Below are 102,583 nucleotides of genomic sequence, written 5' to 3'. Positions count from 1 at the left end.
CATCCACAAGCTGCACGACCCAACCCCACTTTCTTGAAAATGTTTGTTCCTCTTTGAACATCAGTTTTTTATACGGGGCGCGTGCGCTGCTACCGCGGGTAGCAGCGCACGGCTCCCCCAGCGGCGGCGAGCTGTGGTCTTGGGGGGGGGGGCAGGGAGGGAGGCGAGCGGAGCGGCCGCCGGTAAGATCGTCGGCGGCCGGGGTGGTGGAGGGAGGTGGGGCCTTTAGGTTTCGGGTTGCCAGGGGCAGTGGCGGAAGCAGATTTTCAACTTAGGGGGGGCTTGGTTCTTCCTCCTCCCTATCTCCACTCATTTCTTCACCTTTTTTTCTCTTTTTCTCTCATATTTCTCCTTTGATTTCAATGGAAGTTTGGGCAGAGCCCCCCTAGCCCCCTGTAAATCCGCCCCTGGCCAGGGGTGGGAGGCGGCTTCATGGCCACCGGCCATAGAGGGAAGGTCGGGGCGGACAGTGGCGGCGGTTCAGCCGGCAGAGGGCGCGGCGGCGCGGGAGCTCCACCGGCGGGGGCGGGGAAGGACAGCCGGTGGACTTGTGCCGGCGGCGGGGCGGCGGGATCCGACGACCGTGGGCGGTTGGGAGGCCGGCGGGGGCGGGTGGCGGTGGGGGTCGGCGGCGGGGTGGCTGTTGTGTGAAAAAGAAAGAAGAAAGAGGAAGAGAAAAGATTGAGAAAGCTAAAGGAAGAAGAAAAAAATAGAGGTGTGCCTCTTCGGTCGCCGCTACCCGTAGCGCTAGCTAGTGGCTGTAACACCCCGGTGTTAGTTTTGGCAGTAATATCGTGTTTAATCGTTAATCGTGTTCTAACCGCGTCGTCAGCGCTAATCGCGTTCGCAGAGTAAACATCTGCTTAGCGATGTTCGATCTCGTTTTTGTCACTGATCCGGGCTTCAAATCAATTTTCGCCCAAAACGAAAGCTGTAGACCTTCTTTTTCTCTACAACTTTTATTTTGGCCAAAATTCAAGTTTCAGCACGAAATTTAAAGAAAATCTTTAATTTTGCTTTGATTAGGACATTTTCAAATGCACCCAAGTTTTGAAATTTTATCTTTCAAACCTTAGTTCAAATGAAAAAGTGCCTGAAACAAAAGTTGGAGATCCCAAAATTTTGAACAACTTTCGTGTTCAAAAGTTTTTCATTTGAGGCCAAGAACAAGGAGAAAAACTAAATTTACAAACTGGAATATGAAACTTTGAGCTATTTACAGAAATGCCATTGCTACATATCCTCCTCTGCTCGTCGCTCGACACGCCGCCGGAGCCGTCGCCGCTCTTCGACGTCCGTGTCCACGCGTCGCGCCGACGAACCTCGCCCGTCGTGCTCACGCACCGTCCTTATCCGCACGGAGTCGTGCCCGTTTTCGCCTCCCCGTTCCCCTTTCCTCACCCCTGTGGAGCACGCAGCCGAGCCGAGCACGAGCAGGCCGTCGCCGGCGTCCTCCGGCCGTCCTCCGCCGCCGTTCTTCGCGCAACAAGCCACCTAGAGCCGCCCCACATCACCCCGCGTCTCCTCCGCCCCTTTTCCGAGCTCGATCGACCCTCTGCTGGGCCGAATCGACCCCTGCGCCGCCGTCCACCATCGCCGTCTCCGTAGAAGTCTCGCCCTCGCCGTCGACGACCCCCTTCCGGCCTCCCTCCGCTCCAACCGAGTCTACGGTGAGCTTCTCTGCGCGCCCCTATTCCTTCCCGACCACTTCCCTGGCCGAATCTCGCGCCACCGCCGCCGGTGAGCCGTCGCGCCGCCGTGCCCGCCCGCTGTCGCCGCGTGCACGCCGCAGGACGCCTCTGCGTGGGCCCCCGCAGTGCTGTCGCGCGCCCTGGCCCCGCTCAGCTGCTCTAGCCGCCGTGCCGCCTCACCCCGCGGCCGCCGCCTTCTGCGCCGACCAGAACGCCGCCGCAAGCCGCCGCGCCATGGGCGCCGCCGCCCCTGCTCCCGCGGAGCCCCCTGCTCCGCCCACTCTCGGCCCGAACTAAACCGCCCCGAGCCCCCCCTCGAGCCAAGGAAGCTCCTCGACCCGACGCCGGCCACCCACGGTCACCGGAGCGCCGCCGCCAGCGTAAACCGCCGCCGCCCGCCCCTGCTCGCCGCGGGCAAGCCGCGTCCGGCCGTCCCCAAGCCGATTCGACCCACCACAACGTCGCTCTCGACCTCCCCGAGCTATTCCCCTCCTTCCCCCTCGTCGGCGGCGACCGCCGTCGCCGGAACCGGCCGGCGCCGCCCTTCCAGCGCCGCCTCCTCTGTTTTGGCCGGCCAGGGACCCGATTGCTTGATTGCAAAAGTTTCAGGGACCCATCTGCAATATCTAGTTTTGTTTTCAATTGTTGCTGTGAACTTCTAAATTCAATTAAAAATCATAGAAAAATCAGAAAAATGCAAACCAAATTTTGTTAGGTTTCTAAAATCGAGATCTTCAAAAGAAAAATACTTGTGCATGGGAAATGTCACTTTTGCCCCTGCTAAAATTCGGGTTGTATTTAATCTAGTTTATTTAATACCGGTTGTTCCGTTGCTCTAAAAATTATGAAATTTATTCAGTAGATTATTATTTGTATGTGTAGTACACTGAAAAATTTCCAGGTGCAGGGCCTATGTGTATCTTTGTGGATCTATTGTTGTTTGATTTCCTTTTCTAGAGTTAAAGTAAATACTTTTATATGTCAATAAATGTTGGTAAGTTATTTATGCACTCCTTATCAGTAGTGTTTCATGATAGAAAAGTTGTGATACTAGCTCGTTGCGGTTTATTAAGTCTTTGTGTTTAGCTAGTTCCTAGTTTTAGTCTTTCTTTATTTTCACCATGGCTAAGCAATGCCTTAATGCTTCTCTTTGTTTGTGGTGTACCTAGCCTTCTTAATGCAAGTTTAAGTAGTGTTGTTGAAAGGAAACACTTCAGGCTAAGCTCAGTCGGAAATTAAACCTGCCAAGCAACACCAAGTCGTTCCCTTTATCGCTAGTTCTTCATGATTATTCGTTAAAGGATTGCCAGTCATATCTTCTTTTACTCGTATTGCATTGCCTCCTGAGTACCTTGCACCATTGTAACTCCTGCATGGCATCTTTTCATACGTGTAGACGTCACGAACGAAGCGGCTTACGAGCTGGTTGCTGAGCCGGTCCAGGAGCCGCAAGCGGGAGAACAGCAGGAGGACGCAGTCAAGCACGCTCCCGAAGAAGCCACTAACCCCACTGACCTGCAAGGCAAGCCCCGGAGCATATCCCTTATTTTAATTACTCCATGTTATATTTAAAGTATGGTGCAATTACGTTCAAGGAATTGATTGGAACCATAGATGCATAATCTTGAATACCCAGTGTCCTTACTAGGGTAGGTATCGCTAGCACTGCTAGGCTTAAGTAAACTCGGTAGAAGACGGGTGATTTCCTATCACCCGCGAGATATAGGGTTGTTACTTCAGGCAGTGTTGTCAAAAATAAGGCAATGAGAAGGAAATTGGAGACCGGGCGGAGGGAAAGTTGGACATGATATTTGCATAAAGAAAGTTGAGTCTCCGCCTGTGTCGATTGAGGACCGTTCCGTTGTTGGCCCTTTGACTGAGGATTGAACAGTACTAACCACATACCGGAAGTAGGAGGTAGTCGAAACCGGTGAGCTGTGTACCACTTTACAGCGGTGATTTGAATTCCGTCATGCTACGCTGGGCATGGGAGTTGGCGGGTGTTGGATAGGATGCCGCCTCCGGGTTCTCCGGGAGTTCACTGCGAGGGGCCCATCACCTGGGTTTTAGCAGGCGTAGTTCAAATGCCGTGGTAATGTGGAAACAGTTGACGCATGGCCCGACGGGGCTTACATGTGTCGTGTGAGTTAGGTCCACCTTGCAAGGTTAAATCGGATCGATTCGCCGTGACTCACGGATAGGAGAGCCTTGGTCAATGCGTCACATCGTAGTAAGGATTGAAAGGACAGAAAGAGAAGTTGGACTTTTGTTGATATTCTTGAAAAGATAATATGATTAACCATGTGTGCTCTAAAGAATTAGGCAAACCTAGTTTCTAGATATCAACACAATTGGAGCTAAAATATTGAAAGTAAGGATCCAGTTTTAGTAGCTTTTCAGCAAAATAACCCAGAGCCAAAGAGCTGTGCATGTCTAGGTAATGGGCTAAGTATACCCATAGACGGGTAAGCCTTGCTGAGTATTAGAATACTCAGGGTTTGGTTGTAACCCTTCCGAGCAGGTTGTATTCCGGAAGACTTCGAGGAAATCAATGCGTCCTGGAGTGGTCAGCCTCTTCCTCCAAGTTGGACGGTCGAGTGGGTTCCGTCTTCTCCGTGAAGTGAAGGCAGGTGAGCCTCACATCAGTGGGCAAGATGTGAAGTTTGTCTTTCGGTCATCAACGTTATTTATCGTACTGTATTTGGAAGCTTGTTTCAAACCTGTTTCTATTTTCCGCTGCGTTTGAACTCTGTATTCGAAATGTAACTCTGGCTTATAAAACTTTATTGTAAATTAATTTGGGGATTTTTGTTTAACTCTGGTTGTAAGTTTGTTTGAAAACTTTTGTTGCTTGTAATCACCTGTGCTCGTATTCTGGCGAGAGTTCCTGTGCAATCGATCCTGGTTAAAGCATGCAGTCTGAGTGTACTGGTGAAGTGCAGTAGCGGAGGATTAAGTTAAATGGTTAATTAGTGCACTTGATCAGTATTATTTGGACTGTTCTGTGATAGTGGCCCCCTCTGAACATAGCTCAGTTCCAGTAGACGACACCTACGCCTGCTAACGGGGACAAACCCACCCCACTCCCGCCCCTACCCATTGTCACAGCAGGTTTTCACCCGCCCCACCCCTGCCCAAATATTAATTACTAAAACCCGCCCCAACCCGACCCATGGTTGTGGGTTAAACCCGCCCCTACCTGTGGAGCAGCAGCTGTTGTTGCAGCCTCCGACACAGGAGCTCCTGCAGTAAGCGACAGCAGAAGACATGCAGCTGTTGCACGCACAGCCAACAAGCTACTGTAGCCAAACTTTCATAAAAACAATATTGTTGACACATGATGCAAGAATCCATTACATCAGTATTAGAGATATATTGTTGTATTTCCTTGTATTGAGTTTACTTGTACTCCAAGCCATACAACAATATATAATAGAGGTCACCCCCCTCGTTTATATATTGTTGTATATATTGCTGTCTGGTGGACTGATGCATGGAACGAGGCCGACTGTGCCGTCCGCAGCTGGCTCTATGGCTCCGTCACCGAGGACGTCCTCGACTTCACCATGGCCGCCAACCAGACAGCACGAGACCTTTGGGTCGCAATCTCCAACCACTTCCAGACGAACAAAGCTCCTCGTGCCATCTTCTTGAGTCATGTGTTCCACGCAATAACTCAAGGGGATATGTCTGTCCACGAGTATGCCCAAGCCCTCAAGAAGGCCGCTGATGCTCTTCGCGACGTCGACAAGCCTGTTGCCGATTCTGAGATGGTTCTCGCCCTTCTCGCTGGGACTGATTCTTGCTACAGCACCACTGGAGAGATCATCGCAGGAGACACGACCATGACATTCTCCAGGGCTGTAGATCGGCTTGCCCTCTAGGAGCTCCGCCTAGCAAATCAGTCAAAGGTGGCTGCCTCCTCCGCCATGATCGCCTCCTCCTCGGCTGGATGCGACTCCTCCTGCGAATCTGCATCATCTTCAACCTTTGTCACGCAGCAGCAGCAGCGCCCTCCTCAGCAGCAGCAGCAGCGCCCACCTCAGCAGGGCGGTCAGCAGTAGCAGCGTCGCAGGAGGGGCAGACGCTCCAACGGCGGCCAGCAGCAGTAGCAGCAGTCGCCTCGCACACCTAACCCTAGCGATCCTTGGGTCTGCATCAACCCACGGGCTGCTTTCCAGGGTGCGCAAGGTAGCAGCAATGGCGCACAATTCTAGCGCGGCGGTCAAGGCATTCTGGGCACCCCTCCTCAGGCTCACGCGGCGATCACCTCCCCTCAGGCGCCAACTCAGTCCCCTTCGTGGGATCAGGCTGGCCTGATAGCTGCCCTCCAGCAGATGGCGCTCGAAGGCAATGCATGGGTGATGGATACTGGAGCTTCTACTCACATGCACTCCTCGGAAGGTATACTTCTCTCTCGCCTCCCAGCTGCTTCCTCTTCGATTACCGTAGGCAATGGTGCACATATCCCTGTCACGTCCTGAGGTTCTTCCGTTCTAGCCACAGATACGTCTAGATTCATTCTGAACAACGTGCTTATCGTTCCATCCATTATTCGCAACTTACTTTCTGTTCGCCAATTCACTCGCGATAATCGTTGTTCCATTGAATTTGACGCCTCTGGTTTTTCTGTTAAGGACATCCGGATGGGATGAGTGATCCTTCGCTGTGATAGTACAGGCGACCTCTACACCATCCCATCAGTCGCCCCCGCAGCCGCAAAAGCCATGCTTGCCGCCTCTTCATCCTTGTGGCATCGTTGCCTTGGTCATCCTGGTCCAGCAGTCTTAGCTACTTTAAAACAGAACAATTTAGTTTCATGTAATAAAGTAGATCGTTCGCTTTGTCATGCATGTCAGCTTGGCAAGCACGCGCGTCTTCCGTTTGCTACTTCTACTTCTCAAACTACTTCACCTTTTGAGATAGTTCACTATGATGTCTGGACCTCGCCGGTTGCTAGTATTTCTGGTTGTTCCTACTACTTGGTTTTGTTGGATGATTTTTCGCACTATTGTTGGACGTTCCCGCTTAAGCACAAATCCGATGTACATCAGCATATCATTGATTTTATTGCTTATGCTCGCACTCAGTTCGGCCTTCCCGTTAAGTGCTTTCAAGCCGATAATGGGACTGAGTTTGTTAACCATGCCATGCACACCACCCTGCGCGCAAATGGTGTTATCTTTCACCTCTCATGCCCTTACACCTCTCCACAGAATGGCAAGGCCGAATGCATCCTTCGAACTCTTAACAATTCAGTGCGAACCCTCCTCATCCATGCCTCTATGCCGCCCAAGTATTGGGCTGAGGCGCTAGCAGCAGCCACCTATCTGCTTAACCGGTGCCCCTCTTCCTCCATTAGTAACGTGATTCCCTATTTTCGCCTATATAATGCTTATCCCTCTTATGATCACTTGCGTGTCTTTGGTTGCTTGTGTTATCCTAACCTACAGGCCACCTCTTCACACAAGCTCGCTCCACGCTCGACCGCATGTGGTTTTTTTGGGATATCCCCCTGATCATAAGGGTTATCGCTGTTTTGATCTTACAACGCGTCGCATCATTATATCTAGACACGTTGTGTTTGATGAGTCCACCTTTCCTTTCGCTCGTGAGACTCATCCATCCACCACCAGCTCCTTTGATTTCTTACTCGGTCGCGACTTGGATATTGCACCTTTGTTTACTAATCATGCAGCTGGTGGCTCTCCTACGGCTGCTCCGTCTTCCATAGACGTTGAGCAACCGTGCTCGGCACCTGGTGGGAGCGGTGTTCAACCCCCACTAGGGCCCTCAGCGTCTTCTTCTCCGAGTGGGTGTGGTTTTGTGCCCCTGTCCGGTCCTTCGGCGTCTTCTTCTACGGGCGGGACAGATTCCAGCCCACTTCCTGCGCTAGCAACAGCAGCTGATCCACCTGCGCCTCCTGGAGCACCTGGTGCTGCTTCTGGTGCACCTGCTGGTGCTTCTTCTGGGATGCCTGGAGCACCTGGTGCTGCTTTTCCTGCTCCTGGAGCGCCTCCTGGTGGTGCTGTACCTAGCGGGCGCTTCGGTCAAGTCTACACTCACCGACCAGCTGCTGCTCCTACTACTACATCCGTTCCTGGACGCTTCGGTCAAGTGTACAGCCGCCGACCAGCTGCTGCTACGGTGCCCTCTTCGCAGCCTGGTCGCCCTCTTCGCGAGCTCCCTCTACCGCAGCTGCAGGGCCACTACCTAGGCCCTCTTTCGGCGCGGTCTTCAAAAGCTCCTCCTAGAGAGCTTCCCCCACTTGAGCCTCCCCGACGTCCGATGAGTGGTTCTCCTCCACCGCCGGTCCTTCGCTGCATTACTCGACTCCAGTCTGGTACAATTCAGCCAATTAGTTACAAGAATTTGTCTGCTGATCATGTTGTTGCTTCTCCCGTTTCGGCCAATTATCGCAGTGCACTTGCGGATCCTAATTGGCGAGCAGCTATGGCAGATGAGTTTCAGGCTCTGGTTGATAATGGTACTTGGCGCCTTATTCCTCGGCCTCCTGGAGCTAATGTGGTTACTGGCAAGTGGATTTTCAAGCATAAATTTCATTTAGATGGTTCACTTGCACGTCATAAAGCTAGATGGGTTGTCCGTGGATTTTATCAGCAACATGGCATAGATTATGATGAGACTTTCAGTCCTGTGGTCAAGCCTGCCACCATTCGTACTGTAATTAGCCTTGCTGTATCTCGTCATTGGCATATTCGTCAGCTCGATGTGAAGAATGCCTTTTTGCATGGACATCTAGATGAGACAGTGTACTGCCAGCAGCCTCCTGGTTTTGCTGATCCTTCACATCCAGATTATGTTTGTCTTCTGCAGAAGTCGCTTTATGGGTTGAAGCAGGCTCCTCGGGCATGGTACCAGCGATTCGCTACATATATTCATCAGTTGGGGTTTGTTCCGTCAGTCTCCGACACTTCCTTGTTTGTTTACAAGGATGGCGCCAGCACTGCTTACCTGCTTTTCTATGTCGATGACATTGTTCTCACTGCTTCGTCGACAGATTTGCTTCTCTCCATTATTGGTCGCCTTCATGCAGAGTTTGCTATGACTGATCTGGGTGATCTACATCACTTTCTGGGGATTTCTGTCACCCGTACTTCAGAGGGTTTATTCTTGTCCCAGCGACAGTATGCCTCGGATTTGCTACAGCGCGCCGGTATGAGCGAGTGTCACTCTACCTTGACGCCAGTTGATAGCAAGTCCAAGCTGTCTGCTACAGATGGTCCTCCGGTTGCGAATCCTTCAGAGTACAGGAGTATTGTTGGTGCACTGCAGTATCTCACTTTGACTCGTCCTGATTTGGCCTATGCTGTTCGGCAAGTCTGCTTATTTATGCATGATCCGAGGGAACCACATCTTGCACTCGTCAAGCGGATTTTGTGTTATGTCAAGGGCACTCTGGGCGCTGGCCTTTCTTTGGGAGTTGGCTCTATCGACACACTCACCGCATATTCTGATGCTGATTGGGCTGGATGTCCTGATTCCCAACGATCCACCTCAGGCTACAGTGTATATCTTGGAGATAATCTGGTGTCTTGGTCCTCTAAATGCCAGACTACAGTTTCTCATTCCAGTGATGAGGCTGAGTACCGGGCAGTGGCGCACGTTGTTGCTGAGTGTTGTTGGCTCCGACAGTTGCTTCAGGAGCTTCATGTTCCCCTCGCCAAGGCTACCGTTGTTTATTGCGACAATGTTAGTGCTGTATATATGACTTCTAATCCCGTCCATCATCGTCGCACAAAGCACATAGAGATTGATATTCATTTTGTTCGCGAGAAGGTGGCTTTGGGAGAGATTCGGGTCTTGCATGTCCCGTCTTCTCATCAGTATGCTGACATCATGACTAAAGGACTTCCTGTCCAGTTGTACACTGATTTTAGGACTAGTCTTGGTCTTCGTTTAGCTCCGCCTACGACTACGGGCGGGTATTAGAGATATATTGTTGTATTTCCTTGTATTGAGTTTACTTGTACTCCAAGCCATACAGCAATATATAATAGAGGTCACCCCCCTCCTTTGGGTGTGTGGTGTTTCCCAATTCTCTACAATCAGTATGAGTCAAATCTGGCATACAAGAACAGTTCATGTCTAGTAATGAAAAGGAACACATAATATGAACAAATCATCATGGACGCATATCTAGAAATGATGTAACACAGAACATGCAAATAACCAGGTTCTTCTGCTATGGCTGCTCATACTCTGCTACAAAAAGAGCATTTCAAATTGGCATCACACATTTCAAGTATGCCGATCAAAGAACTTCTCAATCGCCACTGAGAAGGCAGCAAAACCTGCACATCCAATGCATATGTTACTTTAGGGCCACTTGCAAGAAAAAAATCCACTCTGTATGAGTTCAAATATAGATACATTAGGACTGCAATATAGGAAATGTCTACTCATTCTAAGCTAGTTATCTAAGCAGGTATGGAAAATCAAGGGATATAATCATAGAAAAAGTGTATGTCACCATACGTACAAAAGAAACAGAAACATCTTTCAACTTCGGGCTATGATTGAAAATGCAGATAATGATGCTGTAATGGGCAGTCAGTAAGAATCAAAGCTATGTAATGATGCTGTCATCGTCAACATGCAGGCCCGATTCCATTCCAAGGCCCAAATGGGCAGGTATACAAGTGTGTGCATATGAAAAGAAGGGATAAACAAGAAGCTAACTATGACATGTACATCTAAGAGTGGCATTGGGCATTGCTTTTCCATGGAAGATAAACACATAACCTGAATTGATATAGGGAATAGAAGTTCAAAGCAGGAGTTCCTGGTGGAAGTAGCCATGGGATACAAATTCTAATCTCAAACTTTGTTTGGCAAAAGAGTTGGGAAATTATAGGAAATATGATTCGTAGTTCACAAAATTAAAAAGCACAAATTTTCCTAAAGGGCTGAGAATTATTCATCTTTGTTTGAATAGCAAATCCCTACAATAACCAGCCTTTCCATGAGTTTTAAAATGGTTGGAGTTGACCACCTGTGAGGTGCGTGCTACCCACATCTGGATATTGTTTGGCCTGGCACTATTTGCTACCCACACAGGTGCGTGCTTCAAGATCTTATTGTACCAGATAGCAAGGTACCATCTGTGAGGTGCTGTATTATCTGACAGGAAAAAAAGGTTCAGTTATCCTTCAAGTGCAAAGATACAACTGTCTAGAAAATCTAGTCAAAAGCGCAAAATAAATTGATGCACACAAAGCTAAAGATGAGAAGAAATCATGGGCTGGAAACTACATCAGAATCAACAAATACCCACAGATCTACTACAAGTGTAATAATCTCATTCAAAGGGAAAAGAATCTATAAGAGAACCCTGATCCAGATGAGGCCCGAGCTTCAACAGGAGTACAAGAAGCATCAGAATCAGGGAGGAGATTGAAACCACTACAAGTGTGCTCTCCCTCGGCAAACCTCCCTTCACCTTTGCCGGAGCGGGAACCCCTCCGCCGCCTCCGGGCAGCCGGCAGCCGGGCGATGGCCGGCTCCTTGTCGATCTACTGCTCCACCACTATCATCGTATCAAGAAGCAGAAAGAGAAGGGGAAGGAGAAGGAGATGACGCCAAGGAGAAGATGGGGGATCAGATCTGGAGGAAGAGCACCTGGATCTGCTACCGGCGTTGGAGGAGAAGACGCTGGAGCGGAGGCGTCGCAGCGACGATGACGACGACGGCAGCAAGCTGGCGGCGGCGGTGATTCTAATCGTGAGATGGGAGCACGGGGAGGACACACCAATTCCCAACCCGCCCCAACCCGCTCTCTTTGTGAACCCAACCCGCCCCGACCCGTGAGTTCTGAGGACCCGTTTTCACCTAGTTATACACACTCCACTATGGAACCCGCCCCAAAAAACCCGTTTCACCCCGCCCCGTTAGCAGGCGTAACGACACCGACCTATGCCACCTCATCACCGATGAGATACCCAGATACCAGAAGCTGACTAATGTGCAGGTTGGTGACGGAAGCTCACCTCTTTCTAGCATGACAACTGGCTCTTCAACATGCCGCTCGCTGAAGCCTTCCCCATCCTATTTACCCACTGCATCAAACCTGACCTCACGGTCCAACATGAAATCACCCTTCCATTAGACAACCAACTCCGACCGCGCCTCACCTCGATTGAGTGACAGATCCTCAATGACTGCATCGCTAACATCCATCTTCTAGACTGCCAGGACAAACGCTCCTCGGCGGCACACGATTGGTTCCGTTCAGCTCTAGGGTGCCTACCAGCTACTTCAATCTGAAAATGGGTCGGCCACTGACATCGTGAGCATTTGGTCAACTCATCTCCCCTTCAAATTAAAGTGAAATTCTTTGCCTGGTTACTGTTAGATTTATGGGCTTGGCCTATATAAATAATCCTAATAAATCTCAAAGGCCCATTAGCGCTAAGAGGAGGTACACCATCTATTAGTCCCATATTGCTAATGGACGAGGGTGTAAGGGGTTTTTCTCCCTTTAAATACGGACCACCTCCCTCATGGAAAAAGTGAACCATAGATCGCTATACGTGGAGTCCCCAAGGTTTGGGAATTCATAAGAAGATCTAATCTGAGTTAGGGTTTTGCCTCCTCTCGTTGCTGTGCCGCCACTGTAGTCTTCTCCATCCCGAGCGCCGGCGTGCACCGCCGAACGGGAGAGCAGGTCTCCGGAACCGCTCGCTCTTGTGATCCTGCAACGGGAGAGCGCGAATAAGGTTTTTGGGAAGCGCTAAGCGCGACTGCTCATCTTCTTCGCCACGGCTCGTCCTCCGTCCAAGTCAGGAGCTGCGGTGTACCGTCGTCTGCAACGCCGGTTGCTGCGCTCCGTTCGAAGGACCGTCTTCGTCTCGTCTGCGCCTTTCGTCTTTCCGGCGGCTCCCGCACAGTACGTATTTTGTGATCAGATCTGTTTCATAATCATGTTTTCTGAGATCATGTTTATAATATATGTACTGTCTAGTATGTTAGAGTCATGCATGCTAGGTTTAATTCTCGTCATGATAAATCTAGTTCGGAATTTAAACTTACAGTTGTCTATTTTTCCAACATTCCAAAAACCTTATTATAGGCAATCTGTTGATTTAACAATGGCTGATTTCGCTGAGTCACTGAGGCCAGAAAAGTTTACTGGCGTGAACTTTAAGATCTGGAAGTCCAAGGTTCGCCTCTGGTTTACTGCTATGCACATCTGGGATATGAGACTTGGCAAGCCTGAGGGCGTACTTACTGCTGAAGAGCAGAAGAAGTACGATAAGGCCAATAATCTCTTTGTCGGATGTATCATTAGCAATCTGTCAGACGGATTAGTCCGTGTGTACATTGATGAGACAGAGGCGAAGACGCTGTTGGATGCTCTGGTTGCTAAGTATGATGCAACAGATGCGGGCAATGAACTGTATCTCATGGAGAGTTTCCATGACTATAGGATGGTGAATAACCGTTCTGTGGTGGAACAGACGCATGAGGTGTAGTGCATTGTCAAGGATCTTGATCTCCTTAAGTGTCCTATTCCCAACAAGTTTGTGGCTGGATGCATTATTGCAAAGTTGCCTTTCCAGTGGAGGAACTTCACCACAACTTTGAAACACAAGAGACAGGAGATATCAGTTGAAAATCTAATAGCAACTCTTGATGTTGAGGAGAAGGCTTGGAAGAAGGACGTGCCTAAGAAAGGAGATCAAGGCCAGTCCAGCGCCAACCTGATCCAAAAGTTCCCACATGGCAAGAACAAAGGGAACAACAAGCCTAACAAGACCACTACCTTTAAGAAGAAGAAGAACAAGACTTTGGAAAAGTGCTATGCATGTGGTAAGCTTGGACACTTCTCCAAGGAGTGCCCAGATCGGGCAGACCGCTGGGCCAAGAAAGCAAATGAGTCCAAGGATGTCAACATGGTGACCATAAGCAACACTGGAGATGGGTACGGTAATTTACCTACAGTTCTTTCAGTGTTTCAATCCACAAGTTGGTGGCTTGATACGGGTGCTAATGTTCATGTGTGTGCTGACATCTCTATGTTTTCTTCTTACCAGACCGTCCAGGACTTCTCCGTGCTGATGGGGAACGGTTCACATGCTTCTGTTCATGGTGTTGGCACGGTAGATCTGAAGTTTACTTCGGGAAAGATCGTGCAGCTGAGGAACGTGCAGCATGTGCCCACTATCAACAAGAATCTGGTCAGCGGGTCAGTCCTATGCAAGGACGGGTTTAAGGTAGTGTTAGAGTCCAATAAATTTGTCGTGTCGAAACATGGACAATTCGTTGGTAAAGGCTATGATTGCGGAGGCTTGTTCCGCTTTTCTCTTGCTGAATTTTGTAATAAGTCGGTGAACCATATTTGTGGCAACGTTAGCGATGATGCGAGTGTTTGGCATTCATGTTTATGTCATGTTAATTTTGGTTTGATGTCTCAGCTTTCCAGCATGTGTTTAATTCCGAAATACACCATTGCTAAAGGTTCTAAGTGCCATAGTTGTGTGCAATCAAAGCAACCTCGGAAGCCTCACAAGGCTGCTGAGGAGAGACATTTGGCACCTCTAGAACTCATACATTCTGATCTATGTGAGATGAATGGTGTGTTGACAAAAGGTGGGAAAAGATACTTCATGACGTTAATTGACGATGCGACTAGATTTTGCTATGTTTATTTGTTGCGAACTAAGGACGAAGCGTTAGACTACTTTAAAATCTATAAAGCTGAAGTTGAGAATCAACTAAAGAGAAAGATCAAGCGTCTAAGGTCAGATCGTGGTGGCGAGTATTTTCCCAAAATATTTGATGAATTCTGTGAGGAGCATGGAATTATTCATGAGAGGACGCCTCCCTATTCTCCCGAATCAAACGGGATTGCCGAGAGGAAAAACCGCACAGTGACTGACTTGGTTAACTCCATGTTAGACACAGCTAGTCTTTCTAAGTCATGGTGGGGGGAGGCTGTATTGACTTCGTGTATGTCTTGAATAAAGTTCCAAACAAGAATCAAGATCAAACTCCATATGAGATGTGGAATGGGAGAAAACCATCACTTTCTTATCTGCGCACGTGGGGGTGCTTAGCGAAAGTTAATGTGCCTATTCCAAAGAAGCGCAAGTTGGGATCTAAGACAGTGGATTGTGTCTTTCTAGGATATGCTCAGAGGAGCATTGCTTATAGATTCTTAATGGTTAAATCTGAGATACCAGATGTGCATGTTGATACTATTATGGAATCTCGTGATGCAACATTTTTTGAGAATATTTTTCCTATGAAAGATATGCATAGCAATTCTAGATTTTCGACAGAGATAACTCCTCAACCTGCAGTACCTATCGAGTCTTCTGAACAATCCGATGAACATGAGCATGTCCTAGAGAAGGATGACGGTGAAGCTCCTACAAGGAGCAAGAGACAAAGGATTGTAAAATCCTTTGGTGACGATTTCACTGTGTACCTTGTGGACAATACTCCCACGTCCATTGCAGAGACATATGCATCTTCAGATGCTGATGATTGGAAAGAAGCAGTCCAAAGTGAGATGGACTCAATTCTTTCTAATGGAACATGGGAGCTCACTGAACGACCCTATGGTTGCAAGCCAGTAGGATGTAAGTGGATATTCAAGAAGAAGCTTAAGCCTGACGGTACTATTGACAAGTACAAGGCTCGGCTTGTTGCTAAAGGGTACACACAAAAGGAAGGCGAAGACTTCTTTGATACTTATTCACCTGTCGCTAGATTGACCACTATTCGAGCATTAATTTCCTTGGCTGCCTCATATTGTCTTATCATTCATCAGATGGATGTTAAGACAGCTTTCCTAAATGGAGAGTTGGATGAGGAGATCTACATGGACCAGCCTGATGGATTTGTAATGAAAGGTCAAGAAAACAAGGTGTGTAAGCTTTTGAAGTCTTTGTATGGGTTGAAACAAGCACCTAAGAAATGGCATGAGAAGTTCGACAGAACTTTAACTTCTGCGGGCTTTGTCATTAATGAGGCTGATAGATGTGTGTACTATCGCTATGGTGGGGGTGGAGGAGTGATATTATGCTTGTATGTGGACGACATACTGATCTTTGGCACAAACATTGATGTGATCAATGAGGTCAAGTCCTTTCTTTCAAAAAGCTTTGATATGAAGGATCTAGGAGAAGCTGATGTTATCCTTAACATCAAACTTATTAAGGTTGAGAATGGGATTACTCTTTCACAATCCCATTATGTGGAAAAGGTCTTGAGCCGTTTTGACTATATCGACAGCAAGCCTTCTCCAACACCTTATGACCCTAGTGTGATGTTGAGAAAGAACAGGAAAATTGCCAAAGATCAACTGAGATATTCGCAGATTATTGGTTCACTCATGTACTTAGCTAGCGCAACGAGACCCGACATATCTTTTGCTGTGAGCAAATTGAGCAGGTTCATGTCAAACCCGGGTACTGATCATTGGCATGCACTTGAAAGGGTTATGCGCTATCTAGCAGGTACTATGAGTTATGAGATTCACTATTCTGGGCAACCTGCTGTGCTTGAGGGATATAGTGATTCAAACTGGATATCTGACGCTGATGAACTATATGCCACGAGTGGGTATGTGTTTACCCTTGGAGGTGGTGCGATATCATGGAGGTCTTGCAAACAGATCATTTTGACGCGATCAACCATGGAAGCAGAACTTACTGCTTTGGACACAGCCACTGTTGAGGCAGAGTGGCTGCGTGAGCTCTTGATGGACTTGCCTGTGGTTGAGAAACCAGTGCCGGCCATCCTTATGAACTGTGACAATCAAACGGTGATAATCAAAGTGAACAGTGCTAAGGATAATACAAAGTCATCAAGACATATTAAAAGACGACTAAAGTCTGTCAGGAAGTTGAGAAACTCCGGAGTGATAAGTGTGACTTATATTCAAATAGACAAAAACCTGGCAGATCCCTTTACAAAAGGATTATCACGGAATGTGATAGATAGTGCATCAAGGGAGATGGGTATGAGACCCGTATAAGTTGCCACAGTGGTAACCCAACCTATGTGATCGGAGATCCCGTGAATTAGGACTTGGGGAGAACAAGCTGATGGTGAACTGAGAAGAGTAATGGTTAAACCCTCTCTAAGAAAAGATGCAATACTCTCAGTTGCGGTAAGGCAGGTTGGCTATTTGCCTTAATGTGTTTCTGTTGGCTCTAATGAGCAAAGGTGCTATCCTATAGAGCATTCTTGAAAGAACACACATATATGAGTCTGACTGTCTAACGTCGCAGTCTGTGAGATTTGGGTGATCTCTAGTAAACTCATGAAGAGACTAGGGAGTACGACGTATATGCTCCACCCGCGGAGAAGGCTACTGGCAGCCATGTACTGGTTATGACTTTGAGTGAAACTTGTTCGCACCAAACTTGCAATTCAAGGCGTAGTCTATTGTTCCAGTTGTGGATAAGTGTAGCTTGGAGCTCTAGGTGAGAGTTCAACTTAACAGTCCTCACTAAAATACTGGTATATCAAACAGTAGTGAAAAACATGCAAAATCTATAAATGGGTATTTGAGATCTGGTAGGGATTGTTAGATTTATGGGCTTGGCCCATATAAATAATCCTAATAAATCTCAAAGGCCCATTAGCGCTAAGAGGAGGTACACCATCTATTAGTCCCGTATTGCTAATGGACGAGGGTGTAAGGGGTTTTTCTCCCTTTAAATACGGACCACCTCCCTCATGGAAAAAGTGAACCATAGATCGCTATACGTGGAGTCCCCAAGGTTTGGGAATTCATAAGAAGATCGAATCTGAGTTAGGGTTTTACCTCCTCTCGTTGCTGCGCCGCCACCGTAGTCTTCTCCATCCCGAGCGCCGGCGTGCAATGGCGAACGGGAGAGCAGGTCTCCGGAACCGCTCGCTCTTGTGATCCTGCAACGGGAGAGCGCGAATAAGGTTTTTGGGAAGCGCTAAGCGCGACTGCTCATCTTCTTCGCCACGGCTCGTCCTCCGTCCAAGTCAGGAGCTGCGGCGTACCGTCGTCTGCAACGCCGGTTGCTGCGCTCCGTTCGAAGGACCGTCTTCGTCTCGTTTGCGCCTTTCGTCTTTCCGGCGGCTCCCGCACAGTACATATTTTATGATCAGATCTGTTTCATAATCATATTTTCTGAGATCATGTTTATGATATACGTACTGTCTAGTATGTTAGAGTAATGCATGCTCGGTTTAATTCTCGTCATGATAAATCTAATTCGGAATTTAAACTTACAGTTGTATATTTTTTCAACAGTTACTGCATCATGGCCACCTCAACACCAAGGCCATGCTCTATCGCCAGCACATCCGTCCTCTCTCAGAATCCTACTGCGAACACTGCCACCAAACCCTTGAGACTGACGAACACATTCTTGCTACATGCCCACGCGCCCATGCTATGTGGGCACTTCTTGGTCACAGCTCGAGCACGCTTGACTTGCACCAGCCCTGGGCGATCTTTCTCGCCCCGCACTTGCCAGACGACGTCCACACGGACGTTGTAATCCTCTCCTCTGGCACATTTGGAAAGCGCGCGATGCTAAAATCTTCGACCAACGCGATTCTGATCCGACTGACATCATTTCTCGAGTGATAACAGACATCAACAAATGGAGCTGCAGATGCAGCTCCTCTCAGGACACACTCCAAGCTACCTTGGAAACCCTGGCTCTCAAATCTCATTTAATTTCTTTCCATATCACCCCGCTTTTCCTTTGGTGGGGCTCTGTACTCTCACCTTGGTATGCCAAGGATTTTAATATGTAACTTGTAATGCTCAAGTCTTCGATCAATCAAAGTAGGTGGTGATCTTCCCCGATATTGTTCGAAAAAAATTATTTTTTCTTACAGAGTCGATATTTTTATTCGGTTGCATTGGCATGTAGACCATGTTTCTTTTAACTTGGGATCATGGTATATTGCAGCTCCTAGCGTCATAAGCATACCAAGGATTTTAATCTGTAACTTGTAATGCTCAAGTTCTCGATCAATCAAAGTAGGTGGGGATCTCCCCCCACACCCTCCCCCTCGATATTGTTCGAAAAAAAATTAATTTTTCTAAACAGATTATGTTCATTGAGAACTGATATTTTTATTCGGTTGCATTGGCATGTAGACCATGTTTCTTTAACTTGGGATCATAGTATATTGCAGCTTATGTGAGAAATCAGGATTCGAAGACTGGTCCGCTATCTTTTTCCCAATGCATAGACACTAGCCAGCTGCACTACAGTAGCTTCTCTCTTAAGCAAATACAAACAAGTAACTTCTCACCTCGAATTGTTGCAATCCGATCGATTACAGAACACAAACAGAGGCCAGAGGCATATATTTATAGTCACGCGCAACCATATATATATATACATATATATATAAGTCAGGGCTAATCTCTACTCTGGGTATGGAATAGTTATTCCGTACCCGAGCCAACCTCGAGCGCGCGTCCCACCCATCCGCGCGCCACCCCCGACGCAACCAACCTCGTACAGGGCGATGCCCACCACCTCGCTCGCTCCCGCCCATTTTTTCAAGCGCACCAACAACGCGCGCTGGTTGACGTGCTGCCGCCCATCACCTTGCGCTCGCTTCTCCCGCCTTTTTTTTTCAGGCGCGCGTTGGTGTGCCAGTTTGACCAAGCGTCCTCTCCTGCCTACGGGAAAAGGTACAAGCCAGGGAATCGGATATTTGTTCTCTCCGATCTGCATGCATGGCAACATTATCCATACAAGAAACCACAAAACAAATCTCTAGAGAAGGGAAATAGAGGTTGATGAGACCAAACAAGTGCTAGGATAGAAAATTGATTCGTATGCCCAGAGCAGCAGAAAACAAAAGGTTTTGTGCTCCAAAGAAACAAAATGTTTTGTAGTTGCGCGATATACAGACAGACAGTAATATTTTGGTTTCCTAATCTCATATACCAAAACATGTTGATGCTAAAATCTCATTATCTTACAAACACCACACATTTTTCTAAGCCGGTTCATAAATACCATAAACACTTGTGGAGTCGAAATGGCATCACCTGCCACTCCGAACTATATTTTTATAAGAATCTATACACATAGGCTCGAAACATACCATCCATACATGAAACTCAGAATCTATCTACTGTACAACTGATGCTTTCTGCACAAAATCCATCAAGTGATGAACAAGGGGAACTATCCCTAAACACCTGATGGTGATGATGTGTACTGCTGAAAGATGGCACTGTCAATAGAGATCGTGGTGTCCACCACATCTGCAAAAAAACATTTTAATATACTGGCCTCATTGCCGTTTTAATATACTTGGCACCTAAAAAGCGCTGCAGTTCAGATTGTGCTGCTGGATCTTAGTCTGGTGTGCTTCCAGCCATTTCTAAGTTCAACCTGCTTTTCCATGATTGTCCAACCATATCCTTCATCCGTATCGCAGCAGCAATGCACCTGTGTATTTTTAAGAAAAAAATTTCTCCAATCCAGTCTAATGGTTTAAGTTTTCCATATCTTTTGTTTACTTTATTCTTAGATTCGGTGAGCCATTTCAGTTTAGCCATGATTATTCCATTTATGCAATCATGCTGACACTGTATAGAGGGGCTCAATATTAACAGTAGTGCCATCAAAACTAAAATAAAGCAACAGAGATTACTAGATGCCATCTAACCTACAAGGTGTCATAAGCAAAGTAACAGTGAGCAACCTTAAAACTTTAACATCATCCCATAAATAGTATCCATGAACAATCGAGTATTAATCAGCTGCAATGAACATGTAAATATTTAGGTCAAACAAGGTCCAAAGGTATACATGCACCAGAGATTTCATAATTTAATGGCAAAGAAAAGGACTGAATACACTAAGTAAAAAGCTATGATCAGCACAAAGGAAGAGCTTCATTTCTGCATATTCTTTCTCCATATAAGACATACAAAGCATGAATTAGGGCACCTCCAGTGTGCATGGAAATCGAACCGTGATAGGACAGAGCAGAACTTTGATTCGATTTAGACACTGCAGTGGTCAAACGGAATCAAAAGATTACTTGCATCAAATGCTAAAGGCAAGTCGAACCGAGGTAGTTAAATAATGGGCAAAAAGTAGTGCGCTAGTACAATGTGCTCATCAAGACTACAGCTTGAGGATGGTGAGATAGAAATGGTGTATTTTATTATATGATGGATCCCTAACGCGTTGCTGTGATTATGTTTGATTCAGTAGAAATCGAACAAATCCTCCGTGGCACTACCTTTTCAGTTGAGCTCGATTTGAACACTGGATATGCCCCTATGAAGTAGATTTAGAATACAGTGACAGACCTAAGCTAAAAAACTCCTTCACTAGCCACACAAAAGAACAAAAAATCCAGTTATTATTCAATTTTTAAACAGAGAAAAGAATTACTTAATATAAAACTACTACCAAAAGTGTAAATCAGTTAAACAGGTTAAGCATGCCTCTGTCTAAGGAAACACAAGAACTCATAAAGTGATCAAGGAGCAATAGGTAAGAGCTCACCTCTCATGCCTTAAGCCGAGCTTTTCAAGGAGCACCAGGAGCATCTGAAGTCTTGGAGAGGAGACCCAACGGAATATGCTCCTTGTGTCCTCAGACTATCCACAAGGGACGGAGATAAACTGAGAACAGGGAAATCATTTATGGTATTTTGAAAAACTAATACAATGAACAACTAGTAATAAATAAAAAATATTAATCCCAAGAAACAATTAATTCACAAGTCATTGCCAAGCTCACTATAGAGCAGGGTAATTGTTTAACTGAACTAGAACGGACATGGCAAGGTAATTGTTACGGACATGGCAAGTTAATTGTTATAATTCCCACAACATAGCAGGGTTCAAAGGATTGTGCTGGCACTCAGCTTCTCAACAGAGGTTGTTCTACAGGCTGTATTCAGATCGAAGCTGGTTGAGGCTGGGGGTGCTCATTGCCCGTAACTCGCCAGTCAGGGACATTTGTAGGCAGCAGGATATCTCATGAAGAAACTCAAGTGATGAACAGTTCAAACATCAACATTTAACAACAAAATTATACGAGGCACCCAAAGTTCACTATGTGGAGAAGAAGCTACGGAGCCTTGACTGAATGAGCATTTAAAGGAGATTTGGTCAGATCGCAAACAGCAACTCATCACCACAACCTACGATGATGTATGTGACCAGGACAGGAGGCGACGAGGCACAACAGAATATGCTAGAAATATTTCAAACAACTCAGGTCACGAAAATAGAAAAAGCTGAACTGGTTGCTCCTGCACCAGCTGTCACTAAAAAATTGGGATTGCTAATACGTACGCTTACTACTCTAAATAACACCAGGGATCCAATCACAACTCATCACCAGCAATATAGACAATCAATCACCAGCAGGGAGGATTGAACGTTAATTGACTGAAAATAGCAGTGGGTACTCAATTTAATTCTTCAACCTAATCATCATTATCACAAATAATTGTCGCCACCAATAGGGGTAATCAGGCAACAGCAGGAGAATCAAATTAATGTGAGAAAAGAGGGGGCATCAGACTCAACGTAGGTATTAATGAATACTCATCCAAACAAACCTGCCACTCCAGGGAAGGGACCCCAAGCTATAGCGGAGGAGATTGGATCCCTGGTGACCGTCGTCGCCAATCCGATTGACAACCAAATCGGAAGCTGCTCGAACACCACCCTGCTCGGGTTGATATGCATCTGTGGACCAATCTGTGCTGAGAATCCATTCAGCAAATCGACATTGTCAGGTGCAATACCCACTGAAATGAATACGGCAGGAAAACTAAAGAATAATGAAACAAGGAAAATGATGATGCAGCTACCGATTGCAACAAATTATAACCTAATTCGAACTAAATCTGGATGAATCATTAGTACGAAAGAAAAAAATGTGACCAAAATTAAGGGGAATCGAATGGAGTGAGGATAGAGGAGCACCTTGCACTGGCGGGGGAACCACCAGCGACGATTCATCAAAGAATGAGCACCGACAGACAAATCTAGAGCTTGCACGGAATTAACTGTAGGAACAACAAAAGATGAGGGGGAATCACCTGATCAGAGAGTAGGCTGGAGGAGGATCGACAGCTATGGGAGGAGTGAGCGGCATCGGGAACGGGAGGGCGTCACCTTGAATGCGGGGATACGCAGGCGATTCATCCACGCCGTGCCATCAATTCCTCCATGACCTGAAGGTAGGCCAGGGGAGGATCTCGTCGGTGGGCCATAGTAGGATCTCCCGGGGGTGACGACGATGGGAGGACGGTCTCGTGGAATGGCGTTGGGAGGAGGGATCACCGTCGGAGGAGGGGAGCGGCGACGGGAGGAGGTGCTGCGTCGGGATGAGATGCGGCGTCGGGAACGGATCAGCAGTGACGGGAGGCGCCAGACTCCAGATCGGCGACGGGAGGAGCATCAGCTGGGGTTGGGCGGCGCCAGTCCCCGACGATGAGAGGAGCGGCGTCGGAAAACGTATCTGGGCCAGGGCTGGCTAGGGGAAGGGATCGCGAGCTGGGAGGAGAAGAAACCGCTTCGGGGCGGTGGGGGTACGCGGAAAAGGAACCGGTGCGGCGGGGAACCGAAACCGGGCGCCTGCGCGGCCCTGGGGGCGGTGGCTAGCTCGGGTATGGAATAGCTTATTCCGTACCCAGAGTATCTAATAAACCTACTATATATATAGCTAATTTTATGTATTTCATGGCGTATGTATGCAAGTGTACAGGCACATTTCCTGACACAAGCAACGTTTCAGAAATAGCGAGCTAGGCCGGCCTACCAGCACGGACACCGACAAAACTAGACGCTGCGCCCGTGATCATCGTCTTATCGGCTAATCATATCATTCACACGCACCAAACGTTTATCGTATACCTATCGATCTATCAAAAAGGCGGCAAGGACACACAGCATCATTTCCCTCCCATATTCCATCAGAAAGATGGACTAGTGAACAGCCCATGTAGTGGATGCACATTGACAGTCGCATAAAAGTACATGCACGGGCCAGTGCAAGGCGCGCGGCGCTAGACATGAGGACCTAACAAATCACGTCATCATTGGGTTATTGTAGTAGTAGTGCAAACTCATTTAGATTAGCGCGATTCGGGTCGATCTCAGATCGACCGAATGTAGCTGCGTGGAACCACGACCGAACGCTGTCGATTTCCTTTTTCATCCCGCCGCAACGTACGGGCATTCAGCTAGTAAACCAACTAGAAAAATAAGCGGATGTTCAACTTCCGCGAGTTCATTTGGATGGGGGAAACGCACTGCTAAATGGAAAACAAATTTGCAACTAGTAGAGAGGAGGTTCATATATCATGTGTGCCTGTTGCCTAATAATCCAGCGGCGACAACCTTTTCCCACCTTCTCCCTCGGCACGTTCCCCTCTACCTACGACGATGCGGGCCGTCCAAGCCCTATCAACCAAAGGTACGAGGCCTTTCCACACCGCAGCGGCAGCTGATCGTACTATGGTCACCGACTCACTGACTGCTCGTGGCGCGCCATCACATCACCACATGCATGCATAGCCATGAAATCAACGGGGAAATTTACTATTTTACCCTTTGTTTTGTTTAGATGTCTTTAAATTTTCAAAACTTTATAAGATTCCCAATCACATCGACTCCTTGTTTAGTTCTCTTCAAAATTTCAAAACTTTACAAGATTTCTCATCACATCGAATTTTTAAACACATGCATAAAATATTAAATATAGCTAAATAAAATAACTAATTACACAGTTTGTCTATAATTTGCGAGACGAATCTTTTGAGCCTAATTAATTTATGATCAGATAATAATTACTAAATACAAACAAAAGTGCTAGAGTAATTTATATCCAAAACTTTATGCATCTAAATAAAGGCCGGATCTTTAAACGTATGTATAAAGTATTAAATGTAGCTAAATAAAATAACTAATTACATAATTTATCTATAATTTGCGAGACAAATTTTTTTAACCAAGGCTTACTCGATTATTCCGACCAACGGCGCGCTTCAACGGTCAACGGACGCGGTGCCTGCATGTACGGCAGTATCCGCCAGCGGCCTGCCAGTGCCAGTGCCAGTAACACACGCCGAAGTGCACACAAGTGCAAGTAGTCAAGCACACGCCGCGCAGCCAGAGAGGCGCAGGTGCCGACGGCCATGCTCCACGGCCTCCTCCGGGCCGTCATCATGGCGGCGGCGGCGACGCAATGCGCGCGCCTCGCCGGGGCCAGCGCGCCGCCGCCGGTGGTCCGGTGCGGCGCCGCGGGCTGCACCGTGACCAACGCGTACGGCGTGTTCCCGGACCGCTTGGCGTGCCGCGCCGCGGCGGCGGCGTTCCCGGCGTCGGAGCGGGAGCTGCTCGCCGTGGTGGCCAACGCCACGGCGGCCGGGACCAGGATGAAGGTGGCCACGCGCTACTCCCACAGCGTGCCCAAGCTCGCCTGCCCCGCGGGGGACCGGGGCCTCATCATCAGCACCAACGCGCTGACCCGCGTCGTCGCCGTCGACGCCGCCCGGGGGTAGCTCACCGTGGAGAGCGGCGTCACGCTGGGCCAGCTCATCGGCGCCGCGGCGGGGGCCGGGCTGGCGGTGCCGCACACGCCCTACTGGCTGGGGCTCACCGTCGGCGGGCTGCTCTCCACGGGCGCGCACGGGAGCTCCTTGTGGGGGAAGGGCTCCGCCGTGCACGAGTACGTCGTCGGGATGAGGATCGTCACGCCGGCGTCGGCGGCCGAGGGGTACGCCAGGGTGCGGGTGCTTCGGACCGGCGACCCGGAGCTGGACGCGGCCAAGGTGTCGCTCGGGGTGCTGGGGGTCATCTCGCAGGTCACCCTGGCGCTGCAGCCCATGTTCAAGCGGTCGGTGCGGTTCGAGAGGTGCGACGACGACGACCTGGCGGACCGCGTCGTGGCCTTCGCCCGCGAGCACGAGTTCGCCGACATCCTCTGGTACCCCGGCCACGGCAAGGCCGTCTACCGCGTCGACGACCACGTGCCCCTCAACACCTCCGTCGACGGCGTCTACGACTTCATCGGCTTCCGGCCGACGCCCACGCTCGCCATCAAGGCCGAAAGGCTCGCCGGTACGCCGGCCGCCATTATATTATTATTCATGCAACTCATCAATGATCTCTCTCGCCTGCATTCTATCTATGGCCTATACGTACTGACAGCAGGTGACGATTTTGCTTCGAATGCAGAGGAGGGCGTTGAAGCCACGAAGAACTCCGGCGGCCGGTGCGTCGCCGCGCTGGCGACGAGAGCCGTCCTCTCCGCCGGCAACTACGGCCTGATGAAACGCCCTATATAAAATTGTATCCAAATGCCTGGTGAATTGTCTAAGACCCTTCCTGCAGGATCTTATTTCCCCTCACCAGTGTGTGTTGGTGCCCGAGCAGCTAATATGTCTTTGAATGTTTGTTAGCCATCCAGAATACTACTTCGGCGAGGACAAATTTTTCTGCACAAATTGGATTTATCCAAGGCGTATGATCAGGTTGGAAACAGCTTTGGTGAAGCTAGGCTTTTCAAGTCCATGGGTGCAGTGGATTATGGCTTGCATATACTCCGTACGTTACACTATTCGCTTCAACGGGGTTCCTTCGAAGCTCTTCCAGCCAACCCGCGGTCTTCGCCAGGGCATGATCCTCTGTCTCCGTACTTATTTTTGTTTGTCACTGATGCCTTGTCTATGGTCCTGCAACAGAAGATTGCGTGGGGGGGGGGGGGGGGGGGGGCTGAAGGAACTGCAAGCTAGTAGGAATGCGCCAGGGATTCCTCACCTCTTATTTGCTGATGATGGTCTCGTGTTCTTTGAAGCGAACATACTCCAAGCTGAACGCATCAAGCAAGTGCTGCAAATATTCCAAGTTGGGGTTGGGCCAATTACTAAGCCCTTCCAAGTGCCCACTGCTCATACGGGACACCCATGACCCGGGGGTGCAAGAACAGATTCGCTGGGTTCTTGACGTCGAACGCTTCAGCTTTTTGAAGACAAGTATCTTTGGGCTACCCACACTGGAGGGTACACTGAAAAAAGACCGCTTCCTGCCGATCAAGGAGAGACTCATCAAGAGGGTGGCGGCCTGGTCAGAGAAGTGTCTATCCTCAGGCGGCAAGGAGGTACTCATCAAATCTATTGCCCAGGCCATCCCCCACGTACGTGATGAGTGTGTTCCGTCTCTTGAGGACACTTTATGGTGAGCTGACCCAAGTGGTGCGCAAGTACTGGTGGGGGGAGTCGGATGATCAGAGGAAGGCACACTGGATTGCATGGGAGAAGTTCACAAGTAGCAAAGGGCCAAGGAGGACTGGGCTTCAGGGATTTTAGGGTGTTCAATCATGCCCTGTTGGCAAGGCAAGCATGGAGACTTATTGAGTTCTCGGATAGCCTGTGTGCTAAAGTCCTGGGGGCCAATTATTTCCCAAATGGAGATGTCCTTGACACTGCCTTTCCCCCCCAAGTTTCCTCTACCTGGAAGGCAATAATGCATGGCCTAGAGCTGCTGAAGAGAGGAGCCATTTGGCGGGTCAGGAATGGCGCAAGTATTAAGATATCGAGGCATGCATATGAATCCCGTGCGGGATGACCGTGAAATTGTCAGGATTGAAACATTTGTGCAGGCTGAAAAGGGTTAGTGATTTGATCGATGAGGAGAACAGAAGATGGAAGGAGGAGGTCTTAGGGCGCGTCTTTTACCAGCACGATGTGGAGGTCATCAAGAAAATAATCATCCCCGTATCATGCAAATGGGTCTACAAGGTAAAGACCCGCCCAGATGGCTCAATCGAAAGGTATAAGGCTAGACTATTAAGAAATATTTAGCCTGGTGGCAAAAATCACAACTGTTCGAGTTTTGCTAGCACTAGTTGCTTGCAATTCTTGAAGTTATGGCAGATGGATGTCAAGAATGCATTCCTACATGGTGAACTTGGTAAAGATATTTACATGGAGCAACCAAGAGACTTCGAGAGTAAGATCCACCCCGAGTATGTTTGCAAACTGAAGAAGGCACTCTATGACTTGAAGCAAGCTCTACGAGCATGGTACGGGAAGATCGGTGAGTTTCTCGTACAGAGTGGTTTCAAAGTCGCTCCATAGGACTCTTATTTGTGAAAGCAAAGGAAGGAAGACTAACAATAGTCCTAGTCTATGTTGATGATTTAATTATCACGAGAAACTATTACGAGGAAATATAAATGACGAGAGAAAATCTCTCAGTTCGCTTTCAAATGAAGGAGCTTGGAGAGTTGAAACATTTCCTTAGACTTTAGGTGGAGCGCACAAAGTAAGGGCTATTTTTGGGTCAACATAAATATACCAAGGATCTTCTATGAAGATATGAAATGCTCGAATGCAAGCCTATCTCTACTCCTATGGATTCCAATATAAGGCTACAAGAAGATGAAGGCTATGACTTGGAGGACATGACTATGTATCGACAACTGCTCGGGAGTCTTATCTATCTTATGCTGACTCATGCAGATATTGTTTATCCAGTTGGAGTAGTTAGTAGATACATGAGCAATCCAAAGAAGCCTCGTTTGATGTAGTCAGACGTATCCTTAGGTATGTCAAAGGAACCATCAATGTTGGCATTATGTATAAGAAGACAAAAGACTGTAAAATTATGGGATACTATGACGCTGACTATGCTGGGGATAGTGGCACACGGGCGATCAACCACTGGATACTTCTTCAGCTTAGGATCATGAGTCATATCATGGTGCATCAAGAGACAACCAACTATGACATTATCTTGTACTGAAGCAGAGTATCGTTCAGCAGCAATGGCAACACAAGAAAGTAGCTAGCTCAAGCAGTTAATGTTGGACCTCCACCAGCCGGCAGAATACCAAGTAAGGATTTTCTGTGATAATCTATCTTCTATTTGTTTGACGGAAAATCTAGTATTCCACGCAAGGACCAAGCATATAAAAGTTCACTATCACTATATAAGAGAAAATGTACTTGAGGGAGAGATTGAGATGTGTCTACCGAGATAGAAGAATAGATTGCTGATATCCTCACCAAGGGCCTTCACAAGGCAAAGTTTGAGAAGTTTTGAAAGGCGCTCGGCATGGTCTGCAAGACAACTCTAGAGGGAAGTTTGCCTTGAGGGGGAGTGTTGAGAAAGAGTGCAAGGCAATATTATAGAGTATTCTTCATAATGCAAAAATGAGATATTTTCTATGGAGAACTCTAGAATCAGTAATAAATAAATTTAGAAAATGTTATAATGTTTAGTAATTATCTAGAAGTGGACACTTGTATAAATATCATGACCCACTTTGGCCTATAAATAGAGACCTCCCCTCCCTTGACATGGCATCCATCCATAAGCATGGAAGAAGTGAGGTGTTAGTGCTAGTAGAGAGCAAGAGATAAGGGTGAGTGCTAGGCTAGCCACTAAAGAAGGGAGTGTTGTATGTTCTTGTGTAGTATTATTGTGTTGCAATAAAGTCTTATTCTTGTAAGTCGCTCTGTCACCCGGGATCATAAAAGAGTATGGTCTTTATCGTAGGTTGACTTTGTCACCTGGAAGCCAATTTTATCTATTGGTAGGCTATGCCACCTGGAAGTGAAAAAGCGGCTCTGCCATCAGAAGAACCCAACACACTAAGTAACTACAAATTAAAGAGACTGACTGATTCTAGAGTGAATTAGTGTGTCATAGGTGTAGGTCCTTAGCTTAGTGGTTATTAAAGTCATCTCTAATTTCCAACACATGCCAAAAACCATCTTCATGCAAGAAGTCACATAGGTAGTGATCTTTGAATGAAAACAACAATGGCACGTCGGGCATTGGCCTAAGTAGCACAATGAAGAATCCACCCTCAGGAGTCAGCAGTAGGTTGTGGTGTCCATGGTTCCATACCTTCACGATGCCATCAATGTTTTCCATCGCCAATTGGCATGCGAACCCATCTCTGGGTCTTAACCCGGCATAGTCTGCAATACAACTCTAGAGGGAAGTTACTCTAGAGAGAAGTTTGCCTTGAGCGGGAGTGTTGAGAAAGAGTGCAAGGCAAACTTCTAGTGTATTCTTCATAATGCAAGAATGAGATATTTTCTGGAGAACTCTAGAATCAGTAATAAATGAATTTAGAAAATGTTAGAATATTTAAAAATTCTCTATAAGTGTACACTTGTCTAAATATCATATTCCCCTTTGGCCTATAAATAGAGACCTCCCTCCCTTGCCATGGCATCCATCCATGAGCATGGAAGAAGTGAGGTGGTAGTGCTACTAGAGAGAAAGAGAGAAGAGTGAGTGCTAAGCTAGTCACCAAAGAAGAGAGTGTTGTATGTTCTTGTGTAGTATTGTTGTGTTGCAATAAAGTCTTGTTCTTGTAAGTGTTGGTCTCCCGGTTAAGCTACATAGTTACTTAGCGTATAAATTATGATCCATTGAAGATTGGCTCTGTCACCTGGGATCACAAAAGGTTCTAGGATTTATTGTAGGTTGGCCCTGCCAACTGGAAGCCAAATTTATCTATTGGTAGGCTATGCCACCCGGAGGTGTCTGCTGTCAAAAGGATCCAATATAGTAAGTAACTAGAAATTAAAGAATCCGACCGACTCTAGAGTGAGTTGATGTGTCATAGCTCTTAGCTGATGTGTCATAGCTCTTAGCTGAATGGGTATTAGGAGCATCCCTAATTTCCAACACATACCCAAAACCAACTTCATGCAAGAAGCCACATAGGTAGAGATCCTTGAATGAAAACAGTAATGACACATCGCGTCCTACAACTTCGAGTATAGGTCTAAGTAGCACGACGAAGAATTCATCCTCAGGAGTCAGCAATAGTCGGTGGTGTCCATGGTTCCATACCTTCACATACCATCAATGTTCTCCATCGCCGATTGGCATGTGACCCTCTCTATCTCGCACCATAGGCGGCTGATATCTCTGACCATACTCATGTTGTTATAGCTCAATTGAAAGACAAACCGAGGAGCCTACACATACAAAATAATCGAGCTAAAAAAGTTAGTTATAGGAACTAGCTCCAAATTAAACTCCAAAATAAACAGCATGGCCATTTTTGTTCAGATCCTATTCCAATACCAAATAAAGTAGAAATTTATGTCTGTTACCATACTAATAAAGCTAGCTCCTGGTCTTGATCTCCTCCTATCACAAAAGCCAATACAAAATAGAGGCAAATATTTTTCCTTTGCACACGTCTATTACTTTACTAATAAAGCTAGCTCTTCGAATCACAGAAACAAAAACAAAGGTGAAATTTTTTCTTTGTACATGTCTTCTACTGTCGGAGCATTGAGTAGTAGAGTTGACGACCACCTGGAGTAGTCATGAAACTAGTCGCTTCTCATAATAGGAAAAATACATTTATATATTCTATAGAGGCACTTGATCACAGTTGATCGTAGGAGGACCGACTCGGCAAGTGCCAATGCACTCGGCAATGGTCCGCTTGATGCGATCTAATTCAGTGATCAGATCGTCGGAGTTGATGGCATGATGACTGCTTCTCGTGGCACGGCTGTAGACCGAGCTGTTGAAAGCAAGATGGTCGACTCATCTATTGATCGAGCTAGAGAGGGCCAAATCTGGTGAGGTACAACGACAATTTGCGCAAAATCTGGACTGACACAGCGATAGAATCACAAGGACCCCAATAAAGTAGCACGAATGAAGAAAAAAAAACACAGATTTTCAGCAATTATTACAAACCCCCAGCCCACAAAAGGAAAAAATCGTCCCTCCACTATGTATCTCACTAAGGAAATACTACAACACACGTATTTCTCCTTTTTTGAAAAAAAAAACAAGAATGCACAGGTTCCTAAGGAAAGCCCCGGCTGCAACTGATTATTTCATTACATTCCCAATACCATTTATTGCGCAGGGAGAGGGAGAGAGAGAGAGCAGGGTTGGGACATGGGGTACGTGCCCCTGGACACAAGGGGTCGACGGGTCGTTGGGCGGCCATGACGGGATGGATCGATCCGGCCGGGACCCAAAACCCTTGCCTGGTTAGCCGCTGCCACGCGCGAGAGTAAGGGAGAACGGAAGAAGGGAGGGCGAGGTAAGAGAAGAGCGAGCGAACGAGTGGGTGGTAAATGGAACATGGAAGCAGGCTTGCAACACTCACTGCTCAAGATTCGAGCCGCGAGCGTTGGGCACTCCTGTTGCTCACTACTATAGCACGTACTAGTAGAGTATATTATTACTCTATATTTACTGGGGCCCATGATCGAGCTAGGCTTGGTAAGAGCAGGTTTAATAATAGCGCCTGCCAGCCGGCTGGGATGCGTGGTGATGCGCTCGCTTCGCGACTGCTGCAGGCAGCAAGCCGGCGGGTACAGTAGTGCTGGCCCACGAGCAGAGAACAAAACGCTCGCTTGAGCCGGCTGTTTGCGAAACGCCCGTTTGTTTCTCTTTCTTCTCTTCTCTCTCCTCTCCTCCACGTAGGATTCAGTCTGTTTGTAGCCTACTATAATACTTGCTCTAAGGAGAGTTGGGTTGGTTTAATTCTACAACCATCTCAATGGTTGGTCATCACCTCTAGCAGTGCATAATTGATCATGTGCTCGGCTTGGTAAGGAGAGTTGGGTTGGTTTAATTCTACAACCATCTCAATGGTTGTTATCACCTCTAGCAGTGCATAATCGATTATGTGCTCGATCGTGCATAGTAGTATATATCAACGACCAACAAGACAATGCTCCCACGCGGCCTCGCCTCCGCCGTCGGCCGAACTGCCACTACTACCGGTGGCCAGGAACATTTGAAGTGGGTGCATCCACATCGTTAGCACGTGTATTGGTTTTTAACTGCAAGCACATCTTATTTTAAAACTCTAGGTAAATATGAAAGAAAGAGAAACTAATTAGTAGAGGTGGATCCAACGTCAGAGGTACGAGAAAAAATTTTGGGTGGAAGTTTTTTCAAGAGTTTACATGAACATAGAAGATTCCGAATTGATGATTGCTGGACACACGCATGCAGATGATATCAGCGTGCCACGCTTCTCTAAGCGCTCACCCTAACGATTGATCAGGCTTGACCGCACGCTTCAGGCGATGGCTAACAAATCTGTCGCTTTCAAGGACATATAACGGTATCCGTCTCCGCCTGCTTGAATGAGGAAGAAAGCTCAGCCTTCCAGACTTCTTAGGTTCAACTGGTGTCAAGGGTTCAGGGGTTTGCCTTCCCGTTCATGATAACAGATAACAAGACCAACACACTAGACAATAGTTCAACATAACAGGCCCAACACGTTACTAGTTACGGCACCCTATTACTTATTTAGTGTCTAATGATAACCCCAACATCACTACTCTGATATAGTTAACACTGTGTACAGATCCTGCTGACAAACCTTAACAGTGAGCCAATCCACGAGCTCACTCAAAAGTCCATTATCGACCAAGCAACCTTCACGCGCATCTTTGTGACACCAACAGTAATAACTTCTTCTTCTCCGCCGTTGATCTTGGGAGTGAATCTAATGGTTCGTTCCAAAGTACCATCACTAGTTTGGGCAACAATTACCAGCATATCCTTCACGTAGACAGAAATGACGGGTTGCATAAGCTTGATAATTCCAATACCATCACCAACCACTTGACTATCATAAAGCACAAGGCTGTGCAGGATGCTGGTGGTATGGGCAGTAATTTTTCCATTAAAGCCTCCTTGTAGAACTTCAATTGCAATTGTACCCTCCACTGCATCTTTCACAACTCCATACATCACATCTACAGTACTAAGCCTGGTAGAAAGAGAGCCACTTTCAAGCTCACATCGCTCCAACTCTCGACGTTCTATGCCCCTGATCGATAAGATACCTTTACTGAGTTCTTTGTCCTGCCCTTGATGATCCTTAATCTTCAGATCAATCTCAACATAATTCTCACTTATCAACGCGAGTCCTCGTTTTGGTCCTGTCAAGATCAAAGATTCATCCTGTAGAAAAAAAGGTTTACACATAGGTTACTGCTATATCACTCTGAATTTACAACATTGCTGTAATCAAAGTAGAGAGAGTACAGCCAAACAGCGAATGGAAACTGCTAGCATAGATGAGACAGGTAATGGTTGGTTTACGTGTGATACCATTATGCTGTAGCTTCAAATGATAGTATAATTAAGCTTGATGTTGTTGACATTTGCAGATGATAAAAATATAATGAAATGTGGCCAGCAATTTCCCCAATATCATAAAGAGTTATTATAAGAAAGAATCCAAATATAGTTCATCAATATACTATTTTTTGGAGAAAAGGTTACCCCACTTTATTTCTGTGAAACAAAGCATATATAGTTCATGCATGGTTCTGGTTCAGATGTATTCAAAGCGTGCTGCTAAAGCTCAGGTATAGCAAGAATCACTCTAACAACACTGCTAAAGCTAGTGCTACTTATTACAGGATTTAGATTCAGGATTTTCTCAGTCAACATGCTCTCAACTCTCAACGGTGTTGCTTCAACAATATACTATACCTGCTTAGGTTCACATAAACTGTTGCAAAAAAAATGTTCAGTTAAGATTTAATTATGTTCCATCCTATATCCAAACCACACTGTAAAAAGCAGCAATATAATTTTACTGGACAACAATCGGGTCTGTGTGTAAATATCTCAAGGAACCTGATATAACAAAGGATGCTGCATCAAATAGTTCTCTCTACCGGGCAGTTGCCCATTACCTTGGGATGCTAATTGTTCCAAACAAGTACTAATACTAAAAACTAAAACATCACAAGATTACGCTAAATTCTAAATATCTGCAAGTTATAGTAACATAACATTAGGATACTAACATTCTGATGATTATTTATCAGTAGCATGCAAATTTCCAACCTTCAGCCCCATATCAACTCAGAACAAGAAACAGGGATGGATATATCAACCATGGGATTGAGTAATTGGCAACCACTAGAAGTTATATTGTCGATCAATAGAAGACAAAAATTGCTGGTCAGTATAATTGCAGCCGTTGACTAACTCAAATGTAATTCATACAAGCAGATTTCTTTTTGTTTAAATGAATGGTGCGCAGGTGCCCAATGTACATACCTCAGAATTGATGAATTGGCAATGATCTCTATCACGGCGGAAGAGATAAACACACTTCTCGTCCAGACTGTCTCTGGCGATGACAGTGCCATAAACATAGATTGGGAAATCAACATCCAAGGTGCCAATTTTCACAGAGAAGATGTTTATTCCCTCGCACAGCTCATAGTCATTCGCATTTTTGTAGACAGCATTAGTAAATCTCATCGGACCAAGGGGCGCTGTGGTGTGAAAAATAAGTAAAAGAATCAGACTAGGTTCCCAGCGAATTAGGTTCATGCTAAAATTCAAGATAGTATAAATTAAATGGCAAAGCACACATGGACTTGTCAATTTAAGAGACGTAAACTAGGATAGCGATGATCTCCATATGGTACAAACTAATCCAATCCCTGGAATAGACACAACAAACAATATTTGAACGAAGGCACAAATTGGACACCGCATAAAGTATACTAGTTTGATCGTGAGGCAATAATCAGTTGAATAAACATAAGATTGTTATTTTTCATCGATGGCAAACAAGAATAATGCAGTAGATATGACGAAAGGGCAGTGCAGGGGAACCGGTCTGATCAAAATTGAATCGACATGAATGTACTTACACTCCTCGTCGAGATCGAATCTTGTCAGATCGATGAAGCGAAATCTGTTGTAGTATTCGCCACCTTGCTTGGGATCGAAGTCGCGGATGCTCTCTTCCGCAGCCCTCTTCCGCTCGCGATGTTCTCTGTACCGCGCAGCCTCCCGATGAAACTCCATCAGCTCCGCCTCCCTGGCCAATCGCTCAGCCTCGTCGACGAAAGGTTCCAAGCCTGAGCCTTGCTTGAAATCCTTCATCGCGGAGGAGAGCCTGTCGGCGCCTCGGAGGACTACAGAATCCGCTACCATGGAGGTGCGCAGGCTGCAGCCTCGGGTGAAGTCGCGGCGCCCACAGGACACGGTTGCGCTATCATCACCATCCGCCATGGCGATGAAAACACGCCGCCGCCGCCACCGCCGCCGAACCAAGAAAAGTGGAGAAAGAAGGGAACCGATCCGCCTGTCGGATCTAGGGTTCGTGAGTTCCGTTACCCCGAGGACGAGACGAGAAACTTCCGGTATTTGTGGACTTGGGTCTCCGCTCTTCTTTGGGTTGGGCCTATCTGACTTTGGGCTAATAAACATCAAATTTTTACTACAGCTCGATTATTTAAAATTTAGATCACTATAAAATTTTATCATGATTAAATCATAGAAAATGTAGATATGAATTTATTATAAAAAATATACATCTAAAAATGTAATTTTTACTAAATTATATCATACCATATCATATCATATCATATGTTTACTGTAGAGACCTACTAATGTGGAGTCCAACAAATTTTGATTTTCTATTTTATGATTTTTTTTGTAATTTACTATAATTTTTCAAAAATTTATCCAAAATAAACATAAAAGAAAGAGAGGACAACCACTAAGAAAAACCACCCAGGGAGATCATATATCCGGTTTCGTGAGTTCAAGGAACCAGAATACCTGGTTTTCAAGTTTTAGGTGGAAATGTAAACTCGATCTATTGTTCAAGGAGGTAAATAATACTTTTTTCTTGATTCTCCGTGTGTGATATAATTTTGAATCAATTTTGGGTTGGCTAAACTGTAACTAGGCTTTTGCGGTAAAGAAACTCAACTGGGCTCTAACAAACCCGAAGCCTGCTAACTACTACCCTACTAATCCAAAGCTACCACATCTGAACCGGCCCGTCCCGCTCACTCCCGCAGCTCACAACAGTCAAAAAGGTGCGGCTATCTAATTTTGTATTGCACAAAAGTTGATTTTTTTGGCGTTGTTTAGTACTGACAGAAAACCTAGCAGGCGGTACAGTGTCCTTGATGCCTAGGGTTCCTAGGCGACTCGGGGTTGGTTTCTTGCTACTAGGGTTTTGGACACTCTCGCTCCATTCCCATCCATGTTCCTGATCACTTCTCTTCTCGGAGATCAGATCGCAAGTCCACATCCTAATCCTTCCTCTGCGTACACGATTAAATCTCTCCGTTAAGGAGCCCAGCCTAAAACTACTAGCCGATACCGTTCCCTGGTTGTGGGGCGGTTTTGGTAAGATGGATTCAATGGAGGGGCTAATGGAGAGGTTGAAGTTGACGGCAATGGCGAAGAAGCGGATTAAGATCATAGCGTCTGCATCGTCAAGGGCACGCTCGGCAGATCCGCAGGCGATTGGAAAGGTGCTAGCGGAAAAATTGGTGAATGCAGATGGGCATGCCCAAGCCCTAGGGAGGATCTGGTGCCCAATTAAGGGCATGCTTTGTAAGGACCTCTGTGAGAACCAATTTTTGTTCACCTTCCTCCAGGCGACGGGGAAGTGGAGGGCACTAGAAGACGGTCCATGCATGTTCGGGAAGGACCTACTGCTCATGGTGGACTTTGATGAAACAAAATATATTGAGGAGATGGAGTTCAAGGTGATCCCAATTTGGATGCGAGTCATGAAGCTCCCTCTTGGAATGATGAATAGGGTGGTAGGGGAGGCAATTGGTGGAGAGCTGGGGCAGTAATCATGACCACGAAGGATGATGATGATGAAACGGCGGTAGGGTGGTACCTTAGGATCAAGGTGAAACTGAATATCACAAAACCTCTCATGAGAGGCATCACGGTGTTTGTAGGGGAGGAGGATAAAACCTTATGGTGACTAGTGGAGTACAAGTTCTTACCAGATTTTTTCTCTATTTGTGGACTGATCGGTCATGTGGACAAATCTTGTGGGGTGCAGCTGGAGAACGGTGAAAAACCACAATTTAGTAAGAGTTTAAGATGTTTCCCAAACAGGAAGAGGGGATCCGATCTGATTAGGGAGAGGACTGGCGGAGGTGGAATTTCCTGCCATGGAGGACGGGGGAAGTAGGAGCCAGAACAGTTTTGGCGGCTCGGGAAGAAGCTATTTAGGTAGAGATTGGAGTAACGCTCCATCGTGGCAAAAATCTGATCAAGATAAGGTGGGAAAGGGCCAAAAGAAAAAGAAACAGTTGAGCAAGATGAAGTCACAAGCCCACTGAAGGAACCGAGTAGCACAAGGATGGGGGGAGGGCAAAACAACTCCAGTTCGCTACTGAAAAAACTTTGGTGTAGAGCAGTGAAAAAGTGTCTTCTGATGGGATGGTAATGGACATTGGTATGGCAATAGAAAAGGAGATAGGTGGTGGTGGGCAGAAGGGAGTAAAATGTGTGGCGGAGGCCGCTGGTTTAGCGGTGGTGGCCGGTGGCGGGGATCAGGTGGTCGTGGGAGGTACTGGGGTGATCGCAAAAAGGGGAGACGGTGGTCGTAGGGAGAAGAGCCTGATCGTGATAGCACCGCAAGGAGAACAGAAGGAGGGGAGGGATGACCGACTGTCCTCTGATAAAAAGAGAGGTACTTACAAGCGGGTAAACCGTTCAGGAAAGGAGAGTAAGGTAGCATAGGAGGGGGAGGGGCGGGAGGAAGAGAAGTCTAGAGGCAACAGCAATGGAGATTGATGCAAAAAAAAAGAGAGGATTGAGGATGTTAGGCAGGAGGAGGAAAATGGTGAACCAAACAAGAAAGCAAAGAAAGTGGGGCTGGCGGACTAGCCCCGCAGAAACCAATGAAGATTGCAGCATGGAACTATCGAGAGTTGGCCGCTCAGCAGTTTGTGGCCTTCTGAACCTTCAAAAGACGGAAGAACTAGACATTCTGTTCTTGTCAAAACTCGATAGTTGCTCTATGCTGAGCAAAGCTTTGTTGGAGTAGTGTTAATAATGGGGTGTAGGTCAGATGAGCGAGAGCGAAGTAGTCGATTTATAAGGAAATCAACTTTTTATTGAAGACTTGTCGTGATTAGAACGTAAAATGACAGGCTCTAACTCTTAAGACCTACCCTTTGCTCGCATATGTCAGCAATGGTTTGCATGACTGAATAAAAATATTCGAGGGTAATACTAATCGGTATAGTGGTCGACTAGATTTTGGGTAAAGTTTCCTTTACCAATGGTGCCCCAAGGGCCTTGCGGAGTGAGTTGCACTCAAAGATCGTGTGGGAGCTCTTTGGGTGCGTGAAGCACTTGCGCAGGAGCGTTTTATTGATCTTGTCTCCGCCAAGAGATGTTTCTCCATGGTGTTGGGTGCGGGGCTTCCCCTGAGGAAGGGAACTTGCCGGTTTGCGCTTCTTGAAGGATGCAGAAGCGTGTGCTGGGATGCGATAGTTGGAAGAAGGGTTGTAACCCTCTATTTCCTTGCGCTCCTTTCTCCTTGAGATGATGACGTTGCATGCATCACGACCAATGTTGATCATGTTGCGGAGGTCGCTGTTGGAGTAGTCATAATTGTCGCCTTGCTGTTCTTGTTGGCGGTTGGCGACACGCTGGCGCCTGAACGCCCTTTTCTGGTTAAGCAGGCGACGGCGTTCGTAGAGATCCTCTGCAGCGGGTTGCTCTTCCAATTGGATAGTTACTGTGACTGCTGGAGGAGGTGCAGTCGGATCTTGCTTGGTGGCAGCTTGGGCTTCTGTGACTGCAGGAGGAGTAGTTTCCATGTTGTCGAAAAGGTACTCGTCATAGTCATCAGAATTGTAGTCGTCGAGGTTGAGATGTTCCATCGAATCAGCCTCTGACTCGTGGACTTCAGAGATGCGAACCATGACGATTTCACGGCAAAGATCCTGAACTTTTTGGTCTTATTTGCTTGCTGACGGGTCTAGTGGGGTACTCTGCTGGAAGGGGAGATTTGTTGGCTGAGAGCTGAAAGCCTTAGGATCTTGTTTCTCCTTCAAGCGCACTGTCCGTCCTTGCGGTGTTGCATATATGACCAAGTTTGGGAGGGAGTCCTGATCGGACTTGGAAGTATTAGTCGAATTGGATTCGACTTCCTTGCTGTACTGGATTAGGTCATCCAGTTTATCCTCCGAGTCATAAGAGTATTCGGAGTCGGAATCAGTTAGGCCACCGATTTTGGAATATGTGTGTTTTGGATGAGCGAGAAGCGGAATGCCCATCTCTACGCGGAGGGCGTTCTCGTTCATCCAATGTAGCCACGATTGTGTAGGAGTCAATCCTTCTGGCTCTATAATTCAGGGTTTGTCGAAAATCGACTTACTGGATTGTTCAGGAGCTTTGGATTTCCCCTTTTTGAGCTTGACCAATTCCCAGAGGGCATCTGCATTCTGGGGTGGATGATCCATAACATCCATGAACAAGCCGACGTTGTCTGACCAATCTTCGAGATCGTCTCATGGTTAAAAGTTGTCGAGACTGTCCACGAACTGGTCGAAATCTTGGTCGAATAAGGGATCAGAAATACCGGTTGGTTCAGGAGTCCTCTTGCGAGCAGGTTTTGGTGAAAGATTCTGGAGTTTCCTAAAAGGAGACGGTCCCATCCGAGTAAGCCGGGGGTTTGCCTCTTCAGATTTCCCGCAGATTTCTCCTCCCAACTTCTGCTTCTTGTTTTTGCAGAGTGCTTTCGGCCATTTTGATGTAGTCGATGAGCTTAGAATCTACTCGATCGATCCCTGAGAGTATATCGCCCGACCGTTCCTGTGGTGGGTTCAATGCTTCTGGGTTCTGCTGTGTTTTATATGGGCCAAGAGCGGATTCTGCAAGTTTAATACACCCATCAATTGATCGTGAAACTCGATCTACTCCATCGAGTAGTTCTGATGACGACCTTGGGGCGTTTAATTGACTTGAGATAAGTCACATAATTTCCGAGGGTTTCGGAGAAGTGAAGATTTTTGGGATAAGAGTTTGTATCGGACTCGGCTAACTCGCGAATTCGAGTTGGAGTCGACACGTTTTCTGGAATATCCGAACTAAGCTTGATTGGAGCTTGCTTTCCGTCGAGTTCTGCAGTCTTGCAGATTTCGATGGATTGGTTGATTTTCAGCTTAGGTGAATTGGGCGTGACGAGGTGGCTGGAGAAACCGCCCGATCCATCAGCCGTGCAAGCCTAGGAGCCGAAAACGAGAGTTGTGCCCTCAGGCACGTTGTTAGCGTCACTTGATCTGGACATCGAATTCACTGCTGAACTCCCTGAATCCCCTACTTGGCTCGTGTTGACGCTCCTTAGCGCCCCCGATTTATATACCGCAAGCGCACGGTTTCGTGTAGCTTTTCCCTCAGAGTATTCCCCCAAGGTTTATCAATCCACGGAACCAAAGAGACAAGAAACAATCTACTAGCATAGAGATTCCTTTGTGTTGAGATGGTGAAAACGAATCTAATCTACTAAAAACGACAAACACCGAAGGTAGCAAGAGAAAGTTAGAGATAACCAATCTAGATCATGCATTTGTTGTAGTTCCAGCTAGATGTAGTGAAGTAAGATAGATGTGAATCTCAATGAAAAGCATCTTTAAACTCAAAATCTCCAATCCGATCCCTCGATACCCCACCTACTTAGTGGCAACGCCCTGTCACGACGCCACCCCTTTCGACAAAAGTACCCTGAAGCAAGTCGAACCCCCTTTGGTAGTTCCGCCATGAACCTCTAGCCACCATGACTACAAGATCATGCTAAGCGATCTATCTCGATAATAGATATAGGATGAAGCAAACCCAAAGAAAAGAACGAAATCGAAAGAGAGAACATGGTCGCTAAACATTCGGAATCACAAATAACTTCACCATGAATGATTATACATCACAAGATCACAACAGGGGCCCTACCTTGATCTTGATGATCCTAGCTCCAGAACTCCGACGTGGTCTTCCTTGCAAGGTTCCCACATCGGCTAGGGCAAACCCTAGACAACTAGCACGACCCTCGGCTCTCCGAGAGGTGTCCCTCTATCTTCTCTGCTCCTTGGCATCGTCTCCCGAATTGATCTCTGCGTGAACCTTGGGAAGGGGTCTTTAAATAGCCTCAAGGAACCCTAGGTCAAAGGGGAGGCCGAACCGGGAACTCCTATCTATCTTCTGGTAGATAGATAGGCTATCCATCTTAGATCTAGTAGCAGTCCAGCTAATATATCTGATAGGCCCATAGCAGCCCACGAACCTCCACGGAACAAAAACAGGCGTCCCTGATTTGTTATTTGTTGCTGCTTACTAGCGGAGTGCTAAGGCCCTAATGGCCAATGGAGAACGCACTAGCAGAGACAGCAGATGGTCCTACTGGAGCTAATAAATTTGTACAGTGCGACCATGACCCATCAACACATGTCATGAACTTATGGTAATTTTTTCCTTCTCATTATATGTCCTTATAATTTACTTAACATGAGTTATGTTGGACTACCCGCAAAAAAATGAGTTATGTTGATCTATTATGTTCAACATTTTGAGACACTGTATTCAACATTTCTTCAAATCTGATTCAACTTTTTGAATCAACTAGTTCAACATTTATATGGCAATGTTGCAATAGTATATATAAAATATTGAAGTAGTATCACTAAAATGTTGAACCAATATATTTAAAAATGTTGACATTTTAAAACAATAAAAATAGAAAAAATATGACCATAGTGGACCTCATTTTATTAGAATAATTCTGAAGAATGCAGTGGTTCAAATAAAATTAAAATTGGATGCACCATTTGAGAGGAAATCACGTTTGAACTTTAGAAAATCAAACGATCCATCCACTAGCAATAGCCTGCCACCCTATCCAGACTAGCCTCCAGCGTGCTCCCACGTGCTCCTGTTGATGGGCCAGCCGCTCAGGCTCAGCCTGTCTCGTTCGGGCAACTGATTTCTTTCGGAAGATGGATAGGAATCTGGAGGCCGAACCGACCTAAAAAAGGGCTGGGCCGGCCGGCCCAATGGGCCTAGGCTGGCCGGCCTGGCTCATTCCTTCGCCGTCTCGTGTCCTTTTTTCTCCCCAAGTCTCCTGGAATCTTCTAGAGTTTATGCCTTTCACGATTGCACCTCATTAGACGTCGTTATCTTCGAGATTTCTTCGAGGAAAAGGATAGGATGGAAAATCATTCCTTAAATATCTCTTTGCTTTGCTTAGCCCCGAAGTATCTTGATCTTATCTTGTGGGCTTTGTCCTTCGGGCTTCATTGGAGGGTGGATGTGCATGAACGGGCCTCTAATCATCATGGCCTTCGATCCTTTGTTCGGGCTTTGGCCTTCGTCTTTCTTCGTGTCATCGCGTGATTGTGGGCCTCGTCATTTCATGCTCCAAAATTGGTCAAAACCTGCAAAAACGAAATACCTCCAAAATATATGTGCAAACACGAAAACGACCAATAATTGGGCCGAGGTTAGGATGGTTAGTGATTCTGAAATTAAATTCATGCCATTATCAAAGTTAAACAGGGGATAAAATGGATACTTAAGGAGCGCCAACAGCTCGCCAGCTGTCGGTGTTTACTGCCAAGCATGCTCAGGGATACCCTTAGCAGTAAGGTTTGTAGGTAGGGATCAACTGTCCTGGAACTCGTCAACTCGATGGTGCAAGGAACACAAGGATTTAGATAGATTCGGGCCGCGAGGTGCATAATACCCTACGTCCTGTGTGGTTGCTTGTATTGCCTTAGGTGTTGATGTTTTGAGGGGGTCCCTGCCCACCCTTATATATCCAGGGGAACAGGGTTACAGGGAAAGTCCTAGCTGAGTACAGTTGGAGTCCTACTACAACATAATCGGGTAGTTTCCTTAGTACTTCAGTTAGTCCTACGCCTATTCGGGTAGTTAAAAGAGAGGTAAGGTAAATCCATGAGCTATCCCTTACTCTAGAACATTCTATGCCTATAAGCAGTCCCGCTGCCCCGGGTCTGACATCGGCGCCGCTCCAGGCCCGGCCTGGCGCTGGCGTGGTTGCGACCGGAGGAAGAAGAAGAGGAGTTGGTTGGTGAAGGAGAAAGAAGTGTAGGGGGTATTTGATAAAAGATTTGGGTTTAAGTCTGAATTGGTGGAAAAATTCCTGGGGGTTTTCATCGATAGATCCGAGGATCAGAACAATTCGTGAGATAAGGTTCTGCTCATGAAGGTTGAAAAGTTTCAGGGTTCCAGTTGTGAAAGTGTTTTTTCTTTTTTGTTATTGCTTTAGAATTAATTGCTATGAACTTTGAAAAATCATATCAGATCATAGAAAACTGCTAAAATGACAAATCCAATTGTTCGGGACTCTATGAGAATAGCTTTACACATTCATGTCATTTGTTCACATAGTTAGTGTATGTTTTGGTTGGGAATAAAATCAAAAAGAGAAGGTTGCCATCTTGAAATTCTAATTCTCAAGATCAGAAGTTAATTAGCCTAAGAGTAAATTCCTTCCTTGGCCCTTCTAAAGTTGGCTCTTCCTTCCTCGGCCTCTTTTTTTCAAGTCTTCCCTATATGGCCACTTAACTTCAGAATCTTCCTTTTGTGTCCTTTTCATTAGGTTGAGTGCTAACGGTGTTCGAGGAAGCATGGAAAAGACCATTTTACCCCTGATGACAAAATTCCCTATTTAGCCCATTTAAAATTTGCTCTTCCTCCCTTCGCGTTTTCTCTAAATTTTTTGAGAAAAATGAAGTACATGTACATGTTGCTACATGTGGCAGTACAGTTGCTGCTACATGTTGCATGCACTGCATTAAAAATTGTGCATAACAGAGTCATCGATGAGCAATTTATTAAGACCAAAGGACAGCAGCACAGTAATATGACACACGCATACATTGAGAGATACATGATGACATATACATTAGACCCAAATAGATAAGGTTCATATGCATCTGAGTTCGCAGAAACATCCACATTAAGGTTGTTCACACATTGCAAGAGATAAGGCTCCACAACCATACATGCGTTCACACATACATAACAGAAAGAAAAAGATTATTCATAAACTAAGTCTTCTTTTGCTTCTTGTACTCATTGCAGGGCTTGCTGGATCCATCTTCTTGCTCTTCTTGCTTCTAGTGCCCATTGCAGGACTATCAAGTGGCTGCATAGGAATAGTTGTTTTCTTTTTGGCATTTTGTTTTGCCTTTTCTTTGGCTTTTGGTTTGGCCTTTGCTTTGACAATTGATTGACTGACCTTCAGCTCCAGGAAACTCAAGTGAAAGATGTTCAGGTTGATTTGAGCCAGATTGTGATCTGTTAGAGGCAACAACAATGATAGTAACATAAGAGAGTGTTTGTAACAAATATTACAAGTAGTAGTAATGAGTAAAAAAACGACAACATTTTGTTACCTCACTTCCATTATAGCAGCAATGTCCTCCGGGTTACCCCTCTTGCTGCTATGCCAATGATGGCCAAAATCTTGACAAATTGGACACTTGTGGCTTCGACCTTTTCTTTTCTTCTCAGTGCAACCTTTATGCCTCTCAGTTTTAGGCCTACCAGCTGTGGCTTTCAACAATGGTGGATGCATGAAAAATCCATGGCTAGATGGAGGCCATTGCCTTTTGTCGTCCATTGCAGGGATTAGTTGGGCATAAGTAGATTTAAATTTTTCAATGGAGTAATAATGGTCGACATGATTCTCTAGAGGGGTATTGCTAAGTGAGGTGATAAATGCAAGTGCATGTTTGCAAGGAATCCCAGAAACCTGCCATTGTCTACAAGAACATGTCCTCTCATTCAAATTAACAACAAACCTAAAGCCACTACCTCCCAAGGCAGTAACTTCTGCAACCTCCTCTGAGCATTCTACCACCTCTAAGTTTAATTCTCTGCTCTTTTCATTCAAGTTCTTAATTATGTGGGGCAAAACTTATCCATCTAGCTTCCTGGATATTTTTCTCCTTTGATTCCACTTGATCATAAGCATTTGCCTAATCTTATCCATTAGGTCATCCAAGTTCATGGACTTGTGGTGCTTAATCCAATTGTTAAAGCACTATGCCAAGTTGTTGGTTACATAATCCACCTTGCAAATGGTGGAGAACTGACTCCTGGTCCACAACCTTGTGTGGCACTTTCTTAGATAATCTGTTGCATTTGGGTTTGTTGACTCCATTTTAGTCTAATGTTTCCCAAACAAATAAGGATTCCATGAGTATGCTGCTGCCCAAAGATTTTCATCAAAGACCTCTCCACTATATCTTTTCTTGAAATTAGACACTAGGTGATACATGCATTCTCTATGTTCTGCCTCTGGGAACACTTCACCTACCCCTGTCATCACTGCCTACCCACAATCAGTGCATATAGCTAGACCCCTAGGTGATCCTATAGCATGTCTAAGCTGCTGCATGAACCAGATCCAATTCTCATTTGTCTCTGAATCGAAAACTCCTAAGCAAATAGGAAACAACCAATTGTGACCATCTACAGCTGAAGCACTAGCTAGCTGCCCCTTGAACTTGCCGGTCAGAAAAGTGCTGTCTATAGCTAAGTATGGCCTGCAACCATTAAGGAAACTCTCAATGCAAGGTTTAAAGGCAAGAAAGAACCTTCTAAATCTAATCTTTTCATTTATTGTATGATGGTCAATCACCACTATACTTCCAGGGCATGTGCTCTCAACTTTCTCCTTAAACCTGTATAAATTGTCAAAGCTACTTTCCCAATCACCATAAAGTTGCTTTAATGCTAGCTCTTTGCCCATATACACCCTCTTGTAGGGGACGCTCACCTTGTGATGCTCTTTTAGTTTCTTTTTCAATTCTGCAGCTCCAATAGTTGCATCAGCAATGATCCAATCTTTGACCTTATCACATACCCAATGTTTGGTGGCATTCTTGACCTTCTTATTCCTTCTTGTACTAGAGCACTCATGGCCACTAGGGTTCTTTCTTACCATCACAGTGCCACTATCATTTGCTTTTGAAGCATATATCTTCCATGGGCACTTATCTTCATCCCTCCTTGAACAATATGCCCTGAATCTGTGTGGTGCACTCTTCGCCGTATTGTATGCAAATTCATGTTTTATAGCATGATGAGAAAGTGCCAACTTGAACTCTTTCATGCTAGGATATGAGGTACCTACTGACATCGGTGGGTCTTCCTTGTCATACTCTAATATAACCTCATCAGCCTCTACTTCAATTTCAGACTCCATGTCCATCTCCATCTCACTTTCATCCTCACTGTCATCATCAGAACAGTACTCCTCATCTTTCTCTTCATTGCAGCAATCAACCACATGGACAGGTGCAATCTCTTGGTAGATGGCCTCCTCATCAATACCAACATGCTCATTCTCTGCAAATGGGTTGAAAAAGTAGTTATCTTTATCTTGTTCTGCGTTGCTGTTAGCTTGCCTTTGCATTTGACCAGGCCATTTACTTATTGGTTCATAAGGTTCGGAGGGATCACAATACACAATGAACATCTGCACAACCTTGGACATAGAGTGCTTTGCAAACATATCCATCAATCCTTGGTCAGATTTCACCTCTGGATAGGTTTGTAGATCACTGTCATAGTATTGAACATGAGCAACTTCTAAATAACCCGGCGGATACTTGTCCACAATTGATTCAACTAAATCCTTATATTTTGTCAGGTCTGAATCGATAATCTGTTCAAAACTAAAACATTGCAATCCTTTCTTGCCTTTTTCTGATTCCTAACCAGTTTTATGTCTAGCAAGAAACATGAATTTGGATCCATTCTGAAAATAAAACCAACGTAATGCATTTCTAATTCAGTGGTAACCAAAAATATCGTGCTAAAGAAAAAAAGAATGAGGCACAACTTACTCTGCTGTTAGCCATTCAGGCTCTGCAGCAAGGGAGGGAGCAGCCGCACCGGGGATGTCACTGGGACCTGTGCCTGCACCCGTCGAGACCCCCCCGGCACGGCCGCCCGACGCAGCCGCGCCAAGGGGCATGCCCGCGCAGTGGCCGCCCGCAGCAGCGCCCCTGCCATGGCCGGGGGCCGCCGTGCCCCTTGACGCACTCGCCGCGGCGCCCCTGCGAAGCTCGTGCGCGGCGGCGTCCCCGCCGACGGCACCGTCCGGCGCGCCACCTGGCGCGCGCTTGCCAGGGCCGGCCGCCGCGCCCCCGCCCGGGCTGGCCGTCGCCTCGCCCCCGCCCGGGCCGTCCCCCGCCGCACCGCCGGCCGGAGCGTGGCCGGCCGCCGCCGCGCGCACTGCCTTCCATGGCCCGATCTAGGGTTTCAGGAGGAGGCCACGGGATGGGCCGATTGGAGCAGTCGAGAGGAGCTGTCTGCTCCTCATCATCTTTAGGCCAGGGGCAGTTTAGTCCATTCATGTCAAATCTGACAGAGGGACCCACAATTTTGACGGGAAACACTAACAGAGCTGACAGAAGGGCCACAAAAGGAAGAATCTGAAGTTAAGCGGCCATATAGGGAAGACTTAAAAAAAAGAGGTCAAAAAAGGAAGATCCAACTTTAGAAGGGCCAAGGAAGGAATTTACTCTTAGCCTAATTCTATTTGTTTAACACTAGAGGCGTTAGAGAAACTCGGCCATGATGAATATTTGAATGTGTGTGTATAGTATACATGGTTATTATAAGAGTCATAAAAAATATTTGAATGTATTATGCATTCTCTCATGTATGCAACAAAGTGGCTACAATGATCAATTATGCACTAGATCACCATGAGTTTGTGTGTCAAAGGATGAATTAATCACCATGCAGACATCCAAACAGACAACCTATTTGTCTGTTCAGCAGTCTGTTTGTGGCAAAAAGACAACAATTATCTGCACGGTTGTATTTGCCCTTAGAGCATCTCTAACCCACAAATGGCCGCCGTCTGCAAGTTTAGGAAATCTGCAATACAAAAAGTTAAATAGACAACTCCTCCAAACCACAGACAGTAGCTGTCTATTTAGCTGTTTAATGTTTTACATTCTACGCATGATCAATTGTGAACACCATCTCTATATACCTTGTGTTGCTACATGCTTCATCTCATACTCTACATCTTTGTATTCTATACGTACTAGGGTATGATTAAAAATTCTCAAAAAATAAAAAACAAAACACCCTCAACCTTACCTCTTCAGGCTTCCATTCACCACTCCGTCTCACGCCTCTTGCTGTCTCATCCATCCTCTCTCTATCTCATGGCGCCGCTCTCTCTCTCTCTCTCTCTCTCTCCATCTCATGGAGGCCGACGCGGGGAGGCAGCACGCAGCCGGGGGGAGGTAGCTTGACGGGCGCAAGGACGGCCGAGGCAGGGAGGCAGCTCAGCGCGGGAGGCAGGCAGCCGGCACGGGCGAGGTGACCCATTGCGGGCGCGACGGTAGCTACGCGGCCGATGGCCAGATCCGCCCATGCAAAGGCTCGACGGTCGGATGGAGGAAGGCCGGCGGATGAGCGGCGCACGCGCTCGTCGGCAGGCACTCACCATCGACCGTTTTCCTCCTGCGCTCTCCTAGAAACCGCAGGGTGGAGCACCGGATCGCTGCTGTCACTGAGCCATCCTCCAACGGGGCTCCGAAGTCGTCTGCTCACGTGAGAGAATGCGCCCATTCCGTCGCCTAGCGAGACGACGATGCAGCCATCTGCTCGGGCGACCAAGGGCTCATCTGCAAAATTATCGTCAAACCGACGGCAAACTGACGAGCGTTGGAGATGCGCTAGCTGCGCTTGCGTAATCCATGTTTGTGATTACCGCTGCATTTATCTGCCTATCCGCTACAGATTTTTATATACACGTGCATGCGGGTGCACAACACACTACAGTGTTACGAGGATGATAAACTATCTCTACTCCTAAAAATTGTGTAAGAGGGACGTCGGCTTGGTGCGACCTGCACTTTGGTTCAGGCAAGGCTCGATATCGAACGTCCGATCACGCGACCAGACGAACAAATGCACACACACTGTAGGATCATCCATTCAAATTCAAAACCCTCCCATCGCATCCGTGATCAGTGCTTCCACACGTCCATCGTCCCGCCTCCCATCCCACCTCACATCCCGCTCCGCAACACCCTTCTCATCCTTCCCCACTCGCCCGCCCGCAAATCATGCCGCCTGCGCGTCGGCCGCTCGCCTCCCATCGCCCTTCCCCTCGCGACCCGCCGCCTATCACCAACAAGTATCTGGATGGTTTGGGGAACTCGATTACTGGAAGTAGTCGAACAACGTTACACAGGAACAAGGTCGGTCGCCGGAGATAAGCGAGATACAGACGGGATCCACAGATCGCCGCTGCCTTCCGGACGCAGCCGGCCTTCCGGTTCCTACTTCCTATCCTCCTTTTCCTCCTTCTCACGAAAGCTCTCTTGTAGACGGCGTCGCCAAATCAACGAGTGGGCCTGCGTTTACTTGGGCCTCCAAGCCGGGCCGAAGAACTTCATGTTGGGCTTACGATTGCGATGCGGCCTGCCAACTCCAGCCTCCTTCTTCAGTTCTGAATCAGCAGCAGTGTGTTCAAGACTATCAGCAACATCAGTATTAGTCATGACATTTCCCCCTCCATCAGAACCGGCTTGTCCCCAAGCCGGTGCAGCAGGAAAGTTTTGACGGAGTAATGTTTCATTCTCCCATGTTGACATGGATGAAGGCCAAGAAGACCATTTGACCAGTACTTGAGGGATGGTTTGGTTGTTGTGGCAAACCATACGACATTGTAGGATTTGCTGGGGAATTTGGAATTGAGTACAGGTGGGAGGCATAGTCGAGCTGACCTGTGTATCCATACCAATAGCATGTTTGAGTTGGGAAACATGAAAAACCGGATGGATAGAAGATGATGGTGGTAATTGCAGATGATATGCCACTGTACCAATCTTCTCCAGAATTTTGAAGGGTCCAAAGTAACGAAAAGACAACTTATAATTAGCTCTGGGCATCACAGACTGTTGGATATATGGTTGAAGTTTGAGGTAAACAAAATCACCCAGCTGAAACTGACGTTCAGTTCTATTTTTGTCAGCATAAGATTTTTGCCGTTGCTGAGCTCTGCAAAGATGTTGCTGTAGGAGTTGAATCATCACTTTTCTATTAGACAGCCACTCTTTCAGATCATCCACAGCACAAGATTCAATTCTGTCAATACCCAAGTGTCTAGGCTCATGGCCATATAACACTTCAAAAGGAGTCTTGCCAAGAGATGAATGATAGGATGTGTTATACCAGAATTCAGCAAGGGGAAGCCACTGTTTCCATTTAGTTGGACATCCATGAACAAAACACCTAAGATATGCCTCTAAGCACTGATTAACACGTTCTATTTGACCGTCTGTTTGAGGGTGATAGACTGTGCTAAGTTTGAGGTCAGTGCCTGAAAGTTTAAAGAGTTCTTGCCAAAGATGACTTGTGAAGATTCTATCTCTATTAGAAATGATTGCTTGAGGCAGTCCATGTAATTTGAATATATGATCCATATATAACATGGCAACTTTCATGGCAGTAAATGGATGAGAGAGTGGAACAAAATGAGCATACTCGGAGAATTTATCTACCACAACCAGAATGCAGTTGCAGTTTTGTGAAGTAGGGAGACCCTCAATAAAATCCAGTGAAACCACTTGCCAAGTGTAATCAGGGACTGGTAAAGGTTGGAGAAGACCAGGGTATTTGACATGTTAAGGTTTTGCTTGTTGACGGACAGAGCACTTGGAGACAAAAGAATGGACCAGTTTCTTTAATCCAGGCTAGGCAAAGAGATTCTTGACTCTAATGTAGGTAGCATGAATACCTGAATGACCTCCCAAGGGACTGGCATGAAGAGCCTGGATAACACTATGTTGTGCTGAAGTGTTGTGGGCCAACCAGATCCTGTTCTTGTATGTGATAACTCCATTCTTCAGAGAAAAGTGACCAATAGTACCCTTGATAGATAGTGCTTGTAGCAACTCTTTAAGCTCAGTATTTGTTTGATAGCCATCAATGACTGTTTAAAGCCATGCAGGCTGCAATTGGGAGACTGCCAAAACTTCTTGGGTTGTAGGCTCCTGGACTCTAGAAAGAGCATCAGCCACTTTGTTTTCATAACCTTTCTTATAACAAATTTTGTACTGAAGGCCAAGCATTTTAGTCAATGCTTTATGCTGCCAAGGAGTGGAAAGTTTCTGGTCATCCAAGTGAACTAAACTCTGTTGATCAGTGAGAATAATAAATTCATTGGTGATCAAGTATTGCCTCCAGTGATCAATGGCCATCAGTATTGCTAGGTATTCCTTCTCATAAATAGACAATGCCTGATTCCGAGGTCCCAAAGCTTTGCTTACAAAGGCAATAGGATGTCCATTTTGTTGTAACACAGCACCAATTCCTGTTGCTGAGGCATCAGTTTCAGTGACAAATTTCTGAGAAAAGTCGGGCATGGCCAAGACAGGAGCTGAGATCAAAGCATGTTTGAGTGTGGTAAATGCATCTTGATGTACTGAGGTCCACACAAATAATTCATTCTTTTTCAGGAGATTGGTCAGAGGCTTAGCAATTATGCGAAAGTGCTGGACAAACTTTCGATAATAGCCAGCCATACCCAGGAAGCTGCGTAGTTCTTTTACAGAAGAAGGGACATGCCAATTCTGAACAATCTTTATCTTGCCAGGATCAGTAGCCACACCGTGAGCACTGATGATATGTCCCAAGTAAGGCAACTCTTGCTTGGCAAAGGAACACTTAGACAGCTTGATTCTGAACTGATGTTCTTGTAATAATTGAAACACTGCAGCTACATGTTCCAAGTGTTGTTCCCAACTTTTACTATATATCAGAATGTCATCAATGAAAACAATCACACAAACTCTAAGAAGAGGAGCTAACACCCAATTCATCACTCTTTGGAAAGTAGCAGGATCACCAGTGACTCCATAAGGCATGACTTTGTATTCAAAGTGCCCATGATGAGTCTGAAATGCTGTCTTGTACTGATCAGCCTCCTTCATTCTGATATGATGAAATCCAGACCTCATATCTAAGGATGTGAACCACTTTGACCTAGCTAATTCATCCATAAATTCATCAATGACCGGCAGTGGAAACTTGTCCTTAACAGTCAATGCATAAAGTCATCTATAATCAACACAGAGTCTCCAATCACCAGTTTTCTTTTTGACAAGTAAAACAGGAGAGGCAAATGGAGAGACATTGGCTTGGATCATACCATTTTGGAGTAACTCATTTACTTGCTTCTCAATCTCATCCTTTTGAGTAGGATTATATCTATAAGGTCTGAGCCTAAAGGGTTGAGCACCAGGAATTAATTGAACAGAATGATCATAAGTGTGACAGCCCAGGTTTTTAAAATGTTAAGCAAGAGAAATTAGACCTATCATCATGCATAATCAACCAAGAAGCATCTGAATGAATGCATGTGCATGCATGAATGTCTATGTGTATGTGTGTCTATGTGCGTATGAAATTGACTTGGCATGTCACTGACGGCATGATAAACCAAAGTCTAGTTGAAGTCAAAGTGAGAAAGTGAAATTTTGTACATGAAATGACGAGTCATTTGAATCTTGGTTTTTAAAGATTTAAACTAATTTTTCTTGAGTTATTACAAATATTCTCTGAAAATAATTTCTAAAACATTGCACAAATGAACTTTTGCCTAAAACCAAAGTTGTAGAATTTTAAATGTGGAACAATTTTCATGTTCAAAGTTTTTCGAGTTGCCACACAAAAATGGAAGAAAAATTTGAATTTCGAAGTGTATAGGACATTTTCAAATGTACTCAAGTTTCAAATTTTATCTTTCAAATTAAGCTTCAAATGAATTTGTGCCTGAAAGGAAAGTTGTAGGATTTAAAAATTTGGACAACCTTTGTATTCAAAGTTTTTCGCTTTTCAATTTAAAAATTTGGAGAAAAATCAGTCAAACTCGCTGACTCTCTAATCTCTCTCTACTCTCGCTGCCCTCTCCCTTTCCCCTGTTCCTGCCCGTCGAGCAGAGGCCGCCGCCGCCGATATTTTCATTGGCAATTCCACGCGTCGTCGTTCCATTCACCACCGCTTAAGCCATCCGTCGAGGCCGATTTCGTTTTCGCCTCTCCACTCTCACCTCACCCCGAGCCGAGCTCTGCTCGCACGCTGAGCTCGCCGGCCCTCCACCGCCCCGCCACGCCTTCCTACTTTCCCATCCTCCCTTAGGCCACGCCACAAACCTCGTGCCGAGCCTCAACCCCCTCACCCTCCGCTCCCTACTGCAGAGCCAAGGGCTGAGCCCTCCCCTGCCGTCCGCCATGGCCATCGACCCCGCCAAGCTCACCTCGCCGTGGAGCACACCCGTCCTCCTTTCCCCAGCTCCAATTGACCCCGGGAACCAAACTCCCTCGCCCTAGAGAAGCTCCCGAGCCCGGCCATCCTCTCCCTGCCTCACCGGTGAGCCGCCGCCATGGCCTAGCGCCGCCGCCGCCCCTGCGGTACTGGGGAGACCCCTCTTCCGGCCTCCATCCTCACGAACCGACCGGCCCAACAGCTTCCACGCCCTCTAATGGTGCACGCCGACCCCTCCGCGCCCTTGTTCCCTCGCCGGAGTGGCGCCGCCGCCGCCCGCCGCCGCCGCCTAGAGCAGAGCTCCATGGCTAGCCCGCCTCCGTCCACCCTAGCCCCAACCGCAAGCACCCAGAGGTCCACCTCGGTCTCCTCTCCCTTCTCCCCCACCGGGCCTTCGCCGCCGGGAAACGGCCGGCCCATCCCGCCCTCCTCTGTTTTTCCGGCCAGGGACAAGTTTGCAAGCCCAATTAGTTCTAAGGTCTTTTCTGCAAATCCAGGGGCCTAAACATAATATTAGATTTGTTTTTAAATTTTTGCAGTGAAATTGTAAAATCAATAGAAATTCGTAGAAAAATCCTAAAATAGCAAATAAATTCTTTTTGGAATCCTTAAGAAAATATCTACATAATGGAACCATAATATGACAAGTTTTAGTTAGAAGTTTTTTCTGCAAAAATAGATTTATGTTTAATAGTGCATAAAAGACTAGTTGTTCTTATCTTTTTAATAACTGATGTTTGAAGCCAAGTCATGCTATGAAATTTTTATGGTAGAATAGACATGTGATTCTAGTGTTACTATAAAAATTTCATGGTCATTTATCATGTTTAGCTATAGTTTTAATTAAATCTAGATTTATGCCTAGTTTAAATAGTTTTATTTCTTCAATTTGTCTACTATGTTTCATGAGTTGAAACTTTTACAGTACCTTTAATTTGGTTCCTAATTACTGTAGAAGAAGTTTGAGAATTTTTAGTTATGCCTAACTAGACAAAATGATTTTTGTTAAGAAGAAAAACATTAAATGAAGAAAAATAGTTCCTTTGCCCGGAAAAATCTAGTACTGTTATTATAGATTGTCTTGAATGATAGAATTATTCTGGTAAATTAGGCGCCTTGGTAACTTTGTAGAACTATCTATAAAAAAATTAATCTTGTTCCATACAACTATACATTGTTGTATTTTTTTTCATGCAATTATGTTCCGAGTCTTGAAAATTTACAACAAACTCATCTTAAGGATTATAATCTTCAGTTAAAAGATCATTACCAGCACTTACGTTCCCTAGCCCGGGGAATTATTTGTGGGTAGAAATGTTTCTCTGCACCTCCATAAAAGAAGAACAGCACACCCAGCTCTTTTATGAGTTAGTATAGATAAAATTCCTACTCTATAAATGACTGCCCAACAGGATGAAAAAGAAGTAGTAGCACCCTCCAACTTGAGTTTGGTTGATCTCCATCTATGTCAAGAAATAAATGCATTATATTCATCTCATACATATGCATTCATATAGCGCCGACAAACCTACCAGACGGAACGTACAAGTTGGTGTCTGAAGCCGAAGCAGGTCCCGGAGAAGCTCAAGTGAACTTCGCCGACACCGTTGAGAATCCGAACCCGACTCCAGAAGCCTCTAACTAACAATGACCTAGTGTATAATTCCAGGCAAGCCCCGGAGCATGTCCTTCTATTTTAAATTTATGCAACTTATTATTGTTTCTATCTACTTGCGCATTTAAGTTTACAGGAGTTGCTTGGAACCTTAGCTGCATAATCCTAGGCACCTATGCTTGAACACTAGTATGTGTAGGTCGCTAGATGGCTAGGCTAATGGTTCGGTAGAAGTCGAGTGATTTCCTATCACTCGCGAGAACTATAGGAGTTGAATGTCTACTACATACTGCAACTATAAGGCTCACGGGCGGGGTTGTGGTACTTGTGATACCCCGTCTGTTTAGTGAAAATGGATAAGGCTGCAGTGTGTGGTAGTGGTGGTTAACCTTTTGAACATACTAACCACATGCCGAGAAATATGGTAATCGGTAAGCTTAAGTACTGGATTGCACTGAGGCCGGAACATACCTTCCCACCGTCTTTGAACGTTGTTCTCATGCGGCCACATGCGGGAGCAAGGAGGCTCACGACCCGGCGCCGTACCGTGGCGTGGATTCTTGTAGTCGAGGGCGGTGGGCCTGTTCCGTGCAGCGGGAATTGAAGGAAAAAGTCGCGTGGGCGAAGCGAGATGTCGATCCCCATGCGTGTGTGTTAGGTCTGCCTGGCCAGGTTAACAAATTCGATTCGAATCGTCCGCTTCTCACAGTTTGGGACTGCTTAACCCTTTTGCCACATAGAGTAAGAAGTGAAAGATGATGATGATGAATATGGTTGGTTGGTTGATGAAAGATAATTGTTTCCCACCATGTATGCTATTGGATAGATGCTCACCTAGAATGGTTACTTGAACTAGAATTTGGAAGCTAAAATCTGAAATTAAGGATATACTCTTTACTGCTTTTCGGCAAAACAAACCCCTCAAGCCAAAAGCCTTGCATGTCTAGATGAAGGGCTAAGTATACCCTTAGTCGGGTAAGCCTTGCTGAGTATTAGTATACTCAGCCTTGCTTGTGGCTTTGTTTTTCAGGTGGTACATCTGAGGATGCGATTGATGTCATGTACGGGCTTCATCATGACGTCTTCTATCGTCGCTAGACTATCGTGTATTTTTCTGCTGCACTTGAACTCTGTTGTCTTTTTATAAATTCAAACTTGGTTTGTAATAATAATTCAATTTCATATTCTGTGCTGTAAAATTTGTGGAATGTTGCACGCTCTGAACTGCTTTGTCGATCCTGTTTCAAGTGGTTTAATCAGGATTTTACCTGATAGCACTGCCGGATTACTCCGTTTTAAGTGCGTGTTAACCCTGATTGTCGTTTTGATGATGGTTAGCGCACTTAAGTCGGATTAATTTAGGCGGGACTGCCACAATAAGGCCTTTTTGGTGGCAGGTTTGTAGGCTTCTCAAACAGGTCAGAGAACTTGTTGACTAATGCAGCAATTTCAGATGGCAAGTTCTGAATATTGTCCTCTTGATTAAGAGAGTAAAGCTAGAGAACACACCATAGATCATCATTCTTCTACAATATTTTCACATCAAAAGAGGAAATAGGAGGACAAGTAGTCAGATCTGGTTGAACCCCTTGTAAGGTGATCTTGGTGTTCTGATGAAGATATGACATCCACTTGAGCTTCCAGTGAACCTCCATAGGACTGTGCATTTCGAGCCAGTCCATTCCAAGAATGATATCATAGCAACTTAGAGGAAGGATTTTCAAGGTGATAAAAAATTGATGCCCATTGATCAGCACAGCACAATCACAGAGCTCATGAGTGCAGGTAAGAATATTACCATTAGCAACTTTCACTTGAATGGGCATGGGAAGACTTTGCCAATTAGGAAGTTGAGCAGCTACAGATTCACTGATATAATTACCAGAAACCTCATGGTAACCTTGCCAATTAGGATAATAACCTTGTGGTCAGAGATCTTGCCCAGAAACCTCATGGTTTTGGGGGCTTCAGAACCATCAATTGCAGCAATGGAAATAGCACAAAGGTCCTCCTCTGAATCAGACACAGTGCTCTTGGGCAGCAATTGGTTTTCTTTTTTAGATTCTTGCACTAATTGCCAAAGTTCCTCAACAACATGCAAAGGCACGGAATTAGCACATCTGTGACTAGGATTCCATTTCAAACCACATTTATAACACAAGCCTTTAGCCTTTCTGAAAGCCATCAGGGCAGACAGCTTGTTCTCTGAAGACTGGTTGTTGGGGGTTCTGGTATAGTCACCTGCCCTTCTATCTTCAGATGAAACAGGAGGACTTGGGTTCTTAGGAGATGTAACCGAATTAAACTTCCCAACTTGCTTGACTGGAGACAAGAATTCAACTCTCTTAACTTCTTTCTTTGAGAAATCCCCAGTAACCTCCTCCTGCAACAAGGCGAGAGAACAAGCAGTATCCAAATCGACAGGCCTATGTAAAAGCACTACAGATCTGACATCTTCTCTTAACCCATCAATAAATCTATTGGTTATCATAGCAGGTTTCATAGTAGGATCATGAGCCAACAGTTGGTGCACTTGGCAATCAAACTGCTCAACATACTCAGCTACACTACCAGACTGTCTCACATGGAAAAATTGTCTGATAAGTTGATTGTGTTGTTCTCGTTCAAAATGACTGCAAACAGCCTGACAGAGATCGTCCCAACTAGTAGAAGTAAATTTTGTCTCCATGGCTTGCAACCAAAAGGCTGCCGAACCAGTGAAATACATGGTAGAGAGTTTAACCCACATGTAAGCAGGGACAGCATAGATGTCAAAAAAGTTCTCACACTTTTTCTTCCAAATTTTGGGATTACTACCATCAAAGGAAGGGAAACTAAGCTGAGGAAGCAGGGCACTCCAACTCTGATTACTGCTAGGCGATTCAGGGGCATCAATAAGAGAAAAGGGGATAGGGGCGATCTGCTTCGCACCTGTGACCGGGGAAGGCACAAAGGTGGTGACCACACCTCGGCCAGTTCCCCGGTGATCGTGTGCATCGCGGTGGCCATCAGGCCCTGAAGCCGCCTCAGTAGAGGGCGCGACCAGGTGGGCAGCCGCCGGCTTCGTGAGGTCGAGGTGCTCTTCATCGAAACACTTGTAAGAGGGGTTGATGAACTCCTCTGTCTTGAGGCACAAACGATCCACCTGATCTCGCAGACTTTGCAAGTGGGTCTTCAGATCGTCCACCTTGGCATCGACTTGGGGCTTCCAGGATGTGAAGTCCTTCACCGCCTCGGTGTTCGCCTCAAGAGCACGACGAATCGAATCGAAAGTCTTGCGATCCTCCACTCGATCCTTCTGCATGTCCTTTAGCACCGCCGTTAGATCGGCCAAGTTCTGCTCCATGGCCGCGATCTTCTTCTGCTCGCGAGTCTGGTACTGCGGCCGCAGGAGGTAGTCGGGAACCTCCGCCAGGGTCACGGGATCTCGTCGTCGGGGAAGAAATGGAAGCCGCCGCGATCACTAGCTCTGATTACCAATTTGTCACGAACAAGTATCTGGATGGTTTGGGGAACTTGATTACTGGAAGTAGTCGAACAACGTTACACAGGAACAAGGTCGCTCGCCGGAGATAAGCGAGATACAGACGGGATCCGTAGATCGCCGCCGCCTTCCGGACGCAGCCGGCCTTCCGGTTCCTACTTCCTATCTTCATTTTCCTCTTTCTCACGAAAGCTCTCTTGTAGACGGCGTCGCCAAATCAACGAGTGGCCCTGCGTTTACTTGGGCCTCCAAGCCGGGCCGAATAACTTCATGTTGGGCTTGCGAGCCTCCTTCAGTTCTGAATCAGCAGCAGTGTGTTCGAGACTATCAGCAGCATCAGTATTACTCCCTCCTTCCCCGTTTATAAGGCATGGTGGAACATGACACGGTCTTCTAAACAACACTTTGACCATTTATTTATCATATATTATATCACTTTTGATTATAAACTTATAATCATTGTAAAATATATTTGATTATGAATCCAATCATATGAAATTTGCATTATAAAAATAAAAATTTAATAGTCAAATTATTGGTCAAAGATGGCAAGATTTGAATCTTAATATACGTGTATGCCTTGTAAACAGGGAAGGAGGGAGTAGTCATGACACCGCCTGCCATCGACGCAGCCTTCCCCTCGCGTTGCGGCGTCCCGGCCGCTCGGCTTCCATGCGCTGCCTGCCCCTCACGACCCCGCCGCCGCACCTGCCCATCACGACCTCGTCGCCGCACCTCCCCCGCCCCCGACGCCGCAGATCCACCTCCCGAAGCCGCGTCGGCCGCGTCTGTGATTCCTCCGCCTCGCCGCTAAGCTTTTGCCGCCGCCCCTCGCGGCATCGCCCCCTCCACCAGGCGGCTTCGGCGGCTGTGGAGACACAGGCGGCAACGATGGAGGAGGAGGAGGTGAAGGCGGCGGAGGAACGGACCCTCCCGACCCCGGCGACGGGTGGTGGCGTTGGTGGCTCCAGGCCCTCCACCCGGAGTTCCTCCTCCTGTTCCTACTCCTCCAGTCCGGCGCCGCGTCCGTGCTCGCCGAAGCTCTCGGCGCCACAGGAGATGACGCGGGGGGAGTCTGGGAGGTGAGAGGCGGCGCGCGCACGCGGCTCGTGCCGTACCCGACCTGGACCTCCTATCTCATCACGGGGGACGACGGGTCGAAGCGGGAGGAAGGGGATGCCAAGGGCGCAGGTTCCAGTGTGGAGGTGGCCGCATTGCGGAGGCAGCTGGAGCGCTCGTGGCGCCGGTGCACCGATGTTGCTGTCCAGCTGCTGCTCCCCGACGGGTACCCGCACAGCGTCAGCAGCGACTACCTCAAGTACTCGCTCTGGCGCGCCGTGCAGAGCATGGCGAGCCAGATCAGCGGGGTGCTTTCCACTCAGGTATCGGTGGACATCGGAGTATTTGTGACAATTCTCTCAAGCTGATAGGTAATGTGTAGCGTTTGTATTCCCTGAATTGTGTTGTTCAGGCGCTTCTCTATGCGGTTGGGTTAGGGAAATAGGAGCGATTCCCACTGCAGGCTGCAGCCGCGGTGAATTGGGTGCTGAAAGATGGGCTTGGATACTTGAGCAAGATCACGCTGTCCAAATTATACTATGAATTAACATTAGTCTTAGGCTTATTAATAATTTTGCCTAGAGCTTTATCAAGCTTTACTATGCAATCACCAACATATATCTAATGTTCAGAAACAATACAGTAGTTACTGATACAGTACATTATCTGCCTATAAAATAATGATACCTACTTGACAAGATTTTTCTAGGCTTGGGGTTCATGATCTATGTGATTTCAATAATCACATTCATGGCTAAATCTGACGGCAACTGACCAAGTGTTCCACGCATTTTAATGGTACTAGCATGTAATGGATGTATCATGTATGTGCACCAAATTGAATACTTATGCTGCTCCTAATTTTGTCATCATTTGTTGTGTGCAGAAATATATGTGGGATTTCTGAAGCTGGCTCATCAAACACTTGCCGAGTGGGTGGGGGGGGGGGGGGGGTAATAGTTTCAGAATATACCAAAAGGTCTAACCTGTGCAAAGGTCTGTTAGCTCCCTCTATCAGTAGTAGTGTTTTTACAAAGAGATGATGCAATCATGCTCTAATGCCATGATATGCCTTAAATATTGTGACAGAGGGTAACTTGTTCTTCTGAATTAGGAAACCCTGAACATATTGTTATAGTAATGTTTGCACAAGTTACTGTTCTAAAGGAGCCCAACCATATTAATGATATCAAATAGAAAATTGCAAAATTCTTGTTCTTCTGAATTAGGAAGCACCATGATGCAATGATTTTGATGGAAATTACTGCTATATGTTTGCCAGCACTAACAACTGTAATTTTTCTTTTTGACCGTGTACAAGAGAAATGGAATTGGATTACTAACAACTGTAATTTTTCTTTTTGACTGTGTACAAGAGAAATGGAATTGGATTACCATGGGAAAGTCATTGTGCTTCGAGTTGGATAATCAGTGTTGATCCAAAAAATAAAATGAATTTGAATGTTCTATTGTTCTTGTTTATTTGCAGCAAAATAATGCTATGTAGCTGTCCTTATCTGCAAAGAAAGCAGCATCTCCCATATTCAAGAATGTCGCAAGACATTGCTCCTGCAATCAATATGCTTGAGTCACATATGTTTACCTTTGCTCATATTTCAGGAGAACACTCCATCAAACAGTACACAATTTGTCTCCTACTGATTGGTATGTACTCTTTTTAGTTTTTTTCCCCAAGTGTGGCATTGAAGTGTTTGTTGTACAATCTACCGCAAGAACCTTTGGCAATATGGAGTGCTTTATCTCCCAGAAAAATGGTGCTGATAAGATTTGGGCAATTATAGAGTGCTTAGTCTCCCAGATTGTGATTTGTTTTTTGTTTATAATTCCCTGAACTCTATGATAGAAAAATATGGGTTGTCTATAACATGTCCTCTTTTACTACAATACATAGTACAAATCTTAGCAACCACTAACATGAGTTTCACTCTAGGCTTTCACATAGACTTAAGAGGCAGCCTGTTTGTATCATTTTACAACAGGATTTATAGTATCAACTCGTTGCTACGAGCAATTTTCTTTGTGTCTACCAAATTGATTTCTCGCCATTAAAATTATAGTGACATTTATATATGATCTGTATTGCCCGTAGCAACGCACGGGCACGAATCTATTACACTAAAAAGATGAGATCTGAAGGAAATATACATATTTCTAATTTTAAGATGATGCTTTGTTTGCAGCTCTGTATGACATGGGAACCGACAAAGTCAGGACTTTAATTGAATTTCAGGTTACTTTAGTGGGGAACAAGATCCTGCCTGGAAGACGGAACAATTAAGATACCCGAGAACTGTGAACTTGTTGAAAATATAATTGTAGTTATTGAATTATGTGTAGCATGCAAACTCCATTCGAAAAATTCAATTGTAGACTTGTGTGACATTATGTACTATTCTAAAATAATTTTTATTGTGTGCATTATGTAGAATTCTATACTATATGTTCTTACTATATTATTTTATTTTTACCCGTAACAACGCACGGGCACGATCCTACTGTACTATTATCTACACATGTGCATGCCAGTATAGTTTTGTGCAAATTACATTACTACATTAGGAAGGTAGGATAGGGAGCTACCACAATTAGACGTCACGTTGTTTCAAGGAACCATTTACTATATTGACGTGAGGGATGTACCATGAAAATGGAGAATTCCAATGGCCTAAGACAATAATTAGGATGAGGATAACCACAAGTTAGCATCAAAAGATTACGATGAACCAAGTACTATATGTCTATATAAGATGGAACAAATTTACCATTAAATAGTTACGAGAAGCTGAATGCCATGAGATGGTAATATTTTTCAAGGATGGAGTCATCGATTTACCACATGCTATTTACCAGAATATTTTCATCAATTTATTACCACAAAATTATTTACGAGAATAGCTTCATCAATTTACCACAATGGTAGTTGCGAGAATAGCTTCATCAACTTACCACAATGGTAGTTACCAGAATAGCTTCATCAATTTACCACAAAATTATTTACGAGAATAGTTTCATCAATTTACCACAAATGGTAGTTAGCAATCATTGATTTACGACAAAGATATTTACCAGAATAACGTCATCAAGGTACCAATCATTTTGAACTTCTTTGGTTCAGAATCAGGGGCCATATTACAGGAAAAGATTACTTCAGAATTTATCTCTTACACAGTTCAAAGTGAAACAAAAACAATTTATCTCACTTTGCTAAATTGGCCAGATTACAATGACAGTACATCAATATAAGATGCCACTAGTGCACACTGTAAAACTACAATTTGCCATCCTAAAAAGAAGTTGAAGCAATACGAGGAAAAAAATATGATACTAGTAGAATATTATTTGCTTTGCTTGCCCATTCTATCTGGCACTGCTTGAACACAAAATATAGAATGAGAATCATATACATACTTTTTTAATGAGAATCACATAACTATAGTGGTCTTCATCCTTTACCGGTAAAATATCATGATCATTAAAGGAATAACAGTAAATAATATGAGAAATTTACAGAGCTTTCTTTATACTTCGAAATTCTGTAACTCTCTATGCAAAGCAAACCTATCACTATCTAACTGGCTCTTGCAAATAACTGTTTGCTCCTATTGACCATATCAGCTTATTTGTCCAACAAATCTGAAAAATCAAATGAATGTAAGGCTCCATAACAAAAACAGAGAAAACCAGAGCTGACACCTGGCTGGCAGCACCTTTGACACACACAAAATGAAAAAAAACACCACCACTGTAAACCACCTCCACTGACATCCAATAATACATGTCGCTGGTCAGATTTTTGACAAAAAAAAAGGGAATTTCATTGAGGGCTGTCAAAAATTAGATTTATGAGAGTATGAGCAAAGACCTGCATCTGCATGACGCAGCATCTCAACCTTGTCCCTAGTTCCATTTGAACCATGTGCTGATTTGCAGGGAGAAACGAACGGGCGATGCTTGGCATATGCTATTCTTCGCTAGGATGTTTACGCAAACACAAAACGTGCATCATCATCATTCATCCCTGGACGGACGAGCATGAAATAACTGTGAGATTACAAGCAGCTACGGACGAGCAAGCACAGGGCGCGGCAGCTAGCGGCTCCCTGTGCCTGGACGACGAGCAGCCGCGGTGAGGCCGCCGTCCTAGTCGTATATCTTCCCGTCGGCACAGCCCGTGGATGAGCAGCGCGATGGATGCAGTCTGGCATCAAATCCTCGCACGCCGAGATCGATAGGTAGTAGCGGCATGGTAACGGTAGGGGGCCAGACGGCCAGCAGTAAGCCGATGACCGCCCCTGCTGCTCGCTGGGAACAACCGCTCAACCTGCACCACGAACTCTGACTCCGCACCACGGCGACCGTCATGACGGGGGAGGTATATAGTCGCCGATGCACCGTAGAGCAGTTGTGCTGCCGGGGCATTCCGCCGCGTCGCCGCCAGGATCACCGCAGCTCCCGCCGACGAGGGAAGTAGTCACAGAGGCACCGTAGAGCAGCTGTGCCGTTCGGACATGCCCCGCCGCGCCGCCGCCAGGATCACCGCGGCTCCCTCCGCCACTGCCTCCCCACCACCAAGATCTGCATCTCCACCGGCCATGCTAGCTGGAAGAAAAGCACAGGGTGCGAAAGGGGATCAGCGGCGACGACGAAGCGGTGCACCTGGTAGCGAACAAAGCAAGGGGCATCATGATTCGGGGATTTTTCTGGTGGTCAACGGGGAATGTGCGCAGTTTGTCCACTGGTGAGAGCCGAGTAATTCGGCCGAGGTGTACACAGATCGACTAGGTTGGTCTTCGGGGTGCGATGCGTCCGGTCAGCCGACGGATGAATTTGGTACTTGCGGCACCATAGTGCACTAGGCTGGGAGGATACGGTAATGCTACAGAAATAACGTACGAAATCATTAAAAAATCGCATGCTCCGATATATGTTGCAACTATTATTTTCTATATATTTCACAGTAAATGTTGTTCCCGTTGCAGTTGGAACTTTCTATCCCGGAGTTGAACCACCTAGTCATTTTTTACCCGTTATTTTTCATGTTGCAAATTAATATGACTGCTGATGTTTTACTAATTAATTTTTAATATTTTGTTAGAGCGTTCGATAAATTTTTTCCCATTGGACATCGTGCCAGCAGCGCCGGGAGGATAAGTCGGTATTTTCAAAGCGGATGGTGCTGTTTTCTGGGGATGATTGGATTTGGAGGCGTGTGATCCGAGGTAGGTGGAGTAGCAACCGCAGATAGTGTTGGTAACAAACTGCATAGGCAGCAGAAGGCTTCGCTGTATGTATATAAGTATCATTTACGTCCTAGCTTGAAAGGTTGTTGCCAGAAGAAGGTAGCATTAGCTTAATTATGCCATACATCGCTGGGGATCGGAGACGTTGAAACCGCTGCATTTGCCGATCGACTGAACAGGCTTTCCTGCATTTGGGTTCAATTTCTTCTTTCCCTTTGTGCTTTTTTTTTTTAAAAAAAGAGAGATGCATGTCTGTGTGATAGTTCTTGGAATGTTTTCTGGCAGTCGCCTGATGTTTCTGTGCGGCTGGCGTTGCCGCTAAGGGTGTTGAACTGGATTGTTACATGTGCGTTGGGCAGTGAACACTTGACTTTTACAATGCAAATATGAACCATGTAGTTATTATTAGGCTGAACTAATATATGAACCCTGCAGTGAAGTTGCAGACTAGAGATGATTTGCCATATATAATGCGTGCTATTGTAGGCAGACATAGTACTACATAGATAATGGAGAGAACTCGAATTAACAATACACGGATCATATCATTTACCCGATTAACTGTATCCATCCATCCCTTTTCCGGTACCAGTCCACGCAAAGTCAAATAAACGACTTGAAGAACCAAAATCTAAAATGCAGGATAAAACTCCCCACTCAGTTGTAGCCACCACAAGCTAGGCAAGTCATCCGCAGTGCACAGACAAGACCAAGATGGTTAATAGATCCGCAGTGTCACGGGGGAACACATCGATCAAAGCTCGTTGGCCGGCGGCCGGCTCAACGCCACACCAGTGTGCAGATTCTGCACAAGCCTCTCAAATGTTGGGAACTCATCCCCTGCCCGCACCTCGAACCTGGCGGCGCCTTGGCGAGCTCTCTTGCTTGTGATGCTCCATTTCTTGAACAGCTGGGAGAACTCGCGCGTCCCGTCGGCGGGCTCGGCCATCCCGTTGTTGAGCAGGAGCTGCACGTGGCTCCTCCACTCCGGGAACCTGCACGCCTCAGATATGGCAACGATGAAGCGGTGGACGGCTGCCAGAAGCTCTTGGCGGGGCCGATTGGGGTAGTTGACGAGAGAGTCGTACGACAGGTAGAGTTCCCACGCTCCGATGCGCACTGAGTTGAAGTGGGCGTCGATGTAGGAGCCCCCAAACGGCAGGCGTCGGTAGGCCTGCGGATGCTGGAGGTGGCCGCTGCCGACGAGTCTGGCGTCCTCAAACACGACCCACTGATCATTGTGAACGAAACCAACCAGGTAGAGATCACGGCAGCTGAAGATCAGGTGCAAGGTCTGCTGCTGATCAGTCAACTCTGGAGGTGGGATCACCACGACCCTGAAGAAGCCAGACTCGGCAGTGAGGCCGAAGGTGTACTGGTTGCCGTCAACCTCCTGAGTAACCTCTTGAGGAACGCCATTGTTGTCGTCCGCCGCCTGCTGAAACACCGCAACAGTGACGATCCATTGCATCAGGGCCATGTAGGAAGCAGCCATCTGCTGCGGATCCATATACATGCGCCACTCGTAGGCGGGGGCCTGCACGTGGACGAAACACATTGGTCGGTTAGATCAAAAGAGAGAACAATCCAAATCATAGCCCTCAAAAAAATCCAAATCGTAAGAAAAAACGCACACAAAAACAAAAGAGAAAAAATGGTGTTAGTGTTCCGTATAACCGACGAGTAAATTTGTGCAGCGCGTCATTGGCCCGGATGATAATGTAAGGAAACGGCACAAGGTTTATACTGGTTCGTACCGAATGTCTCTATGTCCAGTCCAAGCTCTCGTGTTCTTGCACTGGTTTGCAGTAGGGGTTACAAACGGGCGAGAGAGGGAACGTGCGTGTGATTGTCAGAGGTCGATCGACCGATCCCCCTCTCAGGGGCATGCCTCCTCCCTTTTGTAGTTCAAGGGAGAGAGTGTCTGATACAAAAGGTAAAAAGGGAAAAGTCGAGGGGGTCGGATGCTATCCGACCCCTGTCCTCCATCCACTGATCTGGGGGAGCCATGTGGGTCCCGGTGATGGTGACAGTGGGGTGTCCTTGGCCCCATCCCCAGCCCTGTGATGATCGTGGCGGATGGGGATGGGGACGGCGCACTGTTGATGACGTCGCTGTTTGCAGGGGATAGCCACCTGGTTGAGTCCTCTATCCGGACGGTTAGTACGTCCCCCGACGCTGACTTCCAGGAGGGGAGTAGATGGGCGCTGTCCACACGGGTCGGACTTGTCTTGTCGATGCCCATCCCGATCCGTACCGAGGCGCGGGATGCACATGCCTCCTACTTGACTAACGTGACTGCATGCGTGGGGCCTTTCTTGACCGGAAACACCCCCTACCCCGAAGTTGGTGGGCTGCCATGTGGCGTGGTTCTCTCCCGCGAGGGTCGGGCGAGGCAAAGCCTTCCCGCGAGGGTCGGGCGATGTGGAGCCCTCCCGCGAGGGTCGAGCGAGCTAGAACTCTCCCACGAGGGTCGGCCAAGGCGGAACTCTCCCGCGAGGGTCGGCCGATGCGGAGCCCTCCCGCGAGGGTCGGGCGAGGCGGAGCTCTAAGTGGGCCTTGGGCCGTTTCCAGAGGCTGGGCCGTGTCCGAGCCGTTTGGCTGGAGTTTGGTGCTTGCTGGTTCGGGATGCACAGTCCGTTAAACTCAGGTGGTTTAGTTTCACGCGATGATTAGGGGTACCTATCACTTTTACCCACATCAGTAGCCCCCGACCCCCCTCGTGGTTACGATGGAACCGTGTTGGGGGTCACATTTCGTGGGTGATGTTTCGATGGTCCGGCGGACCATCCCACCATTCTCCCATAGTTTTCTGGTGGGTGCGCGTGAGCACACCCACTGGGTGTAGCCCCCAAGCCTCTGATTTTATCAGAGATTCGCTCAGAGGGATTGGCAGGCGCTTTGGGAGACGTGAACCTGCAGCCCTGACGGGACATGGCGCTATCGCCCCTCGTTTTGGTGGGTGCGCTCAAGCGCACCACGTGGGTGTAGCCCCCGAGCCTCTGCGCGAGCCAGAGACTTGATCAGAGGGCCCAGATAGTGTATCGGCAGGCGCGGGCCTACTACTTGGAAGGGATGCGATGTTGTCGCCCCTCGTTTCGGTGGGTGTAGCCCCTGAGCCTCGGAGTGAATTAGAGATTCACTCAGACGGTCCCTGAGCGTATAGGTGGTCACGACCCTATTGTTCCGATGGGATGTGACGCTGTTGCCTCTCATATTGGTGGGTGTAGCCCCCGAGCCTCCGAGTGAATCAGGAATTCGCTCAGACGGTTCAGCGAGCACGCCCCCTTTTGACTAGCGGTCGGTTGAGCGTGCCCCCCCTTCTCGACAAGGTTTGTCAAGGCAGACGTCTGTCGGACGGGCCCCTAGCCAGGTGGGCTCAGATCTGGGCAGAATGCTATGTCGAACTGCGCTCGCCTACTAGAGCCTGTCCCGTGCTGTCGCGTCATGGTACCCCAATCGAGGACTGCTTTTGTTTCCATTATGAGGTGTCATACCCCTTAGCGGTGATGCTAGATCTTTTGAGTTGGGCCAGCTCACCTCCTTGTTCCGGCTATAAATATGGCATTCTCGGGCCTTTGCTTTCATCAAGCTCTTCCTGGTCTCCGTCCTCACTTTTTACTTGTAATGGCTCCCTTGTCCGCTCTCCTGAGGGGGCGCTTTAGATCTTGGTGCTAGAAGAATGCTTGCGAGCGGTAGGAGGAGGTCTCTGAGTCGCTTTGTAGCTGGAGCAAATTGCCGAGGCGTCCAGGGTGATGAACGTGCCCGGTACCCCCACATCCAGGGATGGCTGGAGGAGGCCTCTGAGTCGCTTTGCAGCTGGAGCAAATTGCCGAGGCATCCAGGGTGATGAACGTGCCCGGTACCCCCACGTTCTCCGGCTTCAGGGCTCCTCGTCGGAGACCGAGTATTCCGACGAGGGTCGGCGCCGAGGATGCATTCCCCGTCGTCCTTTGGGACGATGGGGAAGCTTTGCCGACGACGGCGGTGGCTAGGCTGTTCGCCAGCTTCCCCTGCTGCGATGCCTTTGGAGGGGAGATGCTAGAAGAAGGTTTGCAAGGAGGGCATCCTCCGGACTTTCCTATTCCAGCTGTTAACTCCCCCAAGACAGGTAAAATTGGCATCCACGTGATGGCAAGGTTTTCTGTATCCTGTAACAGCCATGGGCCAAACACCCTTTGTAAGGTTTATTTGTTGAGAATAAAGCTTCCTTCTTTTGGGTTGTGTTATTTGAACAATTTTTGTTTGGTTGTTCGTTTGTTCCGAGAGCCAACGACCGGGAGGACTCGGCTTTTGGTCCGCCTGAACCTCCTCCTCCCGCGGTGGTGGAGGTTGCGGGACACCGAGCCCGAACCCCCATGCCAACTGGGAAAGGGTAGGCGGGACGATCCCCTTCTGCTGCGACCTTATTTGGGTCTCTTTTGCGAATCCGACCCCGAGTTCCCTGTTCGTTCTTGGGTCCCCGATCAGGAAACGTCTCATCTTGTCTCGCATCACCCTTCCATGCACTTATTTCGCTTGAAGTGGTAGGGCCGAGCCGTGCCACATTTTTCATCGGATGTCAAAACACGGCGCTCGGGGAGCTGATAACGGTTGAGTTCGAGTGGACCCCCAGCTCCCACTCTGGGGGATCCAGAATGAGTCGGCTAGCGACTAGGCCCAGTTTCTTGATGTCCCGACCGTCACAGTTATCAGGGTCGGTCGGCCGACCCCGACGGCTTGCGGCCTTCCTTCGAGGGAAAAACACGAGTCGGGAGCTGAGGGTCGGGACGCCCGGGACACGTGGCCGCGTTAGGGTCTTGGCCGCTAGGGGTCCGTCCGTCATCACCCCTTGCTCAGTTGTGCCCCCCGGGCAGCTTCGAACCAGCTTTCGAACCCTAGGGCCCCTAGTGACCGTTCGGGCAAATTTCGGCCTGTATCCCTCCTTACCTAGGGGTAGCGCAGTCTTTTCTCCGTGTGGCATGTTTCTCGATGGGCCGCGACTGTTGGCCTTGTGGGCCTCGGCATTGACGGGATGTGGCGTGCCGTGGCTGTCGCGGGGATCGAGGCAGCGGTTTGTCTTCCTCCCCCCTCTCCCCTTTACATCGGATCGGAGCCGCGGCTTCTGTCTCGTCCTGCTCACATTAGCAAAGCCAAGAAAAAAGCCTCACCTTGCCTTATTCGCCATCTTCGTCGCTGTAGAGCTCCCGAGGCCTCGAGCTTTTTCTCCGATCTACTCCAGCCATGTCGCTGTGGCAGCGCCCCGACGTGACCAGGTCATGCATAGAAGGTCTGGTGGCCAAGGGGCTCCTATGCCCCCCTCACCAATGCGGTGGAGTGGATCCAGCCTGGGAGCGAGAGGGTGCCACAGCCGTCGGACGGCTACGTCATCTCGTTCGTGCATTTTCAGGAGCGGGGCTTCACGACGCCCACCCATGAATTTTTCGAGGGCTGTTGCACCACCACAAGATTGAGGTTCAGCACTTGAATCCCAGTGGGATTCAGCGCATATCAGCCTTCATTACGCTATGCGAGGGCTTCCTGGGAGTCCCGCTGGTGTTCAAGCTGTGGAAGTACTTCTTCGCCGTGGCGCTCCAGACGACGCGCGTGGACGGCATGGCAGTGACCCCTCCGGTGGGCTGCGCCGGCATCCACCTCCGCCACGGCAAATGGCCCGGTGAGTACACGAACATCTATCTCAAGAAGTCGCACAAGGGGTGGCATGCCACCTGGTTCTAGTAAAGAACTACCCCGGCGCCTCCCTTCTGACATTCACTAGCCAAGGAGTTGACCTTCCTTCGCCTATCTCGGATTCTTGGGCCTTCCTTTTCGTTTCCTTTCCTTTCCTTCAAGACAAAATGCTAGTTGCCATTTTATGTAACGCATACACTTCTGCGTTTGTCCGTCCCATCGACGAAGGTCAACAGTCTTCTCATCATTGAGCTGAGCTCGAGTGATCAAGTGTGGAACGACGGCCCGGTACAGCGAGAGAAGACAAAGCTTGACGGCCTGCTGGACGCCATCCGACACTTGAAGGAGCGGGTAACTGGTGCCCGGAGTCATCGGGGCCTACCACGCGAGGAGGGTTGCGCCCATAATGGCGCGGACCCTCTCCTTGCATTAGATGGGCCCTGAGGCTACACTCGATGGGACCATGCTGTCGAAGGAGGAAATCCACGACTCCGAGATCCAGTAGTGGCTTCGGGAAGCATTCGAGGGCGGCAATGTGGTGTACCCCATCCTCAGCCATCCGGTGATGCGCTTAGGGGATGGGTACGTAAGCATGGTGAATGTCCATCACTACCCGACCCTGTCACCTCTTTCCCCCTTTCTTCTCCTCTTTTCATCATGGTAACAGTCTCCCGAGCGTCGTATTGCAGGCCCGGTTTGTGTTGGGTGTGGCTATTTTACGGTCAACCGTACGGAAAGAGTCCGTACGATCGATTTTCCGACAGCAACTCTTTTCCATTTTTAGTAATTTTTTTGTCGTTTTCCGATTTTAGAAATTTTTTCTAAGAGAAATTTTGGATAGAGAAAATTTTTTGACGAGAAAAAGTTAGAAACAAAAATTTGAGAGGCAAAAATTGAGAAATTTTGAAAAGAAAAATTTTACATTCAGAAAAAAAAAATTTGCATCCGAAAACAAAATATGCTTATAGAATAAAAAATTGCATCAAAATCAAAAGAAAAAAAAATTTGGGTAAAAATTTTGGTCGGTAAAAAAATTTGATATATCAAAAAAATAAAAAAAAATAAAAAATAACCTACCTCCCCCGCCGACGCCGCCGGCCCGCGGCACCGCCTCCCGTCGGCGGCCCGCCGCGTCGCTCATCCCCGCTGCACAACCCAGGGAGGCGGCGGCGGGCGAGCGCGCGGTGGCCCAGCGAGACGGATCTCGCGGCGGCGCCGGCGGGGGAGCGCGCAGCGACCCAGGGGCGGCGGGGGAGCCCGCGGCGGCCCAGGGGGGCGGTCCATCGATGGCGGCGGGGGAGGCGCGGCGGCTTCAGGGAGGGGAAGGAGCCGGCTCAGCGAGGGAAAGGGAATTGCGGCTTGAGGGAGGAAGGGGAGGCGGCGGTAGCGCGCCGATCCTGATCCCGCCTGGATCCATCGAGAGGAAAAGGGCGCCGCCAGTCGGATCTGTCGAGAGGAAAGGGAAGGAAATGGTGAGGGGGAATGGGGAAGGGGAAGGCTGCGGGGGACAGGAAGGGAATGGAAATCGACCGTGAGTTGCTGAGTTTACGATCAACTGTAAACTCAGCATCCCGGTTTGTGTTCCGCGTCTCCCGGGCCGTGTTTCCTGAGGACGCAGCCAAAAGGGATGTGAACTGCCTTGCCGCCGAGGCACAGAAGAGGAAGAAGGATGCACCAAAGGAGAAGAACCTAAGATGGAGGCTGGAAAGCAAGAGCGCGCGAGATGCCGGAGAGCCGGCGAGAATGTGCCCAGCGAGGACGAGATCGTCAGCGATGATGATGGCGGTGATGACGACGACGACACGGAGGACACCCTCGGGGATGAGACGTGGGAGGCCCTGATGGGGGAGGATGACGTCGGGTATGGGCGCCCACTCCCGTCTGCGGTAGAGACATTCGACCCTCCCCCGTCTCAAGGGAGCCTGGCCCGGGGAGGTGCGGCGCCCAGCACGCGGCAGGCCATGGCGAGGGCACAGTGCCCCACCCCTCCTAGTGGTCAAAGAGGGGTTCAAGTTGGGTGGATGTGGCGGCCAGCTCGCGACCGGCCGTGACGAGGACACAAAGTCCCTCCCTCTCCTCGGTGCCTTCGAGGGGTTCCCGCCGGACGAGCTCATCGGCCAGTTCGCATCCAGGGGCTAGCGCTCTTGGTAAGCACCAGGAGAGGTCCGAGTCGGCATCACAAGGGGCGATCCAAAGTGGCTGCGGTCGTGAACAACCCGGTAAGTGACTCATGCATGCCATTCTTTCGGGGACACGTTGATGTCCCAAGTTCTCCTTCGCTAACCATCAACTGTACTTTCTTTAGCGCAGCGTGGCTGACGCCTCGCACCCATTGCTGGTCACCCCCAAAAAGACCCTCGCCAAGCAGCGGGAGCCTCCGAGGACCACTTCCTTGGTGGAGGCATGTCCGAATTGGTCCATGGCGGGGTTGGGAGACCAGGGTGGCGACGTCCTCGTCGGGGCGGCTACGCTGCCGACCGCCTCGATGATGTCCCTTGGGAGCACCGGGGCTGCCACTCAGACAGAGGGTCCAAACATCACGCTGCCCGACACCCCCGAAGCCCCCGGGGCGAGCGAGGATGTCAGCGCCGAGGATGAGTGGCCGCCGCCAACCAACGAAGGGAAGGCAAACATTGAGTTGCCGCCGACCATCCAAGCGGCGGCGATAGAGGCGGGCGACGCGACCCCTGTCCTCCGAGGAGGATGGTGATGGTGCAAACAGTTCCGTCCACCCTGGGCGCCACGCTCATATTGAGTCCCACCCGCACACACGCATCGTCCCCGACCCTCACCCAGCACGGCGGGGATCTGTCCCCATGAGGCGACAGCAGGAGCCGGCTCGAGCTGGCACTAGTGCCACCCACTATGCAGGGAGGTGTCGAGTGGGGGCAGCTTGAGGGTGTCGTGGCCTCCGCGTTTGGGGCATTGCGCGGCATCATTGCCCCATCAGTTGAGGTAAGCCTTCGATGCATGGATAGGATTTTGTTGTTTCTTTCATCGGGCGCATCTGACCGCCCTTTCTCCTATGCCATTTTTATGTTTAAAAAGACCCTAAAGAGCTGGGACTAGGGGCGTCAAGCCGAGGAGGAGCAGCGCCTGGCGATTGGCGAGGAGCTCACCATGACGCACCGGGTGCAGGAAGGAGGCTCGCGCTCGGGCGGTCTCCGACGCCGCAGAGCTTGAACAGCCTTGGAAGGAGCAGAACGAGCTACACGGGGGTCTCCAAACAGCCACCCAGGAGCATGACTACGTGTGAGGGCCTCAGAGGATGCTGCACAGGAGCGCGATGCCATGGTAAAGGCCTCGGAGGACGCGGCGGTGCGGGAGCGGGCCGGGCTTGCCGACCTCAAGGTATTAGCTTCGCCTAGTTTCTTTCTGAGCTGAAAGTCAAGTTGCAGTGGTCCTGACCTTAGTTTGCCTCCTCCCTCTTTCCTTTCGCAGGCGCTAAGAGTTAGGCTGCCGAACTCCGTCAGGAGTTGGCCCGCGTCGAGGGCCTAAAATGGGAGGCCGAGGCATCGGCGACCACTCTAAACTTGGAGGTCGGGAGCAACACGCCGCCATTGCCAATCTGAATGCCACCGTGATGGCGTTACAGGGGTGAGGCGATCGATAAGTATTCCATCTTGCAAATTCTATTCGGGACCTCGAAGAGTCCCTGTCTGGCATCGCCCTTCCTATTTCGTAGCTGCCAATGCCCAGCGCTTGGGACTGGAGTCGGAGCTAAGCAAGGTGAAGGAGGCTCTGGAGTGCGAGCTCACCGGCTTTGACAACCTGCGGATCGCGACGCGACTAGTTGTGGAAGATGTCGGCATGCCTCCCGCCGATGTTGTGGGTCCGCTCGGGGCCCAGATTGTCAGGGGCATGGATGGGGCGCGCAAGGTGGTTAGGGGGTCATTGCACCAAGGGGTGCGGCGCTCATTCGCCATTGCACGCAGCCATTACCCCAACATCGCCCTGGACGAGTTGAGTCAAAGGTTCCCGTCCAGCTACACCGATGCCAAGCTGGATGGGATCGAAGAAGAGGTCGCTCCTTTTTGCCCGCACCTTGGCAGAGAAGATGGAGGAGGAGATTGTAATAAGCAAGTAGGAACTCTACTTAGGGTCAGCTGTCAAAAACTTTTGTTAGTGAAACATTTGGTTTGAACACTTTTAGAATTGTTTTCATTTAACTTCATTTTAGCGGCAAAAATGTTGGCCTGACCCTTACCGATCACTTGGGGTGGTGAACGCGAGTTGCAAACCAAAGCAACATCCTAGGATATGGGTGAGCGAGTGCCACGACTGTCGAGGTGTTGGCTGATTCGCATTCCGACCTAGGGCGCCGAGGGCGTGCCTGAGTTTGTGGCTCGGCTCGTCAGACCCACTTGCGACGAGGGCGAGGTGTTGCTGTGTATTTTTGTTTGAAAGAAGCAAGGCCTGAGGGTATAGCCTTAGCAGCCCCCGAGTGAGTCCCGACCCAAGCCAAGGTGGGGGTCCGGGTCAATTAGAGAAACAGCGGTAAGCGAGGAAAAAAGGACAAATTCATTTTATTGCCATGAAAAGTTTGTACAACTATTTTGTTCTATAGTTGTTCGATATTCCACACGTTAGTGAAGATTTCGCCGTCGGCGGTCTGCAACTTGTATGTGCCAGGTCGGAGTTCTTCCGCCATGATGAACATGCCCTCCCATGGTGGAGAGAGCTTGTGGCGGTCCTTGTTGCTCTGCACCCGAAGCAGCACCAAGTCACCCACAAAGAAGGAGCGACCCCGTACGCGACAGTGGCGATATCTGCATAGCGCTTGCTGGTGCTTGGCCGACCATAGGAGTGTGACATCGCGTGCTTCGTTGAGTTGGTCCATTGCATCCTCGAGGGCGGCATCTGCCCCCTGCTCGTTGTAGGCCTTCACCCTCGGGGAGCCGTAGTCCAGAACGGTCGGGAGGATTGCCTCCGAGCCATACACCATGAAAAATGGCGTGAAGTCCAGATCGGTTGGGGGGCGTTCTCAAACTCCACAAGATGGCTGGGAGCTTGGCGACCCAACGTCCTGTGAGTTTTTTGAGTCAATTGTAGATCATGTGCTTGAACCCTTGTAGGACCATGCCATTCGCGCGCTCGACCTGACCATTCGTACAGGGGTGACCCCAGACCACGAACGGCCAGGTGATCAGGATCGTCTGGAGGGCCTGCGCCGGCATGTGGGTCTGCCTAGCATAGAACAGACACCCCTCACAGGTGCGCATCATCAGCCAGTAAAAACCTTGTTGGAACGCGTTCCCGACAAGGGTCCTTGGAGCGGCGTGATGCCCGTAGACTCCGCCATGGATGTCAATCAGCAACTGCCGGCCCTGCTCGATGGGGATGCACCGCTTTAGAATCCTCTTATGACTCCGCTTGTAGAGTTCTCCATCGACCAGAACGTAGGACTTAGCCTGTCATGCGAGACACCGAACCTCCATCCTATCGACATGAAGAGCTCCGTGGAGTAGATACTTAATGTAAGGCTCTCTCCAGTCGCTTGTGGAGTCAGCTTCCGGTGCCAATCCCACGTCCAACTCCATAACCTCAGGGTCGGGCAGCGGCTGTGCCGACTCCTGAGCCCCCGAGGCATCGCCAGAGGGATCGGAGTTGGTCGGGGGTGGAGTCGGCTGCCGAGCCCCCGCTTCCCCCTGTAAGCATCTAGGCCCTCAAGGTATGTTTCGGTGATTAATGACAACCATTATTGTGACTAATGAGTTTGTGCAGCTTAATAGATCATTATCGCTCATTTGGTCATATGTCAAAAGAGGCCCCTCAATTTCGGTCATTCTAAAAGGCGATCTCGGTTTTCAATTTATATATGTCAAAGCTAAGGATCTTTCTAGTCCTAAGTGTCACAAGGTTGAGAAGGACACTTAGGTTAGTATAGGTTTTATAGTTTTGTAGTGATCGCACTATTAAGAGGGGTTAAGGCTTAGTAACTTGAGCATGGACATGGTCATTTGAAAATGGATGCACACTATGGTCACTCAGGTTTCTAGAAGTTCAAATAAGTGGTTCTCAAACTATATCTCAAGAATATTTGGATTTCATTCAAGACTCAAATCAGAAAAGACAAAATCAGAAAAAGTCTATACACCGGTTTAACCGACGCTCTCAATTTTCTATACGTCGGTTAAACGAAGTCAGCAGAATCTGGACAAATTCAATACACCGGTTAAACCGACGTGTTTGAATTTAACGTCGGTGCATTAGTCCAGAGTTGGTTTTTCCAGGGCAATTCAAGTTCTATTCACCGGATTAACCGACGCTGTTTGAATCAAGACGTCGGTGCAATTGACCAGTGAGATGGTTTTTTAGTGGATTTCAAAAGTTGTACTCACCGGTTAAACCGACGATAGATTTGAGTTAACATCGGTGCAGTTGTCCAGAGACTTGGTTTTTCAGTTGATCAGTGGACAACTACACTCACCGGTTAAACCGATGATACGTCGGTCAATCTGCCCAAGTTGTAACGGCTAGTTTTCAGAAGAGGCAGTTTACATTCACCGGTTAAACCGACGATGACAAATGGAGGGACGTCGGATTAACCGGCGCTACGCAGTTTTCTGGCAGCTTTTCTCCAACGGCTCTATTTGTGTGAGCTGCCTATATATACCCCTCCAATGGGTCATTTCGCCCACTCTTGACACCAGGCAACATCCATACACTCATACTATAGTCAAGAGCCACATTGAGCTTCATCATTCACATACTTGTGTTTTCAATCAATCAAGAAGCAAGATTAAGGACTTGAGTAGAGAGAAGTTAGTGTGCATCCGTTCTTGGTGATCGGTTCTTGCTCAAGTGAAGGCCTTAGCTTGTTACTCTTGGTGATTGGCATCACCTAGGCGATCTTGGTGATCGGGGTGTTTCTCGCGGAGCTTGCCAAGGATTGTGGGAGCCCGGAGAAGAAGATTGTACGTGGCTTGATCTCCACCACGCCGGGATGGTGAACGGAGACTCTTAGTGAGCGCCCTCGTCTCGGTGACTTGGGAGGTGACAAGACTCTTTGAGAGTGTCACAACGTGGATTAGGGGTGTGTGCCAACACATCGATACCACGGGAAAAAATCCGGTCGTCTCTTGTCCACTCTCTTTATTCAAGCATTTTCTTTCTTGCAATTTACTCATGTGCTTGACTTAGAGATCATAACTTAGCTCTACCTTGCTAGGCTTTACTTTGTTTTTATCTCTCTTAGCTTGTGTAGGTAGCTTAGTTATCCGGTTGGTGAATTGGTGCCCTACTAGCTTTGCATAGGTTAAGGTTGCTTTACTTTGTTTTAGAAATTGAAAAAGGCCCAATTCACCCCCCCTCTTGGTCCATCGATCCTTACAATTGGTATCAGAGCCTCGTTGCTCATTTGGATCATTAGGCTTCACCGCCTAGAGCTATGGCCAAGATGGGTGGTTCGCCGCCCCACTTCGAGGGCAAGAACTTTGCTTATTGGAAAGTTCGCATGGCCGCATATCTTGATGCGATTGCCCCCGAAGTGTGGTTGGCCACTAAGACCGGATTCACTGGAACTCCCACCACCGAACAATTAAAATGGAATGCCAAGACTAGAAATGCAATTTTCGAAGCCATTAGTGAGGAAGTCTTTGCTAGAGTTAATGGTATGGACTTAGCAAGTGACATTTGGAAGGAGCTCATTGAAATTCATGAAGGCTCCACTAAAGTTCGTGAGCAAAAATATCACTTGTTTAGAGCTAAGTATGATTCTTTTAAAATGCTAGCTCATAAAAATTGCAATGATATGTACTCTCGCTTGAATGTCATTGTCAAGGACATTAATGCACTTGAAATATCCAAAATTGACAGTGCCTCCATCAATCGCAAGATTCTCATGCTCCTCCCGAAGCCCAAGTATAACATCATCAATGCTATGCTTCAAAAGGAGAATCTTGATACAATGGAAGTAGGAGAACTTGTGGGCGAAATTCGCGCTCATGAGATGAGTATCCTTGGTATGTCCGAAGAGCCAACTTCAAGCAAATCAATTGCTCTAAAGACCAAGGCAAACAAAGCCCGCAAGCTCAAGATGATCAAGCAAGATTCAAGCTCAAGCAATGAAGAAGATGATCATCATGAAAGCTCATCCGATGTTGAAGATGATGGAGAGCTTGCTCTCATGATGAGGAAGTTCACCCGCTTGAATGACAAGATCAACAAGAAGGGTTTCAACTTTGACTCAAAAAGGGGAATGTTCCGGCCAATGGATGTCAAGAACAAAATTTGCTACAATTGTGGAGAAAAAGGTCACATCCGTCCAAATTGCCCCAAGCCGGACAAAAGAAACAAGGACAACAAGAGCAAGCATCGCCATGATTCAAGCGATGATGAAGAAGAAGAAAGGAAAAACAAGAACAAGAGACTTGGGAAGAAAAAGAGCCATGACAAGAAGACCAAGCTCTTCCCAAAGAAGAAAGGGCACACCAAGAGAAGCTTCTTGGTGGAAAAACAAGAGTGGGTGACCGATGTCTCATCAAGCGAAGAGTCAAGTGATGAAGAAGACATAGTCACCATCGCCCTCACAAATGAAGAACCATCACTACCTCCACCTCCAATGTGCCTCATGGCCAAATGTAACTCTAAGGTATGTGAGAGTGAAGATGATAGTGATGATGAGCTTGACCCTAATGAGTTTGCTAACCTCATTAATGAGTATACATCCGTTATCAAGAGGGAAAAGGGCAAAGTCAAGGTTCTTGAGAGCACTCGTGCCAAGTTAGAGCTTGCCCACTCCGATTTGCTTGGCAAGTACAATGACTTGCTTAAAAAGCACAATGAGTCACTTGTACTTGCTAAGCAAGTTGAAGAGAGCCACAAAAAGCTTAAACAAGAGCATAGGGAGTTGGCTCACAAGTATCAAGAACTTGAATTTGCCTATGAAGCAATTGACCCAAGTCTTGAGAACTTTGCTCATGAAACTATTGAGAAGGTCAATGCTTCTACTTCATGTGATGACCTACTCATTAATGCAAATGCTACTAATGTTTTGCCCGAGCTTGCACCTTCTAGGGAAAAGGAATTGATTGATCAAGTTGCAAGCCTCAAGAGTAGTGTGGAGAAGCTCTCAAGAGGAGAATACATCCACAAAGAGATTCTCTTCAACAATGCCCGTGACTATGGCAAAAGAGGTCTTGGTTCATTTCCGGAGCCAAACATAGCCACTACTCCTTCTCCGGAGATAAAGATTAGCTTCATCAAGGAAGTTGGATCATATTGCCAACATTGCCAAGTCACCGGGCACCACACTAGGGAGTGCACTTTACCATCACGTCCTCTTCCTAAATTACCCAAGAATTACTCTTCAATGTTTCAAAATAACCATTTTCTCTTGAGTAAAGTGAAGGGCAAGGTGAAGGCCAAATTCATTGGCAAACTCACTAAGGAGTCAAAGAAAAAGCTCCCTAAGCAACTTTGGGTCCCAAAAGCTCTTGTCACACATGTGCAAGGCCCAAAGCTTGTTTGGGTTCCTAAAACTCAAAAGTGAATTCTCATGTGTGTAGGTGAACTACAAAACCGGTGGAAAACATTGGGTACTAGATAGCGGTTGCTCTCAACATATGACCGGCAATGATAGCATGTTCACCTCCCTTGAAGACCCCTGCGATCATGAACATGTCACCTATGGTGATAACTCAAGGGGAAAAGTTTTAGGTTTGGGTAGAATAGCTATCTCTAAAGATTTATCCATTTCTAATGTCTTGTTTGTAGAAGCACTTAGTTTTAATCTTATTTCTATTGCTCAATTGTGTGATCTTGGACTAACGTGTACCTTTGACAAGAATGGTGTTGTAGTAACTCTTGAAGAAGACGAGTCAATGGTATTCACGGGGTTTAGGCATGGCAACATCTATTTAGTGGACTTCTCTTCAAAGCAAACAAGTACCATGACATGCCTCTTCACCAAGTCTTCTCTTGGGTGGCTTTGGCATAGAAGAATTGCTCATATTGGCATGAGCAACCTCAAGAAAGCCCACAAGAGAGGGATGATCACCGGCTTGAAGGATGTCACGTTTGACAAGAACAAGCTATGTAAAGCATGTCAAGCCGGGAAGCAAGTTGCAACACATCATCCCATCAAGACGATGTTGTCTACCTCCAAGCCGCTCGAGCTACTTCACATGGATCTCTTTGGTCCAACTACATACAAGAGCATTGGTGGTAACCTCTATTGCCTAGTAATTGTTGATGATTTTTCACGTTACACTTGGGTTATGTTTCTAGGCGATAAGGGTGAAACTCCGGAAATCTTCAAGACCTTTGCAAGAAGAGCTCAAAGGGAGTACAACTCCCCAATTGTGAAGATCCGGAGTGACAACGGCACCGAGTTCAAGAACATGAAGATTGAAGAATGGTGCGATGAAGAGGGCATCAAGCATGAATTTTCCGCCACCTACACGCCTCAACAAAATGGAGTGGTGGAAAGAAAGAACAAGACTCTCATCACCCTAGCTAGAGCAATGTTGGATGATTATGGCACGTCCGAGAAGTTTTGGGCGGAAGCAATCAACACGGCGTGTCATGCATCCAACCGAGTATATCCTCACCGACTCCTCAAGAAAACTCCATATGAGCTCATCACCGGGAAGAAACCAAATATATCATACTTTCGAGTCTTTGGTTGCAAATGCTTCATCTACAAGAAGAAAAGGCTCGGTAAGTTTGAAAGTAGATGTGATGAAGGTTTCTTTCTTGGTTATGCATCAAACTCCAAAGCATATAGAGTATTCAATCAAACCTCCGGGTTAGTTGAAGAAACATGTGATGTGGAGTTTGATGAATCTAATGGCTCCCAAGAGGAGGTTGTTGGCTATGAAAATGTAGGTGATGAGGAGATTGATGAAGCTTTGAAGAAGATGTCCATTGGGGATATCAAGCCGGAAGAGGTGCATGAAGGCGATAATCAAGGGGGAGGACCTTCCTCATCTACACCAAGCACCTCCACAGCGCCCCAAATGGATGAAGATCAAGAAAAAGATGATACACAACCACAAGAAGATGTGCCAATGCCAACACCCCAAGTTCAAGAACAAGAAGAGCAAAGTGTTCCACCACAAGCACAAGTCACCCATGATCCACCCCAACAAGCATCCACGCAAGTACCGCTAGTGAAGCATGGTCGCATCTCCAAGGATCATCCAATTGGTCAAATCATTGGTAGTCCATCAAAGGGAGTAAGAACTCGCTCTAAACATGCTTCATTTTGCGAATATCACTCGTTTGTTTCTTGTATTGAACCCACTAGCATAGAGGAAGCGCTTGAGGACTCGGATTGGGTGATGGCCATGCAAGATGAGTTGAACAACTTCACCCGCAATGAAGTTTGGGTCCTCGAAGCTCCTCCGAAAGACAAGAACATCATCGGCACCAAGTGGGTCTTTCGAAACAAGCAAGATGAACATGGGGTGGTGATACGCAACAAAGCAAGACTTGTGGCAAAAGGGTTCTCTCAAGTCGAAGGTTTGGATTTTGGTGAAACTTTTGCTCCGGTCGCAAGACTTGAAGCTATCCGCATCCTTCTTGCTTACTCTTCACATCATAACATTAAATTATATCAAATGGATGTGAAAAGTGCATTCTTAAATGGCGTTATTAACGAACTTGTTTATGTTGAGCAACCTCCCGGGTTTGAAGATCCGAGGAAACCTAACCATGTTTATAGGTTGCACAAGGCACTCTATGGGCTCAAACAAGCTCCAAGGGCTTGGTATGAGAGGCTTCGTGACTTCCTAATCATGCAAGGCTTCAAGATCGGGAGGGTGGACACCACTTTGTTCACAAAAGACGTCAACGGGGATCTTTTCATTTGTCAAATTTATGTTGACGATATTATCTTTGGCTCAACTAATGATTTACTAAGCCATGAGTTTGCTACCATGATGTCTAGAGAATTCGAGATGTCCATGATTGGCGAATTGACCTTCTTCCTTGGTTTTCAAGTCAAACAAATGAAGGAAGGGACATTCATCCATCAAGAAAAATATACTAAAGATATCTTGAAGAAGTTCAAGATGGATGAGTGCAAGCCAATCAAGACACCCATGGCAACCAATGGGCATCTCGACTTGGATGTGGATGGTAAACCGATTGATCAATCCCTCTATCGTTCTATGATAGGGTCTTTGCTTTACCTTACCGCATCTAGGCCCGATATAATGTTTAGTGTGTGCTTGTGTGCCCGCTTTCAAGCTAACCCAAAGGAGTCACACCTTTCGGCTGTGAATAGGATCCTTCGGTATCTCAAGCACACCCCTAGCATAGGCTTGTGGTACCCCAAAGGCGCTAGTTTAGATCTCTTGGGATACTCGGACTCGGATTTTGCCGGAAGCCGTGTGGATCGCAAGAGTACCTCCGGAGGTTGCCATTTGCTTGGGCGTTCTCTAGTTTCTTGGTCAAGTAAGAAGCAAAATTCCGTGGCTTTGTCCACCGCGGAAGCGGAATATATAGCGGCCGGTGCATGTTGTGCCCAAATCCTATATATGAAGCAAACCCTTTTGGACTTTGGTGTGAAACTAGATAGGATCCCACTCCTTTGTGACAATGAAAGTGCTGTAAAAATTGCCAAGAATCCGGTTCAACACTCTCGCACAAAGCACATTGATATTCGCCATCACTTCTTGCGTGATCACGAAGCCAAAGGAGACATATCTCTTCAAGGTGTGAGATCCGAGGAGCAATTGGCGGATATCTTCACAAAACCATTAGACGAGAGTACCTTTGTTAGGCTAAGGAATGAGCTTAATGTGTTAGATGCGGCAAACGTCATGTAAGTTGCCATGTCATATAGAAAAATGCATACATATAGGACACTTGTCTAACCATGGTAAGATAGTGATAAGCAAGGGTTTAGCTAGAGGTGGTGGTCCACTTGTTTTCCTCTAGGCTTGTAGAAAGGCTCATCATGAAGAAGCTTCCCGTGGGTTCAAACTTGACAAGTAGATCTTAATTTCTTGTTATGCATTTCTTGTCATATAGATGTGCACTTCATGTTTATTTTACTTTCGCATGTGGTTGTAGTTTGCATCATCATTGCATGCGTAAGGGTCACAAAGGAGATCACTTGATGAAAATGAGACTTGTTTCATATACAAGATCTTAATTCATGAAAAGTGAAAAGAGCAAAGTGTTAGGTGCGTTCTTGCCTAGTGAGTCATGTCATAATGAGTTTGAAGCTCTCTATCTTCAATATTCCTATGACAAGGCTCATACATTTTATTTGGCGCTTTGTCTCTCTTGCGGCTTTTCCTTTTTGTTTAAAAAGAAAATTATTTAAGCAAGTGTGCTACCCTATTTATTTTGAGGGGTAAAGTCGCCTATGCAAGTCCATTAACTTGAGTTTATTTGAATCTTATAAGTTTATTGGACTTAGCATAGAAGAGTGAGCTGAGTGTGGGGTTTTTGCCTTCACCGGTTAAACCGACGTTCAAAGGATCTATACCCATCGGTTTAACCGGCGTTACTAAAGTTGGGGCTCAGCTCAGGCAGTTTCAGGCGTTCAACCGACGTATTCAAAAGTCAGAGCATCGGATCAACCGGTGATCATAATTGTAGATCAGACCAAGCATTCAACCGGCGTTTTGATCAATCAACCGACGAGTTCACTTTTGGCATCATCGGTTCAACCGGCGTTCAAAAAACAGATCTGCAGAAGTCTCGGGTGAACTACACCGACGCAATCAACCGGCGTTCAAACCCTACGCGTCGGATCAACCGGTGTTAAAGAAAATCGCGGGCCCACCTATCATATATGTGTCTTGCCCGCGGACGCCTGGTTTTCTTCCTCTCTGTTTCGCCCGACTCCAGCCGCCGCCGCTTGACCTCGTTCTCGCGCCGCCTCTCGCCTCCGCGCCGCCACCACTCGCCGCCGCTCGCCTGCACGTCGAGCCGCCGCCGCCGCGCCCTCGCGCTCGCCCAGCGCCGCCCGTGCGCGCCTGCGCCGCCCGCGCAACCGCTCTGCGCCGCCGCCTGCGCGCGTAGCCGCCGCCGCCGCCGCACCACGCCCTCACCGCCGCACGTGCCTCCATCGCCAAGCGCCACTGTACTCCACGCCTTCACGCCATCCACGCCGCAGCCGCAGCCTCCACGTCTCCAAGCATCCACGCCGTTCACGCCACAGCCGCAGCCCATTAGTGCTCGCCAAGTGCTCGACATATTACCTGTTCGAGATGGGTCGCGAGAAGAGAAAGGGTAAGGAAGTTGTGGTCGAGAAGCCCGCTCACAAGCAGACTCGTGCAGAGAAGGAGGCCGAGAGGGCCGAGAAGGTGGCCAAGGCCGCCGAGGAGCAGGCATCAGGCCGTGCTCGTCCGTTCCAGATCAGGGAGGACCCCAGAGGCAGAGGCAGAGGCAGAGGCAGGGGTATGAGCAGAGTGAGAGGTGCCAGGGCCACCAGAGCCACGACGGCAGCAGCAGCAGAGTCAGATCAGTCAGATACAGCAGCAGATTCAGATTCAGAGGCAGAGCAGTCTGAGCAGTCTCAGGGGCAGAGCACACAGGAGTCACTGACTCTACGACGGTCTGGCCGCACTCGGCAGACATCCCCAGCAGCAGAGACTTCACCAGCGAACGAGCGTCGCACTGGACCGAGGACGCGAGGAGGTCACCAGCCACAGGAGCCTCGCAGGTCCGCAGCTGCAGTAGCAGCTCGTAGAGCCGAGGCCCTAGAGGCCGAGCGTGCAGTGTTCTGTATGGACACTGTTGTGCGTCTGGAGCCAGGTGTGCTGCTCCAGAACTTGACCAAGGCCAATGCGGCGAAGGTCAAGAGGCTCAGGTGGAGTGTTCAGGAGGAGGACTGGTTCCCCGTGACCCATGACAGCCGAGTCGACCGTAGGTTCTGGACGCTTCTTCAGGCCAGTTTCTACGAGACCTACCAGAGGCGGGGTCACAGGATCTTCCCGCACAGAGTGCTTGACTGGGTGTCTCTGAGGACAGCCGCAGGGGGAGCAGATGTCAGAGAGCACTTCGCTCACTTCAGGGGCCTGCCCAGGTTACTCCAGATTGAGCAGAACAGGTATATTGAGGACTGGGTCAGAGTCTTCTATGCCACGGCCTGGATTGCTCCCGAGCGTCGAGCAGTACACTTTGTTTATGGAGGCCAGGTCTTTGGTTTGTCGAGAGCGACGATAGCAGGGATTCTCGGAGTTGACTTAGTTGACGTCTCCCTGCACGAGATGGTTTACGGAGATGCAGATCCACCGCGCAGAGCGATGATTGGCGGGATTGCACCTTCTCATGAGGCGATCTCTCAGTGTTTCCGCCAGCCGTTCCCTGCCTCCTACGCCAGAGTTCCCAGCCTGCTGACCCCAGAGGCATACGCAGTACACATGGCACTCCGGAGGACTTTGCTACCGAGGAGTGGCTACCCAGAGGGGTTTACAGGACTGCAGCAGCTCCTGCTTCTACACATCCTCACTCACGAGCCGTTTGACATAGTTGACTTTATTCTGGCTGAGATAGAGGATGTGATCACAGACGGGATGGGTGTGGTGCGACAGTTTCCCTTTGCACACTGGATCAGCTATATATGTTCTATGATTGTGTCAGCAGAGTCACCCATCAGCGCTCCCTACCGTCACGACGAGGCTCCCCGGTTCCCAGTTTACCGACCGACAGCTCCACAGGACCGGAGGAGGGGCAGACAGGCAGAGAGAGCTGCCATGGCGCAGTTGTCACCAGAGGCACAGGCCCATGTGGCACAGGAGGACGAGGCACTGCTTGCCGCCGAGGCACTGCTTCCCGGAGGAGACGATGAGATACACTGGTCTGAGCTTGAGTCAGACTCCTCCGAGGACGTAGAGTACTTCCCTGCAGCAGCCCCAGCTAGTCACGACCACGAGGCAGGGGGGTCTAGAGAGCCAGCTCCAGAGTCACCAGCACCTGCTACAGCTCTGAGTCCCAGGTGTCTCAGCCGTCCGAGCTCACCGCACTTCTACAGCAGCTCGTGACTCAGCAGAGAGAGGACAGGCTTGCACAGGAGGAGGCCAGGAGAGCCCATGAGGCTCAGCTTGCTGCTATATAGAGAGAGGCCGCCCGAGAGCGGGCTGCGACCGAGGAGCGTTTTGTCGGGCTTATCGACAGAGTCTCACAGAGGACAGACGCTCAGTTTCAGCAGATGCAGCAGGGGATGATGGCGATGTTCGGGATGATCTCACAGCTTTACTCTCACACCGGACTCGCCCCGCAGCAGCCAGGACAGCCAGGCCTTCAGGGTGTTGGAGCACCTCAGCTTGCCGTTACACCAGCTCCAGCCCCTACTGCAGCTCCAGCTACCTCAGCGACACCGGAGACCACGTTCTCGATGTCCGCATTACTTGGGTCTGCCGGTCGTCCACTGTTCTCTCCACTGCCAGCGACTTCACTCTTCCAGGAGTCTCCTTCAGCAGTCCAGTCAGTCGCCCTCCCCGTCGTACCACAGACACTACCTTCAGGGGGAGGAGGAGAGGGTTCCTTGCTTCAGCAGCCATCACAGCCGGCAGCTTCAGCACTCACTACTTCAGATGTTGACACATCTTCTGCTGAGCCGGTTACTACTTCTACGGACCCTCTTCCAGGCAGTGCCAGCACGCGAGCCTCTACCACAGCTACACCCCCAGTCACTTCAGATCCAGCAGGCAGTTCTGACCAGCAGCTCCCGTCTGTCACCGAGGGTACACCGTCCGACGACGACGACGATGATGACCCGGACCGCTTCCTTGCAGTACCACGACAGCCGGACCAGTAGCTCGCCTTTTTGGTGCTTTGACGCCAAAGGGGGAGAGAGTCAGGGGGAGTCAGAGTTAGGGGGAGGGTAGAGCTAGAGAGAGCTCGTAGTTATCAGGACTTTGATTCTTTGTATCACATTTGGTGTTAATTAATGGATATGTACATTTGTCGTTTGAGTATGCCGTTCTTTGAGACATATCTATGGATTTCGTTTGAGCCGTTGAGCTCTTTGGTCCTGCTTTCGAGTTTGCTTGTGTTTATCCTGCTTTATCTTTCTCGCTCTCTCGTTATTTATGTTTGTGTTGTCATCAATCACCAAAAAGGGGGAGATTGTAAGCATCTAGGCCCTCAAGGTATGTTTCGGTGATTAATGACAACCATTATTGTGACTAATGAGTTTGTGCAGCTTAATAGATCATTATCGCTCATTTGGTCATATGTCAAAAGAGGCCCCTCAATTTCGGTCATTCTAAAAGGCGATCTCGGTTTTCAATTTATATATGTCAAAGCTAAGGATCTTTCTAGTCCTAAGTGTCACAAGGTTGAGAAGGACACTTAGGTTAGTATAGGTTTTATAGTTTTGTAGTGATCGCACTATTAAGAGGGGTTAAGGCTTAGTAACTTGAGCATGGACATGGTCATTTGAAAATGGATGCACACTATGGTCACTCAGGTTTCTAGAAGTTCAAATAAGTGGTTCTCAAACTATATCTCAAGAATATTTGGATTTCATTCAAGACTCAAATCAGAAAAGACAAAATCAGAAAAAGTCTATACACCGGTTTAACCGACGCTCTCAATTTTCTATACGTCGGTTAAACGAAGTCAGCAGAATCTGGACAAATTCAATACACCGGTTAAACCGACGTGTTTGAATTTAACGTCGGTGCATTAGTCCAGAGTTGGTTTTTCCAGGGCAATTCAAGTTCTATTCACCGGATTAACCGACGCTGTTTGAATCAAGACGTCGGTGCAATTGACCAGTGAGATGGTTTTTTAGTGGATTTCAAAAGTTGTACTCACCGGTTAAACCGACGATAGGTTTGAGTTAACGTCGGTGCAGTTGTCCAGAGACTTGGTTTTTCAGTTGATCAGTGGACAACTACACTCACCGGTTAAACCGATGATACGTCGGTCAATCTGCCCAAGTTGTAACGGCTAGTTTTCAGAAGAGGCAGTTTACATTCACCGGTTAAACCGACGATGACAAATGGAGGGACGTCGGATTAACCGGCGCTACGCAGTTTTCTGGCAGCTTTTCTCCAACGGCTCTATTTGTGTGAGCTGCCTATATATACCCCTCCAATGGGTCATTTCGCCCACTCTTGACACCAGGCAACATCCATACACTCATACTATAGTCAAGAGCCACATTGAGCTTCATCATTCACATACTTGTGTTTTCAATCAATCAAGAAGCAAGATTAAGGACTTGAGTAGAGAGAAGTTAGTGTGCATCCGTTCTTGGTGATCGGTTCTTGCTCAAGTGAAGGCCTTAGCTTGTTACTCTTGGTGATTGGCATCACCTAGGCGATCTTGGTGATCGGGGTGTTTCTCGCGGAGCTTGCCAAGGATTGTGGGAGCCCGGAGAAGAAGATTGTACGTGGCTTGATCTCCACCACGCCGGGATGGTGAACGGAGACTCTTAGTGAGCGCCCTCGTCTCGGTGACTTAGGAGGTGACAAGACTCTTTGAGAGTGTCACAACGTGGATTAGGGGTGTGTGCCAACACATCGATACCACGGGAAAAAATCCGGTCGTCTCTTGTCCACTCTCTTTATTCAAGCATTTTCTTTCTTGCAATTTACTCATGTGCTTGACTTAGAGATCATAACTTAGCTCTACCTTGCTAGGCTTTACTTTGTTTTTATCTCTCTTAGCTTGTGTAGGTAGCTTAGTTATCCGGTTGGTGAATTGGTGCCCTACTAGCTTTGCATAGGTTAAGGTTGCTTTACTTTGTTTTAGAAATTGAAAAAGGCCCAATTCACCCCCCCCTCTTGGTCCATCGATCCTTACACCCCCGGTGGCACGTTGGGGTCAGGAGTGATGGGGGTCGGCTGTGGAGCTCCCGACCCCTCTCCTGACGCGCCAGCCTCCGCTGGTGGCTCCTCAACATAGTGAATGGGGGTTATGTTAGTTGCTGACGGAGATACCCATGGGAACGAGTTGTCATTTTTATCTCATCTTGGCCAGGGTGTTGGCGATTCATTTAGCCGTCGAGGGATGTGAACGAGTTCCAGGCCATCAAACTTGTCTGCCAGCTCGCGCACTACCTGGTAGTACACGTCCATCTTATGGCTGACGCATCCCGACTCCTTCATCACCTGGTCCACAATGAGTCGCGAATCTCCCCGGATTTCCAGTAATTGGATGCCTAGCTCAATGGCGATGCATAGGCTGTTGATCAGGGCTTTTATTCTGCTACGTCATTCGACGCCGGGAAATGGATATGAATTGTGTACTTCATACGGACACCGAGAGGGGAGACAAAAAACGAGGCTGAGGCCCGCTCCCTTTTTCATCAGCGAGCCATCGAAGAACATTGTCCAGTACTCCTCGTCCACCATGGCCAGAGGCAACTGCATCTCTATCCACTGCACCACGAAATCCACGAGCGCTTGGGATTTGATCGCTGTGCTTGGAGCGTAGGGGATGCCTTGACCCATGAGCTCGAGTAACCACTTGGCAATCCCTCCGGTGGCATCAGGGTTGTGGACAACCTTGCCTAGGGGGGGGGGGGGAGATGTGACCACCGTGATCGGGTGCAACTCGAAGTAGTGCCTTAGTTTGCGCTTAGCCATCAGCACTACATAGACAAGCTTTTGGATTTGGGGATACCGTGTTTTGGTATCACCCAAAATCTCGCTTACCAAGTACACAGGACATTGTACTTTGAGGGAGTGTCCCGCCACCTCTCTCTCTATCACCAGGGTGGCGCTGACCACCTGAGTAGTGGTAGCTATGTAGAGAAGGAGGGGCTCCCTGTCGGCAGGCGGAACTAAGACTGGTGCCTTGGTCAGAAGTGCTTTGAGTCTGTCCAGCGCAACCTGGGCCTCGGGAGTCTAGGTGAACCGCTCACTCTTTCTCAGGAGTCAGTATAGGGAGCCCCCATTCTCCAAGGCAAGAGATGAAACGGCTGAGCGCGGCAAGGCACCAGTGATCCGCTGGACGCCTTTCAAGTTCTTAATCGACCCCATTTCGCTATGGCATCGATTTTCTCGGGGTTGGCCTCGATCCCTCAATGGGATACGATGAACCCGAGAAGCATGCCACGCGGAACCCCGAAAATGCATTTCTCGGGATTGAGCCTGACTCCATTCACGCGGAGTCAGGCAAACATTTGCTCGAGGTCGACCACGAGTTGGTCGGCTTGTTTGGTTTTCACTACGATGTCGTCGACGTACACCTCTACGATTCGCCCAATGAGGTTGCTGAAACATTTGATCATGCAACGCTGGTAGGTCGCACCAGCGTTCTTCAGCCCAAAAGACATCGTAACGTAACAGTACGAGCTGAAAGGGTTGATGAAGGAAGTCACGAGCTGGTCGGATTCCTTCATTGCAATCTAATGGTACCCTGAGTACGCGACGAGGAAACAAAGGGTTTCGCACCCAGAGGTGGAGTCGACCACCTGATCTATGCGCAGCAAAGGAAAGGGATCCTTTGGACAGGCCTTGTTGAGACTCATGTAATCAACACACATTCTCCATTTCCCACTCTTTTTTCGTACAAGAACGGTATTAGCAAGCCACTCAGGGTGGTACACTTCATTGATGATGCCTGTGTCCAAAAGCCTTGCGATCTCCTCATCGATGGCCCTTCGCTTCTTCTCGTCGAAGCGGCGGAGTCGTTGCTTGACCGGGCGTGAACCCGACCTGACGTTAAGCTAGTGCTCGGCGTCTCTTGGAATGCCTGGCATGACCGACGACTTCGAAGCAACGATGCTATCCGACCCCTGTCCTCCGTCCACTTATCCCGGCGAGCCATGTGGGCCCCGCTGATGGTGACGGGGGGTGTCCGTGCCCCCATCCCCGGCCCTGTGCTGATCGTGGCGGATGGAGATGGGGAAGGTGCACTGTTAATGACGTCGCTGTTGGTAGGGAATGGCCACCCGGTCGCGTCCTCTGTCCGGACGGTCAGTGCGTCCCCCGACGCTGAGTTCCGGGAGAGTAGTTGGGCGGTGTCCACCCCGGGTCGGACTTGTCGTGTCGATGCGCATCCCGATCCGTACCGAGACGCAGGATGCACAGGCCTCCTACTTGATCGACGTGACTGCACGCATGGGGCCTTTCTTGACCGAAAACAGTCCCCCTACCCCCAGAGTTGGTGGGCCGTCATGTGGCGGTGTGGGTTCTCTCCCGCGAGGGTTGGGCGAGGCAGAGCCTTCTCGCGAGGGTCGGACGAGGCGGAGCCCTTCCGCAGGTGTCGGGCGAGGTTAAACTCTCCCGCGAGGGTCGGCCCCCGTGGGGGTCGGGCGAGGCGGAGCTCTAAGTGAGCCGTGGGCCGTTTTCGGAGACTGGGCCATGCCCGAGCCGTTCGGCTAGGGTTCGGTGCATGCTGGTTCGGGACGCACAGTCCGTTAAGCTCAGGTGGTTTAGTTTCGCACGATGATTACCCACATAAAATGGTTTCTTGCATAGTATACAGCAACGAATTAAGCGCGGCACCAGAATCCCAAATGAACAAAAATTAAAAGAAAAAATAGTATATTGGCACATCAGCCTACAGCGACATATGCGGCGGCGCGTGAATTCTATTCGGAACAGAAACAGCAGATCGGAATTAAGCGCGGCACGAGAGTCACAGATAAAATAGTATCAAGCAGCCTACAGCGACATATGCGGCGGTTCGGAACAGAAACAGCAGATCGGGATTTCCTTGACCAGCCGCCGCTGTAATAATCTATCCTACCAAATCCGACAATCCTGTCCTATTTCCTAATTAAATGGAACGCCTCATGCAACGCACGGAGAGAGACAAGGGGATTGTCTTATTCTCTAATTTAATGCAACGGCAGATGCCGCAACGCACGGAGAGAGACAGTCAGACAGAAGGGGCATGGGCATCAGTGTTACTTACTCCTGCGAACATGAGATTGGCTGGCGGCGCGGGCGGTGCTGGCGGTGGCGGGGCCTGCTCCTGGTTCTGGTCCGCCATGATGGTGACGGCGCCGCAGGTTGAGAGGGACCGCGATCGGAGATGGGCGGCGGCGGAGCGGACGAGAGGAAGCGCAAAAACCCTCTCTCGTGTTGGTCTGATGCGGCGCTGCTTGTGTACTGCCCAGTGCCCACCCCTCAGCGAGCGATGAGTGGGAGCAGGTGAGGCAGGTGTTCGCTTGCCTGTGCCTGCCTTATGGTTTTTTTTCTGATTTTTTACAAGAGAACAGTACTGTTGATTTGCTAGTAGTTGATATTTGATGCTGATTTATTATGAAAGAACAGTACTGCTGGCTATTTGGCTGACAAGCCAAGCGAACAAAGGGGTAACGAGTACAACATCTTGTTTACATGGTGTAAAGTTTTGGTGTAAAATGTCACATCGGATATTCTGACACACATTTAAAGTATTAAACATTGACTAATTATAAAATAAATTATATAATCTATCTGTAAACTACGAGATAAATTTATTAAGCTTAATTAATCTATCATTAAAGCACGTGTTACTGTAGCAGTAGTGTCTAATCACGATCTAATTAGACTCATTAGATTTGTCCTGTAATTTGTAAACAAATTATGCAATTAGTTTTTTATTTTGTTTATATTTAATTCTCCATGCAAGTACTGCAACATTCTATGTGTCACTTTTAAAGTTTCAATTTTGGATCTAATTAAACAAGGCCTAACCCATTCGGAAACCCCAAGCAGCAGCCTGATTGGTCGAGCCTGTTTTTACAGTATTGTCTGGTTGCAGCGGCTGCTGGTGCTGGCTGCAGCTGCGAGAAACTGTGAAGTTGTTGCTCATTCTATATTAATTAATTAATAAACTATGATTTTTTATTATGTTAAATTTATTTTTCTCTCTTAGTTATTTAAATTCAAGCATTGTTGGTAATGAGGAGATATATGTATTGTTCACCGGCAAGCGCGCTATGAAGGAATGCTGTTGGGTATGGACTACTTGTAGATACCCGTTAATATGATGGGTTTTTTGGGTTTATGCCATTACAATTTTCCAACTTCTGAAATATGCCATTACAATTCGCCTATTTTGAAACTTGCCATTACAATTTTTCGTTCCTTTGAATCGTGCCATTTTATACGTCTTTGATGCCCTTGGATCCACTTGCAGACCCTCGTATTTTCGTATGGCCCAAAATACCCCTGCTGCTTTTCTCCCTACACTCACTGACGTGTGGGCCCACACGTCAGCTTCTTCTTAAACCTCCTTCCTCCTTCAACCTTCTCTCCATGCGCTGCTCACGCAGCTCACCTCCGCACCCGGACACGCCGCGCGCGCCGCCGGCCTTCTCCCCCGCCGAGTGAGCGCCCCCCCCGGCCGAGCACCTCCCCCGCCGGGAGAGCCCCTCCCCCGCCTGGCCTTGCGCCGCCGGGCGAGCTCGCCGACGCCCAGGCGCGGCGCCTTGGCCCGTGTGCCGTGTGCGGCTCGCATCCAAGGAGACGCACGAAAGACGCTTGGCTCACCTCCATCCTTAGCATGTTGAGGCACTTGTGCTGCGGGGGAACCATTTGCCGAGGTGCTTCCTTGCCGGGTGCGTGGCGTGGGACCTGGGAGGGGGGGCACCGCGTGCGCCGTCAGTGGCTACCTCCACACGCGCCCTCGCTGGAGGCCGCTGCAGCGGGCACCCTCGCCCGGGGCCGTTGCTCCCCCATGGGGCGCCGTCGCTTGCTGGGGGATGTGGCACCGCCGCTCGTCGGGGGACACTGCGCCGCTCCCTCGCCTGGGGCACGTCATGCACCGGCGCCAGAAGATCCCTCGACGGAGCGCACCTCCTCAGCCTCCTCCCATTTTCTGATTTGAGATAGAGAGAGGAGCGTGAGAGAGGGGGGAACATCGTCGGTGGTGATAAGGTCGATAGCCTTGGGCGTCGGCGAGCTCGCTCGGCGGCCCGGGGGCGCAAGGCCAGGCGGGGGAGGGGCTCTCCCGGCGGGGGAGGTGCTCGGCCGGGGGGCAGGCCGGCGGCGTGTGCAGCGTGTCCGGGTGTGGAGGTGAGCTGCGTGAGCAGCACATGGAGAGAAGGTTGAACAAGGAAGGAGGTTGAAGAAGAAGCTGATGTGTGGGCTCCACACGTCAGTGAGTGTAGGGATAAAAACAGCAGGGGTATTTTGGGCCATATGAAAATACGAGGGTCTGCAAGTGGGTCCAAGGGCATCAAAGACGTATAAAATGGCACGATTCAAAGGAGCGAAGAATTGTAATGGCAAGTTTCAAAATAGGTGAATTATAATAGCATATCTCAGAAGTTGGAAAATTATAATGGCATGAATCCAAAAAACCCTATGATGATAGATATGGATTTGGGCAAAATTCTGTACCCACATCAGCACAGGTTTTTCAAATGAAAGTTTTTCTAAATAGGGTGCTGGCGGGAGGCAGCGGAGCTTATGGATCCGGGTTGCTGGGGGTGGGGGGCTCCATGGCCACCGGACTTAGAGGAGGGCTCGGCGGCGGCGGCGGCCCTGCGGCGCGGGAGCGCAGCCGGCTGGGCGGGGCCGGACCCCCGGTGGGCGGTGCTGGCGGCGGGGGCGAGAAGAAGACGGTGCGACGGCGGCTGGACGGCGCGACGGCGAGCTCGGTTAGTGTTGGCGGCGGAGGCGCCGGGGGGCGGCGCCGGAGCCCGGGAGGCGGGGGAGCAAGGGCGGGGCAGCGGCCGTCCCTGCCTTCTGCGACGCGATGCTCCCCCCTCGCATATGCGGGGAATAGATCCCCCGGGTTGTCTCCCGTTGCCATCTCTACATGTGCCTACGCAATGTGTCGTCTATGTCGCCGTGCCCATCTCTACTGCTGGTGGTCCGGGGCGGCACGGCGGCCGGGCTGCACCGGGACCAATGCATACGGCGTGTTTGCATACCGCACGACGGGCCGCGCCGCGGAGGCCGCGTTCCAGCGTCGGAGCAGGAGCTGCTCGCCCTGGTGGCCAACGCCACGGCGGCTAGGACCAAGATGAAGCAGGTGGCCACGCGCTACTCCCACAGCGTGCCCAAGCTGGCCTGCCCCGCGGGGGACCTGGGCCTCACCATCTGCACCAACGCGCTGACCTGCGTGGCCGCCGTCGACGCCGCCCGGGGGGAGGTCACCGTGGAGAGCGGCGTCACGCTGGGCCAGCTCATCGGCGCCACGGCGGGGGCCGGGCTCGCGGTGCCGCACAAGCCCTACTGGCTGGGGCTCACCGTCGGCGGGCTGCTATCCACGGGCGCGCATGGGAGCTCCTTGTGGGGGAAGGGCTCCGCCGTGCACGAGTACGTGGTCGGGATGAGGATCGTCACGCCGGCGCCGGTACGCCGCCATTAATATTCATGCAACTCATCAATGATCTCTCTCGCCTGCATTCTATGGCCTATATACGTACAACGTACTGACAGCAGGTGATGATTTTGCTTCGAATGCAGAGGAGGGCGTTGAAGCCACGAAGAACTCCGGCGGCCGGTGCGTCACCGTGCTGGCGACGAGAGCCGTCCTCGCTACCGGCAATTACGGCCTGATGAAGAACGGCCTGCTGCCGCCGCTGCCGGGGCGGCCGGTGGTGGGTTCCAGAATCCAGAACCGCATCCAGATCCAGTCGACCAGTCGTCGGGCCGCTGCCTCGTGGGCCCCGACAACGCCCTGGTCACGGCGTGCCCCTGGGACCCGCGCGTGTCCCACGGCACCTTCTATTTCCAATCCCGCGCCGTGGAGGAGGTGGAGCAGATGGCGCTGCGCAGGCACGGCGGGCTCACGCACTGGCGTTCGAGGGCGGCGCGGCGCCGCCGGGAGGTACGGCGCGGCGCGGGTGGCGGCGTTCGACCCCGACGGGCTCTTCTCCAGTGAGTGGAGCGACGCGGTGCTCGGGATCGGCGGCGGCGGCGACGGCGTGAGCGTGGTGAGGGACGGTGCGCGCTGGAGGGACCGTGCGTGTGCGCCCCGGACTCGCACTGCGCGCCCAGCAAGGGGTATTTGAGCCGGCTGGGGACGGTGTTCAAGGAGGCCTGGCCGCCAGGGTGTGCCGGCGTGACGACGACGACGACGACGACTAGCGACTAGCGAGGCACGGCCGGCTGAGGCTGCTGACGCGGCAAATTTAGCAGAGTGTTGATGGTTAAGTGTGCATGGAAGATTTATTAATTGTAGAAAACATAATATAGAACAAAGAGATTGGATTCAAAGAAAGCCAACACCTTTCAAACTTGCTAGCTAGCATCATGCGGCCAGCGAGAGATTCTGTTCGGTTGCCTGGTTCACCAACGTCTATTCCCTTTTCTACTGCCTGCGAGCTCGTCTGAGGGCTCATCCACGCACGATGCCAGCCAGGCTCCCGGAGAAACGGAGAAAATCTGCGTATCTCGTGAACTTGGCCGGCCGGGGGTGCCATTTGTACAGCATGAGCCAAGCTAGCTAACTCGTTTGCATGTGCTAGCAACCAATCACAAGGAAACGACATCCGGAGGGCCTGGCTGCGACAGAACCAGGGAACCAATAGGAGATGCATATTCGTAAAACGTGTCCCCTTTAGGGGAAAGCTAAATATCACTCGAGTGATTTGGAGGTTTTCCTCACTCGAATTTTTCCCCCATCTACACCTTCTTCTCCAACTCCGGCGAGGTTAGGGTTCGGATTAGGGTTTTGGGTTGCTGGGCGCCGCTGCTCACCACCGGCCTTAGAAGGAGGGCCGGCGGCGGCAGGCAGGCCCGGCGGTGGTGGTGGCATGGGGGCGGCGAGGCCGCCGCCGGCGGCGCCGCCGGCCCGGGCGGCGGAGGACGGCGTTTGGGCGGGGGCGACGGGTGCGGGAGGCAGCGGCGGCACCGGCGCGCTAGGGCTGCGCCGGAGCTCCGGCGCAGCCCTAGCACGCCCGTGCCGGGGGTGGCTCCGCCGTGCGCAGCCGCACGCCGGAGCTCCAGCGCAGCCCTAGCGCGCCCGCGCCGGGGGTGGCGGCGGGGCTGGGCGGCGGGGCTGGAGGTAGAAGATGAAGGGAGAAGGTGGAGGTAGAAGATAAAGGAGAGCCCTTGGATTTTAATCCAATGGTCCAAAAAATTGAGTGAGGAGAGCCTCCAAATCACTCAAGTGAGGGATAGACACTATAGAGACGTGGCTTATCTATTCACGTCTACTACGTGGTACATAGAAAATACGGGTTGTGTCCTTTGTTGGTTTCTTATATAGTAGTCGCTTCTTCATCTATTTCTATTTCTATTTTTATTTTACTCCTAATAACACACGAGTTGCTTCCTTTCCAAAGTCCACACAGTCCAGTGTTCCAAGTAAGATAATTTTCTCTCCATCCACACAAAATTTTGTATCAGCAAACCTATACTACCTAAAATCAACCATTCAGATTCCTTTTTAACCCAAATAGAACGGCCAAAGTTGTCCAGATCATCCCCTGCGGCTTCCCCACCACCACCTCTCGGTTGCGGTGTCGTCCTGGTCGCCCACCCGCAACTATTGGAGTTGTCTATTATTCATTGCCTTGTGCGAGAAAAGGTGAACCCATCGTAGAAGCTTCTTCTTCCTCTGACCATTTTCCATCCGACCATCCGCAACGCCCCCTCATCCTCCACCCCAGCCGGTGGCTCTGGCCACCGCGCTGCCCACCCACCGCCTCTTCCAACTTTAAAGAAATTGGGTGCTCGTAGCCTAAGAGAGGGAGAGGGTAAATTGGGCAAACTAAAAATCTTAACCTCAAACTCTAACTAATTTGCACAAAACGTAAACTATATCATGCTATTTAGATATGCAACTACGGTTCATCTAGTGTGAAAACTCTCATCCCAAAAGAGTTATGTAACCTATAGCCAATCCTATCAAGAAACTACTCTAGAAAAGTAGAGACACACAAGTTGTAATATGAAATGCGGAGGTAGCAAACTCTTTGACACGAGGAATTATCCCGTGGTTCGATTAGCCACAAAGGCGTACACCTACATCCACGTTGTTGAAGTATTCACAAATAATATTGTTTTTCGACAACCAAGTCTCTTCCGTGAACACAATTACAGTCACATTGGCCCCGGGTTCTGCTAAGGAGCTTCACCAAGAAGGGTGGGGTCTCCACGTCCCCCGCACAAAGATGCCGTCGCCGCTCCACACCTAGCCGGAGGGTCGATGCCATTGCCGGCGTGTCGGGTACCATGATTAGGGGCACCCTAACCAGGGGACTAAAACGCTCTCAAAACGCAAAATATGTATCAAGCAACCTGGCCCACGAAGGCCTACAACCTCCAATCCAAAGAAAAGGAAATGACTTAAAGAAGCCCAATCCACGGCCCAACAACACAGCGCGGCCCATCCAAGCACCCTCGAACCGCGCTGAACAATCTCCGTTTCGCTCGAGGGCTCCCCGCCGAGACCCTCGACCGCACCCCGCGTCTCCGCCTCGCTCGAGGGTAGCGAGCCCACCCTCGAGTGAACGGATCGACTTCGCCTCGCTCGAGGCCATCCCTCGATAGAAAAGACGAACGACCACCCGCTCACCCGCCCGCCGTATGGAGGCATTAAATGCCCACGACTCCGCCGCAGAACCCGGGTCAGACGGCGTCAGGCTACCACGCCGCGCAGTGGCCGTGCCCGGAGTCCTGTCCGCCAACTCCGGTCACTGCTCCGCCATACCCGTCACTGTAACACCACTGTGAGAATCTGCTACACTATGCGGGACGTGCCCAGCACTGCCGCAGACCACTGTGTTGCCAACTCCTTGTACTTCCTTCGTACTTTCCTCTCCGCCGAACCCTCGACAGGTATGGGCGCGACCCTCGAGCACGGCCCGTGCCTTGACCAGTGCAAGACCTCCGCCTGCCGGACCCTCAGAGCCCCGCCACGCTTCGCCTAGAGGATGGTACCCTCTACAACAACCACCACGCCGCCCACTGGAGCTGCCAGGACGCCGGCGCGATCTCCGCAGGACCAAGGACGACGCCCAGGACGCCCGCACGCCCGGTGCCATAACCCCCAGTGCACAACAGTGTACTTTCCACAGTAGTTAGCCACTGCACTCCCCCGATTCGGGGAGAACGACAACTTCTTCTCCTTCCCATACATGTACACCGCCCCTCCTTGTGCCTATAAAAGGAGGAGGCGGGCTCTGTCTTTCTCACCCCGAACTCACCCGCTCTTCACACTTATCAACTCACTGAGCGCACACGCTCTTGAGCCCTAATATTGGCACTCGCCTCAATCAACTCCACCCCTAGCAGAGACTTGGGAGGTTCTCTACCTCTCTCACCTAGCTTGTACCCCCTACTATAGGCACCCCCGGTGTGAAATAGTACAGTGCACTCGCACACTCTTGCTGGACTTATGGCCCCATGGCCGGAACCAGGATAAATCGTGTGTTCCTGTGTTAGCTTCTGCATCAACCATCCAGGAAGAGGGACCACGCAGCTCGAGTACTAGTTGGTGCTAGATCGCCGGGTTTGGATACCGACAGTTGGCGCGACAGGTAGGGGGAGCGCTGCGTGACTTTTGTCTCTCGTTCTCTCTTGTTTTCTTGGATGGCAGACGAGCCACGCCCACTTCCGGCGGGCACGGTGCTTCGGTTCGGGAGCCTCGACTTCGTCGCGACCGGCAACGGTTATGACATGGAGCTTCTCCCGGCCGCGGCCAACCCCGACACCTCGGCTCCACTAGCCCGGCGCAACAGGCGCCCGGTCCAGCGCACGCGGCGAGCGCGCATGGAGCGGCGCAGGCTGGCACACCTCAGCTCCTCCACGTGGGTCGAGGTCGGCATGTCCCAGCTCAGCGTCGTGGCCGACGATGTCACCACTTCGTCAACACCTGCTCTGGCGCCGTCTGCGCCGACACAGATTGTTCCGGCGCCGTCTGTGCTGTCACCGCCACCGACTGTAGCCCTGGTGCCTCCCAGGGAGGGTGCGACTGCGCCGTCGTCTCTTCCGTTCAGGATGCGCAACGCTTGTCGGTGTTTACCCCTAAGCCTACTCAGGGATACCCTTAGCAGTAGGGTTTGTAGGTAGGGATCGACGGCTCTGGAACTCGATGGTGCAAGAAACACGAAGATTTAGACAGGTTCGGGCCGCGAGTTGCGTAATACCCTACGTCCTGTGTGGTGGTTTGTATTTCCTTAGGTGTAGATGTTGTTTTGAGGGGGTCCCTGCCCGCCCTTATATATCCGGGGGGACAGGATTACATGGAAAGTCCTAGCCGAGTACAGTTGGAGTCCTACTACAACACGATCGGGTAGTTTCCTTGTACTGCAGCTAGTTCTATGCCTATTCGGGTAGTTACAAAAAGAGGTAAGGTACATCCATGAGCTATCCCTTACTCTAGAACATTCTATGCCTATAAGCAGTCCCGCTGCCCCCGGGTCTGACAACGCCGCCGCCTACGCCTCTTCAGCCAGCACCAACTTCACCGAGTACGAGGATCTGTCGGGTCACCACCTCCTCGCGATCCGCAACCTCATCGCGTCATCCCCTGACGACTCCTACCCCGAGACGGCGGTCTCGATCGCCGACGAGATCAACTTCTTCATAGACAACTTCACGACCGAGGAGGCCGCAGAGTGTTGGCGTCTACCAACTTCACCTGGCGATGACACCCGCAGACGCCAAGTTTGGGGTAGCAGTATTTCATGAACCACGAATAAATCCACAAACGCACGGAATACCGCTGCAGCATTTTACCCGGGAGTATACCGGGGTGTCATTTATATTTCCGCAGGGAAGGCGATGAGTGAGAGAGTATATAGATTTGTTGGTGAGCTCTATCTAGATTGGATATTCTCATGCATAAACAGGGGTAAGATAATAACATGGTAGGAGGTAGTGTGACACACACACACGACTACTCTCTTGGATAAAAGAATAAAGATTGCTTAAGGCCGGGAGCAAGGTAAAAGTCAGAGCTCGAGTCAGATGTGCTAGGCTAGCTATATCTACACTTTTTCATTAGTTAGCTTGTCAGAGATTAAACTACACAACAGGGAGATCGCTATCGAAGTAACGGGAGGAGCCCATACACCCCGGCGACTTTATGTACCTCCTACCCCCCATACCGAACGTGGAGGATTACTAAAAGGCTCGGACAGGGCTGTCACCACCTGCCGGCTACCTATACAAACCGTGGGTATAGTTGACATCCAGCAACTCTTAGCTAATCTAGACACCATGTCTACACTAGTAAGGGATACTCTAATGTCCCGCGCGGAGCCCCCACCCTCCGGATGGACAGACATCACTCTAGAGCAATCATACGAATACTGGAACAGTTGATAGAGTTCTAAGAACAAAAGACTAACTATCTCCAGCATAGGGCAATTATGCAATGCAAGCATTGAATAATAATGCAACCATGACAAGAAGCATATACCCGATAACTCAGAATATACTTTAAGCAGATATCGGTAACCATAGTCTAATTCTATTACATACGACCGAATATTACAAAAGAGAGCTAGAGATGAACCCATACCAGACTCTCGAGCAACTCCGGCGACTCGATGACTCCTAGACTTCTCCCAAACTCCACTAAGCCTAAAGACTATGCAAGGAATGCAAGAGAGGTGAGTGAAGTGTGGTGTGTGTGTGTGTTCTCATTCTCTACCCCCCCCCCCTTGTATTTATAGGAGGGAGCCACCGGCCGCAGCACCCCAAACCGACCTAGAGGAGCAGCAGGGAGTGACACATGGCAAAGTTGAGGCGGTGGGGCCCACAGGCCTGGTCGGCCGACCTATAGGTCGGCCGGCCTGCTCTGGCCGCCAACCGCCCCCAACTGCTGGGGGTTGGGCTTGTCTGGGCCTCCTTGTCTAATCCACGCTGGGGTTGGCCTGTCTTGACTCGTTTTGCTTCGGTTCTTAGGCTACACTTGGTCCATTTG

The 102,583-nt window shown here is 48.7% G+C and overlaps 1 protein-coding gene, 1 long non-coding RNA gene and 1 pseudogene across 7 annotated transcripts; 1 reads left to right on the top strand and 2 right to left on the bottom strand.

The window, feature by feature from the left end:
* Positions 1-19,582: 19,582 nt before the first annotated feature.
* LOC120654508 lies at positions 19,583-23,336 on the bottom strand. Of its 6 annotated transcripts, none has more exons than XR_005667085.1 (5): positions 22,755-23,336; positions 22,639-22,644; positions 22,269-22,415; positions 21,203-21,321; positions 19,583-19,944 (listed from the first exon to the last, which is right to left on the bottom strand). It is a non-coding gene; the product is annotated as an uncharacterized LOC120654508 (long non-coding RNA). The 6 variants fall into 6 exon arrangements; XR_005667084.1 differs by having other exon boundaries at positions 19,583-20,445; positions 22,639-22,721; positions 22,831-23,336; XR_005667083.1 differs by having other exon boundaries at positions 22,639-22,721; positions 22,831-23,336.
* Positions 23,337-24,854: 1,518 nt separating this feature from the next.
* Positions 24,855-96,792, top strand: LOC120654289 (annotated as a pseudogene).
* LOC120654507 lies at positions 32,815-35,848 on the bottom strand. The gene is made up of 3 exons (XM_039932060.1): positions 35,358-35,848; positions 34,753-34,973; positions 32,815-33,639 (listed from the first exon to the last, which is right to left on the bottom strand). Exons 1-3 carry the CDS (start codon positions 35,719-35,721, stop codon positions 33,082-33,084), a joined length of 1,143 nt encoding a protein of 380 aa, XP_039787994.1. The 5' UTR covers positions 35,722-35,848; the 3' UTR covers positions 32,815-33,081.
* Positions 96,793-102,583: the final 5,791 nt, after the last annotated feature.

This window comes from Panicum virgatum, chromosome 1N (genome assembly GCF_016808335.1).
Source record: "Panicum virgatum strain AP13 chromosome 1N, P.virgatum_v5, whole genome shotgun sequence".
In the NCBI taxonomy this organism is placed as follows: Eukaryota; Viridiplantae; Streptophyta; class Magnoliopsida; order Poales; family Poaceae; genus Panicum; species Panicum virgatum.
This window is presented reverse-complemented; position numbering and strand designations above follow the sequence as displayed.

Excerpts from the sequence above, each read along its gene's own strand:
- LOC120654507 (XM_039932060.1), bottom strand. The coding sequence starts at position 35,721 with ATGGCGGATGGTGATGATAGCGCAACCGTGTCCTGTGGGCGCCGCGAC. Across the intron at positions 34,974-35,357 it reads ATTCGATCTCGACGAGGAGT|CGCCCCTTGGTCCGATGAGA; the intron begins GTAAGTACATTC and ends TTCACACCACAG. Across the intron at positions 33,640-34,752 it reads GCCAATTCATCAATTCTGAG|GATGAATCTTTGATCTTGAC; the intron begins GTATGTACATTG and ends TTTTTTCTACAG.